This window comes from Nomascus leucogenys, chromosome 24 (genome assembly GCF_006542625.1).
Source record: "Nomascus leucogenys isolate Asia chromosome 24, Asia_NLE_v1, whole genome shotgun sequence".
Classification (NCBI taxonomy): domain Eukaryota; kingdom Metazoa; phylum Chordata; class Mammalia; order Primates; family Hylobatidae; genus Nomascus; species Nomascus leucogenys.
The window spans coordinates 2162524-2265288 of record NC_044404.1 but is presented as its reverse complement, the minus strand read 5'-3'; the positions used below and the strand labels follow the sequence as shown (position 1 = coordinate 2265288).

At 58.8% G+C, this 102765-nt stretch overlaps 4 protein-coding genes and 1 long non-coding RNA gene across 15 annotated transcripts; 4 read left to right on the top strand and 1 right to left on the bottom strand.

Annotated features, from left to right (window-relative positions):
- The first annotated feature begins 35121 nt into the window (after positions 1-35121).
- On the top strand, positions 35122-71207 carry C24H1orf159 (chromosome 24 C1orf159 homolog). Of its 11 annotated transcripts, XM_030805314.1 has the most exons (11): positions 38809-39217; positions 40074-40334; positions 59239-59351; positions 59740-59833; positions 60844-60919; positions 64384-64479; positions 64778-64843; positions 66972-67106; positions 68485-68510; positions 68608-68638; positions 70007-71207. In XM_030805314.1, the coding sequence occupies exons 4-11, from the start codon at positions 59762-59764 to the stop codon at positions 70099-70101; spliced, it is 597 nt and encodes a 198-aa protein (XP_030661174.1). In that variant the 5' UTR covers positions 38809-39217; positions 40074-40334; positions 59239-59351; positions 59740-59761; the 3' UTR covers positions 70102-71207. The 11 variants fall into 11 exon arrangements, with proteins under 11 accessions (XP_030661170.1, XP_030661180.1, XP_030661178.1 ...); XM_030805310.1 differs by lacking the exons at positions 38809-39217; positions 40074-40334 and adding an exon at positions 35122-35249; XM_030805318.1 differs by lacking the exons at positions 38809-39217; positions 40074-40334 and adding an exon at positions 35279-35318.
- Positions 64856-66026, top strand: LOC115832997 (putative uncharacterized protein FLJ46204). The gene is made up of 3 exons (XM_030805306.1): positions 64856-65415; positions 65456-65632; positions 65671-66026. Exons 1-3 carry the CDS (start codon positions 65020-65022, stop codon positions 66007-66009), a joined length of 912 nt encoding a protein of 303 aa, XP_030661166.1. The 5' UTR covers positions 64856-65019; the 3' UTR covers positions 66010-66026.
- A 4576-nt stretch (positions 71208-75783) lies between the features above and the next one.
- RNF223 (ring finger protein 223) lies at positions 75784-79136 on the top strand. Its single transcript, XM_030805309.1, has 2 exons — positions 75784-76068; positions 77515-79136. The coding sequence occupies exon 2, from the start codon at positions 77524-77526 to the stop codon at positions 78268-78270; it is 747 nt and encodes a 248-aa protein (XP_030661169.1). The 5' UTR covers positions 75784-76068; positions 77515-77523; the 3' UTR covers positions 78271-79136.
- A 1431-nt stretch (positions 79137-80567) lies between these two features.
- Positions 80568-82419, bottom strand: LOC115832998 (tyrosine-protein phosphatase non-receptor type 11-like). Its single transcript, XM_030805307.1, has 4 exons — positions 82333-82419; positions 81979-82170; positions 81216-81383; positions 80568-81112 (listed from the first exon to the last, which is right to left on the bottom strand). Exons 1-4 carry the CDS (start codon positions 82393-82395, stop codon positions 81005-81007), a joined length of 531 nt encoding a protein of 176 aa, XP_030661167.1. The 5' UTR covers positions 82396-82419; the 3' UTR covers positions 80568-81004.
- LOC115832999 lies at positions 82085-84076 on the top strand. Its single transcript, XR_004028420.1, has 2 exons — positions 82085-82184; positions 82362-84076. It is a non-coding gene; the product is annotated as an uncharacterized LOC115832999 (long non-coding RNA).
- The last annotated feature ends 18689 nt before the right edge of the window (positions 84077-102765 follow it).

The following is a 102765-nucleotide window of genomic DNA, read 5'->3' as shown; positions in this document are numbered from 1 at the left end:
CCGTCACCTCCATGTGTTATATGCTGGGGTTGTGGCCTCGACACCGGGGACCTCGCCGGGTGTCCTGCCCTGAGAGACTGTGGGGAGGGGGCCCCGGAGACAAACCCTGCCTGGGACACGGAGGCCGGCTGTGTGGGAGGCGGGCGGCACTCCTGCTGGGTGGGGGTCCCGGGACAGGTGAACTGCGGGAGGGGCCTGGAGCCTGAGATCTGGGTGCCGGAGAAGGCCGTTGAGCGGTGAGGACCCCGGGCTTCTCAGACGTCCTGAGCCTCGCAGGAACGGCCCCCAGCTGGCTCCTCGGAACAGACGGGCAGGGCCCACCCCAGGGGCTGCTGACCCGGTTCTTAAACACACCGTGAGTCCTGAGGTTCTGGACCAGAGACGCCTCCAGACCAAGCCCTTAGGACCAAACTCGAGGAGCCTCAAGGGACGGGCGGTGGCCCTCAGCACCATGGGCCCTGGATAACCACTCCCCTGCCAGTGTTCCCAGGGCTTGGCCGGGTCCCAGAAGGTGAGGGCACCTGGCAGAAACAGAACCTATCGCTGCAGGCTCCGCGAGGCCTGGGAGGGAGCAGGCATGGAAATCCCAGCCCGCGGAACCAAAGCAGCTATGGAAATGTCTCAGGCAAATCACCCGGCAGCAGCCCCACCAGGCACGCAGGCCCTAGACGCAGCCCGCTGCTCGCCAGGACCCCTCCCGGCCCCTTACCTCCGCTCCCCGGCACCCCCTCCCGGGCTCCTAGAGGCCCAGCGGGAATCTGGGGACTTGGGGCCTGAGAGAGGGATGAGGGCGACTGCCCCGGGGTCCCCAGGGAGTCCGAGGCTGCCCTCAGGCCCGGTGGGTGGCAGGACACCCGGGGTCGGAGCTGTTCCAGGGCGGCCACTTTTTGTCTTTGGGAGGAGCAGCCGTGAGAGCTACCGGGCCGGCCCCCTCAGGCCTTGGGGTGGACGCCCTGGAAGAGGTCAGTGAGGGGGCCCCAGCTCTGCCTCCCCCTGCAGCCCCTGTAGCCCCTGTGAGGGTTCAGGCCCTAGGTCTGGCCTCCTCCCAAACAGGGCCCTGGGGAGGACGAGACAGCCCCATGTGTCCCCTGAGCCCTCGGATGGTCCTGGCCCGCCCCTGCCAGACCGAGAAGCTCTGGGTCTGGGGCTCTGGGTCTTCTGCTGGGGAAACCCGGGCCTGCTTTGGGGGCCCAAGCCGACAGGGTGAGCCCTCCTGCCCCTCGCCGGGTGGGGCTGGCCCTGCTGGGAAGGCTTCTAGGTGGGGACGGCTGATGACTCACCGGCCTCCAGGAAGGAACACAGGGCAGGCAAGGCCTTCCTGCAGGTGCTGGGACACACCTGGGTGGGCCTGTGTGTCCGTGTGTGCCCTGCAAACAGGCGTGCAGCTTGGGCCTGAGGTCATGCACCTGCTGGGGAGACGGGAAGTGGCCCTACCCGGCCAGTGGAGCTGGAGGCCTCTGTGCACCCCTGGGCCGCCACCTCCCAGCTTTCCAGGGTACCAGGAGCCCCAGACCCGGAGCGGCCTGGCTGGGAAGCCTTGGGGGCAGAGGACCTTCCTGAGTTCAGGCCTCCGCTGGCCACCCCTCACCTGGCCCGCAGCCCCGTGCTCTCACAGCAAACTTCTCCACTGCTCAGCAGGGCCTAGAGTAGCTGGGAGGGGTCCTTGGACAGCCCCCCTCCACTGCCAGTCATGCAGCCCACACTCAGCACCCCCGTCGGGTCTCCGACCAGCCCCCAGGCCTCCCCCTCCTCCAAGGGAGGGCCGCAGACACTCTCCATCCTCATAGCCTCCGACCACTGCATCCCCAAAACCAACCTCCTGACATCCCAACCCCATGTCTGTGTCACCTGCAGGAACCCCCAGACTCCCAGAGCACCGGGGTTCGACCCACGGGACCTGCCCTCCTCTGCCCCTTCCCACCACAGGGCGCCCCTTCCCACCATGGGACCTGCCCTCCTCTGCCCCTTCCCACCACGGGGCGGGGCCTGCGGACCCTCAGCCCTCCAGCAAACCCACTCCAGCCACTCAGCCACCTCCTAACCCTGGGGCTGGGGAGGGGTCAGCAGTTGTCCCCACCTTCGGCTCCCAGGCCCCGCACCTCGTGTTCCAGCCTCCTCACCCACCTGCCTGAATTTCCGGGGTGTTTGGCCCTGTCTGTTCCTCTTTGCAAGGCCTCCTGTTTGGGGTGACTCGCCCCAGCCCCTCCCTCTCGCACCCTCACCAGGGCCCTGGGTCCCCCTCGGCTGCTCACACCACACAGGGTGCCCCCGTGGCAACTGCATGCCCCTGACCTCTGATCCCGGACCCCGCTTCATTCCCTCCTCCTTCCCTCGGGGGCTGGAGGCCTGGCTGTGGCCTTGGTTACTGGTTTATTAGTTTTAGAGACTTTCCTTTGTGGGAGCTTTTTCTTTTCATTTTGAAATAATTTCTCTGGAAGAGTTGCAGGTGCTGCTTCTTCTGGGCCTGACGCTCTTATCCTGACACTCGGGTGTCCATCCTGCGAACAGGGGCCCCCCAAACACCCACAGTCCCAGTGCAGGCTGCGACCTTCCCACACCCCCAAACACCCGCAGTCCAAGTGCAGGCTGTGACCTTCCCACACCTCCAAACGCCCACGGTCCGAGTGCAGGCTGCGACCTTCCCACACCTCCAAACGCCCACGGTCCGAGTGCAGGCTGCGACCTTCCCACACCTCCAAACACTCACAGTCCAGTGCAGGCTGTGACCTTCCCACACCTCCAAACACTCACAGTCCCAGTGCAGGCTGTGACCTTCCCACACCTCCAAACACCCGCAGTCCCAGTGCAGGCTGTGACCTTCCCACACCTCCAAACGCCCACGGTCCGAGTGCAGGCTGTGACCTTCCCACACCTCCAAACGCCCACGGTCCGAGTGCAGGCTGTGACCTTCCCACACCTCCAAACACCCGCAGTCCGAGTGCAGGCTGTGACCTTCCCACACCTCGCCCCCCTTTGTAGACAGGACCCAGCCCGGGCTGCACGGTGAGCCGTTAGTCTCTGCCGTCTCCATCAGCCCGGGACACGCTTGGGCCGTTCCCCGACGACCTCGCAGGTTCCGGGCCAGGACGTTGCACGTGGGTCTCAGGTCCTTGTGGCGCTAGGAAGGCACAGAGCGGTGCTGAGTCCTGCTCCCGACTGTCACCCACGGCGGTTTCCCAGGAACCTCATTCCTTCCACACCATCAGCCACATTCCACCGTGAGGAGAAGCTTCTCCGCTCCCCACTGACTTACTTTACAGCCCTCAGGGTGGCCCCGGCACCTCCTGCTTCCGCAGCGGGTCATGGGCTGTTCCTGTTGTCTGCTTCGACGCTCGGATGCTGGGCTCTGCTCCTGTCCTCTCCGTCATTCCTTGAGTCCTTCCTTGCTTCCCGGTACTGCAAGATGCTCCAGGCTCCTCCTGTATCTTTTCTGCACAGCCCAGGAATCAGCCTAGTACCTCCCGGTGGAGAATGGGATTTAGAAGGCAAGAGCTGGGTGTGGGTGAGCTCGTGGCTCCTGGGGTGTCGCTGGGTGGACAAGCTCAGGGATGTATGTGCAGCAACCCACGGACGCACCTGCGCCTCGGCTCTCCACCCCCACCTGCTGTGACGGGATCCATGGGCTCCGGCCCATCCAGCCTTCTGGATTGTATGATGTTTGTGGCATTTATCAGCTTTTCAAAATTTGCCATTTATTGTGATTTTGTTTCAGGTTCTAAATAAATATTTCACTTCTTTCCAATTTTTCATGCTTTATTCTGTACTCTTGTTCTTCCCTTTTTTTTGAGACAGGGTCTACTGTGTCTCCCAGGCTGGGGTGCAGTGGCATGATCTCGGCTCATTGCAGCCTCAGCCTCCTGGGCTCAAGTGATCCTCCTACCTGAGCCTCCTGGATAGTAGCTGGGACCACAGGTGCTGCCACACCTAAGTTGTTTCATTTTTTGCAGAGACGGTGTCTCGCTGTGTTGCCCAGGCTGGTCTCAAACTCCTGAGCTCAAGCCATCCTCCCACCTCGGCCTCCCAAAGTGCTGGGATGGCAGGTGTGAGTTGCTGTGACCAGCCTGTGCTTTTTCTTAAGGAGAACCCCAAACAATATGAGCCTCAACAACCAAGACGGGCACCATCCTCTCTCCTCACCAACTTACACTGAGTCCCGGGCAGGATTGCCCTTGTGCCCCCCACCCCTCCCTCTTTTTATCAGACCCCTTGCAAACTGCAGCCTGAGTCCTGTCATCCACCTGTGGGGAGCAGGCTGGGGCCACTGCAGAGCCTGGAAGATGGGCCCAGACTCACCGACTCCAATCCCCCAACCCCACATTGCTCGGCCCCTCAGCAGGGCTGGCACCTCGGGCTGGGACCTCTGCCTTGAGGACTTTTCCTCTCGGGCTCCAGGCACCAGGGGTCCCCACCTTCCTACCTGGGTTCCAGGCACCAGAGGTCCCACTTCCCACCTCCCTGCCCCTGGTGGCTCCTTTTCTGGCACCTCCTGTTCTGACCTCTGAACCCACCACCACAGGGCTGTCCTTGGTGTCACCTGGTCCCCAGGCTCTAATGCCTTCTGCAAGTGCGAGTGGCCAGGGGCCACTCAGGTCCATGCAAACCTGAGCTCAGATGCCAAGCTTCCCCGGACCCGCCCCCGCCAGCCTCCCAAACCCTGGGATCCTCCACATCCCAGCCCCTGGGAGAGCAGGCTGTGCTTTCAAAGTGTGCCCAGAACCCTGGGTCCTCGCAGCTAAAGGCACTGCCCCCGACGGCCAATGCCTGCAGGCTGGCTGACGCCATGACGCCCACTGGCCCTGCGGCCACCCTGCACCATTGCAGCCAGTAAGGATGCGTGAGTTGGGCCAGCCCTGCACTCAGAGCAGGCCCGAGTCCCTAAGAGTCCATATTGCCCAGTCCCCACTCCCTGCACCCCCTTCCCACCCTCTGCCCAGGCAGGGCCCCTCCAGAGCAGCCCCCAGTGTCTGTGCATTTCTGGGTCGGGTCCAAGCACCAGCTTTCATGCCCCTCCTGGCTGGCCCAGCAGATCCAGCAAAGCCACTTGGATGTTTCCCCAAGCAGAGGTGAAATGACAGTTAAAAAAAAAACCCCAAAACCCCAAAAAACCCATTCAAGGTCAGCTTCTAACTGGCTCTGCTTCTAACTAACAGTGGCCTCCCACCACCGCTGACCACCCTCCTCCCTCAAGGCACAGGGCTGCCCGAGCAGGAGGAGCTGAGCCCCTTTTTGAGGCCACGGCCAGGACCCCCGTGGGAAATTCCAGCCAGAGGTGGCCACAGGAAGGCGGCTCTGTGCACCCTTGGAGGGGCTGGACATTGTGTTCCTTGCTAGAACCCACAGACCAATGGCACTGCCAGGCTGGGGGGCAGCTTTGCTCCCTGGAGGCCTCGACTTGGTGCAGACCCTGCCCTGGCACCGGCCGGGCCCAGGGGTTCCCCCAGACCTGACTCTGACGCAGCCACGTTTGCACAGGTGACAGATTTGCTTCCCAAAGCAGTGGCGGTGGCAGCATCATCATCTAATTTGAGTGAGAATTCTCAGATTCGGGGCAGGGGGGCTCTGGAACCCCAGGCAGTGCCAGGCAGTACCCAGAATGGGTCCTCCCAGGGCTGCCCACCAGTCCCCAGACCCCAAAGGGTGCCAGGAAGGTAGTGGACAGGCTCCTCTCCCACCAAGATGGGGCCAAGAGGGCTCTGCGGGATCCCCTGTGGCCTCCCGGCCCTCCCAGCCCCTGCACTCCCGGCCTCTCCATGCTGCTTTGTGGCCTCTGAACCCTGACCCTCCTGGGTCAGCCAGTGGAGAAGGTCCACCCCGAGCCTCGGATGCCCTGGCAGGCCCCACCCTGGCACCACCTCTGCCAACGTCGAAGGCCGGTCCCCCGGTTCTGCCGGACCTGCAGCCCCTCCGGCCTCCTGGACTCACCTGGGCTCTGCCCTTGGCCCAGCCCTTGGCCTTCTGGGACCCCCCCGGGGGGTCAGCCATGAGGTCAGGGGGGTCAGTGAGGTCATGAGGATCAGCCATGAGGTCAGGTGGGGTCGGCCATGAGGTCAGATCAGGTCGGCCATGATGTCACTGGGGTCAGCCATAGGTCAGGGGGGTCAGCCATGCGGTCAGTTCGGGTTGGCCATGAGGTCAGGTGGGGTTGGCCGTGGGGTCACTGGGGTGAGCCATAAAGTCAAGTGGGGTCAGTCATGAGATGGGGTCGGGTCAGCCATGCGGTCAGATCGGGTCGGCCATGAGGCCAGGTGAGGTCAGCCATGTGGTCAGGTCAGGTCGGCCATGAGGTCAGGTGGGGTCGCTATGAGGTCACTGGGTTTGGCCATGAGGTCAGGTGGGGTCGGCCATGAGGTGGTGGGGGTGGTGGGGGTCATGAGGTCACAGGGGGGTCAGCCATGTGGTCAGGCGATTACATGCCCTCCTTGCCTTCCTTCCCCGGGCAGCCCTCAGCTGCTCCCGCCTGTCCCCTGGCAGGACGTATCCTCTGGAGATATGGGCAGGGCTCGCAGGGCTCACAGGGCAGAGGCTGGATGGACGGGGCCAGGTCCGGCGCTGGGGTTCAAGTGACACTGACTGAGGTTCCCGGGGAGCACAGGCCAGGAGGGACCACGGTGTCAGCCAGGAGGGACTGTGGTTGGGTGTGGGGTGACCTCCAGGGAGGGGAGGAGCGGGGGGCTGTGGGGCGAGGACCCTCCCGACTGACTGGGTGCTGTGGGCACTGCCGGCCGCATGCCAGGGTTCCTGCCTGGTGGAGACTCTGGCCTGGGCGAGTGCAGGTCTCAGAGCACAGGTGCAGCAGTGACCCCAGGCCTCAGTCCTCTCGCCTCCTGGGGGTGGGAAGGGAGGGGAGAGAGGCCAGGAAGGCTGGGGACTCCTGCCAGGGGAATGAGGGAGGCCTCGGAGGGGTGGGTGGCCTGTCTGGGAAGCCGCTCTGGATCCGGCGTCTGGCCTGGCCCGGTCCCCGTCTGCACAGCCTGCACCACGGAGGAGAAGGAGGAATCGCCTGGAAGCCCCGAGAGGCAGGCGTGGCCCCAGAGGCTGTAGAGCCCCTCGAGGTGCTCAGAGCCGAGTGTACCCGGCAGGCTAGGTCCCGGGCCCAGGTGCCGTTGCTGGGGCCCTGTGGCTGGCGGCTCGGCTGACGCAACCCAGGCTCCAGGAAAGGCTGTCGGCTGTCGTTATGGGCTGTTTCCCCGGCAGGGAGGGGAGCACTGGGGCCCTGGGCTCCTGTTAGCAGAGGCCTGACCCAGCTGGGCCAGGTGTGGCCAGGCTCCTCCAGGCCCCTGAGCTGCGGGAGTCTGCACCCGCCCTGCCCTGCCAGTGGACCGGCTCCTTCCCCCTTTCTCGCTGCTGCAGCAGAGTTAATGAGGCCGCTGGGCCTCTGCCGGGTAATTGGTCTCCAAAGGCGGGCAAGTGTCACCAAAGATGCTGCTGGGACTAGAGCAAGAAAACCGCCACCGCCTTTTCCACTCCCAGATCTAATTGTGCCCTGGGCCGCCCAGCCCCGGGGGAGCAGGCTTGTTTTTCAGAGGCACCGGAGAGAAGACGCACTTCCTCCTCCCCAGGTGCTCAGAGGAGGGCCAGAAACAGGCCTGGGCCTGGGCAGCTGCCAAGGGTGGGCTGCCCAGGGCCGTCGAGAGGGGAGCCTGCTTGCCCGGACCTGGGAGGCAGGTGCTGGCTGTTCTCAAGGGGCTGGATGTGCTGGGAGAAGGGGCGGAGACAAGGGTGCATTTTGCAAGAGAGTTTGTGTTTTAATTGGGGCAGAATTCACATAGCATAAAATAATTTTGAAGTGAGAATTTGGTGGCATTTATTGCACTCACAGGGCTGAGTATCCACCACCTGTATCAAGGTCTAGAACATTCCGTTGCCCCGAGGGAGGCCGAGCTCCCAGGCTGCAGCCACCGCCCCGTTCTGTCTCCATGGACTTGCCTGTCCCAGGGGTTGCCCAGCAACAGGGTCACACAACACACACAATCTGGGGCCTTTCTCGCCTGGCTGAGGGGACCCCAAGAACCCCACTCCTCACACAGCCGCGCCCTCAGATGCGGGGCAGCTCTGAGCTCCCACGGAGCCTGTCCAGTTTGTTCACAGCAATGGCCCTGCCCTCAGTCTAGGCTCCAGGACCTGGCAGGGCAAGGGGGCAGGAGGGGGCCCAGCAACAGGGCCATACCCTCAGAGGATGCCTAGGAAGGACGAGAGAAGCCACACAGGGCTGAGCGTGGGGCGGCCGGGCGCCCTGATGGAGAGCTGGGGCTCTGTCCACACCTGGACACCTCCCGGCCATGGGGAGCAGAGGTCGGCCTGGAACTGCTCCGGAGATGCAGTGTGGGGCTGGGGGGCTAGAGAGAGAGTCGGGGGAGCCCCCAGGCAGTGCGGGGCTGGGGGGCTAGAGAGAGTCGGGGGAGCCCCCAGGCAGTGCGGGGCTGGGGTCTAGAGAGAGTCGGGGGAGCCCCCAGGCAGTGCGGGGCTGGGGGGCTAGAGAGAGAGTCGGGGGAGCCCCCAGGCCTGAGGTAGGCAGTGTGGGGAGGCGGGTTTGGGAGAAAAGCAAAGACCACAGTTTTAGACACAAGTTTGTGTAAGAGCAGGACACTTCAGCGGCCTTTAGGGCGGGAAGCTGGGCCCATGAGGCTAGAATCTGAGACAACCCATAAGGCCACAGCCGGTGGTGGCTCAGCCCAGCTGGGGTCTCTGAAGTTCCCGGTGCCAGAGCTGCCACGTGAGAAGAGGCAGGTGCCGCCCTCCATGTCACAGCCCGCAGCAGGCGTGTGGCACCAGTAAACCCGGGTCCTCCAAAGATAAGAACAGCAGCTGGGGGGGGACCTGGCATTTTCCAAAGACACGGGGGTGTCTGGGAAGGACTCTGCTGCCCATGCTCCCTGGTGGACGCCGGGGCTGCCTGGAGCTGCGTGGGGACCTGGCTGACAGGGGGCCCTCCCTGCGCCAAGACGCTTGGGGTTGCTAATATCAGGGGTGAGCCGGGCCCCTGACGTGCAGGGTGACCACGTGCCTGGAGAAGGAAGATCCTTCTAGAGGGTAGGAGGAGGAGAGGGTGCAGGTGGGGAGGTGGGAGGAGAGCAGGGGTCCCGGCTGCCTTTGGAGGCTGAGGGGAGGCTGGGGTCATGGCAGGAGGCAGTGGGGGAACCGTTTTGCTAAACGGGAGGCCGAGAGCGCGGCAGTGCAGGGGTGCTGTGGGGAGGACGGTCTTGATTGAAAGACAGGGACTGGCGGGGCGCAGTGACTCACGCCGGTAATCCCAGCACTGTGGGAGGCTGAGGTGGGGGGATCATTTGAGGTCAGGAGTTTGAGACCAGCCTGGCCAACATGGTGAAGCCCCATCTCTACTAAAAACACAAAAATTAGCAGGGCGTGGTGGCAGATGCCTGTAGTCCCAGCTACTCAGGGGCTGAGGCAGGAGAATCCCTTGAACCCGGGAGGTGGAGGTTGCAGTGAGCCGAGATCACACCACTGCACTCTAGCCTGGGTGACAGAGCAAGACTCCATCTCAAAAAAAATAAAAAAAAGAGAGACAAGGATGGTGTGCTGGGGACTGAGGGCAGACACGGCTCAGCGGGACAGCAGGGCCCCCGGGAGGCCCATGAAGAGCTGAAGGGTCCAGGGCTGGGGCTCCCCTCTCCTAAGTACAGTGTCCACACCGAGGACTGATGGGTTGACGTGAGGAGGAGGCAGGTGGGGGTGGCAAGAGCCTGTGGGGTCTTCAGGAAGCCGAAGAGGGGCCGGTGTTTCCTGTAGCCAGGTCAGCTGTGGAGCTGAGGGTGGGGGAGTGGTCTTGGGCCCTGGGGACCAAAGCCCAGCATGAAGCTGCCCCCAGTGATCCACAACCATGCAGGGTCTTCCCCGCCAGCCCACAGGCCCAGGTGCCTGTCTCCTGGGGCTCGGGCTGAGGGGAGCTGAGAAGAGTGACCAGCATGGACTGGGGGCCGTGGGCGAGACGGCTGGGGCCTCCGAAGGCCACTCTCTGGGTGCAGGAGGCCAGGCCTGGGGACGTTCCTTGAGGCTGGGGGTTGGAGGGGCACTGTGGGGGACAAGTGAGAGCCTCTGAGAGGGAGGACGCTTGGCCGGGGTGGTGGGGACAGGAGGGAGTCAGGTGGATGCAGTTGGGGAAGCAGGGATTGGGGGACGGGGGTGGGGATGAGGGTGGGGACAGGGGTAGGGATGGTGGTAAGGATGTGGGTGGGGATGAGGGTATGGTCGGGGGTTGGGTCGGGGGTGGGGATGGGGTTGGGGATGGGGGTCTGGATGGGGGCAAGGATGAGGTGGAGGTGGGGGTGGGGATGGGGACGGGGATGGGCGGGGATGGGGCGGGGATGGGGTGGATATGGGGGTGGGGATAGGGTGGGGTGAGGACAGGGGGATGGGCTGAGGAAAGGGTTGGGGATGGGGACAGGGATGGGAGGGGACGAGGGTGGGGATGGGGGGATGGGGGTGGGGACGGGGTGGGGACAGGGATGAGGATGGGGGATGGTGTGAGGAAGGGGTTGGGGATGGGGGCAGGGATGGGGTCGGGGGTTGGGTTGGGGTGGGGATGGGGGTGGGGACTGGGGTAAGGATGGGGTGGAGCTGGGGGTGGGGATGGGGGCGGGGATGGGTGGGGTCGGGGGTTGGGTTGGGGGCAGGGACGGGGATGGGGGGTTGGGGACGGGATTTGGGGAGGCAGTGGTAGTGCACGGGGGGCCTTTGAGGAGACGGTTTGCTGGGACCCCCAAGTGCCCACCTGAACAAGTCAAGCCAGTCCCATTTCCCGCACCTTTGTCCGGTACGTCGGAGGCTAAACTAATGGCCTCAGCACCTCGAAGAACAAAGCCAGGTGGGGCTGTGCCCGCCAGCCTCGGAGCCAGACCCAGCTTCTCCCAGGCTGATTCCTGGCCTGGCCTTGGTGTTGGGCCAGCGTGAAGCCTGAGCTCTGTGGCTGCCAGGGGTTCTGGAGCAGTGACGGGGTGTTGGTGAGCACCCCACGCCATTGCCTGGCTGCCTGGTGAAGGCCGTTCTCCACCTGTGGACTCTCTGGGGCCCATTTCACTGCTTTACACATTGACACCCCCACCTTCTGACCCCAGGAAGCTCCCCCAAAGACCCAGGTCTCCCAGTTCAATGTTGACGCCCCCACCTTCTGAACCCAGGAATCTCCCCAGGACCCAGGTCCCCCGATTTGACATTGACACCCCCACCTTGACCCCAGGAAGCTCCCCAGGACCCAGGCCCCCCGGTTCGGAGTCCTGCTTCCCCCGGATGCAGCTCAGGCTGCCTCTGCGCGTGGTCCTGGAGCAGCACTCCCGCCTTGTGAACGGGGTCCTGCCCAGTGTGGTCCCTGGGGTCCAGAACCCGCAGGCTGGGCCCTCCCATGACCTGGAGGCTGTCCCATTGCAGAGATAGGGCCCTAGAGTCCACCTGCAACACACTGCAGGCCCCGGGCCCCCCAACCTGTCCCCAGCACGGCTGCCTCCCTGCTTGGGCAGGTCTGTCTTCGGGGAGCTGCTTCCCAAGTTCTCACATCGCAGAATCCCCCCGGACCTCCCCCAAGCACAGCCTGTGGCACCCCAGCCCTCTGCTGCGGTGACCATTGCCCGAGGCACCGACGGTTGTGTCTGAGTGGGCCAGGCCCTGTGGGTCACTCCAGCCACCTTCACTGCCAGGTGGGACCAGCTGTGGCCACCCAACCACCCAGAGGAGGGGCCGGGCCCAGACTTGGTCAGATGGTGCCCTGCCCCCCAGGATGCTCCGGCCCCCACTGGAGGGAGGAGGCTGCTCTCAAAGCCCCTTCCCACCAGCACAGCATCCCCCACACGCGGCCCACAGCTCATCCCCGTTTCCCAGCTGGGGTCCCGGGCTCTCACCCCTGCTGCCACCCCCGGCTCCTCTCCCCCATGTCCAGGTCCCAGGCAGCATGGTCAGGCCCAGGGTCCACGCTGTGGCAGGTGGGAGCGCACGTGTGTCCCCGCAGGGACTCACAGAGAGCCTGGGGCTGGCGTGTCTCTGGGGCCATCGCAGGTCTCTCCACTGGATCTGTGCTGATTGAGGTCAGGGCTGACAGCAGCCAGGGCTCCTGGGGCCATGTGGCGGGGCCGAGGCCGGCATGTGAGTGTGTAAGCTCCGGTGTGCAAACCACAAACACACAGCACACATCCGTCAGCAACCCCTCCTGTTGGTGTCAGACGTAACAGCCCGGGAGACACTGCGCAGGGCAGAGGTGGCCCCCACACGAGCTTCCAGGTTGTCACTTTTGCAAAGTGATGCTTACTTTGCTCTTTTCTCGGAGGGCCCCGGGGAGACCCAGCTCAGACCCAGAGCCTGGAGTGGGGTCTGCGGGGCCACGGGGACCTTGGGACCTGTGGGTGTGCAGTGAGTGGGCAGGCACCGTGCCCAGCGGGAGCCCAGGAGCTTCGGCACTCGGAGGAGTGGCCCAGCTGGCAGAGGTGGTGTGGACGTGAGAGGCTTCCTGGACGAAGGGATGCCAGGAGGCCCACAGGAGGGTCTGTGGGGCCAGAGTGGGCTGGGCCAGGAGGCCACCAGGGCGAGAGCTGAGTGGGTGCTGAAAGCAACATTAAAATTGAAATCACAGATCGGTAGAAAAATGTGGTAACCGTCTCACAGGCTCAGGCTTGGTGTCCGGAACGGGCGTCCCTCCTGGCCCTCCCCTCGCCCATCAAGGGCATCTGCCCCTCTCTGAACCTGGAGGGCAAAGGGGTGTGTGCAGTTTATATGTGGAGCCCAGACCTCCAGGGGCCCTGGCCCATGCCTCTCCACCACAGACCTCTGGGCTGGGCCTCAGTTTCCCCACCTGCACCAACAGGTCGCTCAGGCCTCTGCAGGGGCTGCCACACGGGATGTTCCTTCCCCTTCTCCTTTCCTTGGCCTTTTGTCCCTTTTTTTTTTTTTTTTTTTTGAGACGAAGTCTCACTCTGTCGCCCAGGCTAGAGTGCAGTGGTGTGATCTCAGCTCACCGCAACCTCTGCCTCCCAGCTTCAAGCAATTCTCCTGCCTCAGCCTTCCGAGTAGCTGGGATTGCAGACGCCCGCCACCACACCCGGCTAATTTTTGTATTTTTAGTAGAGACGGGGTTTCACCATGTTGGCCAGGCTGGTTTTGAACTCCTGACCTCGTGATCTACCCGCCTCAGCCTCCCAAAGTGCTGGGATGACAGACGTGAGCCACCGCGCCCAGCCAACCTTTTGTCTTTTCTAAAATGAATCCCCAGGCCGGGCACAGTGGCTTGAACCTGGGAGGCGGAGGTTGCGGTGAGCGGAGATCGCGCCCTGAGACCCTCCGCCCCGCCCCCTGCTCATTCCCACCTGGCAGGAACTCGTGGGGACGACCTCCTCTTGCACAGCCCTGTCCTGAAGGCCTCCATGGGCTCCTGTGATGGGAAGACACCCCTGAGGCGTGAACTCCCTCCAGGCCACACAGGACGTGAGCCTGAACCCAGAGGCTGGGCCACACCTGAGCATGTGCCTGGTGGGAGAGGAGGGCATGTGAATCCTCTATGGCGCCCCTTCCTCTGAGAGTCCCCACTCCTGCTGGCAGGCTCAGGGGTCCCCACTGCAATGGCCGAGAGCCCCTGCAGGGCCCACCCCACTCACTGCTGGGGGACCCAGACCTCCTGGACAGAGGACCCCAGGCCCCGTGAGTGTGGGGCCCCAGGACCCAGCCAAGGGCTGGGCTGGGAGGGAGAGGGGAGGGAGGCGGGAGGGAGGGGGGAGGGAGGTGGGGAGGGAGGGGGAGGGGGAGGAGGGGGAGGGAGGGGGAGGGAGGCAGGGAGAGAGGCGGGAGGGAAGGGCTGGGAGGGAGGGGGAGGGAGGGCGGAGGGCACACTCCCAGTCGCAAGCCCTCCAGGTTTTAAAGCTGTCCAACGACAGCAGGCTGCTGTGCATGGGGTCCGACACAAATCTGTAAACCGTCTTGATTTTTTGGCAATTTTTTTTTCGCTCATCAGCTATCGTTAGTGTATTTGATGTGTGGCCCAAGACGATTCTTCCAATGTGGCCCAGAAGCCAAAACATCAGCCAAAACATCAGCCAAAAGATCAGCCGCCCCTGCTTTAATGCATCGGCCCTGTTCCCGGAAACCCCCCAGCCAGGACTGACGGGGCGACTTCAGTCCAGAGGGTTCCGGGGAGGGGCCGCGTAGGGGGTCCTCGACCGCAGCCCTCCCACCCCAGGGCCGCAGAGAGCCTGCGGGGGGCGGGGCTGAGTGTCCCGGGCCCCCAAAACCGGCCCAGCGGGGGCAGGGTCCTTGCGTCCTCGGCGTCCGGCCCCTCATCCCGTGTCCCGGGCTCTGAGCCCCGTCCGCCCCGCTGCCGCCCCCACCCCACGCCGGCCTCGACCGCCCACTCTTTCCCTGAGCGTGCGCAGGAGGATGGGAGCTCCCAACGCACCAACCACGGAGGGGGCAGGGGGACTCCCAGGACCCGCCCTCCCGGCACCACCTTTGTCTGCGCGCACCTGGTGGGGCTCGGGTTTCCCGGGCGGTGCTCGCTCCGGCCGGCCGCGCCCTCCCCACCCTGGGCTCCCCCAGCTCTCAGTGGGCGCCGCGTCATTAGCTGGAAACCAAAGAAGGGGCGCGACGGAGCCAGGCAGGTGGCCCAGAGGCCCAGGTGCAGCCCCTGTCCCGCCCAGGGCCCGACCGTCCCAGCCCAGCCAGCGGGGGTGTGGGGTCCCCACCATCCCACGAAGGCACGTGGGGCCAGGTCCTCAAACTGACCACCCAGCCGCCCCTTCTGCCGCCCCCCACCAGGCCCCACCAGTGCCAGGGAAAGGGTTAAGTCCGCCTGGCGACTGCACCTTTGTTTGCCCAAGAGCTGCACCTGCGCCCCAATTAACGTGGGCAAATGGAGACCGGGTCCAACAGGAAAGGAACCGCCCTCCTGTGTGCCAGGCGGCCCGCAGGGACCCAGGGCAGGGCGGGATCCACACGCCCTGCAGCTCCCACCTGAACCCCCTCCTGCCTCCCATCAGAGAAGCTGAAGCTCCCTGCGCTGGATTCTTCTTTCTCAGAAGGTTTTAGGGTGGCCACTCAGCACCCCACACAAACACAGCATCTGGCCTAGCTCCTCTGCCCTACCCAGCACCCACAGGGCCTCCACCTCCACGCCCACCGTCCTCAGTCCCCATCCTCACCCCCACCACCGTGTTTCTCAAAGCTCTGCCCCTTCCCCTCCCCTCGACCACACCACAGGCCAAGGGTTGCAGTAGCCCCCAACCCAGCCCCCAGGCACCCAGAGGGCTGTGAACAGTGGTCCCCAGGCACACCGTGAACAGCAGGCTCCATTTGGCCTTGGCCCCCTCAGCATGCAGCCCCCTGTCTCTTCAGTGGAGTGAGAGGGGCCGGCCTCTCAGCCAGGACTGGTTTGTGCCACCAGGGACCACACCAATTCCAGACCTGGGTTTTGGCCCCTGGACAGAGTACAAAATGCAAAAGTGGAATTTCCAGAAGTTGGGCCCTGTGAGCTGCAGAGGCCAGGCCCTGTGAGCTCCAGAAGCTGGGCCCTGTGAGCTGCAGAGGTCATGTGCAGCGTCCACACAGGTGAGCTGTGGACAGAATGAGGCGTGGCGGGATGGGAGACACCCGTGCTTCCATCAGTGCGAGGAGAATGTGGAACACTCTGGAACCCCTCACCCTCAGCCTTGCCCACGGGTGCTGGGGCAGTGGCCCCTGCTCGCCCGCATTCACTGGCTGTCCTGGCAGCATGAGACCAGCCTGGCTGGGGTCTTTATGTCAGAGGCCTTTGAACCAGAGCAACTCCATCTTGCACAGGGCCTGGGTAAAATGAGGCTGAGCCCGGCTGGGCCGCATTCCCATGACGTCAGGCATTCTTAGTCACAGGATGAGATAGGACGTTGGCACAAGACCGGTCACAAAGACCCTGCTGATAAACAGGATACCGTGAAGAAGCTGGCCCCAAACCCACCAAAACCAAGACAGCCAGTCCTCACTGCTCATTATGCACTGATTATAATACATTAGCATGAGAGAGACACGCCCACCAGCACGAGGATAGTTTACAGTTGCCATGGCAATGCTGGCAACTTTAGATGGTCTAAAAGGGGGAGGAACCCTCACTTCTGGGAATGGCCTGCCCCTTTCCTGGAAAACTCCAGAATAATCCGCACCATGTTTGGCACATGTCAAGACACAATAAGAGTTCTCGGTGGGGCAGCCCAGGCCGCTGCTCAGCCTATGGGGCAGCCCTTCTCTTATTCCTTTACTTTCCTATTAAACTTGCTTTCAGTTTATCAGTGGACTTGCCCGAACTGTTTCTTGCTCGAGGTCCAAGAGCCCTCTTTGGGACCCCTTTCCGGTAACATTTACGCCCAGGGAATTTGTGCCCAAATGCACAGATCAGGCCCCTACCCTGAGGGCTCCCACTGCCTGCGACCGTCCCATTCCAGACTCTCCCAGGCCCCTCCCTGGGGAGGGAGGTGGCAAGACCCTGTATCCAGGCCCCCGTGGTGGAGTGGGGTCTCCTGAAGGCCCAAAGGACACGGGAGGAGCCCCTGGGTGGTCAGAGCATCGGGGCAGGGAGGGGACGGTGACCCTGGGGATGGTCAACGGCTGCAGCCGAGATGTCTGCCTGGGGGAGGTGGGATCACGGGTGAGGTCTCCAGGAGTGGAGGCCTTGGTGGCTACACGGAGATTCAAGCCCTTTGACGCGGCAGGCGAGGTCAGCGGGGACCCCACAGGTCCGTGACTCAGGAAGGCTCCTGGGAAGCCAGCCATCCCTGCCCAGCCCCTAGGGAGCCTGGTGAGGAAGCCACACCCCTCATGGTGTCCCCTTCCTGAGAGGGCTGCAGCCTCAGATGTCAGACGCTGCTGCGGGATGTGCCCATCAGGGAAGGGTGACTGGACAAGGCTCTGGTGCTGCTTCAGTCAGCCCCAGGCCACTGTCCCCAAAGCCTTCCCACGGGGCCACCTGCTACTGTGGGGCTCTGCGCCTGCACGGACCCCCACCGGCCTCCAAATGCGCAAACACAGGTGCCTCCTGGGGGCACCTGTTTGGCGGAACGCTGAAAAGGGCTGGTGCCCATCCCACTGAGGGTCCTGCGGGCACCTCGGCAGGACAGTGGACCCCGAGGAGCTGGCAGAGACGCCCAGGGCCCTGCGAGGCCTCAGCCGCCCCTGTCTGTGCTCCCAGGACAGCACAGAATGGTTTAGGGAGGGAAGTGCTGGTGACCTGTTCTGATTTTTGAGAGTGGAGTCGGGGTGGCGGGGTGAGGGGGTGGACAGTTTGAGTGGAGTCAGGGTGGCAGGGGTGAGGTGGTGAACGGTTTGGAAGTGGAGTCGGGGTGGCAGGGGTGAGGGGGTGGACGGTTTGGGAATGGAGTCGGGGTGGCAGGGTGAGGTGGTGAACGGTTTGGGGCAGGGCAGAAAGCAGACGTGGGTGTGTGGGGACGGGGACGTGAGGGATTTTGCCGTGAGGGGATGTTTTGACAGCACTAGTTACCTGAGGCCTGTATTTCTCTTTTTTTTCTTTTTTTTTTGAGGCGAGGTCTCGCTCTGTCGCCCAGGCTGGAGTGCAGTGGCACAATCTTGGCTCACTGCAAGCTCCGCCTCCTGGGTTCACGCCATTCTCCTGCTTCAGCCTCCTGAGTAGCTGGGACTACAGGTGCCCGCCACCACACCCAGCTAATTTTTTATATTTTTAGTAGAGACGGGGTTTCACCATGTTGGCCAGGATGGTCTTGCTCTCCTGACCTCGTGATCCGCCCGCCTCAGCCTCCCAAAGTGCTGGGATTACAGGTGTGAGCCGCCGCGCCCGGCCTTACCTGAGGCCTCTCTCTTAGGAGAGAGTGAAAACCACTAAGTTTTCCTGCACACGGGAGGGGACTTCAGCAAGGAAGCATGAGCAGCCGCCCTTTTCCAGGAAAAGAAAACAAAATCTACATCCTGGGAAGCTTTCCCTCCCCACGTCAACCACCTCCCCGGCCAGACCCGTGGAAGGGAGGCTGGGAGGCCTCAGAGCAGGGCCAGGGCCCATCTGGGGTCAGTCAGCGGGGAGGAAGTGGAACATTAAACCCCAGGCGGAGTCGTCCTGGCCGCCGGCCCAGCCTCTGCCTGACACTGGGGTCAGAGCCCAGCATCTGCTGAGGAGGTTGGGCAGGCGAGCGGCGGGCAGGGCGCAGGGCGAGGGGTGCGGCCACTGGGAGCCCCCCACACCGGACCCCGAGCATTGAGGCTGCAACGCCCGCCCAGCTGGAGCGTCATCCTTGGCAGGACCCCACCAGGAGGGACGTACCAGGGATGCTGGACACCCAGGCCCCGTCACCCCAAAACAACATCTCCACGTAAACCCAACTGACCTTCCCTGGGTGGGTGTGACCCGCCCTCCCCACCACGCTCAGGGCAGATTTCTCCTCCACTTGTATCTCCCCCGGGCTCCCCGGGGTTCCTGGTCCTTCTCCTCCATGTTTCCTGCTTGCTCCTAAAACTCAGCTTCACGCGGAACACACAGCCCGGAACCACCCTGCTCTCATGCCGAACATGCGAGCACACGCAGCAGAACTCTGCTCTTCCTGGGGTTTTAAGGATGAGACATTGCGAGGTTCCCCGGGGTACACAGTGACCCCTCTGGCAGGTTGTGCCCCCCAGAGTTCATGGTTAGAATCCAAACTCTCAGTACCCACAACGCGAGCGTGTGTGGAAAAGGGGCTACGAGACAGGTGAGTATGTGGGAAGCAGCCGTGAGGATGAGCCCTGGCCGGGTCCCACTGGTGTCCTAGTGGCAGGAGGAGGTTAGGACAGAGGGACATGGGATGGACGTGCGCAGAGGCCGCCTGCGAGAACGCGGCAGGAGAGGCCTCCGCAGAACCAGCCCGGCAACCCTGGGACACCAGACCTTCCCCTCCCGCTCCGAGGCTGTGAGAAAATACGTTTCTGCTGCTTAAGTCCCCAGGCTGGGTATTTTGTGCCAGCAGCCGGAGCTAGGGCAACCCCAGACGCACCCGGCCAGCCCCGAGGGAGGGCGTTCACTGGGTTCCCGTACGCACTGCAGGAGGCCGCACGGGCACCCTCCTTGGCCCTGGGCACCATTGTTGTACCTGATAACCCTGTATAGATTCCCTGCAAGCATCCAGGGGCCGAGGCGGCCGCAGGCTCCCCGGACAAAGGCTTCCTCCACACACGGCTCAGGGCCGCGGGCTCCCTGACATCGACCCCCCCAGCAGCCGCCCTGGTGTTTCTCCCATTTGCCAGCGAACACATCCCAGGTGACACCCCACTTCGGACGAGGCCCTCTCGGCAGGTGCCCCGCCCCAACGCCCAACACCCAACGCCCAGGGCTCGTGGCGGCGATGGTGGCGGGTCTCAGGCAGGAGTGGGATCTCTCTGCTCTCCGGCCCTGCCCCTCGCCCCTGAGAGGCCCCACAACCCCAACCCCTGCACCCCGTGCACGGGCACCCCTGTCTCAGGCTCTGCCTCCGGTGCCCTGACCCTGGGCGCAGAGGGCCGCGCGCCTGTGACTCCGCTTCCCTGGCGGTGAGGGGTCCAGCCTTGTGTCCCATGACGTGGGCTTTGCTCCCTGACGACCTTGCTGGGGCTGCCCCCACCCTTCCGTGGAGTCCTTCGCGACGGTTTCTAAGGCTCAGAGTGCAGCATTGATTCCAAGCATTTGTCTCTCTCATTAAAATAGTCCTGACTTTGCCAGTGGAATGTTTCACTCTCCTCCCATCTTAAGTTAAATGTGGTCAGCGTGACGGAAGGAAATGCGGGTTTTTCTCCAGACCGTCTGTGCAAGGAGAAGAAGACTTGAAAAGAAGGCACAAACTATTAGGAATGTCCTTGAAGAGATGAGCGAAAACACGTGGCCACAGAAAACGATGAGGATGCGACAGAAAGAATGACTCCGAGGGGCCAGGCGCGGTGGCTCAAGCCTGTAATCCCAGCACTTTGGGAGGCCGAGGCTGGCAGATCACGAGGTCAGGAGATCGAGACCATCCTGCCTAACACAGTGAAACCCCGTCTCTACTAAAAATACAAAAAATTAGCCAGGCATGGTGGTGGGTGCCTGTAGTCCCAGCTACTCAGGAGGTTGAGGCAGGAGAATGGCGTGAACCTGGGAGGCAGAGCTTGCAGTGAGCCGAGATCACATCACTGCACTCCAGCCTGGGCGACAGAGTGAGACTCCGTCTTAAAAAAAAAAAAAAAAATGACTCTGAGGACAGAAACGAAAAGCGCTAGAGGAGATGGAGCCAGGACGTTCCCCGAACGTGAGGTGAAAAGGCAAAGAAAATGGGATAGAAAAGGTGATTAGAGGACCTGCTCCAAATCGCAGCGATATTCACCAGAGAAAGAGAGAGCAACAACAAAAAGAAAAGATAAAGAACAAGATCATTTAAAAATTGTAATTCAATAACATTTCCTGGAGTCGAAGCTCAGGCATTTCCAGACAGAAAGAGCCACTGAGGACCCCGTGAAAGGGATGAAAACGGAACCACACAAAGATCCACCTTCACAGGACGGCAGAGACGGAGACAAAAAGAAGGCCCCAAAAACTTTCAGCAAAAAATCAGCAGAAACAGGTTCCATACCAAGGCCCCGGGGTTGGGATGCCATCACCGGACCCACAGCAGCCTCGGGAGCCGGGGACCCTGCAGCAAGGTTTTCTCAACTCGCAGGGAAGAAGGCCTTGGTGGGGGCCAGCCCTGTGCGTCTCACGGGGAGCTGCAGCGTGGTGGGGGCCCGCCCTGTGCCCCTCACGGGGAGCTGCGAGGGGCTTGTTCCACCAAAACACCGAGAAGACAAGAAAGGGGAGGCGTGGGGCTCGGGAAAACCCCACCCAGGGGAGAAGCAATGGGACCTTTGTGACACGGACCATGAAGCTTGCAAGACGCCAGCCCTGCCCCAGGCCTGAGGGAGCAGACCAGCACCGGGCAGGGCAGGAGGCTCCAGGAGGCCCCTCAGAAATACCTGGCGTGCTGGAATTTAAGTCATGGGGGAGAGTCTGAGGCTGAATTAGTAATGAGTTCAGAGAAAGCTAAGCAAGAAGAAAAGCAAAGGCGATTATTAACTTCAGGGAAACAGCTCAGAGTTCGGGTGAGAACAGGCGGCCGTGGTGGACCCAGCACCAAGCCAGTCCTCGGCGCCCAGCGGAGTGACAGCAGAGACCAGACCCCAGGCGTGGCGCGTGATGGCAGAACGAGAGGTGGGAGGGCGGCAAACAGCCCCTTCCCCAGGGCAGATTCGGTGCGGACCCTGAAGCTGGAGTGCTGAGAAGCTGCCGTTTGACGGTGACGTTGGAAGTAAACACAGGAGCCTCCCAGCACACAGAGCTAGTGGCCTCAGCACTGCCAGAAGCTCACGTGTGTCCAAGCCTTGCAGAGTGTTTGACTCTCAAGCAACCTACAGGCATAACTGGTTTTTTTTGTTTGAGACAGAGTCTCACTCTGTTGCCCAGGCTGGAGGGCAATGGTGCAGTCTGAGCTCACTGCAACCTCCGCCTTCTAGGTGCAAGTGATTCTCCTGCCTCAGCCTCCAGAGTAGCTGGAATTATAGCTACCTGCCACCACATCCAGCTAATTTTTTTGTATTTTTAGTAGAGACATGGTTTTATCATGTTGACCAGGCTTGTCTCAAACTGCTGACCGCAAGTGATCCGCCCGCCTCAGCCTCCCAAATGCTGAGTTACAGGTGTGAACCACCGTGCCCGGCCACAAGCATAACTTTGATAGAAAAGGCAATAACAAATTAAGTTGGTGCAAGCTCTACCCTCTGAGGCCTGAGAATCATTTTTAAAACATAAAGGTTTCCAAAACTCACAGCTGTGAGCTTATCTGTTCCCAAGGGGGTATCTTTGATTGATTTTCCTAACTCTTTGACGATAATCGGCCTTTTCACCTCCTCCACTTCCTCTCTTTCTGGCGGCCGATGCTCATGCATAACAGTGTCTGTTTCCCTGGATTTTCCCATCCCAGGGCCACGTGGAGTGCAGCTCCCCCACCATGGCCACAGCATTCTGTTCCTCTGTCGCGTGGCCATGCATGGCTCAGCGCCGTGGGAGCCTCTCCGTGTCTGAGGCCAAGGGCAGGCTGATGCCCCATTCGCTCTGTGCCTCACAGGCGGCCCTGACGCTCTGAGCTCCAGATCTCTGCAGGACTGGATTTCAGCCGGGACAGAGGAGGCTGTGCCCCCACCACGTTGTTCCCAGTGCCCACGCGCCTTGTCAACTGGAATAAATTTGGTTTCCCTGCAAGAGCTCTCTGCCAGGAAATGTAAATCATGGCTTCTCAGTCTCTCTCCCGCTCTGAGGGCCCCCTGGCTGGGTCATTCACAGGCCCCTGGGAACTCTGGGGCCTTCACAGCCATCTTTTCCTACAGGAACCCCAAAACACCCACAATCATCACGGGAACCCAAGACCCCAGCTTCTCCCAGGGGGCACATGGTCACCCTGTGGCCCCCTCCAGGCAGCTGCCGTCAGGCTGTGGGACCCCAGGCCCGGCCCACCTGGCCAGCACAGCCCTGCAGGCCCCAGCCGACCCTCACCACCAAGGCTGAGCCAATAGCAGAAGCCGCCAGCCCTGGGGAAGGCCCTCCGGCTGAAACCTCCTCTTCTGAGGCCTTGCCCTCCCTGCAGGCTCCGCCTTCCACGGCTGTGCCCTGGGCTCACCAGCGGGACCCCCAGTTCCTCCCCAGCACACCATGGAGGCCCCTAAGGGCTGGGCCTCGGCCAGGCAACTGGGGAGGGGCTGGTCCCGGAAGAAAAGTTTTGTGGGGCCGTGGGTGCGGGGGCTTTCGGCTCATCAGAAGCCACCAGCCCTCGAGACAAAACCTCCCTCTGTGGGTCAGACCCACAGAGCCTCAGTCCTACCTGGTCCTGGAAGGGCGGAGGGCGGTGTGGGCCTGGTCCCAGGACGGCGGAGGGCAGTGTGGGCCAGGCGCGGACTCCCCCGGGCGCCCTCACGGTCTTATCTCTGCCCGGCCGGCGGAAGGCGGCGGAAACCTTTGCCTGGTACAACCACTGCCGCTCCACAGCCCAGGAATTTTGCATTGAATAATTTTTAACTTCTGCTCTGAAAGAGGAGCTGGCCTTGGGTTTAGTGTCCGTGCACCCAGGAATGCCGGGGCTCCGTTTTCAAGTAAGCGCCTTGCGGAAAGCCGGCCTCGGAAAAGCAGAGAGAAAAGAGCAAAAAAGTCAGAGGGGCTGGCAGATCTCGCTGGCGTCCAGCGGTGGCCAAGCCCGCAGCCCAGGTCTGACCTCACAGATGGACAGCTCCCCATGTGGGAGAAGCTGCGGGCATCTGGGGGGGCACCAACTCCCTGGGGCCTAAAGCAGGGTTTGCGCTTCCTGGCAGGGGGGAAAGGCTGCACCTCACACTTCTCTGGGTGCAGAGCGGCTCCGGGACGGCTCCCCTCTCCTGCGTGCCCGTCCCACCTGTAACCCCAGGCCTGGTCCCGCACAATATGTTTGAATGCCAGAACCTGATGGAGCCCGCGCCACGCCCGAAACCTGCACCCCCATCTTGCAGTCGCTGCCCTTGGCAGCCGGCACGAGCGCCAGACCTGGGCTTCCTTCTATGCTTGTCTGAGGCTCAGGCCTGTGACCCTGGCTGCAGGCTGCCCCCACCCCCACAGCAGGGGCCACCAAAGCCCCAGTCCTGGGCCACAGGGGGGCGGTGGCGATGACACCCAGGGCCCTGCGGCTGAACGTGGCCAAGACTACACAGAGACCCGGGGCCACCTTGTCTCCAGCCACGGTGGCGGAGGCAGCGGCCATGTGGCTCTGCCCGTGGAGTTGGGAAACATAAGGCCCAAAAGCAGACTTGTCCTTTAACTGAGTTTCGCTGGGGCCGGCTTGGGGACCCACCTCTCACGAGAGCGCTGGCCTGCCAGCATGCCAGAGCCCCTGATACCACACAGGAGCCGGGTGGGGCTGGGCGTAGCCCGTGCTGTCAGCCCCCCAGACCCGGCTACCTTGGCCTAGGGCAGCAGCCGGGGAGGATGGGGGTCTGGGTGGCCGGTGGCTTCCCGTGACCGCTGCTCAGCCCCACTCTGTCCGGTCCCCTGGGAGTGGCTGTGGAGGGCGCCCGGCAGGCTGGAGGGACAAGATGGGGAGGGCTCTTGTCCAGAGACCCAGGCGTGCCATTTCAGAAAACAGAGCATCATGTGCGGGGGCCAGACACAGCTCATCTTTTCCAGGGGATGCGCGAAGGACATGCTGGGTTCCGCCCTCTCAGGCTCCTGCTCCTCACAAGGGAAGTGCCTCCAGGGAGCTGCATTAGGGAAAATATCCACCAAGCACTAAAGAAACACAGCCATAAAGTATCCACGAGGAAAAACTTATTCAGATCAACAAAGCTGCGGCGGGCCAGGCGTGGTGGCTCACGCCTGTAATCCCAGCACTTTGGGAAGCCGATGCGAGCTCCTCCATGCCCACTCCTGTGGTAGAGGCTCCTGTGGGGGCAGCTGTGCTGGGCCCTGAGACCAAGCACTTCCCTGCGGGGTCAACAGGCCGCCTCACCGTCTGAGTGCCACCCTGGGGCGTCTTTCTGGGCTGCAGCTCCGGGAGCCGGGAGCCCCTCCAGCACCATGGCCTTCCCTATCGTCTCAGAACAGAGAGAGCAGGCACAGGGGCCGTCCTGTACCACGCAGACCAGGCTCCAGCAGCCGGGGCTCCCACTGCCCCTGAACTGAGCTGGGGACTCATGGTCAGAGGCTCCCCTTTCCCCACATCCCTCCTGCCTCCCCCAGGTGGACAGACCCCTCGGCCTCCACGGCTGCTCAGGGGCCGCCCTGGGGAAAGCCTTCCACGGCCTTCGTCCTGGTGAGCCCTTATTTGTCAAATAAATATTTGTCCAGGGTGGGGCTTGCTGCTCAGGGTCAGGCATTAAATGAGCCTAAAGTCCGCGGAGCCTGCAGCAGCGCCGTGGCCCAGGCTGACAGCAAGCGAGGGAGAGGCTGGACCGGGGATCTCTGCCTGACCTGGATGCGTCTTCCAGCGCTGAGCTCCTGACTCACAGAGACTCTGCAAGGCCAAGGGGTTCTCGGGGTCTGGAGAACGTGGAGACCCTGGAGCTGATGCGAGGCAGCCTCCCCCTGGGTGGGGCAGAGGGTGGCGAAGGGCCCAACCCTCAGCCTGTGAGGCTCCTTCCAAAGAGAACCTGCGGTGCCTGCCTTGCCTGTGCCCACAGGGCTGAAGTTTCCAACAGAACAGAGGCTGAGGGAACCCGGGAATGTGAGGTCTCAGAGGCAGCAACCCCACGCATGTGGCAGCACCAAGCAGCGAGCGGACTGGGTGCAGAAGGAGGCCCCAACAACGCCCGGAATTCACGTGGCTTCCTGCACGAGTTAGCTGCTGCCATGTAACAAGTGACCCCACATGCAGTGGCTGGGACATGGACGTTTATCACGTCTGCTTCCGGGGCTCAGAAACTCAGAGCTGTGGACATAGCAGGAGAAACAATTGTGAAGTGGACAGGGTGGTGGTTTGTCAGAGCTCAACTGCAGGGCATGTGTGTGCATAGGTGTGTGCCCAGGTGTGTGCGCAGGTGTTATGTGCAGGTGTGTCCAGGTGTGTCCAGGTGTGTCCAGGTGTGTGTCCAGGTGTGTGCACAGGTGTGTGTCCAGATGTGTGCACAGGTGTGTCCAGGTGGGTCCAAGTGTGTGTCCAGGTGTGTGTGCAGGTGTGTGTCCAGGTGTGTCCAGGTGTGTGCAGATGTGTCCACAGGTGTGTGTCCAGGTGTGTGCACAGGTGTGTGTCCAGGTGTGTGCAGGTGTGTGTCCAGGTGTGTGCGCAGGTGTGTCCAGGTGTGTGCACAGGTGTGTATGCAGGTGTGTGTCCAGGTGTGTGTGCAGGTGTGTGAGGTGTGTGCTCAGGTGTGTGCTCAGGTATGTGCACAGGTGTGTGTCCAGGTGTGTGCGCAGATGTGTGTCCAGGTGTGTGCGCAGGTGTGTGCACAGGTGTGTCCAGGTGTGTGTCCAGGTGTGTGCACAGGTGTGTGTCCAGGTGTGTGTCCAGGTTTGTGCACAGGTGTGTGTCCAGGTGTGTGCACGGTGTGTCCAGGTGTGTGTCCAGGTGTGTGCTCAGGTGTGTGCATAGGTGAGGGTGCAGGTGTATGCTCAGGTGTGTGCAGATATGTGCTCAGGTGTGTGCATAGGTGAGTGTGCAGGTGTGTGCTCAGGTGTGTGTGCAGGTGTGTGCACAGGTGTGTGCTCAGGTGTGTGCATAAGTGAGTGTGCAGAGGAGTGCTCCGGTGTGTGCTCCAGGGTGTGGTGTGCACAGGTGTGTGTGCAGGTGTGTGCTCAGGTGTGTGCTCAGGTGTGTGCTCAGGTGTGTGTTGTGTGCTCAGGTGTGTGTGCGGGTGTGTGCTCAGGTGTATGTGCAGGTGTGTGGTGTGTGCACAGATGTGTGTGCAGGAGTGTGTGCAGGTGTGTGCTCAGGTGTGTGTGCAGATCAGTGCAGATGTGTGAGCAGGTGTGTGTCCAGGTGTGTGCTCTGGTGTGTGCGGTGTGTGCTCACGTCTGTGCTCAGGTGTGTGTGCAGGTGTGTGGTGTGTGCACAGATGTGTGTGCAGGAGTGTGTGCAGGTGTGTGCACAGGTGTGTGCTGCATGAGCTTCCGTACTTGCTCCTGGGCTTCTCACTGGCCGGGGCTGGCGTCCAGGGCCAGCCATCCCAGGCAGAGCACACAGGAGGCAGCGTTTACAGCCCCATCTGGAGAGCACCGCCCTCACTTCTGCCTTTGTCCTCAGGGGAGGGGCCTGCACGGGGGAACAGCAAGGGCTGCCTCCCCGGGGGCCCTGGATGTAGAGCGGCCTGCAGCCAGGACTCCCGCCCGGCGTGTTTGGTGTTGCTGTTTTCCTGGAACCCTCTGCGTCCCATCTGCGGATTTGGTGGCACTAGTGGCTGACTGGTTAATGGTATGAAGTAGAGCAGTTTTGAGAAGATCTGCACTTTGTTTTAGCTTCATGCAGGCACACGCGGGCACACACGACCCTGCAGGGCCAGGAGAGCAATTGTGGAGAAGGCTGTGCCCCGAGGAGGCAGAGCTGAGGCCAACAGCAACCGCAGAAGTGTGGGGCTTGTCCTCATGCCCTCCTCAAGGCGTTCCTCTTCATTTTCACAGACACAGCTCCGTGTTTTGCACGTATTTCACTGTCTATGTCGTATTTAATTAAACTGCATCTTTGCACGACCAAAGCTCTGGCCCGCGTCTGAGTGACTGGCGTCCCTACGGTGAACCAGGGTTTCCTGTGTGGACGCAGGACTTTGGTGCACAGAGACCCGCATGGGGCGGAGGGGCTGGTGGATGGGGCTCCAGGTAGGCGTCTGGGGTTTGAAGCCGGGGTGTCTGCCCCACGCTGGCCCCAAGGGTGTTGGTCACAGGCCCCACCTCCCCACGGGTGAGGGGCACCCCTTGATTTAGGAGGTAGAATGTGGCACCAGAGAGAGGCACCATGGGCACGGGAAGACGCCCCCACCTCGCTGAGTCACCAGCAGGTGTGTCCAGGTGTGTGTCCGGGTGTGTGCGCAGCTGTGTGCACAGGTGTGTGCAGGTGTGTGTGCTCAGGTGTGAGTGCAGGTGTGTGCATGGGTGTGAGTGCAGATGTGTGCTCAGGTGTGTGTGTTGTGTGCTCAGGAAGGGGGGACCCTGAGGCATGGGGGCCGTCGTGGGGTGTGAGGAGCACGGCTGGGGACTGAGCTTCGAGGTGCCATAGCTTCATTTTCGAGAGAACTGGCCTCACAGGCCGAGGCGGGGGGCCCTCTGCCACCCATCCAGCCCGGCGGGGCTGCCTCGCATCAGCTCCGGAGATCCCCCAGATCCTGAGAACCCCCGTTCAGGGTCTCCTGGGGAAGGTCCCGGCCACACTGCCTGACTTCCCGGGCAGGAGTCGGAGTGGCTGGGACGGCAACGCCAAGCACAGTGCCCAGGTCCGGGGGAGAGACGCCACCTGCAGGCGGGCTCAGGGACCTGGCACTGGGGAGACAGGGTCCGCGGATGTCCCAGCCTGTGCTCCCAGGGCCCCACGACTCAACCGCCCGGGTGCCAGGCCCACTGAGGCCACAGGGGAGGGCGGAGGGCGGGGTCCGGGGGAGGCCATGGCCAGACAGAGGCCCCCCAGCCTCCTGCCCAGCCAGGCAGCCGAGCTGCAAAGGCAGCTGCAACCATGGTCATCTCAGCCCTGGGAGGTTGAGGCTGTCCCACAGCCGCCAGAGGCTCTTTAGCGAGTGCAGGACAGTTTCTGGGGAAGAGACGCCCCCCACACAGAGGGTTCCTGAAGCTCTGAGGAGGGAGCAGCCACAGTCCAGCCCGCTGGTCCCCACGTCTTCTGGTTGTCCATCGGCCGAGAGCCCAGTGGGCATCGGGGCCAGCGGCTCAGCCTGGGAGGCTCCAGGACCTCAGGGCTGGCACTCCTCTGCCCAGAGCAAGGAAGGCCCTGCCCCATCCACAGAACGGGCGCCACGTGAGGCTGGCCTCACCCCTGGGCCTGCTGCGGCTGCTGTAGGGGCAGAAGTCCCAGACGGGGCAGGGCGGTGGGGGGAGGAAATCCCAGGGGGCAACGGGGGAAGGGGCAGCGTGGGCACCAGGAGGGGCTGGGGGTCGCCACAGCCCTGTCCCGCACAGAACACAGGGCCCTGCCGCCGCAGACCAGGAGGCTTCAGCCTCGCTGCAGGGCAGTGGCCTGACTAGGGAGGAGGTGGGGCTGTGAACAGCACTTGCCTCCTTTAATTAGGGGATTAACTGTGTGCTGATAATTGAGCCTTCCCCAGCCTGTTTGGAGGAGCTAACACCTCCACCTGCTCCTCCCTTGGGCAGGGAGGCCTCTGGGCCCTGCATGTCGGTGTTGGGGGGGGGGTGGACAAGGTGCCCAGACTCAGCACTGCCGGGGGTAAAGGGCACCCAGCTGCAGTTCTGAGCATCCCTCCTCCACGCACGTCCTGGTGTAGCTGTGTGGGGACTGAGCCCCTTCCCCGTGAGCTGAAGAGCGCCCCCCATCAGGGAGGCATGGCCTGGCCAGCTGGGAAGAGCAGCCCTTCTGGGAATGGCCTGCGGATAATTGGGGTCCCAGTGCAGCAGGAAGCCAGCAAGCCTTGGCACGCCAGCCCCAGGGACCGCACAGAGGTGACGCAACAGAAAGCGAACCCCACCAAGGCCCCCAAAACCAAGCCCCACCAAGGTCCCCAAAACTGAGCCTTGCTGAGGTCCCCAAAACTGAGCCCCACCGAGGTACCCAAAACAGAGCCCCGCCGAGGCCCCCCAAACCGAGCCCCGCCGAGGTCCCCAAAACCGAGCCTCGCTGAGGTCCCCAGGAGCCCTCAGGAGGAGCTGCTGTTTGTCATGGCTGGGAGCTCTGCCTCAGTTTCCCCTCTTTCCGAAGTCATCTCTTAGGTGTTTTTTGTTTGTTTTTGAGAGGGAGTCTTGCTCTGTTGCCAGGCTGGAGTGCAGTGGTGTGATCTCGGCTCACTGCAAGCTCCACCTCCCAGGTTCAAGCGATTCTCCTGTCTCAGCCTCCTCAGTAGCTGGGATTACAGGCGTGCGCCACCATGTCCAGCTACTTTTTGTGTTTTTAGTAGAGATGGGGTTTCACCATGTTGGTCAGGCTGGTCTCGAACTCCTGACCTCAGGTGATCCACCCGCCTTTGCCTCCCAAAGTGCTGGGATTACAGGCGTGAGCCATCGAGCCTGGCATCTTCTAGGGGTTTTGAACACTTTGTCCAAATAGCCATGTTCTAGAATAAAGGATAAAGTCAATGGCCCAGAGACCGTCAAGCCCAGTCAGGGCTGAGGAGCTCAGGGACCCCCCACCCCAGCTTCCCCCAGCGGAGCTCAGGGACCCCCACCCCCCAACCCTGCTTCCCCCAGCAGAACCGCAGGAACAGGAAGGCAGTGTCACAACCAGGAGGCATCCAGGCCCATGTGAGTGGTCTCACCTCCTGGACCCCTGGGATGCCCGCCCCACCCCTGCTCACTGCCGTGATCTGTGATCCAGCTTCACTGTTTTGCCCTTTAAGAGCCGTAGAACCAGGCACTGTGGGAGGCAGGAAGGTCGCATGAGCCTGGGAGTCCCAGACCAGCCAGGTCAACACAGCAAGACTGTCTCTGCTTAAAAACACTTTTAAGAGCGAATGGTAGATTGTGGAATCACCGAGCACGCGCCCTTTCGAGGCAGGATTTTCTCACCAGCCAAGGCCCTTGGAGTTGTCCAGGTCCCCACAGACAGACACTGCCTCCTTTTTTGTTGTTGTTGTTTTTGTTTTTTGTTTTTTGTTTTTTTTGGAGATGGAGTCTCACTCTGTGGCCCAGGAGCGCGATCTCGTTTCACTGCAACCTCTGTCTCCTGGGTTCAAGTGATTCTCATGCCTCAACCTCCTGAGTAGCTGGAATTACAGGCATGTGTCACCACACCTGGCTAATTTTTATATTTTTAATGGAGACATGGTTTTACCATGTTGGCCAGGCCTGTCTCAAACTCCTGACTTCAAGTGATCCTCCCACCTTGGCCTCTCAGAGTGCTGGGATTCCAGGCGTGAGCCACCACGCCCAGCTGGATCCTGGCCTCTTCATGGTGCCCGCTCCTCAGCGTGTCTGCACGGAGTGGGCTCACCACCCACCTTGAGGGGGAGTGTTGTTTCAAGTTTGGAGCTATTAAAATGAAGCTGCCGGCGAGTGTGTGAAGTTTTTATTTCTCTGAGATGAATGCCCCAGAATGCCACTGCTGCCTTCCACGGCATCTGCATGTTCCAATTTTTAAGGAACTGCCAAGGGCTCTCCAGGGGGCCGCACCGCTCCGCAAGCCCCGCGGTGCATGAGGGACCAGCTGTGGCTGTTTAAATCCTGGCCATCTGGACAGGCGGTGGCATCTCCTTCTGCTCTTAATTCACAGCCCACCAGCAAACATTTTACACTGTATTTACAAATGCATATGTTCTAACTCCTTTGCAAACACTTTGAATTAACAAAATCTTCCCCACTAAATCACTGATATATCTCCAGACTCATTAAACGTATAGTTTATTCCTAAAATCTCTTGTTTTCCAAGACCCTACATAAATGCAGTAAGATTTCACTTAAACTACGAGCCTAAATAATTTCCTCATCTGAACGATGATTCAATGGCAAAGCCAACCCTCTCTCAGGACAAGTTCTCTTGAGCATTATGAATGCTGGGCCGGGCATGGCAGCTCACACCTGTGGCCCCAGCTGCTGTGGGAGGCCAAGGCAGGAGGATCCTTGAGCCCGGGAGGTCGAGGCTGCAGTGAGCTATGATGGCACCACCGCACTCCCGCCTGGGCGACAGAGCGAGTCCTTATCTCAAAAAGCACCCCGCCCCTACAAAACCCCATGCATTACAAACATAAAATGGTTCTATTTCAATACAAAAAATATTAGTGCACAACTTTTCAGTTCCCCGACCTTCCCATACTGCACCTGAAATCTGGGAGGAAAGGGCTCCCTCTCGGGGACATAAACAGCCCAGTCGGCAGAGGTGGGGTCCCTGGTGTGATCTGCGGGCACCTGCGACTTACGATGCTCCCCTGTGGCCTTCAGACCTAGCATCTCTGCTATAACCCGAGGATGGGATTCAGCCCGTGTGGCCCTTAGGGTAGTAAATGTCGTTTCTGTTTTAGTCTAGAGATTGTCCTTCAACTTGATGTGACTCTATGGTGTCCTTACGTTTCCACCTGGCCTAGTGGAATCCTGCACCCTTTCGTGTTCTCGGGAATGTGCACTCCGTGGGGTTACTCAACAGGGAGCCTCCAGGGACATCTCGCGTGGCCTTGTCTCCCTTCCCCAGGGAGAGGACGAGCTATCCACTGCCCGCCTGACAGACGAGGGAGTGCCCAGTGCCCAGGCAGCTGCTGTCAGGTTGGCCCACGCTGGCAGGGGCTCTGCTCCCAGAGATCAGGTGGGTACTGGTCTCAGAGCACAGTTCAGCAGGTGCTGGGTGGGCCCTGTTGGGGCCTGCAGCCCGGGCCTGAGGCACATGCACACATGCACTGCAGGGCTTCCCGCAGCCCCAGGGCTTTGACCTCTTACCCCTGACAGGGGCCAACGTGTAGCGAGGTGCAGACCACCGTGAGTGACAGAACAAGGGGAGGGGATGCTTGTGCACCAAGCTCCAGCATAAGGACACGGTCACCCAGGGCCACAGCCCCAGGCCAAGCCGAGGGGTAGGGACTTGACACTGACACAGGCAGCTTCCGCAGCTGTGAAACGACCCAGGAAACGCTGGTCTTCAGGAAATAGTCAAGAAAGTGGACGCTAGGCACGGTGGCTCATGCCCGTAATCTCAGCACTTTGGGAGGGCCAGGCGGGAGGACTGCTTGAGCCTAGGAGTTTGAGACCAGCCTGGGCAAAATAGACCCCCGTCTCTACAAAAAAAAAATATGTGCCAGGTGTGGTGGCACACACCCGTGGTCCCAGCTACTCCGGAGGCTGAGGTGGAGGATGCTTGAGCCTAGGAGGTCCAGGCTGCAGTGAACCACGATCATGCCACTGCATCCGGCCTGGGTGACAGCATGAAATCCTCTCAAACACAAAGAACAAAAAGGAAGTGGAAACACTGGCTCAGCTCCACGATGAGTTGCCGCAGACGGCAAGAGCCTGTGGTGCAGACTGGACTCCGAGAAGAAGACGGCGACCTTGTCCTCCCTGTGGTCCTCAAACGTTGCCCAGGCCAGGTTCCTCTTAATGGGACCGACACTGTGGGCGGCAAGCCACCCAGGCGCCAAGGCAAGAGACCGAGGACACGAGCTGTTCCAGTATAATAAAATATAAAACAAGAATAGTCATACCAGATATAGATCTTAGATATGATTATATATGAATATCATTAATCATTAGTTGGTAGTCGTTACTCTTTATCCCAATATTATAATAATCCCCGCTCTATAATCATAACCTAGGAAAAACCAGGCCATACAGAGATAGGAGCTGAGGGGACATAGTGAGGTGAGACCAGAAGACAGGAGTGCGAGCCTTCTGTTATGCCTGGACAGGGCCACCAGAGGGCTCCTTGGTCTAGTGGTGACGCCAGCATCTGGGAAGATGCCTGTTGCCAGGCGGACCGTGGTCTAGCGGTAGCAAAAGATGTCAAGGAACAACACCCGCTACTTAGCAGACCGGGAAAGGGAGTCTCCTTTTCTTTCCCCGGGGGAGTTTAGAGAAGACTCTGCTCCTCCACCTCTTGTGGAGGGCCTGACACCAGTCAGGCTTTCCCGCAGTTATCCGGAGGCCTAACCGTCTCCCTGTGATGCTGTGCTTCAGTGGTCACGCTCTTAGTCCACCTTCATGTTCCATCCTGTACACCTGGCCCTGCCTTCTAGATAGCAGTAGTAAATTAGTGAAAGTACTAAAAGTCTCTGATATGTAGAAATAATGGCATAAGCTGTCTTTCTCTTTGTCTTCTCTCTCTCTCTGCCTCGGCTGCCAGGCAGGGAAGGGCCCCCTGTCCAGTGGACACGTGACCCACGTGACCTTACCTATCATTGGAGAAGACTCACATTCTTTACCCTGCCCCTTTTGCTTTGTATACAATAAATAACAGCGCAGCCAGACATTCGGGGCCACTACTGGTCTCCGCGCATTGGTGGTAGTGGTCCCCCGGGCCCAGCTGTCTTTTCTTTTATCTCTTTGTCTTGTGTCTTTATTTCTACACTCTATCGTCGCCGCACACAGGGAGAGACCCACCGACCCTGTGGGGCTGGACCCTACACGACACACAGAAGCTGCACGTCTGCGGGTGCATGGCCGGAAACCCTGCAGCTGTCAGCGAACCCCTAGTGCTGAGTGCCCACGCCCAGGCGTCCCACGGCCAGAGGCACTGGTGGCATCAACTCCTCCAGAGGCCCTGAGGGAACCCTGGGATGGACTCTCAGGCGAACACTGTCCCTCTAAAGAGAAGACACAAACGTGACTTCCCCACCTGTCCCCAATACTCCTGTTTAGAAAACATCCTCACGCTGTTAAGATGGGGGCTTTATTTCCATTGAAATCTCTGGCATTTAAACTTGGGATGGAATACGGAGGCGGCGTCCATCAGGAGGAACAACCCCAAGGCGCATGCAGGACGGGCCTGGGAGCTCCCGGGAGCAAGGGAGCTGGAGGATCTGGGGGGTCTGGGGGGTTTGGGGTTCTGGGGGGTTGCGGGTATATAGAGGGTTGGGGGTTCTAGGGGGTTGGGGGATCTGGGGGTTTTGGGGGTCTGAGGAGTTGGGGGTATATGGGGTGTTGGGGGTTCTGGGGGGTTGGGGGATCTGGGGTTTTTGGGGGTCTGAGGAGTTGGAGGGTCTGCAGAGGTTTGGGGGGGCCCGCGACACCTGCAGCGCCCCCCACCACACCCTGCGCGCTGGCCCAGCTAGGAGAGGGGACACCGACAGGACCCAAGCCTTTGATGAGCGGACGGACGCCCCCAGTTCTTTCGGGGAGCTCCTTTAAACGTGTTTGCCGAAAGCTGCGGGCGCCGCGGGACGCACAGAGTCGTCTTTTCTCCGAGGGTGGCTCAGAGGCAGAGCCCCGGAAAAACCCACGAGCCCGGCCTATGGGGCAGCGACGCCGCCCAGACCCCGGGGCCGCCGAGACTCACGGGGGAGCGTCCTGATACCGCAGAGCCCTGACCCGTCCAAGAGGCGGAGCCCCGGGAGCCCTCTGGGTCCGAGCCGTCTCAGCCCCGCACGGAAGCCAGGGTCTCTCCCGCCGCGCTCCGACCCCGGTCGCCGAGGTCCCAGCACTGGCGCCAGCCGCGGACCTCGGGCGCATTTGGCGGCGGCTCGCGAGGCGCTCAGGGCGCTCCGTGGGTCTGGAGGGCGCTAGCCCCGCGCACCCGTGGCCAAACCTGGTGCAGCCGCGCCGCCTTCTCCGATGAAGCCGAAGCCGCCCCGGCCGCCCCCAAACGCTCCGCCTCCGCCTAAACCGGCGGAACGCGAAGGACGCCGACGATTGTGCGGTCGCCCGGGAGACCCCGACGACGCCCCGCCCCGTCTCCCGGCAACGCCAAGCTGCCGTCGCGCGAGGAATCCAGGGGAATGTAGTCCCTCCATGTCGGGAGCCCGAGACATGCGCCAGGTCTTCCAGGACTACATTTCCCAGGGCGCTTCGCGCCCCGCCCCGGCACCCCACCCACGGCCTCGCGCGACGGTACCACCAGGTGAGGGCGGCTCTCGCGCGGGCCGCCGGGAGTTGTAGTTTTCTTTGGGAGCTGCGGGGCTGGCGCCGGGGCCGGGGCGGAAGAAAGACTACAAGTCCCAGGGGGCGCGGCGCCACCGCCTGAGGGCGGGGTGTACGAAAGAGAAACCCGGAGGGCGCCGGGGTGAGTGAGGGGCTGGGGGCAGGCGTGAGGGCAGCGGGTGGAGGCGCCGGGGTCCGTCTTGGCGGCCGGGTAGGCGCAGGGAGTGCGAGAGGCAGACAAAGGTCGGCGGCTCCGGCCCGGCCCGAGGGACGCCCCCTGCGCGTCCCCCATCGTGCGGCGCGCGGAGGAGCCGCCAGCGCCTGGGCCCACGTCCTCGTCGCCGCCTCCCAGCGAGCCTTGCCGCGTCCTGTGGGGGAAAGGCGCCCGGGCTGAGCGGGACGCCTGGGGAGGGGAAGGGGCTTCTGAGGAGGGAAGGGGGACCCCGGGGAGGGGCGGGGAGGGGGTCCCTAAGGAGGGGAGGGGGTTCCCGGGGCGGGGAGGGGGGTCCCTGGGGAGGGCAGGGGTTCCCGGGGCAGGGGAGGGGGTTCCCGGGGAGGAAGGGGGTCCCTGAGGAGGGGAGGGGGTTCCCGGGGCAGGGAGGGGGTTCCTGGGGAGGGGATGGGACGGGCGCCCGGGGGAAGAAAGGGGGCGCGCTCGTCTCGCCTTCCCCGCAGCCGGGAATGGGGGCCCCGGCGCGGTCCCCGGTGTCCTAGAAGTCGGCCAGGATTCAGGTCTTTTTCCTGCGAGGCTTTAGGATTTGTTTTTGTCCGTTTGTCACCTGGAGTAGCCGAGGGCTAGTCGGGGTGCAGTTTTTCAGGAGCGCGTTGTTCCGGTGGCAGATGTTCCGGAGTCGATGATTGAGTTTAGGTGTAATTTAAGCCCAGGTGTTCGGGTGCATTTCTTACCGCGTTTCAAAGCAAACGCGGCTTCTTCCCCGGGAAACTACATTGTGAATGAATTCTTAGCCACCTCGTCCTGTTAAATTTCAGGATGTCAAACTTGGCCCCCTTTTTTTTGGTTTTCGTTTTTCTTAGTATTACCACAGTGTGCAGAGAAGGCAGAGCTGCGTCTTCCTCTTTTATTTTTCCGTGAGTTACTGGGGTGCAGGTGGTTACATGGGTAAGCTCTTTAGTGGTGATTTGTGAGATTTTGGTGCTCCCATCACCCGAGCAGTACGCACTGCACCCTATTTGTAGCTTTTTATCCTTCTCCCCCTCCCACCCTTCCCTCCGAGTCCCCAGAGTCCATTGTATCGTCCTTAGGCGTCTTCCTGTTTCCTGATGGCTTAACCTGCGAAACCCTCCCAGAGGGAGCCGGCTCTGAGCCCCGGAGTAGGGGCGGCCGCCTGCAATGTTCAGTGATGCTCCCGATTACTCAGGTTTATGTTCCCCATTTGCATTCAGCCAGGATCCATCATGGCCACGTTGTTTTTAACATACATGTTTATGAATTATACAGAAACGTTCTTTTCCTGACACACATCCCGCCCCCAGTACTCCTCCTAAAAGCCGGTCAGGCAGGTGTCTCCACGCGCAGTCACCTCAGCCCTGGGGCCCACAGGCAGCATCCCGGGAACCCCTGAGATACCTCCCAGCCCCTCCCTGCCTTGCGGCTGCTCTCCACCTGAGCTCTGACTTACTGGGTAGCTCATTTAAAGAACAGCTAGCACTGTGGGTGCTGGGGTGGGAGATCGCTTGAGACCAGTCTGTGCAACATAGGGAGACCTCGTCTCCATAAAAAATAAAAAATATTATCCAGGCATGGGGGCAAGCGCCTGTGGCCCGTTACAGTCGGTAGCTAGTCAGACATGAGCAGGGCAGAAGAGGGGCCCCCCTCTACCAGGGACATTTGGCTGGTAAGAGAAGGTGTCCCTGGCTGGGCGCGGTGGCTTACACCTGTAATCCCAGCACTTTGCAAGGCTTGGGGAGGGGCGGGCGGATCACAAGGCCAGGATTTCGAGACCAGCCTGGCCAATATGGTGAAACCCCGTCTCTAATAAAAATACAAAAATTAGCCGGGCGTGGTGGCGGGCGCCTGTAGTCCCAGCTACTCAGGAGGCTGAGGCAGGAGAATCGCTTGAACTCGGGAGGCAGAGGTTTCAGTGAGCCGAGATGGCGCCACTGCACTGCAGCCTGGGTGACAGAGCGAGACTCCATCTCAAAAAAAAAAAAGGCCTTGAGGGAGCGTGCGCACAACTGCAGTAAACTGCGCATGCTCCCTCCCAAGTGCCCGCGGCCGCTGTGCATGTGGATGGCCCACCCCGAGGGAAGAATCGGGAGAAGTGACACCCCGGAAGCCTCCATCGTGGAAGACCCTAAGTCAAAGGTCAAACTGCCCACTTGATCTCTCAGGTCTCCCGCCTGGCCTTCTTCCAAGGGTGCTTTACTTCCTTTTATCCCTGCTCTAAAGCTTCTTCATAAACGGTTGCTCCTGCTCTAAGGTCTCTTCTGCCTCCTGCCCGCCCATCAAACGCTTCTGAGGAGGGAAGAATTGAGGTTCATTGCTGCTATCGTGCTTTGGTGTCAGAAGTGCAGAAGTGGGACATGTTCTGCCAGCTACTCGAGGGACTGAGGCAGGAGGATCACTTCAGCCCCGGAGGTGGAGACTGCAGTGAGCCGAGATCACAACGATGCACTCCAGCCTGTTTCACAAAGAAAAGAAAGAGCCACCTCTTCTCACCACTCTGGCTGCGGGTTGTGTGTGCCGAGGTGGAGCATGGAGCTCAGGTGAGCCTGCAGAGCTCTGTTACCGGCAGAATGTGTCTGAGTTTCGGCACCAAAGTATGTCAGCGGCGGCCTGGATTCTCGCTGCCTCAGAAGAAAGAATTCGACGGAAGGACATGAGGCCAGAGGAGAGACTGAGGCAAGTTTTTTTTTTTTTTTTTTTTTTTTTTGAGACGGAGTCTCTGTCTGTTGCCCAGGCTGGAGTGCAGTGGCACGATCTCGGCTCACTGCAAGCTCTGTCTCCCGGGTTCACGTCATTCTCCTGCCTCAGCCTCCCGAGTAGCTAGGACTACAGGCGCCCACCACCACGCCCGGCTAATTTTTTGTATTTTTAGTAGAGACGGGGTTTTTCCATTTTGGTCAGGCTGGTCTCCAACTCCCAACCTCAGATAATCTGCCCGCCTTGGCCTCCCAAAGTGCTGGGATTACAGGCTGGGATTACAGCCACCGCGCCCGGCCGACTGAGGCAAGTTTTAGAGCAGGAGTGAAAGTTGATGAAGAAGCTTTAGAGCAGGAAGGAAAGGAAGTACCCTTGGAGGAGGGCCAGGCGGGCGACGTGAGAGATCAGGTGTGCGGTTTCACCTTTTGACTTGGGGTTTTATAGGCTGGCAGGCTTCTGGGGTCTTGCACCCCTTCTCCCCTGATCCTTCCTTGGCGTGGGCTGTGCACCCACGCTGCAGCCTGCTGGCACTTGGGCAGGAGCATGCGCTGTGTGTTCACTGGAGGGAGGGAACCTGCACCATGTGTTCACTGGAGGGAGCCTGCGATGTGTGTTCACTGGAGGGAGGGAGCCTGCGCTGTGTGTTCACTGGAGGGAGGGAGCCTGCGCTGTGTGTTCACTGGAGGGAGCCTGCGATGTGTGTTCACTGGAGGGAGCCTGCGATGTGTGTTCACTGGAGGGAGGGAGCCTGCCCTGTATGTTCACTGGAGGGAGGGAGCTTGCGCTGTATGGTCACTGGAGGGAGGGAGCATGCGCTGTATGTTCACTGGAGGGAGGGAGCATGCGCCGTGTGTTCACTGGAGTAGTGCGCATGCTTACCTGAGGCATTCTTCCCTTACGGGTCAAACTTCTCTAGGAGGTCACAGACCAGTTACCTGCCGCCATTTTGCCTCTCGGTGCACACGCTTGAGCCAACTCGCCCAGTTCTTGAGATCGTATTAGGAAGCTGCCAATCACCTAGTTTCATGTGTTTTCTAGCTATTGGGAGTCTGTCTTTCCCTGGCGCTGGCTGAAACCAGTTCTTTTAGAGAGACAGTTAACAGCCACCTGACCATCACCTGATGGTGGCCTGACATTCCTGGTTGGGGGTGGGCCCGATCCTGCCCTGCTAACCTCTGCTGAGCCACCTACGGCAACCGCCCGACTCCGGTGTGCTGAGCCCACGGGTAGGTTGGGGCAGTGTCTACTGTGCACGTCAACAGAGGCGGATGTCTCCTTTACACCCCATCAAGGGATTTGCGGTATTTGTTTTCTATCAAAGTACGAGAGGAGATCTTTAGATAGAGAGGCCTGTGTTTAAGGCTCCCAGACAGTTCTTATTGGGCCCTTAAAGCTACGTTTCACATTGGCTTCCTTTGCTTGCTATGAAGATGACCAGCATTAGCTACAGGGATGCAGTGGAAGCTCCAGCTGGCCCTTGGTGCTGTGTTTACCGAGGTTCGGCAGTGTGAGAAACCTGCCAATGAGCCCTCCTGCCTCCCCTTTTCAGTTACTGCTGCCTGGGCGGCCGGAGTTACGGTGAGCGTGGGTGTGGTCTACCCACTGCCCCAGCCGGTGGTTGCTTTTGCGGGGTTGTTTTGCAAGATGTTACTTATTTAAAATCACAGTGACCTGAGGCATTTTTTTCATTGAAACCAATTCTTTGTTGTTGCTGTTGTTGAGACGGGGTCTGGCTCTGTCGCCCAGGTAGAGTGCGGTGGTGCCATCATGGCTCACTGTAGCCTTAACCTCCCGGGCTCAAGAGATTCTTTAACCTCAGCCTCCCAAATAGCTGGGACCACAGGTATGTGTCACCAAGCCCAGCTCTTTTTTTTTTTGATAGAGATGAGATCTCTGTTGTCCAGGCTGGTTTTGAACTCCTGGGCTCAAGCGATCCTCCCACCTTGGCCTCCCAAAATGATGGGATTACAGGCCTGAGCCTCCACACCTGCCCTGAAACCAGTTCTTCTAAGGGAAAATAAGAGTGGTGAAAGAGTGTATAGCACAATTTAAATTCTCACTAAATTTTTCATTGCCTTGTAGAAATTTTCATCCCATTATTTAGCTTTTTGGCTCCAACGAGATTCTCAAAATAGAAAATGCATTTATTTAGTTACTGAGGCATAATTTACATGGAGCGAAACACACAGAGCTTGTGTCCAGTTCAATTGTTTTGACAAAGGATTCACCAGACGCCTGTCGTGATGTAGAATGTGCCTGTGATCTGTGGAGATCACCTCACAGGCTGTTCCAACGCCCGCCTGCCATGCCGGACAGGAGCGTTGCTATGATTTTACCGACACTGTGAGTGTTAGGGGTCACACGTGCAGGCGGTTTTGCATCTGCCACAGCTCACGCAGAGAACTGTTTTTGAGCTTCCTCTGAGGCGCTGCACGAGGCGTGGGTGTGGGATGCGCTGTTGCGTGCTTGTCATCTCTGAGGGCGTGCGGGTGGGTTTCCCGTGTCTGAAGACCTTGGGCCTATTTTTGTGCACGTGTTTGGCGGGCATGTGTTGTTTCTCTTGGGAACGTGCCGGGGGGAGGGCGGCATCCCAGGTGTGGGAGTCCCATTGGTTCCGTGTGTCCCCATAGGCGAGAGGCCGAGGGCCGTTTGGTCGTGGAGGCTTTAGTTTGCATTTCCCCGACGCTCACCCGTGTCGGGCACCGTCCACTCGTCTGTTGCCATTCGCACATGTTTTCTGAGTGTTCGAGGACATCTTTTGCCCATTTTTTTGATGACCAGATTGTGAAAGTCCTTTATATATTCCATATTCAGGTCTTTTGTCTGGTACGTGTACTGTGACTATCTCCCATTCTTTGATTTGCCTATTAATTTTATTACTGATGTTATAAACTAAGAATAAAATCCTAAGTCCCCAGCCGACTGAACGAGCTCCCTCTTGGCCAAGGGGACCCCAGAGAAACCTTAAAAATTGAGTTTCCGGCCATAAAAGGATGGGAGGTTGGACACACCTGGTTATACTCCCACCCTTTTTCGGTTTAGACACAACTGACCAACATTAATGTTAAAGTGGAGATTACAAGACTGACAGACTCTGGCAGTAAGACGCCGAGTTATAATCAGGACCTAAGGCCGTGCCAGGCCGGGGTTAAGTCACACACCCCTACAGTTAAAGAATAAGGCTTGGGTTTTCCTTTTCTCTAGCAGTTAAGCAGGCACTGGCCTGAGAAGCGGTATGGAAACGGTGATGGCTTGCTGCCAGGCACTAACTGACCCCCCGTTTCACGGCCATAACTACAGCGTCACTTTCCATAACTTCCTCCTGATAAGACACTGCTGACCACGGACTGGTTCTGCTGGTCTATGGAGGACGTGACTGCAGTGACTCCCAGGTCCCGCCTCACCTTGGGCCATATAGCGCCTAGTTGTCATACATGTAAATGTGAAGTCTCACCTCTCAGTGAACGTGGGTCCTGCGTTACATGCATGTTTATCCAGTACACATGCATTAAGACAGGAGAGAGGAGTGCTTGAGCCCAGGAGTTCGAGACCAGCCTGGGAAACATAGCAAGACACCCTTTTTACCAAAAAATAAAAATAAAATTAGCCTGATGTGGTGGCAGGCATGTAGTCCTAGCTACTTGGGAGGCTGAGGTGGGAGAGTTGCTTGAGCCCAGGAGTTCAAGATGGCAGTGAGCTACGATTGCACCACTGCACTCCAGCCTGGGCAACAGAGCAAACCCCTGTCTCTAAAAGAAAGAAAGAAATTTTAAAAAGGAGGAAAGGAAAAGAAAGAGAAGAGGAAAGGAAAAAGGAAAGGAAACTGTTTCCATTAAACACTAACTCTGCATTCCTCCCTGCCCCCCAGCCCCTGGCAACCACCATTGTCTCTTCTGTCTCTATGAATTCGACAACCCTGGGAACCTCATGAGTAGAATCATAGGGTATCTGTCCTATTGTGATGAGCTGCTTTCACTTACCATAGTGGTTTCAAGGTTCATCCCTGTTGTAGCATGCGCCCAAAGTTTCTTTTCAGGACTGTAGAATATTCCATGGTCTGTATAGACCACCTTTTGTTTATCAATTCATCTGTGGGTGGACACTTGCTCCCACCTTTTGGCTGTGGTGAACAGTGCTGCTAAGACATGGTGTCTGTGGTGAACCGTGCTGCTGCAGACAATGGTGTCTGTGGTGAACCGTGCTGCTACAGACGTGGTGTCCGTGGTGACAGACGTGGCATCCGTGGTGAACGGTGCTGCTAAGACATGGTGTCCATGGTGAACGGTGCTGCTGCAGAGGTGGTGTCTGTGGCGAACAGTGCTGCTGCAGAGGTGGCGTCCGTGGCGAACAGTGCTGCTGCAGAGGTGGCGTCCGTGGCGAACGGTGCTGCTGCAGGGTGGCGTGGCGACGGTGCTGCGGGGTGGCGTCCGTGGCGAACGGTGCTGCTGCAGGGTGGCGTCCGTGGCGAACGGTGCTGCTGCAGGGGTGGCGTCCGTGGCGAACGGTGCTGCTGCAGGGGTGGCGTCCGTGGCGAACGGTGCTGCTGCAGGGGTGGCGTCCGTGGCGAACGGTGCTGCTGCAGGGGTGGCGTCCGTGGCGAACGGTGCTGCTGCAGGGGTGGCGTCCGTGGCGAACGGTGCTGCTGCAGGGGTGGCGTCCGTGGCGAACGGTGCTGCTGCAGGGTGGCGTCCGTGGCGAACGGTGCTGCTGCAGGGGTGGCGTCCGTGGCGAACGGTGCTGCTGCAGGGGTGGCGTCCGTGGCGAACGGTGCTGCTGCAGGGTGGCGTCCGTGGCGAACGGTGCTGCTGCAGAGGTGGTGTCCGTGGTGAACGGTGCTGCTGCATACGTGGCGGCCGTGGTGAACGGTGCTGCTGCAGAGGTGGCGTCCGTGGTGAACGGTGCTGCTGCATACGTGGCGGCCGTGGTGAACGGTGCTGCTGCAGACGTGGTGGCCGTGGTGAACTGTGCTGCTAAAACATGGTGGCTGTGGTGAACGGTGCTGCTACAGACGTGGTGGCTCTGGTGAACTGTGCTGCTAAGACATGGCGACTGTGGTGAACAGTGCTGCTAATGTGTCTAGAATTGGTGGGTTCTCGGTCTCACTGACTTCAAGAATGAAGCTGCAGACCCTCGCAGTGAGTGTTACAGTTCTTAAAGATGGCGTGTCTGGCATTTGTTCCTTCTGATGTTCGGATGTGTTCGGAGTTTCTTCCTTCTGGTGGGTTCGTGGTCTCGCTGGCTTCAGGAGTGAAGCTGCAGACCTTCGCAGTGAGTGTTACAGCTTTTAAGGCGGCATGTCTGGAGTTGTTCGTTCCTCCCGTCCAGAGTTGTTCATTCCTCCTGGTGGGCTCATGGTCTTGCTGGCCTCAGGAGTGAAGCTGCAGAACTTTGCGGTAAGTGTTACAGCTCATAAAGGCAGTGCAAACCCAAAGAGTGAGCAGCAGCAAGATTTGTTGCAAAGAGCGAAAGAACAAAGCTTCCACAGTGCAGAAGGGGATCCAAGCGGGTTGCTGCTGCTGGCTCAGGCAGCCTGCTTTTATTCCCTTATCTGACCCCGCACACATCCTGCTGATAGGCCTATTTTATAGAGGGCTGATTGGTCCATTTTACAGAGAGCTGATTGGTCCGTTTTGACAGGGTGCTGATTGTTGTGTTTACAATCCCTGAGCTAGACACAGAGTGATATTTACAATCCTCTAGCTAGACATAAAAGTTCTCCAAGTCCCCACTAGATTAACTAGACACAGAGCAGCAATTGGTGCGTTTACAAACCTTGAGCTAGACACAGAGTGCTGATTGGTGTATTTACAATCCTTTAGCTAGACATAAAGGTTCTCCAAGTCCCCACCAGATTAGCTAGATACAGAATGCTGATTGATGCATCCACAAACCTTGAGCTAGACACGGAGTGCTGATTGGTGCATTTACAATCCTTTAGCTAGACATAAAGGTTCTCCAAGTCCCCACCAGATTAGCTAGATACAGAGTGCTGATTGGTGCATCCACAAACCCTGAGCTAGACACGGAGTGCTGATTGGTGCATTTACAATCCTTTAGCTAGACATAAAGGTTCTCCAAGTCCCCACCAGATTAGCTAGATACAGAGTGCTGATTGGTACATCCACAAACCCTGAGCTAGACACGGAGTGCTGATTGGTGCATTTACAATCCTCCAGCTAGATATAAAAGTTCTCCAAGTCCTCACCCGACTCAGGAGTCCAGCTGGCTTTGCCTGGTGGACCCCGCGTGGGGTGGTGGGCGGAGCTGCCCACCATTTCGTGCCGTGGGCCCGCACTCCTCACCCCTTGGGCTATCGATGGGATCAGGCGCCACAGAGCAGGGGGTGTCGCCCTTCAGGGAGGCTCCGGCCGCGTGGGAGCCCACTGGCGGGGGGAGTGGGAGCACCTCGGGTATGGCGGGCTGCCAAGCCCTGGCCCACGGGGAGGTGGCTGAGGCCCGGGGAGAATTTGAGCCTGGTGCGGGCAGGCTGGCAGTGCTGGGGGACCCTCCGCAGCTGCTGGCTCAGGTGCTAAGCCCCTCACTGCCCAGAGCCGGGGGTGCCGGCAGGTGCCCCGAGTGTGGGGCCTGCTGAGCCCGCACCCACCCAGAACTTGTGCTGGCCCGTGAGTGCCGCACACAGCCCCGGTTCCCGCCTGCAGCTCTCCCTCCACACTTCCCTGCAAGCAGAGGGACCCGGCTCCGGCCTCGGCCAGCCCAGAGAGGGGCTCCCACAGTGCAGTGGCGGGCTGGAGGGCTCCTCAAGTGTGGCTGGAGTGGATGCCGAGGCCGAGGAGGTGCTGAGAGCGAGCGAGGGCTGCTAGCACCTTGTCACCTCTCACTAAGACATGGTGGTTATGGTGAACAATACTGCTAAGATATGGTTGTACAAATGTCTCTTGGAGTCCTGGTTTTCAGTTCTTTGGGGTGTAGAACCACAAGTAAAGTTGCTGGGTCATAGAGTAATACTGTGTTTAATTTTGTGTGTGTGTGTTTAGTTTTTTGAGAAACTGACATACCATTTTTCACACCATTTTATATTCTCAGCAGCGTGCACAAGGGTTCCATTCTCTCCTCATGCTTTTGCCAATATTTATTTCCGTTTTTTTGGTAATAGCCATTCTAGTGGGTGTGGAGTAGTAGTTCATTTTGATTTTGATTTGCATTTCCCTAATAATTAGTGACGTTAATTGATACTTTTTAATTGAAGTATTTAACCATTTGTATTTAATGTAGGCGTTAGAGTGTTTCGGTTGGAGTCTACCACCTTTATGTTTGATTTCTGGTTTTCCACCTGCTTTTCCCTGCTCCTCTTTTCCTTCCTTTTTTGTAGATAAATCAAATTGTTTTTTTAATTCAATTTTATCTCCTCTACTGACTTTTTAGTTCTGCCTCTTTGTGTTGTTTTTTAAGTTGTTCCTCTGGAGATTAAATATGCACATTTAACTTACTGTGATCTGTCTTTAAAAATATTCCTGTACTTCACAGAACCTTAGCGAGCAGACTCCAGTTACACTCTGTTGCTCTCGTCGGCATACATTTCACTTCTACGTATGCTAGAAAATTCTACAGCACACTTATTATTATTTATTTATTTATTTATTTTTGAGACGGAGTCTCGCTCTGTCGCCCAGGCTGGAGTGCAGTGGCGCGATCTCAGCTCACTGCAACCTCCACCTTCCTGGGTTCACGCCATTCTCCTGCTTCAGCCTCCCAAGTAGCTGGGACTACAAGCACCCGCCACCACGCCCGGCTAATTTTTCTGTATTTTTAGTAGAGACGGGGTTTCACCATGTTAGCCAGGATGGTCTTGCTCTCCTGACCTTGTAATCAGCCCGCCTTGGCCTCCCAAAGTGCTGGGATTACAAGCGTGAGCCATCATGCCCGGCCCACACTTACTATTTTTACTTTAGTCAATAGTCTTAATATTTAAGAGTATATTATTTTTTAAATCCAATGCCTTTACTTTTTATTTTTTATTTTTTGAGATGGGGTCTTGCTCTGTCATCCAGGCTGGGGTGGGGTGGCGCGATCTCGGCTCACTGCAGCCTCAACCTCCTGGACTCAAGTGATCCCACCTCCCTCCCAAGTAGCTGGGATCACAGGCATGGGCCACCATGCCCGGCTGATTTCTGTAAGGGGTTTCGCTGTGTTGCCCAGGCCGGTTTTAAAACTCCTGCCCTCAAGCGATCCTCTAGCCTCAGCCTTCCAAAGTGCTGGGATTACAGGCGTGAGCCACTGCTCCTGGCCTTTACTTCTTAAATTGAGAATTTCTATAAAATTTTATGGTAGTTGGCCAGACATGCTGAACATATTTGTTGAATGTTGCAGTTGAAAACCGTCAGACACCAGTTTATTCTGGAGCCAGAGGGCCTGGCCTGGGCCTAACCCTGCCACCTACTCACCGTGTGGTCTTACGCAAGTCTTTTCCTCATCTTTAAAGTGGGGCGATAAGAGGCATCGTTGACATTGGTGAAGTCAGTTTGTGTGTATAAATCCCTCTGCGTGGTGTCTGGCATGTGGCAAGTGCTCTGTAAGTGTTGATTGTTGCTGTTGTTGGACAGTGAACAGGTTTACATCCCTTGGAGACCCAGGATCTGTGGCACAAAAAGATATCTTTTCAGTCCATGTTCTCCAAGTTCTCTGCTGCCAAAGCTTTTTTTTTTTCCCCCCTTTGAGACAGGGCCTTGCTCCGTTGCCCAGGCTGGAGAGCAGGTGCATTCCCGGCTCGACCAGCTCGAATGCATCTGCACTTTGGCTTCGAACTCCTGGGCTCAAGCAGTCCTCTTGCATCAGCCTCCCAGATAGCTGATATTCTAGGTGTGAGCCACCATGTCCAGACAGCGCAGGCTTGTTATTGCCCAGAGTTGAGCACCTGGGAAGCAACACCGGCGCCCACCATCTAGAAACTAAAATCGCATTGGTTTCTGGACACAGAAAGCCGTATGATGGGGTTCTACTTCAGTGGGAAAGAATAAACTTCTAACAGAGTGACCCTGCCACGGCACAACCATAACCATGGACAGAGTGTGAAAAACAGCTCCCTGAGGGCCCTGGAGAATGCAAATTTTGGAGGGAAGTTTTGACTTGGAGGAAGCAACCAGCACAGTTTCCTGTTTTTGCATCTTTGCCCTGAGGGCAGCCACAGTCCCCACATGATAGTGTGGGGTGACTAACGCACTGATAGAACGTCCGCTGTCTGGGCCGGGCGCGGTGGCTCACGCCTGTGATCCCAGCACTTTCGGAGGCCGAGGCAGGTGGATCACGAGGTCAGGAGTTTGAGACCAGCCTGGCCAACATGGTGAAACCCCGTCTCTACTAAAAATACAAAAAATCAGCCAGGTGTGGTGGTGGGTGCCTGTAATCCCAGCTACTCATGAGGCCGAGGCAGGAGAATTGCGTGAGCCTGGGAGGCAGAGGCTTCAGTGAGCTGAGATCGCGCCACTGCACTCCAGCCTGGGCAACAGAGCGAGACTCTGTCTCAAAAAAAAAAAAAAAAAGTCTACTGTCTGGCAGGGCAGCTCACTCCTGTAATCCCAGGATTTTGGGAGTCTGAGACGGAGAATTGCTTGAGGCCAGGTGTTCGAGACCAGCCTGGGCAACACAGTCTCTACAAAAGAAAAGAACATTACTTGGGTGTCATGGTGTGCATCTGAGGTCCCAACTATTCAGGAGGCCGGGGTGAGAGGATCGCTGCCACTGCATTCCTACCTGGGCGACAGAGGGAGAATGTGTCTCCAAAAAACGAACAAACAAAAAAGAAAGTACACTATCTTCCTTGTTCCAGGAGCAGGCAGGGGAAGGAGCTAGGCACCAATAGCTCCTCGAAAATGAGAGTAGAAGCCCCAGAAAGAGCCGGAGAGGAGGAGTCCTGTGTGCAGATGCCACTTGTTTCTGGCAAACCCCTGACCCCTGCGTGCACCCCGTGCCATGCAGTGACCTGAGCCTTTGCAGTTAGAATCTAATGAAATTAATTGCCTGCTAAGTAGAAACATTGATTCTCTTCAGAGGAATATCACAGAATCCAGTGTCTCCACAATGTAACGTTTGCAATGTACAGGATACAGTTCAAAATTACTCAGCATATGAAGAGCCAGGAAAATGTGAGCCATTCTCAAAGGGAAAGACAACAGATATCAATTGTGTTATGACCTAGCTGTTGGAATAATCAAAAAAGCACTTTGCAGCAGGTTTAGTGTCTGTGCTCAGTGAAGAAAAGGGAAATGCACGCACAGTAAGCAAAGTGCCGGAAATCTCAGCAGAGGAAGCATGTTTAAATGAGCCAAATGGGAATTTTAGGTCAAACACAAGATCTGGCTGGGCGCGGTGGCTCACGCCTGTAATCCCAACACTTTGGGAGGCTGAGGGCGGATCACCTGAGGTCAGGAGTTCAAGACAAGCCCAACCAACATGGTGAAACCCCGTCTCTACTAAAAATACAAACAACAACAAAAAAAAATTAGCAGGGCTTGGTGGTGGGCTCCTGTAATCCCAGCTACTCGGAAGGCTGAGGCAAAGAATCACTTGAGCCCAGGAGGCAGAGGTTGCAGTGAGCCAAAATCGTGCCACTGCACTCCAGCCTGGGGGACGAGAGCGAAACTCTGTCTCAAAAAAAAAAAAAAATCTGAAATTTTATTTTATTTATTTATTTATTTTTGAGACAGTCCTACTCTGTCACCCAGGCTGGAGTGCAGTGGCACAGTCTCGACTCACTGCAACTTCTGCCTCCCAGGTTCAAGTGATTCTCCTGCCTCAGCCTCCTGAGTAGCTGGGACTACGGCACCCACCACTACGCCCGGCAAATTTTTTTTTTTTTTTTTTTTTTTTCAGTAGACATGGTTTCGCTATGTTGGCCAGGCTTGTCTTGAACTCCTGTCCTCAGGTGATCCACCCACCTCAGTCTCCCAAAGTGCTGGGATTACAGGTGTGAGCCACTGTGCTTGGCCAAGATCTGAAATTTTAAAATTCATTGAATGAACATAATAGAAGGGAAATAACAGAGAAAATTGGCAGAGTCCTCAAAGACAGAGGAATAGAAATCGTCCAAGCTGGAAAAAAAAAAAAGGTGGAAGTGATTGGAGGGAAAAACAAAACCATGAACAGAGCTTCAGGGACCTGTAGGTGATATTGACGAAGTGTCTAAGCCTCAGGGACCTGCAGGTGATATCGACGTGTCTAACACTCGGGTAATTACAGAGGTCCAGGAGAGGAGAGGCACAGTGGACAGAAGTACTTGAAGAAACAGTAACCAGAAACTTTCAAATTTGGTGAAAGACATAAATGTATAGTTTTAAGAATCCCAAACAAGATAAATGTGAATAAAACCACACCTGGACCCATCACTTCAAAACTTTTTTTTTTTTTTTTGAGACAGAGTTTTGCCCTTGTTGCCCAGGCTGGAGTGCAGTGGCGCGATCTCGGCTCACTGCAACCTCTACCTCCCAGGTTCAAGCGATTCTCCTGCCTCAGCCTCCCATGTAGCTGGGATTACAGGTGCCTGCCACCACGCCCGATTAATTTTTGTATTTTTAGTAGATATGGGGTTTCTCCATGTTGGCCAGGCTAGTCTCGAACTCCTGACCACAGGTGATCCCCCTGCCTCGGCCTCCCAAAGTGCTGAGATTACAGGTGTGAGCCACCGCACCCGGCCTGAAAACATTAAAAACTAAAGATTAACTTTAAAAATCTTGAAAGCAGCCAGAGAAAAACAACAGATCACACACAGCACAGCACTGTGAAGACTGAGCTGATAAACTGTGAGCCGACAGACCGTGAGCTGACAGACCCTGAGCTGACAGACCGTGAGCTGACAGACCGTGAGCTGATAGACCGTGAGCCGATAGACCGTGAGCCGACAGACCGTGAGCTGATAGACTGTGAGCCGACAGACCGTGAGCTGATAGACCGTGAGCTGATAGACCATGAGCTGATAGACCGTGAGCCAATAGACTGAGTCTGTGAGATAACTATAACTATATTATTAACATACCTACATCTACCCATAACGATAATTAAATATTAACATCTACCCATAATGATAATTACATTAAATATTAACATACCTACATCTACCCATAATGATAATTATATTAAATATTAATGAACTAAACTCTCCAGTTAAAAGGCAGAGATTGCTAAAATGGACAAATTAGCAAGATTTACTACACGCTGTCTACAAAAGATGTGCTGTGGTGTGTGTGTATGTCTGTCTGTATTTTTGTTTTTAAGAGATGGGGTCTTGCCCTTTTGCCCAAGGTGAAGTCCAGTGCTGCTTAAACTCCTGGGCTCAAGTGATCCTCCTGCCTCTGTCTCCAGAATAGCTGGGATTAGGGGCATGTGCCATCACACCCAGCTAAAAGATGCACTTTAAATATGAAAAACACAAGTAGTCTGAAAGTGACTGCGAAAACCACACACACACACACACACATATATCAGTGAGCATAAGAAGGCTGGAGTGGCTTTTTTTTTTTTTTTTTTTTTTTTGAGATGAGTCTTGCTCTGTCTCCAAGACTGGAGTACAATGGCATGATCTTGGCTCACTGCTACCTCCACCTCCTGGGTTCAAGTGATCCTCCCACTTCAGCCTCCGGAGTAGCTGGGACAACAGGCATGCACCACTTTACCCAGCTCATTTTTGTATGTTTAGTAGAGATGGGGATTCACCACATTGGCCAGGCTGGTCTTGAACCCCTGACCTCAAATGATCTGCCTGCCTTGGCCTCCCAAATTGCTGGGATTACAGGCATGAGCCACCACACCCAGCTGGGAGAGGCTATATTTATGTAATATTAAATCAGTTTCAAGATATGGAGTTATTACCAAAGGGAAAGCAGGGGAGGGAAGACATCAATTATGAATGTGCCTACTAACACAGCCTCAAAATACCGGAAGCAAAACCAACAGAATTAAAGGGAGAAATAGACAACCCACAATCATAGTCAGAGATTTTAACCTCTCTCTCTCCAATTCTTAGAGCAATAGACCAAAAACATCAATAGACAACCCACAATCGTAGGAGATTTTAACCTCTCTCCCTCCGATTCTTAGAACAATAGACCAAAAACATCAATAGACAACCCACAATCATAGTAGGAAATTTTTACCTCTCGCTCCGATTCTTAGAACAATAGACCAAAAACATCGATAGACAACCCACAATCGTAGGAGATTTTAACCTCTCTCCCTCCGATTCTTAGAACAATAGACCAAAAACATCAATAGACACCCACAATCATAGTAGGAAATTTTACCTCTCGCTCCGATTCTTAGAACAATAGACCAAAAACATCAATAGACAACCCAAAATCATAGTCGGAGATTTTAACCTCTCTCTCCAATTCTTACAGCAGTAGACCAGAAACATCAATAGACAACCCACAATCATAATCGGAGATTTTAACCTCTCTCTCTCTGATTCTTAGAGCAATAGACCAGAAACATCAATAGACAACCACAATCATAGGAGATTTTAACCTCTCTCTCCAATTCTTAGAACAATAGACCAAAAACATCAATAGACAACTCACAATCATAGTCGGAGATTTTAACCTCTCTCTCTCTGATTCTTAGAGCAATAGACCAGAAACATCAATAGACAACCCACAATCATAGTAGGAGATTTGAACCTCTCTCTCCAATTTAGAGCAATAGACAAAAACAATAGACAACCACAATCATAGGAGATTTTAACCTCTCTCTCTCCAATTCTTAGAACAATAGACCAAAAACATCAATAGACAACTCACAATCATAGTCGGAGATTTTAACCTCTCTCTCTCTGATTCTTAGAGCAATAGACCAGAAACATCAATAGACAACCCACAATCATAGTAGGAGATTTGAACCTCTCTCTCTCCAATTCTTAGAGCAATAGACCAAAAACATCAATAGACAACCCACAATCATAGGAGATTTTAACCTCTCTCTCTCCGATTCTTAGAACAATAGACCAAAAACATCAATAGACAACTCACAATCATAGTCGGAGATTTTAACCTCTCTCTCTCCAATTCTTAGAGCAATAGACCAAAAACATCAGTCAAGACATGGAGGATCTGAATAACGCTATCATCATCTTGACCTGAATGGTATTTATAGGAAGTTACACATTTCAGGCTGCATGTGGGGGCTCAAGCTTGTAATCCAGGCACTTTGGGAGCCCAAGGCGGGTGGATCACCTGAGGTCAGGAGTTCAGGACCGACCTGGCCAACGTGGCGAAACCCCATCTCTACTAAAAATACAAAAATTAGCCGGACGTGGTGGCGGGCACCTGTAATCCCAGCTCTCGGGAGGCTGAGGCAGGAGAATGGCGTGAACCTGGGAGGCGGAGCTTGCAGTGAGCCAAGATTGTGCCACTGCACTCCAGTCTGAGCAAGAAGAGCAACACTCTTCTCAAAAAAAAAAAAAAAAAAAAAAAAAAAAAGAAAAAGTTACACAAATACTCCTAAGTTCTCATGATACATTTTCCAGCACAGACCAACTGCTGTGTCCTAAAACAAGTTCCAAAGAATTTTAAAAGAATCATACAAAGTACGCTTTCTGAGCACAAAGGAATTAAATTAGAAATCAACAACAAATAAAATAGGAAAAACTCAAATGTTTGGAAATTAACCCACTTTTGAATAAACCATGGGTCAAAGAAGAACTCAAATGGGAAGTTAGAAAATATTTCCAGGCTGGGGCCGGGCGTGGTGGCACACACCTGTAATCCCAGCACTTTGGGAGGCTGAGGTGGGTGGATCACAAGGTCAGGAGTTCAAGACCATCCTGGCCAGCATGGTGAAACCCCATCTCTACTAAAAATACAAAAAATTAGCCAGGCTGGTGGTGCACACCTGTAATCCCAGCTACTCAGGAGGCTGGGGCAGAGACTTGCTTAAAAACCCTAGAGGCGGAGCTTGCAGTAAGCCGAGATCGCACCACTGCACTCAGCCTGGGCGACAGAGTGAGACTCCGTTTCAAAAAAAAAAAAAATTCTAACTTGGGTGGGGAAAAAATATTTCCAACTGAATGATGATGAAAATATAACATCAAAATTGTTGGTGTAGCTAAAGTAATACTTAGAACTCTGTAACTGTAAGTGCGTGTAAAGGCATGAAAGCGGAGACCTAAGATTCACTCCCAGAAGCCAGGGAAAAAAGAACAAAGTAATCCCAAAGCCAAAAAAGGGAAATAAAGACAAATACAGAGATCGATGGCATCGAAAGCGTGAGAAAAATGGAGAAACTTAATATCAAAAGCTGATGTTTTCCCTAAACGATTGGAAAGATTGACAAACCTCTACCAAGAATGGTCAATTTTAAGAAATAGGAAAGAGCCAGGTGAGGTGGGTAGTTCACACCTGTAATCCCAGCACTTTGGGAGGCATAGGTGGGAGGACTGCTTGATCCCCGGAGTTTAAGACCAGCCTGGGAATCATAAGGAGACCCCATCTCTATAAAAAAAAAAAAAAATTTAATGAGCTGGGCATGGTGGCTCGAGCCTGTAGTCCCGGCTACTCGGAAGGCTGAGGTGGGAGGATCGCTTGAGCCCAGGAGGTTGAGGCTGCAGTGAGCTGTGATCACACCACTGCACTCCAGCCCAGGCGACAGAGAGAGACCTGTCTGAAAAGCAAACAAACAAATAGAAAGATAGGCCAGGCGCAGTGGCTCACTCCTGTAATCCCAGCACTTTGGGAGGCCAAGGTGGGCGGATCACTTGAGGTCAGAAGTTTGAGACCAGCCTGACCAGCATGGTGAAACCCCGTCTCTACTAAAATTAGCCAGGTGTGGTGGCGGGTGCCTGTAATCCCAGCTACTCAGGAGGCTGAGGTGCAAGAATCGCTTGAACCCGGGAGGCAGAGGTTGCAGTGAGCCAAGATCATGCCACTGCACTCCAGCCTGGGCGACAGAGTGAGACTTGGTCTCAAAAGAAAAAAATAGAAAGATAGCACAAATCACCAATATCAAGAACAAAAGAGGCATTATTTATAAGGATCCTACAGACATAGTAATACACTACTGCCGTCTGTGGTGGCTCACACCTGTAATCCCAGCTCTTTGGGAGACCGAGGCAGGAGGATTGTTTGAGCCCAGGAGTTCAGGACCAGCAACATCATGCTTCAGTTTTGTTTCATCATGAGACCCTCTCTTTACAAAACATCAAAAAATTAGCCAGGGGTGGCAGCACTTGCTTGTGTTCCAGCTACTTGGGAGGCTGAGGTGGGAGGATGGCCTGGGCCTGGGAGACTGAGGCTGCAGTGAGCTGAGGTCACACCACTGTGCTCCAGCCTGGGTGACAGAGCGAGACCATGTCTCAAAATAATAGGAGACTATGATGAACAATTTTAGGCCAGTAAATGTAGCAATTTCAATGCAATGGATAAACTCTGGGAAGAATATAACTTGTCAAAAGCGATGAAATCGGCATGGTCCTCTTGCTGTTTAGGAAATTGAATTAAGGCAGGAGAATAATGGCATGAACCTGGGAGGCGGAGGTGCAGTGAGCCAAGAGAACCTGGATGGAGCCAGAGAACCTACCTACCAAGAAAACTCCTGCAAATATACATGGTTTCCCGGTGAATTCTATCAAACATTCAAAGAAGAAACCACGATATTCTTACACAAACTCTTTCAGACAATAAGAGGAGGGGGAACGGGTGCTGTGGTTCCCACCTGTAATCTTAGCACTTTGGGAGGCTGAGGCAGGAGAATCACCTGAGGCCAGGAGTTTGAGACCAGCCTGGAAATATAGTGAGATCCTGTGTACAAAAAAAATTATACCTGTAGCCCCAGCTACTTGGGAGGCTGAGGTGGGAGGATCCCTTGATCCCAGGGGTTCAAGGCTGCAGTGAGCCGTGATCGCACCACTACACTCCAGCCTGGCAACAGAGTGAGACCCTATCTCTCTTTACAAAAGGAGGGCCTATTTCCCAGCTTGTTTTATGAGGCAATATAACCCAATACCAAAACCTGACAAAGACACCTAAAAAAAATTATAGACCACTGTCCTTCATGAACACAGGCAAAAATCCTTACGAAGGTATTGGCAGGTGAAATCCAACAATAGCCTAAGGGGGCAGTACACCTCGGCCAAGCGTGGTTTATCCCATTGATGCAAGGTTGTTTTGATTCATAAATCAATCTTTGTCATTACCATATTACTAGAATAAAGAAGGAAAGGACGATCACTGAAATAGATGCAGAAAAGACATTTGGAAACATTTATACCTGTTTTATGATTTTTTTAAAAAAAAACCTCAGCAAACTAAGAATAGAAGGAAACTCCCTGAGTCTGATAAACGGACATCTATGAAAAACCTACACTAGACATTGTACTTTTGATGGCGAAATATTGAGCATTTTATCCCTAAAATCAAGAACAAGGATGACACCCATACTCACTCTTCTGTCCAACATTATACTCAAAGTCCCAGCCACTGCAATAAGCTAAGAAAAAAGGCAAATTGAAGTCACAAGGATTAGAAAGGAAGAAGTAAAACTGTATTTATTTGTAGATGACGTGATTATTTATGTAGAGGATCCTAAGAAAGCTTCAGAGAATTGCTAGAACTATTAAGTGAATTTAGCAAGATTTCAGAAATCAAGGCTAATGTGCAAAATTTTATCGTTATATAGTAGCAGCAAACTATTGGAAAATGAAATCAGAAATTACATTCTATTTGTAATAACAAAAAGTAAAATACTTAGTAATTATCTTAACAAAAGATATACAAGACCTGTTCACTGAAAACTATAAACACTGCTGAGATAAATTGAAGAAGATGCGGAGGGATGAAGAAAGACAGCATGTCCGTGATGAAAAGACTCAATCCTGTTAAAACATCAGCTATCCCAGTCAAAATCGCAGCAGACTTTTTTGTAGGAATTGACACAATGAGTCTAAAATAGGAAACACATGTGACCTGGAATTGCCAAAGCAATTAATCAAAACGGAGCTGATACATGCCCTAATTTCAAAGTTTCTATTCTACTTACAGCTTCAGTAATCCAGTCAGCCACAGTGTCCCTGAAGAATAGACACACAGGTGAGCGGAACAGAATAGAAAGCCCAGAAATAGACCCCACCTCTATAGTCCATTGATTTTCAATGAAGATGTCAACGTAATTCCACATGGAAAGAAAAGTCGTTTTAGCAACTGTTTATACATAAGGAAAGAAATGACGCTTGACCTGCATTTCACCATACACAAAGGTGGCTCAGAATGCTAAAGCTAAAACTGTAACACTTCTGGAAGAAAGCAGTAAATCTTAGTGACTGTGAGGTCAAGGCAGAGATTTCTTAGGACACAAAAAACAAGAACCACAAAAGGAAAAATGGATGTATTCAATTTTATTAAAAATTTCATTAAAATTAAAAACATTTGCTCTTCAAAAGATGTCCATAAGAAAATGATAAGACGGGCCAGGCGAGGTGGCTCATGCCTGTAATCCTAGCACTTTGGGAGGCCAAGGTGGGTGGATCACAACATCAGGAGATCGAGACCATCCTGGCTAACATGGTGAAACCCTATCTCTACTAAAAATACAAAAAATTAGCCAGGCGTGGTGACAGGCACCTGTAGTCCCAGCTACTCGGGAGGCTGAGGCAGGAGAATGGCGTGAACCCGGGAGGCAGAGCTTGCAGTGAGCTGAGATCGCACCACTGCACTCCAGCCTGGGTGACAGAGTGAGACTCCGACTCAAAAAAAAAAAAAAAAGATAAACCACAGGATGGAAGAAAATATTTGCAATACATAAGTCTGATGAAGAATATGTGTTTTAGCTGAGCGTGGTGGTGACGTGCACCTGTAGTCTCAGCTACTCGGGAGGCTGAGGTAGGAGGATCGCTTAAGCCCTGGAGGTCAAGGCTGCAGTGAGCCACGATCCCGCCACTGCACTCCCGCCTGGGCAACAGAGTGAAACCCTATGCCCCCCACCCCCGCCAAAAAAAAAGGTGTATGTTACAACTCCACCCAATTAAAGAAAATGGGCAGAAGACGGGAGCAGACACTTCAGAAAAGAAGACACATGAGTGGCTAATAAACACATGGAAAGATGCCATCATTAGTCTTCAGGGAAATGCAGATTGTAACAACACAGAGATCCTCCTGCATATGCACGGACACCCTGTGTGCACCCACGTCACCAGTGGGAGGGCACACAGCACAGCCACTGTGGAAGACGGCTGCAGGCAGTTTCTTAGAAAGTTAAATGTGCACCTCCCTGTGAGCCAGCCACTCCGCTCCCAAGAGAAATGAAGACAGATGTCCACATGAGGACATGTGCCAGGCCCTCGGCCACAGCTCCATCCAGTCACCAGGAACTGGGAGCAGCCCAGGTACCCACTGGCAGGCGATGGGCAAAGGCGGCGACCTTTGGCCACAGGGTGGAAAATCCTTCGGCTGTGGAAAGGAAGAAAGTGCAGATAAAACAACATGGAAGGCTCTAAAGGTCAGTGTTTGCAACTTTGTATAAGACCCTAGAAGATACAGCTGCAGTCTGGTCAGCTTCTGGGTGCCAGAAGCCTGGGCTCGTGGGGGCTGCAGCGAGTGCTGGCAGCTGCGTGGGACCAGGCGCTGTCCCGGCTGTGGTGGCAGCTTCAAGGGGGTGGTCAGACTCGCCCGCTTGTGTACTTTACATGGATGTGGTTTATTGTGTGTAAAGTAGACCTCCATGAAGTTGACTAATAGCAGATGAAAGTGTTGATTGAAATCTTGGACTTCTGGTCCCTGAATCAAAATGATGTTTTGTGACTTAATGTGGCCCTCAGGGTGCCCTTTAACCAGAGAGGGAGCAGGAGGGTCTGTGATGTCTGGAGTTTTCTTTTTTTTTTTTTTTTTTGAGACGGAGACTCGCTCTTTCACCCAGGCTGCAGTGCAGTGGCGCGATCTCGGCTCACTGCAGGCTCCGCCTCCCAGGATTCACGCCATTCTCCTGCCTCAGCCTCCCGCGTAGCTGGGACTACAGGCGCCTGCCACCTCGTCCGGCTAATTTTTTGTATTTTTTTTTTTTAGTAGAGACGGGGTTTCACCGTGTTAGCCAGGATGATCTTGATCTCCTGACCTCGTGATCTGCCCGCCTCGGCCTCCCAAAGTGCTGGGATTACAGGCATGAGCCACCGCGCCCGGCCTGGAGTTTTCCACTGAGCAGAGGAAGACGGTCTCTGCTGGGCAAATGTTAAAGGGACAAAAGGAAAAACTAAGACTTGATGGCACTCTGTGGGTGGGGCGAGCAGCATGTCTGTGACTTCAACACGTTGCATCTAAAAGGATTTCACATCAGAGAGAGGAGGAGCTGAATCAGAGGAAAGCATGCTTTTTTTTTTTTTTTTTTTTTGAGAAGGAGTTCCCCTTGCATAGGCTGGAGTTCAGTGGTGCAGTCTCGGTTCACTGCAGCCTCCACCTTCTGGGCTCAGGTGACCATCCCACCAAGCCTCCTGAGTAGCTGGGACCTCAGGCTCCCGCCACCAGGCCCAACTAATTTTAAACTTTTTGTAAAGACAGGCTGTGTTGCCTGGGCTGGTCTCCAACTCCTGAGCTCAAGCATTCCGACCACCCCCACCTTCCAGAGTCCTCCGGCAGGCTCACACTTAGGCAGCGTGGTCAGTTCGTGAGGCCATGACTTGAATCCAGCATGGAATGGGTGACAGAGTGGACCGTCCCTGTGCACAGACGAGCTGTGTCCTCCAGGGCCTCTGTCTCCCTGCTGCTCACAGCCCTTGTCCCAGGACCCCTGGCCTAGGCCCATCAAGAGGAGCCCCACAGGCCTGGCTGGGCCTCAGCCCCTCTCGGGGTAACGCCAGGGAGGCCCCTGAGCCAGTGCCGTGATACCACTTGAGGGTTTGTGCGCCCGGCAGGCGTTTCCTCCCTTTACTTAGGAAGGCAGGGCCATGGTACCAGGTCCTGCGGCTGGAAGTGCAGGGGAGAGGGGGGGTTTGTGCGGGAGGACCGGTGCCCACCGCGTGCAGCCTAGGTCACTGAGCTCCGTACCTGCTCCCTGAGCAAAGGCCGGCCGAGGGCCTGTATCCCAGGCACTCTCACCCTCAGGAGGCCAGGAGGCCAGCTCGAGGGAAACGCTCGTGGAGACAGCCCTGCCGAGGCCCCCACAGCCCAGAGACGGCCCCTCCAGGACGCCCTGCTCGACAGCCAGGGGCCAGCAAGGGTGTGGACAGAGGGCCCGGCCTGGACCCAGACCCCGCACTGTAGGCCACGGCCCACCTGGTTTGACCTTGCGTGACCGCGGCCTCACCTGCTGTCTTCATCTGCAGGACTGGGCTGGGGTCTGCAGGGCTCAGCTGAGCCCAGGAGCTACCAGAGCTAACCCCTGACCTCCCAGGCGGGCAAAGGGCTGATGTCGGTAGCCCCCATCCTGGAGGGGCAGGTAAGGCCCCGCCTACACCTCGTCCCCCCCCCACCCCCACCCCGTGCCTCCAAAGGCCCCAAGCCTTCACTCTCGCCCCACCTCCATTTGGCCCCGCCCTCCCTGTCATGGCCCTGCACCCCGCCATGGCCCTGCCCCATCTCCATTTAACTCAGTCATCTGCCGCGGCCCCCCCCACCCCATCTCCATTTGGCCCCACCCTCCCCGCCTCAGCCCCACCCCATCTACATTTAGCCCCACCCTCCCCACCACAGCCCCACCCATATCCATTCGGCTCTGCCCTCCTTGCCTCGGCCCGTCCCCCCCTACCCCCAAATCTCTATTTGGCCCCACCCACCCTGCCTCGGCCCCACTCCTCTTTGGCTCCGCATGGTCCTTCCTGTTGCAGGCTCTGCGCATCTGCTCCCGGCATGGCGCTGCGGCACCTCGCCCTCCTGGCTGGCCTTCTGGTGGGAGTCGCCAGCAAGTCCGTGGAGAACATGGTAGGTGCCTCCGTCACGTGTCCACACGGCCTAAGCCAGAACCTCTGTGGAGGGCAGTGGGCCCTTCCCCTAGACGGTCTAACTCTTCGACCTTTAGGACACTGATGTCCCAGCCCCAGAGGTGCTGACCGGGTCCACTGTTGGGGTCAGAGGGGCCTGTGCCTCGCAGAGGGGAGCCCTTTGCTGCCTGCCGGGTGAGCTCCTGATTAGGCATCCCGGCCTGCACTGGGAGGAGCTCTGCCAGCAGTGACGGCACAGCACGCCGCACGTTGCTATCGCGGAGTGTAGCTGCAGCGGCTCCAGACTCCCAGGCAGAGCGGGTGGAGGGTGGGGACCCCTCACTAGCCTGGTTGGGGCGTTTGAGGGACCGGACCTGGGCCCCTCCCTGGCGGTGTGGATTCTCTCCCGCACTCCGCAGTCACCCCTGGACGCCCTCACCATTCACTGCATTCAGGTCACGAGAAACAGCACAGCTGTTATTAACACACAAGCTGAGGGCACCCTTAGACCCCTAGGCCTGTCCAGCCTGCCTGTGGTCGGGGAATGGGCCCTCACACACACCGTAAGTGCCAGCCCCCAGCGCACCTGTGCAGCACCTGGGCACCCGGGTGTGAATTCATCCCCTGAAACGCCAGCCAGGCCCGGGCACTTCCTCTGTGGGGTCAAGCTGGAAACCCCTGATGGAGGGCGTCCAGAGACTTGCAGAGAATGTCGGTGGCGCTGCCACGGCCTGCGGGTGCCACCTCCTGGGGGTGGTTTACTCTTCCAGGCCCAGCTTTTCCTTGGAGACCGCCCACCCGGGGTCCCACAGGGATGTGCACTGTGGCCGTGAGTCCCCTCCTTGCTCCCAGACCCACAGGGGACAGAGGGCCACCCGATGCTGACTCTAGAAGCGGCCGGAGCTGCGGGCGTTGAGATGTGCTCACACGGTACCCCTCAGCCGCTGCTGCTCTGAGCATGAGCCTGTCTGGCAGTCACGTCCTGGAGTTTCACTGCCATGTCCCCTCCAGGCCCAGCTGCCCGAGTGCTGTGTGGATGTGGTGGGCGTCAACGCCAGCTGCCCAGGCGCAAGCCTGTGTGGCCCAGGTAAGCCACTTTGTCCCAAGCAGATTCCAGACCAGCCACTGAGCCACTGGCGTGTGTGTGCCCAGGTCCCTCCCCTCGGTGACAAGGATAGTGCTCATTTGTGCTGCGGGGCCGGGGGAGTGGACGGCGCAGTGAGGGCTGCGAAGCTTGAGGAAGGATATCTGAACCTCCTTTCTGGTGGGCGGCCTTGAGCGGCAGCCTCGTGGGAAGACTGGCCCAGCAGAGGGCTGGGAGCAGAGGCAGGAGCTGAGATCAGAAAGGTGCTAGGAGAAGGGTCTGAGGGAGTGGCCCATGAGCTCAGCCATTCTCACGGGGCAGTCCTGGCTCCAGAGGCTTCTGGCAAAGCCCAAGACATTTTTGCCTGTCTGTGCTCGGGTAGAGGTGCTGCTGGCCCCTGGTGCGTGGAGTGGAATGCCAATCAACAGGATGCCGCCAGAGGATGCCAGCCTGTGTCAGCGTGCCACGGGCAGGCCCTGTTCATCGGAGATTCTGGGAGGCTGTGGAAGAAACTGTCTGGGGGCAGCTGGATGTCAGGAGGTTGAGGCTGGTGGGGGCAGCCAGTGGGAACAGCCAGGGGAGGCGAGGACAGAGTGAGAAGGTGCAAGGGCCACTCCTTGGTGGCCCTTGGTGGACTTGGGGCTGAGGTGCCCAGGCTGTACCTCCAAGGGCCTTGGCACTCCCATCCTGGGGGTCCAGCCCTCCCATGATGGAAGAACCCAGAAGGGCTGCTCCTGGGGACCCAGGGGCCTCACGAGGAGGGCGTGGTCAAGATGGAGGCTGCGGCAGCCAGTGAGGCTGGGCGTGGGGGTCTGAGGCTGGGCGTGGGGGTTGGGGAGGCCACAGGAAGGCAGTGATGACATCTGAGGCACAAGCAGGGTAGGAGGAGGAGGGCACCGCTCCGAGGGAGGACGGGCTGGGAGGAAGCTGAGCACCTTGGGGCCCCTCATCCTCTGATGCTGAAGCCCTGGTGGCCGGGTGAGAGCCACTCCACTGGCACCCCATGGCAGCAAGAGTGCTGGGGCCATGGCGTCTCCTGTGAGGGATTGTGTACCCCAGGCACTGCATGGGCGCAGGCAGCTATGCAACAGTCATGGTGCCCATGGAGGGGCCAGGCCAGTGGGTCGTGAAGTCCAAGGGCCGAGGTGGCCCCACGCACAGGCGCAGAGTGGCAACTGTCTGGCGTGTGTGGGGAGGGGCCAGGCCTGCGGTGTCAGATACACTTCTCCCTGCGTGCGGCCCCGCCCTCGGCGGCTCGTAGAGAAGCCGGGTCACATCTCTGCTTGGGGAGGCCGTGGGCACTTCTGGGGACAGCGCTGCGCTGGTGTTTGGCTCCCTGCCGTGGACTCCGTTCTTCGGCCTCCGGGGCAGAGACTCTCAGACAGAGCAAGCCTTGCTGAAGTCCGCCCGAGCCCTGTGCCAGGAGACGCCAGGAGACAGAGGCTGCCCCCAGTGCTGGGAGAGCACAGCTCCACCCCGGCAGGACTGAGCAGGTGGACTTCCATTCTCCCAAGAGGTGTGTCTGCAGAGTGACCCCTGTCACAACCATGCCGGGGTCTCAGGCCCACTCTCCACCGCGGGGTCCCCGTGTCACCACAGCCCGTTTGTATGTAGATCAATCTGTGAGGAAGGGTCGAGGCGTGTGGTCCACCTGTGGCCCGCACCAGCATCCGCACCGCAGTCAGCATCAAGCGTGTGTCTACTCAGCTCTGGGCTAAGTGTTGGAAATATTTAGAAAGTCAAGGAGTAAGAGTCAATTCCTGTCCTTAAAGGTGCCCTGGCTGGTGGGCGGAAATGAGGCTTCAGGCACAGCGTCGGCCTTGGAGGGGAATGAGGCTTCAGGTGCAGCGTCAGCCTGGATGGGGGAATGAGGCTTGGTTCTGCAGGATCCCCCGAGAGAGACCCGGGGGAGGGTGCCAGGGTGTGGAGGTGACAGATGGACCAAGGGTCGGGATCAGCTTGGGGCAGGAGGCTGTGCTGCTGGCAGGTGGGCCTATCCTGCCTGGGTGGCATGAGGGAACACAGCGTGAGAGGCAGCGGCTCCAGGCACTGCAGATGGGGGTCCTGGGGGAGGCGTGGGGGGTCCTGGGGGAGGCGTGGGGGGTCCTGGGGGAGGCGTGGGGGTCCTGGGGAGGCGTGGGGGTCCTGGGGGAGGCGTGGGGGAGTCCTGGCGGAGGTGTGGAGGTTCCTGGGGGAGGCCGTGGGGGGTCCTGGGGGAGGCCGTGAGGGGGTCTTGGGGAGGCCATGGGGGGGGGTCCTGGGGGAGGCTGTGGGGGGGGTCCTGAGGGAGGCCTGGGGCGGCATTGCAGTGGGGGTTCTTGGGAGTCCATGGCACGAGGGCTGGGTGGTGGAAGCTGGGCCCAGCCTCCAGTCCTGCAGAGCACAAGCCCCCGCCACAGGCCTGTTCATTCTGGATGCTGCCGCCTACCGCTCTCTGAAGTGCGCAGTGTGGAGCGCTCAGGACCGGGATGCTCAGCGTGGAGTGCGCAGTGTGGAGTACTCAGGGTCGGGGTGCTCAGGTCCGGGGTGCTCAGTGTAGAGTACTTAGGGTCAGGGTGCTCAGTGTGGGGTACTTAGGGTCAGGGTGCTCAGTGTGGAGTACTCAGGGTCGGGGTGCTCAGGTCTGGGGTGCTCAGTGTGGAGTACTCAGGGTTGGGGTGCTCAGTGTGGAGTACTCAGGGTCGGGGTGCGCAGTGTGGAGTATTCAGGGTCGGGGTGCTTAGGTCCAGGGTGCTCAGTGTGGAGTACTCAGGGCCGGGGTGCTCAGGTCCGGGGTGCTCAGCGTGGAGTACTCAGGGTCGGGGTGCTCAGGTCCAGGGTGCTCAGCGTGGAGTACTCAGGGTCGGGGTGCTCAGGTCCGGGTGCTCAGTGTGGAGTACTCAGGGTTGGGGTGCTCAGTGTGGAGTACTCAGGTCAGGGGTGCTCAGTGTGGAATACTCAGGGTCGGGATGCTCAGTGTGGAGTACTCAGGGCCAGGGTGCTCAGGTCTGGGGTGCTCAGTGTGGAGTACTCAGGGTCGGGGTGCTCAGTGTGGAGTACTCAGGTCAGGGGTGCTCAGTGTGGAATACTCAGGGTCGGGGTGCTCAGTGTGGAGTACTCAGGGTCGGGGTGCTCAGTGTGGAGTACTCAGGGTCGGGGTGCTCAGGTCCGGGGTGCTCAGTGTGGAGTACTCAGGGTCGGGGTGTGCAGTGTGGAGTATTCAGGGTTGGGGTGCTCAGGTCCGGGGTGCTCAGTGTGGAGTACTCACGGTTGGGGTACTCAGGTCTGGGGTGCTCAGCATGGAGTGTGCAGCGTGTGGTGCTCAGGGTCCCTGGAGGTGTCCTTGTCTGCCGCCCACCCACCCTCTAGAGCACATTGGTATCCGGAATGAAAGTTACCTCACCAACTCAAATAGAGAATCATTCCCAGGAGACTCAGCTGGTGTGGATTTTGCTTTGGCTGACATGCCCATCCTCTGCCCCACACAGGCTGTTACAGGCGCTGGAACGCGGATGGGAGCGCCAGCTGTGTCCGCTGTGGGAACGGAACCCTCCCAGCCCACAATGGCTCCGAGTGTAGAAGCTGTAGGTCTGCCCGGCTGCCCCCGGCTCCCTTCTCACAGCTCCAGCTGTGGGAGACACTGTGGGAGTTGCTGTCTGTGTCCCCACCTTGCCCCAGAGCCACTGTCCACTGGGGGACAGCCCCGGGAGCCCCCTCTTCCCGAGTCTGCTGGCCCATTCGGGACAGCTCTGTGGTGAGGGCTGCTCTGCCCCCGTAGCCCCTCACTTTCGTATTTCCGGCCTGAGATCCCCTTCAGGGTGCACGTGGGTGTCCCCGTGGGTTCCGTGCACACAGGCTTCCCAGAGCTCTGCTCTCCCACAGTCGCTGGCCGGGGTGCGCCATTCCCCATGAACAGAAGCTCAGGGACCCCCGGGCGGCCACATCCCGGTAAGTCTCAGCAGGCCACAGCCACCTCTGCCGGTGTCCTAGGGGCTGGGGGCCCTCGGAGCCAGTGCAGACCCTGACCCCTGACGCAGCCACAGCAGGCTCAGGGTCTGCAAAACAGCCAGAGGGGAGTGCGGCAGCCCCCTGCAGCTTGTGGGGTCAGCTGGCATGGGTGGGGGATGTTGGGGGCACCGCGGGGGGCTCTGCCACATCTCTATAGGGCCGTAGTTAGGGGAGGCCCTGATGGCCACACCGCACACTCTCAGGGTCACACAGCTCACAGCCACATGCTCTCAGGTTCACACTCATGTCTCACGGCCACACCGCACACTCTGAGTTTCACACTCACGACTCACAGCCACACCACACTCAGGTTCACACAGCCACACTGCATGCTCAGGTTCACACTCATGGCTCATGGTCACACTGCACACTCAGGTTCACACTCACGGCCACACTGCATGCTCTCAGGTTCACACTCATGGCTCACGGCCACACCGCACACTCTGAGGTTCACACTCACGACCATACCACGCTCTCAGGTTCATGCTCATGGCCACACTGCACACCCTCAGGTTCACACTCATGGCTCACGGCCACACCACACACTCTCAGGTTCACAGTCATGGCCACACTGCACGCTCTCAGGTTCACACTCATGGCTCATGGCCACACCGCACACTCTCAGGTTCACACTCATGGCCACACCACGCTCTCAGGTTCACACTCATGGCTCACGGCCACACCGCACACTCTCAGGTTCACACTCATGGCCACACTGCACGCTCTCAGGTTCACACTCATGGCTCATGGTCACACCGCACACTCAGGTTCACACTCATGGCCACACCACACGCTCTCAGTTTCACATGGCTCACGGCCACACCGCACACTCTGAGGTTCACACGACTCACAGCCACACCACGCTCTCTGGTTCACACTCACGGCCACACTGCACACTCTCAGGTTCACACTCATGGCCACACTGCACACTCTCAGGTTCACACTCATGGCCACACTGCACACTCTTAGGAGCATGCTCACAGCTTGGTCCTGCCTCTGCCTCGCCCCAAGCCCACCCCAGCCTGCAGTCACAGTCCCAGGAACTAGGAGGAGCAGGTGCTCTGAGGTCTCTGCTAACCATGCCTAGCGGCTCTTCCAGAGTGTAGGGCCCCAGGAGGCAGCAGACATGCAGGCTGGACAGGAATACCTGCCACACAGCCTGGACCTGGGGCTATCAACATCTGATTCTCAGGAGGACACAGGGCCCATCTCCCAGACAGACCCGTCTCCTGGGCCTCTGAACCCACTTGAGATGTAGGCGTGGCTTGCAGACCCTCATCCTTCAGCAGAGGACACGCTGGACCTGGGGCCGGGGCCAAGGGCTGTGTTCTGAGAGGGCAAAACCCTCATGTCCTTAGAGCATGGACTTGGGCCCTGAGCTGGCCTGGGTCCATTGCTGACCTAAGTGGCAGTGTTTTAGGGTGGGGTTGGCCTAGAGGGCTCCTGGCCTCCTGTGGCTCTGTGCTGGGGCCGGAAGGAGCAAGGCCCCCAAGCTTGGCAAACACACCTGTGTCTCAGGGTTGGGGAGTCTCCTCCCCAGCATCTCAGAGCACACCCAGTAGCCATCGCCAACTGTCCCGAGCCCCAGGCCAGTAGCCCCGGCCTGTCCTGGCCCAGGCAGGTGGAGGTGAGTGGGGTGCAGGAGCACCTGCTGCCAGCTTGAGGCTCTGCCCTGTGTGGGGGCCCCAGGGCCTGTGCTGAGCACTGAGGAAGGAGCAAGGCTGGGAATCCCCTGGCTTTCAGGGGCAACTGGAATCGGAGAGGCGTTTCCGCAGACCCTGGCCAGGGTCAGCCCCTGTAACGCTCCCAACATCCGAGCTCCTTTGAGAAGCTGAGGCCGGGGCAGGTGGTAACTTTCCCAGACCCTGCGGCCAGATGTCTAGGCGTGGCTGAGCCTGCAGGGATGACCCAGGCCCATGTGCAGAGCCCTCGGCACCCACAGCCGGTCCCGTGAGGCTCAGGCGTGTTCAGGGAGCAGCGAATCTGCCGTGCGCAGGGGGCACTTGGGGGCCAGGCGAGGAGCCAGGGCCGCTGTCCTGCCCATCCGCTCAGTGGTGTCTGTTTGCAGGGGCTCCGCGCGTGGCTGCCTCCCTCTTCCTGGGCACCTTCTTCATCAGCTCCGGCCTCATCCTCTCCGTAGCTGGGTTCTTCTACCTCAAGCGCTCCAGTAAACTCCCCAGGGTCTTCTACAGAAGAAACAAAGGTATCTCCCGGACCAGCGCCTGCCCCACAGGAGGGCACAGGGCAGGCAGGATCCAGCCAAGGAGATGGGCCTGAGACTAGAATGTCCCAGGCCAGAGCAGACTGGCAGAGGCCGGGAGGGAGCAGGGCCTGTCACATGGCTTTTGGGTTCCGGTGTGAGAAGAACTGTCACTTCCCGGGAACAGCCGTGTGTGGATTTGAGGCCGGGAGGGAGCAGGGCCTGTCTCGTGGCTTTTGGGTCCCAGTGTGAGAAGAGCTGTCACTTCCTGGAAACAGCCGTGTGTGGATTTGAAGGGTCGAAGCACCAAGGGGCCTTCCTCGGGGCCCAGAACCTCCGCTGGAGCCCTCTTCCGGCAGAGGCATCTCCTTGGGGCCCCCAGGGCATCGCGAGGGGCGAGTGGAGCAGGGCCAGGAGGCTTTCGGCAGCTTGGACTTGCCCGGGCTCCTCCAGCAGCCATGGTCCCCCCCTCCCCTCTCCTGGGGTCAGGGCTGGCCAGGCTGGTGTGGGTCCCACACCCCAGCCTACACCACGCCGTATACACGGTCACCCCGGGCCTGGGCACCGACCTGTTCCCACTGGAGACAGCGTTGTGACTGTGGCACCTTCAGGCGGGGGTGGGTTCTGAGCAGGGTCCGTGGCGCCTTCAGGCGGGGGCGGGTTCTGAGCGGGGTCCGTGGCGCCTGCCCTCGTCCAGGGCCGCCCTCGCAGGGTCCCTGCCAGGCAGATGGTCCCCGAGGTGAGCACTTGGCCAGACTGTCATAGCCGAGCTGGGGCCTCCTCCCAGGTCTCTGGGCAGCCCCACCTGGCTGCTGTGAGACCCCTGTCCACCCCCCTCCACCTCTCTCGGGGTCCCAGGGCCCAGCCTCCAGTCGGGAGCCCGCTGCCTATGGGCACCCTTGGAGCAGGGCAAGGCTCAGGGCTTGGTCAGCCCTGGTGGCCACGGGACAAGGAGAAGCCAGGTTGGCCACGATGCCACGGCACCCCCATCGCGGGGGCACCATGGAGGCAGAAGCCCACGGCCCTGGGGCTCAAAGCCACCTCGTGCCTGAGGCTCCTCCTGGGAGGGTGGGAGGGCAGCCCTTCCTCTGGGACCCTGGAGCCTGGGGAAGCGCTTCTCATGAGGGGGGCTTGTCCCCTCTGCTGAGGCGGGAAGGTGGGTCCAGGGAGGGGGGACTCCCCTTGGGTGCTAGGGAGGCCCCCGCACCCGTGAGTGCCCCGGAGGAATGTGGCAGGGCCAAGGGCCAGGCTGACAGCACCACAGGGAGAGGTGGGGGGAGACCCTGCAGCCCTAGGGCCTCTGCTGCTCCGTGGACGCTGCACTGGGCTGAGGCTGAGGCAGGTCCTCGGCTCCAGGGTGACTCCGCTTTCTTCCCCACAGCCCCGGCCCTGCAGCCTGGCGAAGCCGTAAGTAACCCGCGTCATCCGGGCTGAGCGTCCCCGGCCGCGTTTGCCTGTGCCGGGCCATCCCGAGTCCTCACTCTGCCTTTCTCTCCTTTTCAAGGCTGCAATGATCCCCCCGCCACAGTCCTCAGGTAACAGCAGCTGTCGTATTCCCCCTGTGGGGTTTCCCATCTCTGGGCCAGTCCTGGGGTGCTCTGTGGGTTTGTCCCCAAACAAACCGGTTTGCCTGGCTCTGGATCTCGGCCGCCCCTGCCCGGGTCCCCAGGAGACCCACCCACGAGGCAGGGCCAGGGCCAGATTTGGCGGCGCCCCCTGCTCTGGATCTCAGCTGAATTTGGCGGGCACCCCCTACCCGCCCCCCTTTAATACCCATGATTTCCATGCTCTTTCCTGTTCCCGAGACGTGGAGTCTGCAGGAAAGGAGGACCCACCACGACAGGGCAGACCCCCAATACCTGCCCCTCCTTTAAGTCCAGCTCCACCCGAGGACAGACGCAGCCGGCCTCCGCCAGGTCCTCCTGAGCAGCCATCGCTTCAGTGGCGCTGGGTCAGGCGGACCCAAGAGTCAGCCCGGTTACGACCCATTTTATGTGCAGGGTCACAGACACAGAGAGGCTGAGTGACTGGCCCACAGCCACACAGCTCCAAGGCCATGAGCAGGGCTCACCCGGCCTCCGTCCACCTTTGCAGAGGTCTCTCGTGGGGGCAGGTGACAGTGCCTTTAGGAGACAGTTCTCCATCAAGGCTGGATCTGCCCCGTCCCTAAAGCAGCCCTGTCTGCAAGTGCCCAGCAGACCCCACGGTGCCCGAGTGCCCTAGGGCTGCCAGCTTCAACAGCAGACCTTTAATCTGACTGTCCTAGAGTTCAGAAGTCCAAAACCAAGGGGCAGGCAATGCCACACACTTCCCAAGGCTCTGGGGAGGACCCTGTCTGCCTTCCCAGCCCCTGCCAGCTCAGGCGTCTGTGGCTGTGTTGCCCGTCTCTGTCCCCTGGTCCCACGGCATCTCCCCCACCTCTGCGTCTTCTCTCTCCGCCTCCCTCTGAGGTGGGCCCTGGCTGTTGATTCAGGGCCTGCCTGGGGAACCCTGGGCGATCACACCCGAGACCCTGACGTAACCCCCTGCAGAGCCCTTTCTTCTAAACAAGGTCACATTCAAGGGCTCGGGGCTATGGCCTGCTTGTCGCCCCCTTAGGTGCGTGATGCTCTAGGACCCACATCTCTGTCTTCAGGGATCGCCTGGCTCTTGGGCCAGGCCCTGGGGCCCAGGGTGTAAATGAGAGGATGCAGCCAGGCAGGAGGAAGCCGTCCCTTTCCCGAGCCGGAGCTCTGAGGGCGCCTTAGGGGCAGGGGGCATCTGGGTTCCCACCTGGTCAGAGTAAACAGCCCCGGGCGCCTGTGCCATGCCCACTCCCGAGAGCCTTCAGTGAGGGCTGAGGCCTGCACTGTCCCTGCGGTCCAGGTCCCACTCTGACCCTGCCTGTCTCTGACCCGTTTCAGTACGGAAGCCGCGCTACGTCAGGCGGGAGCGGCCCCTGGACGGGGCCACGGAACCCGCTGCCTTCTCGGCGGAGGCCCGTATCAGCAATGTCTGACCTGGAGGCCGAGACCACGCCACGCACTTGGCGGCAGGGACCTGGAGGCCGACCCCTTGGCGGGAGCCCAGCACAAAGGGTTGGCATCGCCCAGTGCCCGGGACAGTCCTGGGCACAGCCCCGGCTCTGAGTCCCTCCGTCTCCCAGCGACAGATGCCACGGGGTCCCAGGCCGCCTGAGGCTCCTTCCCACCATAGCCATCTCGTTTATCGGACCAAGAGCAGGCATCCGTGAGACCTCAGAGCTTCAGATCGAGGCCTTGGGGGGTCTGGGCCCCCCAGGAAACACGGTGACGCCCCAGCGCCTGCAGCCAAGATGGAGGCCTGGCTCAGGCAGCCAAAGCTGGCATGATCTATGGGGCAGGTGCTGCTCTGCCTAGAAAAGCCAGGGGCTCTGCTGCCGTGCCCTCCGGAGCCCACGATGGGCAGGACTCTTCCAGCACCACCGCACCCAGTGGCCCGAGACCCCTCTGAGAACAGTGAGGCTGGTCCTCGTGCCGTTCCAGCCGGTGCCCGGCCAGTGAGGAGGACGCAGCCTAGGAACCAGCTGCCTGAGACCAGGGTGCCTCTGGGCTGTCCCCCCACGCGGCGGAGACCCCGCGCCCGCAGCCGCCCATTTCCGGAGCTGCAGGATGGAGCTTCCTCTTGATCTCTTTGTTTTTAAGCAGAAATTCATTGTGCAGAAAAGTCCTCCAGAGCTCTGCGGCCCGCTTGGATCCACTGGACCCCCATGCCTGGCTGATCCCTGCCCACGCGGGGCAGGCCCACATCTAACCCCCGCAAGTCACTGCCTAACTGGACCTGCCAAGGCTGCCCTGGCGCTGTCTGAGTCCTGGGGTCTCTCCCAGAGTTCCCGGGAGAAAGGCGCCGTTGTGGCCGCCTCCCGCACGCCAGGCTTGGGGCTCCACTGTGGGTCTCAGATGCCCTGCGGTACCGGCACTGTCTGCTTTAGCATTGGATCCCCATCTGAGGGGTGGCCTGGCCTTCGGGGTCCCCATGCTCCTTTGCGAAGTCCACTGTGGGTGCCATCATGGTCTCCGGGACCTGGGCCAGCGGGAACGTGGGGGCACTGGGTGCTGATATAAAGTCAGCGTTACGCAAGCTGCGTTCCAAGCTGCTCTCTCTCGTAGGATCCTCTGTTCTCTAAGTGCAGGTTGGGGAGCAAAGCCCCCGCCAGGCTGGCCCCACACACTCCGCCACCGTGTGCTGGGGGCAAGGAGGTGGGACAGGGGTGGAGGAGAGTCCAGGTTGGGGCTGCCTGGTTGGGGCCCTGAGAGCCACGAGCACAGGGTGCCCCCCTCCCTGCACATTTTCTGCCATAGGCCCATTCCCTGGATGCAACCTGTGCAGGTGGGACCTGCGGCCCCCAACCCCCCAGCTCGGACTGAGGTGGGACAGAGTGTGGGTGTGCATTTCCATCGGCCGGCCGGGCTGCGTGGGGGCTGCAGACATGGGCCCCGGGGGGGCTGCCATGGCCATTAGGGGGGCAGCAATCGGTGGCTCCTTGGAGGGGCCGGCAGTGTGGGGGTGTTTGCTGACAATGATGGGCCTGGCCAGAGAGGGCTGAGCTGGGGCGATAGGCGTCGAGGGGCAGAGGGCCCGGGTGCCAGGACGCCAGAGTGCTGCCCCTGCTCTTGTAACCATGCCCTCCACCCAGGCAGAAACATCCACTGCCTGGAGGGTCGTGTCCTTAGACACCTGTGTCCCCGTCCCTGAAAACCCCCAGCCTGAGGTTTGCAGCCAGGGAGTGCCTGGGGGGGCATCGGCTCTGCCCTTGGCCCTGGCCCAAGAAGTGTCCTGGGGCTGGGAGGGTCACCTGGTCCTGGGGAGAAAGGGAGGGACTGGACAGCCTAAGGCCACTCTGAACCCAGCACTGACCGCCCCACCTGATGCCCTGGGCCATGCCCCTGTGTCTCGGGAGCCCCCAGTCTCCTCCTGTGGGGAAGGAGACGGACCGAGATGGGGGCGGAGGGAAGGAGACAGGGACTGAGATGGGGGCGGAGGGAAGGAGACAGGGACCGAGGTGGGGGCAGAGGGAAGGAGACAGGGACCGAGGTGGGGGCAGAGGGAAGGAGACAGGGACCGAGGTGGGGGCGGAGGGAAGGAGACAAGGACCGAGGTGGGGGTGGAGGAAAGGAGTCCACGTCCCCCTGGAAACTCCACTCCTGCATTTGCACCAGGCTGGGCGTCTGGTTTGGAGGATAAAATCGGAAACAGGCATGGACAGCAGGTCCAGCCAGGCAGGCTCTGGAGGCCAGGCCAGACACAGACACCTCCCAGCCCACCCTCTGAGCAGCCCCCCAGGCCCCACCTCTCAGTTCTGGGTCCCCTCCCTCTCACCCCACCCAGTGGCCCAAACCAAAAACCCAGGGTCATCCTGACACCTCCACATCCCCCTCTCAGCTGGCTCCCCGCGTCCCCCACCTGTGCACTCTCGATTGGCCCCTGGCAGGCAGCGCATGGTCAGCCAGGGCCTGTGGCAGCGAGGGGCACACCCTCCTCACTGGGCATGGGAGGGATGCACTGGCTGGGCCTCCTGCCCAGAGTGGACACTGAGCTGGGTTTAGGGTCGGCCCCAGCACGTCAGGGGCAAAGCTAGACCCAAGCGCGTGTCCCAGAGCCCTGCTTCCCCACACCGGCCTCCCCTCTGCACATCTGGGCCCTTGGGAAAGAAGTCCAGCCCCAGAACCAACAGAGCCGCTGCATTTGAGCCAATGGCCCAGCACGGGGCGGGGGGGGGGGGGTGAGGCCGGGGGCCCCACAGCAGCCCAGGCCTGGCAGTGCCAGGTGTAACCCGTAACCCAGAGGCCTGGAGGGGAAGGAGTCCCTGAGAGGGCGTGAGGAGACCAAAAGTGAAGGAGATGAGGGGTCAGGTGCTCACACCAGCATCCACGTCTCAAGCATGGGCATGTGTGCTCACACACACGCCCACACGCTCACCAGCCCAGCCTCCTGCCCACTGGCTGCGACGGAGGGGACCAGGCAGGCCCACCCCCTGCCCTGGACTCGGCCAGCCAAGCTGCTCCGCTGCCACCCCGAGCCTTCCGAGAGCCCTGAGAGACGGTCTGAGCTGAGAGAAGGGGAGCTGCTGGCTCCTCTCCTACACAGGGAGGCCTGGCCCGGCCCCGAGACGACACATTCCTCCAGCCTTTCCTCGCCTTTGCCTCCGGCATGAGTGTCAGCCGAGAGCCCAGAGTGACCTCAGTGCCCGGATATTCCCAGGAGCTGTCAGGAGGACGTTCCCAGAGCTGCAGGGGCCCGGGCGCTTCCTGGAGGCGGCATGTGACCCGAGTCACGGTCCTCAGGAAGCAGGAGCCTCCAGTGAGCGCTTTCTGGGCCAAGCCTCACAGTGGCTCCCTGCACGGAGTCCCGATAGCCTCAGCCACCCTGGACCCCTCAGAGCTCCCACCGCTCCCTGTCTGAGCTCCCAAATCCCCTCTCTGAACCCCCTCAACCCCCGACTGAGAGTCATGGAACTGGCAGGGTTCCCGCCCTTCCTGAACCCAAGTCCCCGTCCTCCTCCACAGGGCGTTGCCCAGCCTCTGCAGTCCTGGTTCCCACTTCCCAGCGTCCCTTGGGCTCCAGAATGCCCGCGGCAGCACTGGGGGAGCCTCTGGGTCCCCACTGAGGGGTCAGCGGGCACCTGCAGGGGAGTTGTCTGAGGGCAGTCTGTGGGGTGGCCCGGACAGCTCTCCCACTAGGGTGGGTCCCTCACTCCCAGCCCCACCCATTGTGACACCCCCCCCAGGCTGGCGTGTGGGGTCCCAGCTCAGGTCTGGCCCAGGCCTCACGACGGGGATGGGGCTATGGCAGCCGGGTCGGACCTGCCCTTGCATGAGGTCCACTGGGCTGGGGGAGAGATGCCTCAGTGAGGTGGGGAGCCGGCAGCTGGACAACCTGGGGGGTGCAGCTCTACACCAGGCCCTCGGGCCCGCAGCGGGGTGTGCAGGGGACAAGGGCAGCCCATGCCACTGGCTGCTCCTCTGGGACCCACACATCCTCCATCCCAGCCCTGCCAGCCTCAGCCCCCAGACTCTCAACCAGCTCCAGCCCTGGTCTTTGCACAGACCAGTCCTGTAGTCTGCTAGGGCATGTAGACATGACGTGTGTGAGAGCGTGTGAACATGGCATGTGTGTGGACATGGCATGTGTGTGGACATGGCATGTGTGCGAGTGTGGACACGGCATGTGTGTGAGAGCGTCTGAACACGGCATGTGTGAATGTGGACATGGCATGTGAGCGTAGACATGGCATGTGCGTGTGGACACAGGGCATGAGTGTGAGAGCATGTGGACATGGCATGTGTGAGAGCATGTGAACAGCATGTGTGTGAGCGTGGACGCAGCATGTGAGTGTGGACATGGCATGTGAGTGTGGACACGGCATGTGTGAGTGTGGACACGGCATGTGTGAGTGTGGACACGGCATGTGAGTGTGGACACGGCATGTGTGAGAGTGTGGACATGGCATGTGAGTGTGGACACGGCATGTGTGAGTGTGGACATGGCATGTGTGTGAGTGTGGACATGGCATGTGAGTGTGGACACGGCATGTGTGAGAGTGTGGACACGGCATGTGTGAGAGTGTGGACACGGCATGTGTGAGAGTGTGGACACGGCATGTGTGAGAGTGTGGACACGGCATATGTGAGTGTGGACACGGCATGTGTGAGTGTGGACACGGCATGTGTGAGTGTGGACACGGCATGTGTGAGTGTGGACACGGCATGTGAGTGTGGACACGGCATGTGTGAGTGTGGACACGGCATGTGTGAGAGTGTGGACATGGCATATGTGAGTGTGGACATGGCATGTGTGAGAGTGTGGACATGGCATATGTGAGTGTGGACACGGCATGTATGAGAGTGTGGACACGGCATGTGTGAGTGTGGACACGTGAGTGTGGACACGGCATGTGTGTGAATGTGGACATGGCATGTGTGGACACGGCATGTGAGTGGACATGGAATGTGTGTGTGGACAAGGCGTGTGTGTGGACACAGCGTGTGTGTGTGTGGACACGGCATGTGTGAGTGTGGACATGGCATGTGAATGTGGACACGGCGTGTGTGTGAACACAGCACGTGTGTGAACATGGCGCGTGAGTGTGGACACGGCACGTGTGTGAGAGTGTGTAGACACAGGGGCATGGAACGTGTGGACGGGGGCATGGAGCATGTGAACACATGGCCCGTGTGTGAGAGCAGCCATGTATGTGTGTGGATGAGGCAGGTGAGCACATGGGTGGGTGTGGGCAGGGAAGTGGCAGGAATGGGCTGTTGAGGGCAGGCAGCAGTGAGCAAAGGGCAGGGGCAGGCTGGGCATAGGCTGTGGGGGGCTCAGGGGAGGGCCCCTGCTGGGAGGCCCACCCAGGAGCTCAGGGGCCACATGGACCCGGAACTGCAGTGAGCAGCTTCCAGCAGGTGCTCCAGCCTCCTGGGGCTATAGGGAGAGAGGGCTTTGTGCAAGCACACACCCCAGCCCAGACCTGCCCAGGCTGCAGCGGCTGTGCTGACCCCTACCCAGTTCTGACCCTCACCCCTCACTCCCTGCCCTCCAGCTGCCTGGCCCGCCAAGGAGAGGATGAAGCCAGCCAATCCCTGAGGCTCTGTGGCCACACCCTTGGCCAGCACGACCCATAGGGTATAAATAGACCTGCTTGGGAGCCCACACCCGACAACTCACACCTGCCTCAGACCAGAGCTCTGTGCGGGTGACGGCGCACGCATTCCCTGTGTCCCCACCTGTCTTGGACGGAGCAGAAGCCACACCTGCCAGACCAGTGCCACCGGGACAGCTGCTGGTGGCCCGCCCCGGGGAGGGATACCTGCTGGGTGAAGCACAGGCCAGGCTGGGCCTGGAGAAGAGGAAGCAGACACCGCCAGGGCGGGGCAGCCCAGGGCCTTGGAGCCCAACCTTGGCCGGCGAGGAGGACCATGCCCAGGACCCGCTGACCCCCGGCCACCAGGTAAGGCCAGCTCAGCCCATGTTCACCCCTCACCTGCACAGGCTCAGGGTGGGGCACCATTGTGGAGGGGTGGGGCCTGGTGCCAAGGAACCGGTTCTGTGGGGTACACAGGCCGCAGAGCAGTCCCCAGGTCCTGGTGCCTGGGGCACTCACGGCCTCACAGTGACGGCGCGTGACTCAGGTGGTCACAGTGACCTGTGTCATCCCACCAGCCTGTCTGGGACTCACTGGCAAGTCAGGGGCGGGGTGGGGCAGTGCCAGGAGTCACTTCTGGGGCAGCCTCCTGGGCCCCACGGGGACGCACGGCCAGGCCCTTGAGGCTCACCGTCACCCTTGCCCACTTCCCTCCAGGTGGGATCCCTGTGGATCCCTGCAGCGGATCCTGGGTGCAGGGGAGGGGCGGGAGGTGGAGCAGGGTCCCAGGTCAGCTGAGATGCCCACCTGAGCCACACCCAGGGGCAGAGCAGCATCCCACAGTGTCCGTCCCCCAGGGTCCCTGCCATGAAGTGGGAGTGGGTCAGGGAGAAGAAACACCCACTCAGTGGGCAGCTGAGGGTGCCCTGACCATCACCTGACCATCAGGCAGTGGGCTGGCCCAGAAGGAATGGCTGGGCTTGTCCAAGTCCCACCCCCGCTCCGTGCATATCAGACCCTCAGCAGCCAGACAAGCTGGCCCCGCAGGCCGCAGGTCATGCCTGACACGCACCTTCCTCGGGCACTGACCCCTGCCCCTGCCCCTGCCTGGGCCCTCCCTATCGTCCCGAAGCCCCCGGGGCTCAGCCCGGTCCCCAGACCCAGAGACCCCCCACACCCCACCCTCACATAGCTGCCTGCAAATCAGGCCTGCACGGCCCAAGCCAGGCACCCACTCTGGGATCCGAGTTCAAACTCACTTCACTTGACTTGGAGTCCCTGGCCTGCCTGACAGCCGTATCCGCCAGGGTCCAGGGCCCGCTGGCTCCCTTGTGGTGGCCCTGGCTGAGTCACCCATGCTCTGGGCAACCTTTTCCACACTGGGGCGTTGTGTGAGTCCCGTGATGTGGGCCCAGCCTTGCAGAGCTCCGACATAAACAGTGACGACTGTGGCTACTGTCATCCTCACCATTATTTCTGCCCAGGCAGCAGGGCCAGCCAGGTGGGGCAGGGCCGACAGGAGGTGTCCGCCGAGCGGTCAGCGAGACCCCTGTGCACATGGCCTGCATTCCCGGCGCAGGCCTGGGGCCCTGTAGGAGGCTCACCCCTGGTGCAGCCGTGTGATGGGGTGGAGAGGGCAGGATTGCACGTGGGGCAGAATGACCTCCGGGGCACTGGAGGAACTTTCTGGAGTGGCGCACAGGGAACAGAGTCCTTCCTTGGGATCTCTGGGGGCAAGAGAGGGGAGAGGGAGATAAAACACCACCAGAAAGGGGCAGCCTGTGATTGCTCACCACAGTCCCTGTCCCACAGCTCAGAGACATGTCAGGCCAGCAAGTGTGGCACACGGCTGTGCCACCCCCTCGCCGGAGCAGCTCCACAGCCTCGATGCCCAGGTCCCCCAGCTCGGCCAGCAGCCCCAGGTCCCCTGGCACCCCTGGCTCGGAGAAGGTGGCCTCCCCCCTGGAGTGCTCCATCTGCTTCTCAGGCTATGATAACATCTTCAAGACGCCCAAGGAGCTCTCCTGCACCCACGTCTTCTGCCTGGAGTGCCTGGCCCGGCTGGCGGCTGCTCAGCCTGTGGGCCGCCCTGGCGGTGAGGCTGTACCTTGCCCCTTCTGCAGGCAGCCCACGACCGTGCCGCCTGCTGGAGCCCCCGCGCTGCGCACCAGCCGCCAGCTGCAGGCCCGGATGCCAGCGCATTTGCGGCGCGAGGAGCCTGTGTGGCTGGAGGGCACCAAGCTGTGCTGCCAACCACTGCCCACCACACCTGGCCGCAAGCCCAGTTTCGTATGCGTGGACGTGGGTTTGAGCAAGCCTGCTGAGCCGCCTGCGCCCGCCCGGGACCCTGCCCCCCGCCGGGGCCGCCTGGCCCGCTGCTGGGCGCGATGCCGGGACTGGAGGCGCATGGCACTGGTCTCTGCCCTGCTGCTGGTGCTATTCTGCGTGGCACTTTGGCCGGTGCAGTGTGCACTCAAGACCGGGAACCTGCGCTGCCTGCCGCTGCCTCCCCGGCCCCCGGCCACCACCACAGCTGCCTCCCCCTTCGGGCCTCTGACTGACAACTAGAGCCACCAGCCTCTGCCCAGGTCAGCCGCCCTCACCCAGCTCCATGGGGGGTCCCCCACTGGGGGGCCCAAGGACGCAGCAGCCACTGGAAGTCGGTCCCCGAGGACGTGAAAGGAGCCGGGCATCTCTGAGGACTCCACCGGGGCCCCACCAAGACCAGGCTCCATTTAGCTTGTCCACCTCTCACTCTCCAGGCTGGGTCCTGATGGGGTGGACAAGAGGGTCCCCAAAGCCTCCAACAGCCACAGGCTCACCGGGCGTGGTGGCTCACGCCTGTCATCCCAGCACTTTGGGAGGCTGAGGCGGAGAGATCACTTGAGGTCGGGATTTCGACACCAGCCTGACCAACATGGTGAAACCCCATCTCTACTAAAAATACGAAAATTAGCCGGGTGTCGTGGCGGGCGTCTCTTAGCTACTCGGGAGGCTGAGGCAGGAGAATTGCTTGAACCCGGGAGGCGGAGGTTGCAGTGAGCTGAGATTGCACCACTGCATCCAGCCTGGTGACAGAGCGAGACCCTGTCTCAAACAAAACAAAACAAAACAAAACGAAAAAACAGGCTGGTACAGGAAGGGCCCAGGACAGCAGCTGGCCAGCGTCCCTGCCACCCACACACACTGTGAACTGCCTGCCAGGGAAGACCCTTGCCAAGAAGGAAGGGGCCCTGCCATGCTTCCACTCGTGCTGACATTTCCCCACAGGGCTGGTCCTGCCGTTGGGTGGGGGTGCTCGTCTTGCCCCTCGGACTGTGGGGAGAGAGTGGAGGCAGGGCAGCCCCCAGTGCCAGGTAACCACAGAAACTTCCAGCTGCGCCTCCAACCCTTGTGAATTGTACCTTTTAAAATAAATTATTTGTATCCATCTTTGGTAAGAAGGCCTCACCCTGGGTGCCCCTGCTGCAGCCTCAACCCAGAGGATACCCTGACAGGATTAGACTCCCAGCAGCCACTGGGACAGGTGGGCCCAAGGTTCTAGGGGGTCCAACTCCCAGCCCCTCTGGCTGCAGACAGGCTGGGGGTTTCTGGAGTTAGCTGGCGACTCAGCAATGTGAGGCTCCCCAGGGAGATGGGGAGAGGCCCAGGACACTTGGGGCAGGGCAGGCTGGACCAGGGGGAGGGCTTCAGCTTGGCTCAGAGCCCGGTGGCTGACAAAGGGGGCCTTTCTCTTCCCCCATCCTCCGCCGTGGCCATACTAGGCCACACCTCCAGGAAGTCACGCCCCATGGCCCTGCTAGGGTCCCCGACTGGAGAACCACAGAACCATGACCCCTGGGGGAACCCAGAAGCAAAGATAACAGCCAGCGTGCAGCCTGCAGATCCACTGACTCTCTGGCAACTCCCAGGGCCATCCTGGCTGGGGAAGAGGCAGAGGTCAGCTACGTGAGGTATGGGCAGGAGGCTCGCCAGCCCCAGCCCTACCCCATCTGTCATCAGCCCCAGGAATCTTGCACCACCAGGCAGGCATGGCCACAAGGGCCCAGGCCAGTTCCAGCTCACGCAGGCCTCCTCAGCCTTATCCCTGACCCCAGAGCCCAGGTACTTCCTGCTCCAACCAGCTGGGCCTCTGGTCCAGGGTGGGAAGGGGTGGGGAAGGCCCCACAGAAGCTGACTCCAGCTGTGGGGGCCACAGCTACCCTTGCCCCAGGTCCCAGCCAAGACACAGAAGGGAGAACACAGCACTTTACTGGAAGGCTGTGAAAGCCGGTGATGTGGGGAGTGCAGCCACGGGTCACAGCGACATCACTCTGTGTCACACACGCAGTCATGCCCACACAGGCCCACGCCCTTGTCATCGGCAGGGCCAGGCGCGTGACGCTGCACAGGTGGTCACATGAATATGTCTCACACACCTCACTCCACAAACATCCACCCTGTGATGGGTCCAGGTCCTCACCGGGGCCACATCCCAGACCACGGGAGCAGGCAGGGCCGGCAGGCCTGAGCCGCGGTGAGGGCAGACCCGCACCGAGTGGCTGAGCTGGTGGCGCACACGGGTTCACACGTGGTCACCGGTGGGCTTCGCAGCCTGTCGCTCCCTCTGCCGCCCCTGGGCCTCCCTGAGCTGGGGACAAGCTTGTGCCTCCGTCCTGGACACAGTCCCGGCCCGCGGCTCCGGCCACACGCGGGCGTGGCTAGGCCGGGGGTTCCCTCAGACACCCGCGGTTCTGCAAGTTCGCGTCCTCGCCGTCCCAGGGCTGCGGGGTTCTGGGCGCGGAGCAGCGGCTCAGCCCCGCACCCCGCACGTCCCAGTCCCTCCCGGAAGACTCCGGACCGGCCCTGGCGCTCCAGTCACACTGGGGACGCCTGGGGAGCCGCGGGCCGGGGGCTGCAACCCGATTCGCGGGGGGCGGCGCCCACGTTTTGGTTCTCGCGCTCCTGAAGCGGCTCGCGCTGGGGGGAGGGGCCGCCGGTCACCATGGCGACGTCCACACAGGCCACGCCCCGCACAGGCCACGCCCCTACCTGCTCGCGCAGGCGCAGTTGCTCGCCCTGGATGTGCTGATGCAGCGCCAGGTACACGAACTTGTACTGAGCCTCCGTCTGCACCATTCCCCAGCGCTGCCGCCAAACCAGCTGGATCGTCTTCGGGACGTCGATGTCGCAGTCCAGCCCTGGGGACAAGCGCGCTTGAGGAGGTGCTACGGATGGGGGGAAGGTGCCGGCAGGCAGGGGCGGGGCTACTGATGAGGGGCGGGGCTTGTCGGCAGGGGTGGGGTCGTCCTGAGGGGTGCGGCTATAGCAGGGCAGGGTGGGGGGACCCAGAGAGGAGCGGCTCGCCCTGCCTGCTGATGACGTAGACCAGGATGTCAATCACGATGATGGTGCCTGTGCGTCCGATGCGCTGAGGACAAACCAGGCGGCCTTTGATGAGAGTAGGGGGCGGGGGCGCACCCGCCAACCCGATGGCCGCCCGCGTCGTCCCGCGTGGCCCCGCCCCGCCGCACCTGCGCCTGCACAGCCGGCGCAGCCCCGCCCCGCTGCACCTGAAGTGCACCACCATGGGCCCGGTTCACCTCGTCCCGGAAGCCGAGGGCGCCGGCGGGATCGGCCCGGACGCCGTGGTCCGGCAAGCCGAAGTACTGGAAGTGCTGCACCGGACACTGTGGCTCCTCCTGAGCTGGGCAGGCGGTGAGTGCAACCCCCCGGGGGGGAGGAGGAGGCTGAGGCACAGCTGGGTTTCCGGGAGTGCCCAAGCGGAGGGGCTGCGGGGGCCAAGGCGACCAGGAGGAGGAGGGAGGAAATGGGGAGGGGACGCCGAGATGGCCCCAGGTGGCTCAGGTGCCTGGGGAAGGGAAGAGGGAGCTGGGGGCGGGAGAAGCAGGCTGGTTATTTTATAAGGAAAGACCAAATGTGAGGGCTCCATGGGGGCCTGGAGGACGCTACACACACACACACACACACCACCACACCACACACACACAGGGCGGGGGCTGGAGGGAACAGGAGGTAATCTGCCCGAGACAGAAATGGGCGTCTCTGGTATACAACGGAGATCAAAGCGGCAGTTGGAGAGGTGTGTGGGAGGAGCGGCCGCCAGCCCAGGGCTGAGAACGTGGCCACCTCAGTGACCCCTGTCCAGGCTTGGAATGCACCTCCTGGGTTGAGGGGTGTGGAAGCCCCCAAAGGCAGTGGGGTTGGATGCAGGTAGGTGTGGGGGTCTCCCAGTGCAGGCCCACAGCAGGCACGCTCCACTGCCGCCAGGCTCACCTGGCCTGGCCGCCACACCTGCAGCTCCGGCACGCAGCAGCCCTGGGCCTGGCCCTCACCCAGGATGCGTACGTGCACACGGCCGAACTCTTGGCTGCCGGGCAGCTCTGGCCAGTCCTGGAAACACTTGTTCTGAGGAAAGCGCTTTGCATCAGCCTTGCCGGCAGCACCCCGGCACCCCGCCCCTGCGACCTGCAGAGACGCAGGTGTGTATGTGCAGCCACGGGGCTCTGTGGGAGCCTCCCCACTCCCACGGCGTCCCACAGGCTCCTTGGCCCGGTCGGGAAGGGCCTTGGGCAGCTGAAGATGCACGGGGTGGGATGGGCACTGGGAGCACTGGCACCGCACCCCTACCCGGCCTCGCTCCATCTCCCTGGTGGTAGTGACGATGACACGCGTGTTCTCCTGGTGCACCATGGCCCAGAAAGCAGCCACTGTGGCCTGCAGACAGCCCTGCGTGGCTATGTACGCCCTGCCCCCGCCATGGCCCGGCTCCTCCTCAGGGTCAGTCTGAAAGGGGATGAGGACAACTGCTGCTGTTTCCAGAGGACAAACAAGTCCATGCAAATATTATGCAAATGATATGCAAACGGCACACAAATGTTATGCAAAGGAGCCCTGGTGGCTCAAACACACTCCTCACTCCAGGCCAGCAAGGGGCTGAGGACCAATGCCCGTCCAGCCTCTCTGAGGACCCCTTGGGGACTGCCACCCACCCCTCCCTTGGGGACCCTGGTTCTTCCTGAGCCCCCCAGGAGCAACGGGCCCAGGCCCCGCCTCCCGCGCACACCCACCCTGATGTAGTTGGCTCCAGGCCTGCCCTCATCCTAGTCGAGCAGGATGACTCAGGTGGTGTCAACTGGGAAGGGAGGTGCCGCTCAGTTCTCCAGGGCACAGCTCGTGGGCCCCACCTTGCCTCTTTGCCCGCAGACCCTGTGGTGTGCAGAGGTGGAGGGTCCAGGGTATGCGAGGGGGAGCCTCAGGTCAGCGGTGGCAGATGCTCCGCCTGCTCCCCACCTCCCCCAGGCCCGACGGGTGACACCCTGGCCTCTGCCCTCACAGGGAAGGATGTTCTTGTAGTGATTCTTGGGCTTGTTCTCCACCCTCTGCCCCTCCTTCCGAGGGTACAGGAACCGGCATTCCTGCTGCTGCAGCATCTGGAGGTGATGGAGCCTTCAGCTCACAGCCCCGGCCCCTTCCCAGAGCCCGAGATGGCCACCCCCACCCCATCCCGTGTGGGCGGAAGAGTACCTAGGTGCCGAGGCAAGAGACTGAAGGCACAAACTGTTTCAGTATAATAAAGAAAACAGTTAGAATAAGAATAGTCATAATACAAATTAGATATAGCAATGATCATGAACAATTATCCATCATTATAAACATTATTAATCATTAGCTTTTAATATTACTCTTTGTTGCATTACTAATATAACCTAAGAATAACCGGCGGGTATAGGGTCAGGTGCTGAAGGGACATTGTGAGAAGTGACCTAGAAGGCAAGAGGTGAGCCCTCTGTCACACCCGCATAAGGGCTGCTTGAGGGCTCCTTGGTCAAGCGGTAACGCCAGTGTCTGGGAAGGCACCCATTACTTAGCAGACCGTGAAAGGGAGTCTCCTTTCCTTGGAGGAGTCAGGGAACACTCTGCTCCACCAGCTTCTTGTGGGAGGCTGGATATCATCCAGGCCTGCCCAGAGTCATCCGGGGGCCTAAACCCCTCCCTGTGATGCTTCAATGCTCACGCTCCTTGTCCACTTTCATGCTCCTCCCGTACTCCTGGTTCCTCTTTGAAGTTCGTAGTAGATAGCGATAGAAGGAATAGTGGAAGTCTTAAAGTCTTTGATCTTGTAAGTTCATAGAAGAAAACGCTGACATATGCCGTCTTCTGTCTCTGCTTCAGCCACCTAAGGGGGAAGGGCCCCCTGTCCTGTGATCACGTGACTTGTTTCACCTTGTCAATCACTTAGAAGATTCACCCTCCTTACCCTGCCCCCTTGTCTTGTAAGCAATAAATATCAGCGAACCCAGCCATTCAGGGCCGCTACCAGTCTCTGTGTCTTGGTGGTAGTGGTCCCCGGGGCCCAGCTGTTTTCTCTTTATCTCTTTGTCTTGTGTCTTTATTACAATCTCTCATCTCCGCACACGGGGAGAACACCTGCTAAGCCCCGTAAGGCTGGACCCTACAGTTCCAGACCCTGCGCTCCCATCGGGCACTTGCTCTAGCCCCAGGGGACAGAGTCTGAGGGTGGCAGCAGTCAGGATGCACCTTGAACTCCACCCAGAAGCCCTGCCTGGCCGTCCCACTGGCATCGGTGGCCCTGCTATTCCTGCACACAGCCCTCCAGGCGCCAAGCGCTGATCCTCATGGCCTTGAGGGGCTGCCAGGGAGAGGCCTGCGTCTAAGCTTAGGGGGGCCCAGGGCCCCGCAGACCCCACCACACCCCCCCAGGGCCCCGCAGACCCCACCACACCCCCCCAGGGCCCTGCAGACCCCACCACAGCCTCCCAGAGCCCTGCAGACCACACCACACCCCTCCCACTGAGGGCAGCTGCCCCAAGCCCCGCACCCCTGCACCTGGCCGCCCTGCCCCGGGCCCCGCACCCCTGCACCTGGCCGCCCTGCCCCGGGCCCCGCACCCCTGCACCTGGCCGCCCTGCCCCGGGCCCCGCACCCCTGTACCTGGCCGCCCTGCCCCGGGCCCGCATCCTGGTCGGGTCATGGAGGTCGCCATGCGCCAGGAGGACACACGGAGGGGCTGGTAGATTTTCCTTCCCGTGGCCATTCAGGCGCCTGGGGGCTCCCCTGGTAGGGGGTCTTCCCTGACCCCAGTGGACCCCCAGCTGCTTTCCTGGGTGAGGCTGTGCCCATGGCCCTGGTGCCTGTGGAGGGGCCTACCTGCTTGAGGTGCACAACGACCCCCACCTTCCCCATCACCAGGCTCTTCCTGCTCCACCGGGTCTCCGAGGGTGTCAAAGCGCTCCCCGTCTCCCACTTCTCGTCAGGCTGCGGGGGTGGCAGTGAGGGGCCTGGCCAAGGCCACTCGCCCTTCCCAGAGGCCGCCCCAGCTCGCCGCCCTCTCCCACCTGGAAGTGAGTCATGATGTGTGTGACCCGTGGCTGGCAGCCTGCGCCCTGCGCCTTGTCCCACTCCTGCGTCAGTGCTGACAGCAGGAAGTCCCCAGGATTGCTCTGACTCTCGTGCACCAGGAAGCTTCCTGGACGCCCCTTCTGCAGCAGCAGCTTCTCAGCCTCCTTGCCAGACAGGCGCCCGTAGTACCACCTGGCCCAGGCATAGGGGAGCACAGGTGAGGCTGGAGGCCACAGCCTGGCCAGGTGAGGGGGAGAGAACCACATGGATGGGACAGAAGGCTTAGTGAGACATACGCAGACCTTGGGGGTCCAGGCAGCACCCCCACCCAGGCCCGAGCTGCTCTGCCCGCCTTTCTGGCCCTTGCCCCACCCAGGAGCCAGCAGGAGGCAGGCGGGCACTGCAGGGGTGGGCGGCCACCAGGTGGCAGCCTGGTCCTCAGCAAGGAGGGGCCAGGGGCCTCCCCAGACCAGGCCTCCTTCCCTGCAGATGCAGCCTCCTGCAGTGAGGAAACTGAGGCTGGAGGAATCAGTTCAGCCCAGGGCACCAGCCAAGAGGGCAGGGATGGGGTCAGGGGAGGCACCGGCTTCCCTGAGTCACCCTGGACTCCAGTGCCTGAGACCTGAAGGAAGGAGGCCTGGGTGAGGCAGGTGCAGGACCCTGCACCCTCTGCTTTGCTGCAGCTGTGCCCTGAACCAGTGCTTAGCAGACACCGCCCCTCAGGATGCAGGCACATGCACACACACACACATGCACACGCACACACATGAACACAAACATGCACACGCACACACACATGAACACACATGCACACGCACACATATGCGTGCTGACACATGGATGCTGGGCCAGGGTTCACCACTCCGATGTGGGGTCCTGGCAGCCCAGCGGGTACCAGAGCTCAATGGGAACCCCGCTGCACTCCTGGAGCAGCAACCCCAGGCTCTGGCAACACAGTCACAGCCACGGAGGCCCTGCCTGTCTCCAGGACCCTCTCAGGGGAGGACAGAGTCCTGCTGAACCCCTGACTCAATGAGCCCTCCCCAAGGGCCTCTCTGAATAGTTCCTTCCTGCCCAGAGGCTGCCCAGCACCACGTCCAACTCTCACCACCTTCCCAGTGCATCGGCCCCCTGCACCAAGGCCTCCCTGAGTGTGTCCAGGAAGCTGCCCACCGGCCCTCCAGGAGGACCCAGGAGTGAATTGCCCCAGGCCCCCAGCTGAGGGTGTCCAGACCCCACGAGGCCTTCAACCAGAGCCTGTCCCTGCCCAGCCAGGGCCCACCCACCTGACGGACAGTGTGAAGCCTCCAGGGCTGCTCTCACTGGGCCTGGCAAGGAAGTTCCCACGCTGACCCCTGGACAGGAACAGCTTCTCCGCCTCCACCCTGCTGACGTTGGGGTGAAACCACCTAGAGTGGGGAGAGCAGGTCAGTGCCCAGAGGAGGAATCTGGCCCCACACAAACCTGCCTCATTGTTTCCACGGTAACACCCACGACGGTGGCTTGAGGCCACTGTGCTTGAAGCCGGGAATGGCCACTGGCCAGGGGCTGTGGGGTCCCAGGCACAGGGAGGGGAGTTCTCCCCCAAGCGGCAGGGCCTGGGGCCACTGGAGCTCTCTCCTTCTCCACACGCCCCCGAGGCTGTCAGCAGCCCCGTCCACTCCACCCCTCCCAACCTCCACTGCCAGGATCTCGGACTTCCAGCCTCCAGAGCTGAGGGAAGGAGCGCCTGCCCACCCAGCTTATGGTCACTGCTTCAGCAGCCCAGCTGCCTGAAGGGTTCTCATCTCCCAGAGGGCAGAAGCTGTTCCCCGCACTGTGGCGTCCCAGGTCCGTAACACTGGAATTGAGACACTCCGTAGAGGGACAGGGGCAGGGGGTAGTGCACAGGGAGTGGGGTGAGATGCCGGCGGATGCCTGTGCCGCCCCTGGGAGCCGCGCTCTGTGTCTCAGGGCAGGTCAGGAAGCTTGGGGGATGTCACTGAGGAGCTGGATCTTGGCTCTGCAAACCTTGGGGCCCCACGCAGGCAGAGGCTGGTGCTGCCAGCATCTGGACGGGAGGCTGAGGCTGCAGCCCTGCCCCTTCCTGGTGAACAGCCACCCTGTCCCAGGACCTTCCTCGTCTGCAGCCCCCCATGAGGTCAGGGCTGCCCCGGAGCCCATGTCTGAGATCACAACTGCTCCTTACTTTCGTGGCACTGGACTCCAGAGCTCAGAACTACATTGTACTCAGGCGGCAGCTCCAGAGCCCAGAATGTCAGCAAAAAAGAGCCACACCTGTGAGTGACTGAGGGAGGGAGGGAGGGAAGGGGGGAGGAAAGGGAGGGAAGGGGAGGGAGGGAAGGGGTTGTGGAGGGAGGGAAGGAAGGGGGAGGGAGGGAGGGAAGGAAGGGGGGAGGGAGGGAGGGAAGGGGGATGTGGGAGGGAGGGAATGGTGGTGAGGGAAGGAGGGAAGGGAGGGAGGGAGGGAGGGAAGTGGGGAGGGAGGGAGGGAGGGAAGGAAGTGGGGAGGGAGGGAGGGAGGGAACGGGACAGGGACAAGGGAGGAAGGGAAGGGGAGGGAGGGAGGCGGCAGAGGAAGGAACTGTGGAAGTGGGGCTCCCCCAGCCCTGTCTTCCCCGGCTGTGCTGTCCACACAGGGGCAGCTTCTGGACACCTGGCTCTTGGGCATCTCCTGGCTGCATAGATGATACCCAGGTGGGGCCTGCTGGCTCTAGGACTTCCACCCCATGCTGGCCCTGCCTGGTTGTCAGTGGAGTCATAACCTGTCTACGAATGGGTGGGGGTTGCTGTGCCCTGGGCAGACCCTGCTCCAGCCCTCATGGCTAGTCCAGAGGAGGAGGAAGGTTGAGGGCGGTACTGCCCCCTCCGCCCCACAAAGGGCAGCTGCAGGGGTCTGTCTAGAACAGAGGCTGTCAGGCCTCTGAGCCCAAGCCAAGCTATGTATAAGTGACTTGCACTTATATATCCAGATGGCCTGAGGTAACTGAAGATCCACAAAAGAAGTAAAAATAGCCTTAACTGATGACATTCCACCATTGTGATTTGTTTCTGCCCCACCCTAACTGATCAATGTACTTTGCAATCTCCCCCGCCCTTAAGAAGGTTCTTTGTAATTTTCCCTATCCTGGAGAATGTACTTTTCGAGATCCACCCCCTGCCCCCAAAACATTGCTCCTAACTCCACCGCCTATCCCAAAACCTGTAAGAACTAATAATAATCCACCACCCTTTGCTGACTCTCTTTTCGGACTCAGCCCGCCTGCACCCAGGTGAAATAAACAGCCATGTTGCTCACACAAAGCCTGTTTGGTGGTCTCTTCACATGGACGTGCATGAAATTTGGTGCCGTGACTCGGATCAGGGGACCTCCTTTGGGAGATCAATCCCCTGTCCTCCTGCTCTTTGCTCCGTGAGAAAGATCCACCTATGACCTCAGGTCCTCAGACCGACCAGCCCAAGAAACATCTCACCAATTTCAAATCCGGTAAGCGGCCTCTTTTTACTCTCTTCTCCAACCTCCCTCACTATCCCTCAACCTCTTTCTCCTTTCAATCTTGGTGCCACACTTCAATCTCTCTCTTCTCTTAATTTCAATTCCTTTCATTTTCTGGTAGAGACAAAGGAGACATGTTTTATCCATGGACCCAAAACTCCGGCACCAGTCACGGACTGGGAAGGCAGCCTTCCCTTGGCGTTTAATCATTGCAAGGACGCCTCTCTAATTATTTACCCACGTTTCAAAGGTGTCAGACCACACAGGGATGCCTGCCTTGGTCCTTCACCCTTAGCGGCAAGTCCCGCTTTTCTGGGGGAGGGGCAAGTACCCCAACCCCTTCTCTCTGTGTCTCTACCCCTTCTCTGCTTTCCTGGGGCAGGGGCAAGTACCCCTCAACCCCTTCTCCTTCACCCTTAGCAGCAAGTCCCACTTTTCTAGGGGGCAAGGACCCCCAATCGCTTATTTCCGCACCCTGACCTCTTATCTCTATGCCCCGATCCCTTATTTCCGTGCCCCAACCTCTTATATCTCTGTGCCCCAACCCCTTATTTCCGTGCCCCAACCCCTTCTCTGCTTTTCTGGAGGGCAAGAACCCCCCACCCCTTCTCCATGTCTCTACTCTTTTCTCTGGGCTTGCCTCCTTCTTCCACCTTCCATTCCTCCTTCTTCTCCCTTAGCCTGTGTTCTTAAGAACTTAAAACCTCTTCAACTCTCACCTGTCCTAAAATCTAAGCATCTTATTTTCTTCTGCAATGCTGCTTGACCCCAATACAAACTCGACAGTAGTTCCAAATAGCCAGAAAATGGCACTTTCAATTTTTCCATCCTACAAGATCAAAATAATTCTTGTCATAAAATAGGCAAATGGTCTGAGGTGCCTGACGTCCAGGCATTCTTCTACACATTGGTCCCTCTCTAGTCTCTGTTCCCAATGCAACTCGTCCCAAATCTTCCTTCTTTCCCTCCCCCCGTCCCCTCAATCCCAACCCCAAGTGTCACTAAGTCTTTCTAATCTTCCTTTTCTACGGACCCATCTGACCTCTCCCCTCCTCGCCAGGCCGAGCTAGGTCCCAATTCTTCCTCAGCCTCCGCTCCTCCACCCTATAATCCTTTTGTCACCTCCCCTCCTCACCCCCAGTCCAGCTTACAGTTTCCTTCCGTGACTAGCCCTCCCCCACCTGCCCAGCAATTTACTCTTAAAAAGGTGGCTAGAGCTAAAGGCATAGTCAGGGTTAATGCTCCTTTTTCTTTATCCCAAATCAGAGAGCATTTAGGCTCTTTTTCATCAAATATAAAAATCCAGCCCAGTTCATGGCTTGTTTGGCAGCAACCCTGAGATGCTTTACAGCCCTAGACGCTAAAAGGTCAAAAGGCCGTCTTATTCTCAATATACATTTTATTACTCAATCTGCTCCCGACATTAAATAAAACTCCAAAAATTAAAATCTGGCCCTCAAACCCCACAACAGGACTTAATTAACCTCACCTTCAAGGTGTACAATAACAGAAAAAAGTTGCAATTCCTTGCCCCCACTGTAAGACAAACCCCAACCACATCTCCAGCACATAAGAACTTCCAAACGCCTGAACTGCAGCAGCCAGGCATTCCTCCAGAACCTCCTCCCCAAGGAGCTTGCTACACGTGCTGGAAATCTGGCCACTAGGCCAAGGAATGCCCACAGCCCGGGATTCCTCCTAAGCCGTGTCCCATCTGTGCAGGACCCCACTGGAAATTAGACTGTTCAACTCACCTGGCAGCCACTCCCAGGGCACCTGGAACTCTGGCCCAAGGCTCTCTGACTCCTTCCCAGATGTTCTTGGCTTAGTGGCTGAAGACTGACACTGCCTGATCGCCTCGGAAGCCCCCTAAACCATCACGGACGCCGAGCTTTAGGTAACTCTCACAGTGAAAGGTAAGCCCATCCCCTTCTTAATCTAATACGGAGGCCACCCACTCCACATTACCTTCTTTTCAAGGGCCTGTTTCCCTTGCCTCAGTAACTGTTGTAGGTATTGACAGCCAGGTTCTAAACCTTTTAAAACTCCCCAACTCTGGTGCCAACTTAGACAATACTCTTTTAAACACTCCTTTTTAGTTACCTCCACCTGCCCAGTTCCCTTATTAGGCCGAGACACTTTAACTAAATTATCTGCTTCCCTGACTATTCCTGGACTACAGCCACATCTCATTGCCGCCCTTCTCCCCAACCCAAAGCCTCCTTCGCATCTTCCTCTCATATTCCCCCACCTTAACCCACACGTATAAAATACCTCTACTCCCTCCTTGGCGACCGATCATGCACCCCTTACCATCTCATTAAAACCTAATCACCCTTACCCCGCTCAATGCCAATATCCCATCCCACAGCATGCTTTGGAAGGATTAAAGCCTGTTATCACTCACCTGCTACAGCATGGCCTTTTAAAGCCTATAAACTCTTCTTACAATTTCCCCATTTCACCTGTCCTAAAACCAGACAAGCCTTACAAGTTAGTTCAGGATCTATGCCTCATCAACCAAATTGTTTTCCCTATCCACCCCGTGGTGCCAAACCCATATACTCTCCTATCCTCAATACCTCCCCGCTCCACAATCCATTATTCTGTTCTGGATCTCAAACATGCTTTCTTTACTATTAATTTGCACCCTTCATCCCAGCCTCTCTTTGCTTTCACTTAGACTGACCCTGACACCCATTAGGCTCAGCAAATTACCTGGGCTGTACTGCCGCAAGTCTTCACAGACAGCCCCCGTTACTTCAGTCAAGCCTAAATTTCACCCTCATCTGTTACCTATCTCAGCATAATTCTCATAAAAACACACGTGCTCTCCCTGCTGATAGTGTCCGACTAATCTCCCAAACTTCAATCCCTTACAAAACAACAACTCCTTTCCTTCCTAGGAATGGTTAGTGCCGTCAGAATTCTTACACAAGAGCCAGGACCGCACCCTGTAGCCTTTCTGTCCAAACAACTTGACCTTACTGTTTTAGCCTAGCCCTCGTGTCTACATGCAGTGACTGCCACTGCTTTAATACTTTTAGAGGCCCTAAAAATCACAAACTATGCTCAACTCACTCTCTACATTTCTCATAACTTCCAAAATCTATTTTCTTCCTCATACCTGACGCATATACTTTCTGCTCCCTGGCTCCTTCAGCTGTACTCACTCTTTGTTAAGTCCCACAATTACCATTGTTCCTGGCTCGGACTTCAATCCGGCCTCCCACTTTATTCCTGATACCACACCTGACCCTCATGACTGTATCTCTCGGATCCACCTGACATTCACCCCATTTCCCCATATTTCCTTCTTTCCTGTTCCTCACCCTGATCACGCTTAATTTATTAATGGCAGTTCCACCAGGTCTAATCGCCACACGCCAGCAAAGGCAGGCTATGCTATAGTACAAACCACTAGCCCGCCTCTTAGAACCTCTCATTTCCTTTCTATCGTGGAAATCTATCCTCAAGGAAATAACTTTTCAGCGTTCCATCTGCTATTCTACTACTCCTCAGAGATTATTCAGGCCCCCTCCCTTCCCTACACATCAAGCTTGAAGATTTGCCCCCACCCAGGACTGGCAAATTAGCTTTACTCAACATGCCCCGAGTGAGATAACTAAAATACCTCTTAGTCTAGGTAGAGACTTTCACTGGATAAGTAGAGTCCTTTCCTACACGGTCTGAGAAAGCCACCGCAGTCATTTCTTCCCTTCTGTCAGACATAATTCCTCAGTTTAGCCTTCCCACCTCTATACAGTCTGATAACAGACCAGCCTTTATTAGTCAAAGCAGCCAAGCGGTTTTTCAGGCTCCTAGTATTCAGTGAAACCTTTATATCCCTTACAGTCCTCCGTCTTCAGGAAAAGTAGAACGGACTAAAGGTCTTTTAAAAACACACCTCACCAAGCTCAGCCACCAACTTAAAGAGGACTGGACAATACTTTTACCACTTTCCCTTCTCAGAATTCAGGCCTGTCCTCAGAATGCTACAAGGTACAGCCCATTTGAGCTCCTGTATAGACGCTCCTTTTTATTAGGCCCCAGTCTCATTCCAGACACCAGACCAACTTAGACTGTGCCCCAAAAAAGCTTGTCATCCCTACTATCTTCTGTCTAGTCATACTCCTATTCACCATTCTCAACTACTCACACATGCCCTGCTCTTGTTCACACTGCCAGTTTACACTGTTTCTCCAAGCCATCCCAGCTGATATCTCCTCGTGCTATCCCCAAACTGCCACTCTTAACTCTTAAAGTAAATAATCTTTGCTGGCAGGACTATGCTGAATCTCTTTAGGCTAATCAGATGTCCTAGGTCCTCCCAATTCTTAGAACTTTTATACCTGTTTTTCTCCTTATTCCATTTAGTTTTTCAATTCATACAAAACCGTATCCAGGCCATCACCAATAATTCTACACGACAAATGTTTCTTCTAACAACCCCACAATATCACCCCTTACCACAAAATCTTCCTTCAGCTTAATCTCTCCCACTCTAGGTTCCCACGCCACCCCTAATCCCGCTTGAAGCAGCCCTGAGAAACATCACCCATTCTCTCTCCATACCACCCCCCAAAAATTTTCGCCGCCCCAACACTTCAACACTATTTTATTTTTCTTATTAATATAAGAAGGCAGGAATGTCAGGCCTCTGAGCCCAAGCCAAGCCATTGCATCCCCTGCGACTTGCACGTACACATCCAGATGGCCTAAAGTAACTGAAGATCCACAAAAGTAAAAATAGCCTTAACTGATGACACTCCACCATTGTGATTTGTTCCTGCCCCACCCTAACTGATCAATGTACTTTGTAATCTCCCCCACCCTTAAGAAGGTTCTTTATAATCTCCCCCGCCCTTAAGAAGTTTCTTTGTAATTTTCCCTACCCCTGAGAATGTACTTTGTGAGATCCACCCCCTGCCCGCAAAACATTGCTCTTAACTCCACCGCCTATCCCAAAACCTATAAGAACTAATAATAATCCACCACCCTTGGCTGACTCTCTTTTTGGACTCAGCCCGCCTGCACCCAGGTGAAATAAACAGCCATGTTGCTCACACAAAGCCTGTTTGGTGGTCTCGTCACACGGACGCAGATGAAAGAGGCCTCACCGCAGTCTCTGTTAAAGGCCTCCGTGACCAGGCTCATGCCTATAATCCCAATTACTCAGGGAGGCGGGTGGATTGCTTCAGCCCAGGAGTTCAAGACCAGCCTGGGCAACATAGCCAGACCTCATCTCACTTAAGAAGAAATAAAAAATAAAGGCCTCCACAGGCTCTCACCCCTGAGAATGGGGCTAAGATCTCCCCTCCTCTGCAGTACCCGCAGGTCCTGGCTGGTCCCCCTGGGGACCCCATCCCCGGCTCCAGCCCACCCTGGCCAAGTCCCTCTCCCGGGGCCCCAGCTCCTCCTCCTCCTTTGGCCTCCACCCCTTGCAGCTCCTGCCCCTCTGCTCCCCTTTGAACATAACTTCTCCTGGAAGAAGTTTGTATGGCTGTGTGATTTGCAAATGGGAATGAATTAAAATTCATGGCCGGGCGCGATGGCTCACGCCTGAAATCCCAGCACTTCGGGAGGCCGAGGCAGGCGGATCACCTGAGGTCAGGAGTTTGAGACCAGCCTGGCCAACATGGTGAAACCCCGTCTCTACTAAAAATACAAAATTAGCTGGGCGTGGTGGTGGGCACCTGTAATCTCAGCTACACAGGAGGCTGAGGCAGGAGAATCGCTTGAACCTGGGAGGCGGAGGTTGCAGTGAGCCGACACAGTGCCACTGCACTCCAGCCTCTGCGACCAATGAGACTCAGTCTCAAAAAAAAAAAAAAAAAAAAAAAATACTTACCCAAAGGCATGGAGGCCACTGACAACTATCCTTAATGTGGTAACTCACGGATGGCCGAAGTGCATTACGGGACGACACTTATTTAAAGCTAGTTCCTCCCAGGTGATTCGAGGAAAAAGACACGATGGGTAATCAGTAACTAACAGGAAAAACTCTTGTGGAAATAGAGGCCGGGCTCTGTGGCTCACACCTGTAATCCCTGCACTCTGGGAGGCTGAGGCAAGTGGATCACCTGAGGTCAGGAGTTCGGGAGCAGCCACTGCACTCCAGCCTGGGCAACAAGAGCAAAACTCGGTATCAAAAAATAAAAGTAAATAAATAAATTAACAATAATAAAATTCAGCAACAGCAACATTGCCGCTGCTCAGGAACGCAGCGGTGCTGGTCGGCACGGCCAGTCCTCTCCCGCACCTCCAGAGCCGTGTCCCGCCCTCCAAGCCCACGGAGGACTTGGCTCTCAGGGTCGCCATGGACCTCGGGGCCCAGCCAGTCCTCAGCAGTGTCCGAGGCCATCAGTGCCACCTTCTTCCAGTGGCGCCTTCTCTGCATGGCTCTGTGGAGGCTGCACTTCCCAGCTTCCCACCTTGCCCTGGCCAGGCCCTTTGTCCTCCTGCTCTTTTGGAACCCTCGATGGGAGCCCCCAGGCCCTGGCTCTTCTGTCTGCACAGAGTCTCAGCCAGTCCAGCGCCACCTCTTCTCTGAGCTCCAAACTCAGACACCTGGTTTCAGCAACTCCGTTTGGAAAGTCAGCAGCACCTCTTTCCTAACATCTTCAAAACCCAAAGGTCCTGATCTTGTCCCCGCACCCCACACCCTGTTCTTCATCTTCCCCACGCAGGCAAGGGTGGCGGCCCTGCCCCCGGCCCCCTTCGGCGCTCCCTGCCGGCTCCAATCCATCAGTTCCTCTCGTCCTACCTTCAAAAGGTGCCTGGAGGCCACACGCGGTGGCTCACACCTGTAATCCCAGCAGGGTGGATCACGAAGTCAGAAGTTCAAGACCAGCCTGGCCAATATGGTGAAACTCCATCTCTACTAAAAATACAAAAATTAGCTGGGCGTGGTGGCGGCCACCTGTAATCCCAGCTACTCCGGAGGCTGAGGCAGGAGAACTGCGTGAACCCAGGAGGCCAAGGTTGCAGTGAGCCGAGACCGCACCGCTGCACTCCAGCCTGGGTGAGAGAGTGAGACTCTGTCTCAAGAAAAAAAAAAAAGAAAAAAGGCAGCCCAGAGCCAACCACTTCTCCCCCAACCGCCTGGGCCTGCAGGGACTATTGGTTCCGTTCTGCCCGACTCTGACCCCACAGCCAAGCCACGGCAGATGGGACTCTCAGGAATTGCACGTCAGAGCTGCTTACGGCTCAGTGTCGGCCTCTATGGCTCTCGGGAAATACAAGGTTCTGTCCACCCCGGCCTGGCCAGCCACCTTGGCCTGCCCCATGAGGCATGGCACACACCTCCAGAGGGGTCCTCCCGGGCTGGCCCTGCAGCCCCATCCCTGTCCCTGCTTCTGCATTCAGCGCTGATAATGGCAGGCAGCACCCCCACATTTGCATTCACTCTGTCCCTGTGTCTTCAGACGAGAGCCTGTGAGGTCGGCCCCCTTCCAACCTCACGGCGCCCCAGGGACTGCACACTGGTTCAGGGAGGCTCAGGAGCTCAGATGATCTGTGCAGGGCCACCCAGCAGTGAGCAACACCTCCGTCCTCACCTGGCCTGTGGGGAAGGGGGGATCGTCAGCCAGGCACTTGCTGGACTTGGGGCCCCATGAAACTGGCTCCGTGGGGGAGCCAGACCTGGGGGCAGTTCCCACTGACTGGCCATGGGGTAGGCTACCAGGGAAGGCTTCCTGCAGGAGGAGTGCCACGTGGTGACCTCCAGGGCCAGTCACAGGAGAGCAGGTGAGGCCACCAGGAAAGGGTAAGCCCGTCCCTGGGCCGGCACTGAAATGCTGTGGGGCCGGGGGAAGAGACTGGAACCCAGGAGGCAGCTTCTGTCCCCGGCCTGGGCCGCCCACTCTGCTGAACCACATCCCACACCTGCTGCCCCTCCCCAGCCCCGCAGCCTCAGCCTCCACCTCAAGATGGGCGATGCCCAGGGTGTGGAGGCAGGGACACGGGCGGAGACGCAGAGCACGGAGAGACCTTATTTGTCCTTGTGAGGACCTTCCATCATACTTTCCATCCCCCTCTCCTGCCCGAAAGCTGCCACCAAGTCTGTCGCGTGGAAATCCCCAGGGGTGGGGCCCCGAGGCTGCAACAGCTCAGACCACCACCCCCAGCATCACCGCCATCCCCACTCCCCGCTCCGGCCAGCCCACCGCAATCCCAGGCTGAGCCCTGGGCCTGGAGGTGGAGCTGGGTGCCCAGCAGGTGTTGGGGAGGAGGGGGAGGCCCAGGTTCCCAGCTCCCATCCCTCCCTCCCGTGGTGCTGCTCAGGAAGGAGAGGAGCTTGGAAGGCCTGGACCCTCTCTAGAGGGCCCAGGGTCACCTCTGTGCCGAAGGGGTCCTGGCTCCGTGTAGGCCAGTGGCTCAGCTCTGCCCTGGTGGCGTGACCCACAGCGGGAGGGGCGGGGGGACTGGCAGTGGGCAGGACATAGTGGGCTTCAGGCCCCCAAGGTCCCCCGACAGGTCTAATGACACCAGACAGATGAGGTCACCCGAGAGGTCAGCCTGACCCAGACTGGCCACCAGCTGCTGCAGCTCCCTGCATGGCCCTGATCTTGGCGTCTGATCTGCAGGGGTGATGGCTCCAGCCCTGGGACACTGGGACTCCCCCTAAGGAGAAGTATGCGTTGGAGGGTTCGTGAATGGCTTGTCAATGTGCATACACACTCACACACACATAAACACACACACACAAACACATGCACACATACACAAACACACACATACAAAAACACACACACACATACACACACGGTATGGGGGCTGCATATGCACACACACAAACACATATACACACACAAACACACACATACACACACATAAACGGTATGGGGGCTGCATATATACACACAAAACATACACACACACATACACAAACACACACAAACACATACACACATATACACACGGTATGGGGGCCGCGTAAACACACACACACAGTATGGGGGCTGCGTATACACACACACACACACACGATATGGGGGCTGCTTTCCCCCATGCCGGGGCAGTGTGTGCAGACCAGGCAGAGGGTCTCAGAGCACGGGAAGTGCCCTTCCCACCTCCCTCCCTAGAACCTCAAGGTCTCTTCTGCAGTCCCCAGGGCTGACCCCTCAGGGGCCTGGAGGAACCACAACCAAGGTGGGCTCTACCTCCAACACCAGCCACGGCCACGTTTGCCTCCCCAGCCCCTGAAGCACAGGGAACCCAGGAGCTCGGCGGGCCCACCCCTGAGGGGCCCAGGACCCAGACACCAGCACTGCAGCAAGACACACACCAGGCACAACCCTGCCAGCCCTGCCCGGCTGCATAGGAGCCCCAGGGCCAAGTGGTGTTCCCAGAGGTGACGTTGGCCTGCAGCCCACAAGGAGGGTGCTGGGGGCAGCGGTGTGGGCTCTACCCCGGGATTTGGCTGGGACTGCCCAGGCCTGATGGGGTTGTGGGCAGGGTCTCAGGGGCCAGGGGAGTGACAGTCCAAATGGTCATCCCAGGGTGGGGCACGGAGGGGATGGCAGGTTGCGGCAGAGTCCAGCCCGGGGCTTTCCCAGGCAGGCCCCGGGTCATAGGCCGATGACAGGCACATGGCTCTCCCTGAGCACCAGCACTCTGCCCAGGGGTCCTGCCAACCAGTCCCTGAGACGGACAGTACACAGGCAGCCTCCTCCTTCCTGGGTTCTGGCTGGACGCTAAACATGAGAGGCACAGGGCTTTGGGCCAACAGATTCTTAGTGATCCAACTCAGTCCATTGTTCCTGCGCCTGAGAGGCCCAAGACCCTGCTGGAGGCTGCCTGGGTTCCTCACACACACCTGGGCCTCAGCCCTAGTGATCCCGGCCCCTGACTGCTCGGGCACTGCTGGGCAGGGGTGGGTCAAGGGTCTCTACTTTGGGTTACGGACCTTGAGTTCAGGCCAGGAGAAGCCCTGTGAGCCGTGTTGGTTCCTTCATGAATCAGGGGATCACTCAGGGTCACAGAGCAACTGCTGTGAGCTCCAGGCTCGCCAAGCCCCAAGCTCCAGAGGGGCTCTGGGTCCTGCGCCTGGAGCCGGGAAGAGGTGACAAGTGGCTGTCACCTCTGAAGCTCCCGACTGACCGCCAATGCACGCTGCAGGGTGAGCCTACACACGTGCGCACACGCGCAGGGTGCAGGGGTTCCGCAGAAAGGGCGGGAAGTGCCTGGCTGCCGCACACGTACCGCCCCCCTCTCCCTGGAGTCAGGAAGCAGGCCCAACCTCTGGCCTGTCCCAACTCCCACGCACATCTGGCCCTGAGCCCCCCAGCCAGACAGGGATCCCACCCTTTACACTGGGCCCCCAGGGGGTCTGGCAGGGAAATGAGTCCTCCAGAGAGAACTTGGTCCTGGCAGGTGGGCAGGCCACGTCTGGGTGGGGAGGGCATTAGACTTCACCTCCAGGATCCCCTGGTGTTGCTGCCTCAGTTTCAGGACTAGGAAAAGCGAGGTGCCCCCCAACAGACTGCATCCCCTGTGGCCAAAAGGGAGTCTGGAGCAGGGCACGGGGTAAGGGGACAGAGGGAGAGGCTGTGCCCGCCACCCGCAGGACACCTTCCCCCCGCGTCGGGGCGCTGCTGACCCTCACCCGGGTCCAACATCTGCAGCCCTTTCCACCCGCCTGAGTGAGGCCAGGCCTGGCGGGCCGGGGACCAAAGTGTCCTGGCAGGGCCTGCGGGTGGAGGAGGGCAGGCGTCCAGGACCCCGGGTCTGAGGGGTGACCCAGCTGGGAGCGCGAGGAGGTCCCAGGTGGCATTTCGCCACGCCCACCTGTCGGGGCCGTAGGCGCTTCTCCTGGGGTCCAGGATTCTGGGCCGCCGTGCGCCGGGCTCTCTGCACGAGGGTCTCACCGCGCCGCTCGCCGGCGCTCTGGGTGCGCTCTGGGAGCGCTCTGGGAGGCCGCACCCTCTGGCAGCTCCGCGCAGGCCCTGCCTGGGCCCCGCCCCCGAAGCCTCCCCCCGAGGCCACTACCCGGTCCCCGCCCCGAGGCCACGCCCCCGGCTTTCTTAAAGGGTCCGCGCCAGCCTGTCTTGCCGGGCGCCTGGGAGGTTGGGCTGCAGGCAGAAGCTGCGGCCGTCCCCGCTTCAAAGCCGGGGGTCCCGCGGGCAGCCGGGTCGCGGGTCGCGGGCGCTGCAGGCGGCTCCGTCCCGCGCTCCATTCCAAGACCCTCTGGCTTTTCCGGGGTCGCCTCCACTGCGGACCAGGGCCGGGGGGGGCGCTCCAGGCTGGGGGGCGGGGCGGGGCCGGCAGGACCGGCCTCCCTGGCTGTGCCGCGTCCGCCTTCCTGCAGGTCCCAGCCCCAGGCCCGCCGGTTTCCGGAGTCGAGCTCCCACCGCGGCCTGACCCGGCACGGGCGCCTCTCCCTCGCCTGCGCTCAGCTGCCATCCTTTTCAGGGGTGGCCCCGGGCTCCCCTGGGCTTCTGCCTCTCAGACCCACAGCCTCCAACCTGGGACCCACCAGCGCCTCTCCGCCCGCGCGGCTTCCCTCCTCCTCACCCCCGGCCACGGAAGGCCTCCTCACCCTCCAGGTCCCCTTTGAGTCCTCTGGGTCCTGCGCGCTCCGCAGCGGTTGCTCCCCAAACTCCCTCTCCTGGTTCTGCGCCCCCTTCTCTTCCTCTCTGAGGTCCTCCTCCCTCCTCCATTTATGGCAGGAGCACCTGCCCCAGGCTTCAGCCCGGCCTCTCCCTGCCTGGCACCCCTCGGCCCCCTGGACCCCACTCAGGGGACCCCAGCTTCTTCAGCCCAGCCATCCCTCCAGACGCATCAGGGCGAATCCACCCAAAGCTCCGGTGGCTCCAGCTCCATCTCCACCTCCCTGAGCGCCTCTTCTCACCCCCCTCGACCCGCCCATTCTCCCCCAAATCCCTCCCTCTGCTCCCCCTGCAGCCGAGCACCCTGTCCCAGCCAGGGGCGACCTCATGAAATCTGGTGGCCTTCTGCTTCGAGCCCTCCAGGAGCCCTCCATAGCCCCTCAGGCAGCGCCCCCAGCTCTCTTCCCCAGGCCCACGCAGCCCCGCTGGACCTGCCCTGCCCATCTCTGTCCAGCCCCTGCCGCTCTGACCTGTGGCCTCTGTCCTGCACGCTGGCCCTCCGCTTCCTGCTGAAAGCTTCCTTTTGTCAAGCCACAGGGCCCTGCACACCGTCCGATGGACCCACACCACATGCCCCACCTCTGGCCTCCTCACCTGCCCTCCCCCTGCTCATGCTTCGGGTCTGGGTTTGGGCGTGTTTTCCCTGGACCTTTCCTGAAGCCCAAAGTTAGTCTGCCCCCACCCTGGCCCCCCACCGTCAGCGACCTGTGGGCCACCGCTCCTGGACTCTCTCCTCCCTGACCCCCAGTGCCTGACACCTGCCAGGCACACAGGGTCGGTCAGCATGTCCCCAGAGGACCAAGTGATGAAAGGCCCAGAAAGCAAACGCCCAGACTCATGGAACCTCCTGGGTGTGGAACTTATGGGTATTATTTTCTTTTTCTTTTTCATTTTTTTTTGAAACGGAGTCGCGCTCTGTCGCCCACGCTGGAGTGCAGTGGTGCAATCTCGGCTCGCTGCAACCTCCGCCTCCCGGGTTCAAGCGATTCTCGTGCCTCAGCCTCTCGAGTAGCTGGGATTACAGATGCCTGCCACCACGCCTAGATGTTTGTGTTTTTAGTAGATACAGGGTTTCACCATGTTGGCCAGTCTGGTGTTGAATTCCTGACCTCAGGTGATCCGCCTGCCTCAGCCTCCCAAAGTGCTGGGATTATAGGCATGAGCCAATGTGCCCAGCCATTGGTGTTATTTTCTTATTTCCATGTTTTTGTGGTTTTCTTTTTTTTTTGATTGAGACGGAGTCTCGTTCAGCCACCGAGGCTGGAGTGCAATGGCATGATCTCGGCTCACTGCAACCACCGTCTCCTGGGTTCAAGCAATTCTCACGTCTCGGCCTCTGGAGTAGCTGGGAGTACAGGCACCCGCCATCATGCCCAGCCAGTTTTTGTATTTTAGTAGAGAGCGGGTTTCACCATGTTGGCCAGGCTCGTCTTGAACTCCTGACCTCGTGATCCACCCGCCTCGGCCTCCCAAAGTGCTAGGATTACAGGTGGGAGCCAGTGCACCTGGCCTTTTTTTTTTTTTTTTTTTTTGAGACAGAGTCTTGCTGTCGCCCAGGTTGGGGTGCAGTGGCGCGATCTCGGCTCACTGCAGGCTCCGCCCCCCAGGGTTCACGCCATTCTCCTGCCTCAGCCTCCCGAGTAGCTGGGACTACAGGCGCCCGCCACCTCGCCCGGCTAATTTTTTGTATTTTTAGTAGAGACGGGGTTTCACCGTGTTAGCCAGGATGGTCTCCATCTCCTGACCTCATGATCCGCCCGCCTCGGCCTCCCAAAGTGCTGGGATTACAGGCGTGAGCCACCGCGCCCGGCCCTTTTTTTTTTTAATCAATAATACAAAATAGAAAAGTACACTTATTTTTCATAAGAGCCAGCAGTTTGTGAAGGGCCACCCAGCTGGCTGCACACCCCACCCCTTCTTCCCCTGCTTCTCCCCAGGGCTCACATCTGCCGGTGCTGGGCACCAGCTGCTTTTTAGACAAGTTCTCGCTCTGTCACCCAGGCTGGAGTGCAGTGGTGCAATCACAGCTTGCTGCTGCCTCAACCTCCTGGATTCAAGTGATCCTCCTGCCTCAGCCTCTCGAGCAGCTGGAGCTACAGGTGTGTACCACCACGCCTGGCTAATTAAAGAAAATTTTTTTGTAGAGATGGGGTCTCACTATGTTGCCCAAGCTGGTCTCCAACTCTTGGCCTCAAGTGATCCTCCAGCCTCAGCCTCCCACAGTGCTGGGATGACAGGTGTGAGCCACCGCGCCCTCAGCCTCCCAGTGCTGGGATGACAGGTGTGAGCCACCGCCACCTTCCGAGGCTCAGCTTCTGCAGTGCCCTCACCCACACACGAATTTAGGAAGCAGGTTAGAGGGAGTCCAGGAGCCCAATTACCCCAGGGGTTTCTAGTTAGGGGCTTCCAGCAGTGCCAAGGGTTGGCTCTGCACACTTGGGCCAGTGAAAAGGCTACCCAACCGCCCCACACACCCTGGCTCCCCCCAGGCCCTTCCAGCCCTGGGTGCAGCCTCCTCCCAACCCTGTGCTCTGACACAGACGTGGGCCAATTATGTGCGCAGGCACACGCACCCACACGTACACGCACCCA

Coding starts and splice junctions, on each gene's coding strand:
- C24H1orf159 (XM_030805310.1), top strand. CDS start 59,762: ATGGCGCTGCGGCACCTCGCCCTCCTGGCTGGCCTTCTGGTGGGAGTC. Junction 64,480..64,777: donor TGGCTCCGAGTGTAGAAGCT/GTAGGTCTGCCC, acceptor GCTCTCCCACAG/TCGCTGGCCGGGGTGCGCCA. Junction 67,107..68,484: donor CTTCTACAGAAGAAACAAAG/GTATCTCCCGGA, acceptor TCTTCCCCACAG/CCCCGGCCCTGCAGCCTGGC.
- LOC115832997 (XM_030805306.1), top strand. CDS start 65,020: ATGTTGGGGGCACCGCGGGGGGCTCTGCCACATCTCTATAGGGCCGTA. Junction 65,416..65,455: donor GCCACACTGCACACCCTCAG/GTTCACACTCAT, acceptor ACACACTCTCAG/GTTCACAGTCATGGCCACAC. Junction 65,633..65,670: donor GCCACACTGCACGCTCTCAG/GTTCACACTCAT, acceptor CCGCACACTCAG/GTTCACACTCATGGCCACAC.
- RNF223 (XM_030805309.1), top strand. CDS start 77,524: ATGTCAGGCCAGCAAGTGTGGCACACGGCTGTGCCACCCCCTCGCCGG.
- LOC115832998 (XM_030805307.1), bottom strand. CDS start 82,395: ATGGTGCACCAGGAGAACACGCGTGTCATCGTCACTACCACCAGGGAG. Junction 81,384..81,978: donor AGGTGTGGCGGCCAGGCCAG/GTGAGCCTGGCG, acceptor TGCCCAGCTCAG/GAGGAGCCACAGTGTCCGGT. Junction 81,113..81,215: donor CGCCGGCTGTGCAGGCGCAG/GTGCGGCGGGGC, acceptor GTTTGTCCTCAG/CGCATCGGACGCACAGGCAC.